Source organism: Triturus cristatus, chromosome 9 (assembly GCF_964204655.1).
Source record: "Triturus cristatus chromosome 9, aTriCri1.1, whole genome shotgun sequence".
NCBI lineage: Eukaryota > Metazoa > Chordata > Amphibia > Caudata > Salamandridae > Triturus > Triturus cristatus.
Genome location: NC_140592.1, coordinates 105,214,489 through 105,358,667, shown reverse-complemented (window position 1 = coordinate 105,358,667; position 144,179 = coordinate 105,214,489). Strand labels below are relative to the sequence as shown.

The window sequence follows — 144,179 nt, the reverse complement described above, 5'->3', positions numbered from 1 at the left end:
AGGATTGTATTTTTCTTCATGCCGAAGACACTACATCAGGCCGGCCGGCTGGGAACGTGTCCTTGGCACGGGGAGGTACAAGAATTTGGTGGGCGGCAGGTTACGGGCTGGAATTTTCCATGAGGAAATGCACGTCTATATTAGTAAAAGTTTGAGGCAGATACTGGCACTTGCTTCTTGTCCATGGGCGGCACCTGGCCGTTAGTAGTAAAGCTGCTATTTATTCCAGGGAAGACAGATGACAAACTTGGAGGTGGAGAAAAACCGAGAGATAGATATTCCAAAGAGAAGAGAGTAGCCGATGAGGAAGAGGTCCCAGTGACTCGGAGAGGGAGACGGGAGTAAACCCGTGATTGCGGAGGTGTGACTTCCAGGCGAAGCCGAGGCGCAGACGAGAAGGGAACCTAGATGACCATTGAGTGCAGGCTACATACGACCAAGGTGATGTCAACCCCTTACTATTAGAGTGTACAACTTAATCTTTCACTTTTCTTTGCAGGTTATGTGATACATATTATGTTCCGTGAGTGTGCATGTAATAACTAAATAAAGTATTCAGTTTGTAGTAAAGCAATATGTGCTACGTGTTCTTGTGTAAGAGGGTAACCTATTCTTCTAGTCAGCTGTGACTTAACATGAACAGATGTTAATCCTGATCAGGTAGGTGGTAACTGAATAAGGGAGAAAGGAGCCCTTTGAACTGGGGAACAAGTTGTGCTCAACTAGCTGTCTTTGTGTGATCTGATATATAGTAACACTGATGTCGTGGTAATTATAGGATGAACTCGTGCTAAGGCTGCCGTCTGGGCAGGAAGTCCTGGGTCCATTTGGGACCGCGAGGCTGTGACTGTCGTCTGGGCAGGAAGTCTGTGGCTGCCGTCTGGGCAGGAAGTCCTGGGTCCGTTTGGGACCGCGAGGCTGTGACTTGTCTAAAGCTGCCGTCTGGGCAGGAAGTCCTGGGTCCGTTTGGGACCGCGAGGCTGTGGCTGCCGTCTGGGCAGGAAGTCCTGGGTCCGTTTGGGACCGCGAGGCTGTGGCTGCCGTCTGGGCAGGAAGTCCTGGGTCCGTTTGGGACCGCGAGGCTGTGGCTGCCGTCTGGGCAGGAAGTCCTGGGTCCATTTGGGACCGCGAGGCTGTGGCTGCCGTCTGGGCAGGAAGTCCTGGGTCCATTTGGGACCGCGAGGCTGTGACTGCCGTCTGGGCAGGAAGTCTGTGGCTGCCGTCTGGGCAGGAAGTCCTGGGTCCATTTGGGACCGCGAGGCTGTGACTTGTAGGTCTTGGTATATATAGTAGGAATTCCCTGTCCTTAGGTGGTACATATATGTGGTTATTTAGGTGTAAATAGGCCCTAGGGAGGGGGTAACGTTCTGGTTTGGGTTAGAGAGGCTCTGCTGAGCGGGTTCCGAAAACCCAAGCAGAACACTTGCTTCTTTCAATTTTAATGTATTTTTTTTTAAACAGACACGGCAGGCTTTAATTTGAACGGTCACGCACCTTCCATTTCTTTTTTTTCCAGCATTGCAGCTGTTACACATCGGGCCTCTTGTCTGCTCAAATGGGCTTCATGGGAACAATAAAGTTGAAACGAGATGGCATGCTCTTTGGGGACGCTCCCTGCTTGAGGACTATGGAGGTGGAGTTTGTATACGCTCCCTCCTTTAAATAGTGGGCGTCGCCGAGAAGCCAGTGCTTGGCTTTCGGTTCCTCGGATCCTGTTCCCTTGCTTCTCAACTCCTTCCCTGTTCCTGATAGCCTTCTCATACGATTGCTGGTTTTTCTGTTGTTGAGAGTCCCTGGTGGTGTTTGTTCGATACGCTTAGCGAGAGGATTGCTCCGCTCTCGAACGCACTGCCTTCTTCATCTCCGCCGCGCGGTAAGCATTCATTATGCGGCTGCAGCGCTGGTAGTTTCCCGCCAGTATCCTCCTCCTTAAATTGTTGTAAGACCTCTATTCCCTCATTTCAGTGCTCTTTAGAATTGGTTGAGGCTGCTACCGTCTCGTTAGTCCCCTCCCGCTTCCAGGGTCTTACCCAGCGGATTCTTTGTTGCCTGATTAGAATTGCTACTTGGAGCACTTGTCGGATTTGTTGTGAATGAGTACTTCGTTACAGTTCGCATTAGAGAACTGTCTTGATACGCGCGGTGCGCGTTATCGGTTCTGAGATTATTTTGCAGCTGTTTGCTTTTTGGAAACTGTCTTGACTCGCGCGATGTGCATTGGTGAGTCAGAGTTTAAGTCATAGCAGTTTGCTTTCTGGAGTTTGTCTTGACACGCGCGGTGCGCGTTGGAGGTTTTAAGACTTCCTATTTCTACTTTTTTGTATAATTTCAGGCGGACCTTTTAGGGGGGTTTCCCCAGTGTATCTGTTCTTTACTGCAGGGTGTTGGCTACGTTTTTGTTTTGGATTCTTGTCCTCCTAGTGGAATGGTTCCCCTATTCCTTTCACTACACAATTACTTAGGCTCCATCCCTGTATCTAGGAGTTAAGTCACCTTCAATCCTCGAGGAGGTTGGGATTGAGCTGTACCAGATTGTGTGCCACCTCTTGTACGGAACCCCTAGCCTGCTGCATCCAAGTCATTCCTTTGGAACTCCCCTGAGATGTCCAGCTGGTAAGACAAGAAGAGTGCTAGAGTAACATTCTACTGTGAGATAGTGCGAGAGTAGTCGAAGGAGAGGGAGGGGAGGTTGATCTTAATGGTGTCTACTTTGTCTACTCTGTAGGTCATTCCTCTCCGCCACCCATTCGAAGTAAGTCAGCTGGGGGATCTGAAACTTATCCTTCTCCGTTTTGGGTCCCCACATCTCCCTTCATCTTTTTGCATAAAGGGTGTTGTTAACTCGCTCTTTTGTGGATAGGTGTGGGTAGTGTGGGGACATTCTCGTCGCTCCTGTGGATCAGAAGCCCACACTCGACATATGTGGGTCTGTTCGGCAACAGCAGCTTGCTCCTCATTGTGTCCCGTGTCAGTCCACTCCAGCGTCCATGCTTGTGGTTCCCTGAACTTTTGTGTGTCTAACTGTTTCTTCGGCCACTTTGTATCACTGTCCCAGCATTAGTGCTCGCTCCCTCCCCCCCCCCCCCCCTCTCTCTGTTGGTGTCTCCCTGTCTCAGTCTTGGTGTTTCCTTGATTCTGTGTGTCTGCGTCTTAGTGTATGTGTCTCCCTGTGTCAATGTCTCTCTGTATCACTGTTGGTGTCTCAGTATTACAGTATTAGTGCCTCCTACTACATGTTGATGTCACCTACTCTGTGTCTCCCTATCGCTGTGTGTCCCTATCTTCGTGTCAGTGTCTCCCTCTCTTATTAAAGTTGGTGTTTCCCTATCTTAGTGTGTCCCTGTCTTTCTGTCTCAGTGTCCATGTGTCTGTGTCTCCCTGCTCCACTGTCCGTATCTCCCTCTGTGTTGTTTTCTCCCTGTCTGCATCTCGGTATCTCATAATCTCAGAGTCTGTATCTTCCTCTCTCTTTGCCAGTGTCTCCTTATCTCAGTGTTTCCCTGTCTCAGTGTTGTTTTCTCCATCTCAATGTTTTCTCCCTATCTCAATGTTGGTGTCTCCCTCTCTGTGCCGTTGTTTTTCCCTGTCTCAGTGTCTGTGTCTCCCGGTCTCAATGTTGGTGTCTCCCTCTCTGTGTCTGTGTCTCTGTCTGAGTCAATGTCACTCTCAGTGTCTGTCTCCTTCGCTCTGTCAGTGTCTCTCTCTCTGTTTTCCCTTTGTGTTATTTTCTCCCTCTCTTTCTCAATGTCTCCCTGTTTCAGTGTTTGTGTCTGTGTCTCCCTGGCTCAATGTTGGTGTCTCCCTCTCTCCGTGTCAGTGTCTCTCTCTCTCTCTCTGTCCGTTTTCCCTCTGTATATGTAATTTGCTCCCTCTCTGTCTCAAATTCTCCCTGTTTCTGTGTTAGTGTCTCCCTGCCTCATTCTGTGTGTCTCTCTGTCTGTGTTGGTGACTCCCACTCAGTGTCTTACTCTCTAGTGTTGTTTCCAATCTTGGTATTTCCCTCTCTGTGTTGCTGTTCACTGTTTCAATGTCTTACTCTCTCGGAGTCTCACTCTCTCGGAGTCTCACTCTCTCGGAGTCTCACTCTCTCGATGTCTCCCAATCTCTGTGCCTCCTTGTCTCTGCCAAGTAGCTTTGGAGCCTTTATTGGGGTTGACTTTTGACTGCTATCCTCAGAAGTTAACTATATTTCCTGATATAATTGGCCAGCCCCGTTGCATTAATAACGCACAGACAGCTGCAGGCTTGAACTGGTGTGGTTGGCAATTTGACCAGTTGTTCATTTTTATAGGCCATATTATATGCACAAAATTGCTCTCACCTTGCCTCTCTTAACAGACCTCAACAACGATTAAAATGAATAAAGAAACACCCAGTGTTGCAGTTTCTCTAGCGGAAAGGGCAAATTTACATATCCTCTATGCGTCACAGACCCGTCATCACGCCTATTCATTCATATACTCATTAATTGGTGGGGCCCATAACACCAACACACATACGTCTCACTCCGAATCTGCACACAGGAGGACAGAAGCACTGGACATGTGGGGATACCTTATTACCTATAGGAGAAAATCTTTACATTATATATACTATTTACATCAGTACCTATAGAATCCTAACCTTAACATCAAGGCACTCCACCACTTGGTCGACGGACCAATTAGTTGGACTGGTTGATGGTGATTTAGAACCAGCTAAATCACATTTAAAACTTCAGAACCTTTAATCAATACCTTATTTAAAGAATCACAAACTCATTTTCTGTTAATCAATGTTTAGTTTATCTAATTACTTCACTTTTGTTGATATAGTCAGCATTTAATCAAATCTGCATAATTTCATTGAATATTTGGCACAAATTGACATACAAATATATTTACCTAAATTGTGGCATCGGTAACCATTTCCCAAAACCTGTCAGCCATGCATAAATCAATTCCCTCTGATGAAATCCTTCAATCAAATGCAGGCTAAAACCCACAAAAGTCCGGGAAAAGTTCCTTCGCTCGACACGCCACAGTCCCAAAGGTATCCAAAGGATTAAGCAGTCGTGCAAGCAAATCGATCAGCAGTCACCAGCGGAATCTAGGAAACACCCTTCTGGTACGCACACACTATACCCTCTTCTAAGTTTCCCTTTTAAAGTAAATTCTAAGATAATCGGCAACATTCTCTAAGAATCGAAATATCCTGATTGGCTAATCCCCTAAAATTTGAAATATTGGACGTTGTTCCCAGGTTTATTTTGGTTCTCAGTGAATCGAATGTCATCTTTTAGTTCATACGGTTCTCATGCGAAAAGTCCTGAAGTAACAACATGTAGACCTCTGAGTACAGGTCACTTATTGTCTTTTCTGTCATTCACACTAGCTGAGTTCTGGCAATCCTCCACGTTCCTATCCTTGACGAGGAACACAGTGCCCAAACTGGAGGTCGCCCGGAGATCTTCAGAGCCATCCGAGTCTGCACAGTAGACATCGCGCTCACACGACGGCGGCCACTTCCAAACTCCATTTTGAATTTCGCGGCCTAGTAGGCCCAAATGCCAACTTAAGCAAAACAAACATAAAAAATAATGAATATACGGAAATTAAGATTCTAATGTTTAATCCCACACTAATCCCAATATGTATTAGTAGTTTCCTAGCTTATAGCAACATTTAAAGCAGTAATACTGACCATTCTGCAATACCAGGAACGCAAACCATTACAAAATCAATATAAATCATGCAATTTCTTTCAAAACACGTCCTACAGTTAACATGCATACCACAGTTAATCATTAGCCATGCAATTAACAATTTAGTCCCACGTGTAATTTGTGTTTATTAAGGTGCAAGGTTGATTAATAGTAACACTCAAAACAATTAATACAGGTTAATATTTAGAATAGTTACGTCACTAGTATTTTGTTATGCAAATAGAGAAGGTATACAAAATGTTGCTTTACCTGCTCCACCAATCCCCCCTTTGGTGATTTTTAATATCACCACAAATCCCACTAAATTTCAGTTAAATTTTATGTTTTATGGAAATGATTTCTCAGTTCTCTTACTGTGGTTACGTCACATCATTGTTTCCCCTATGTCATCCTCTCTTGTTTTCTTATACATATTTTCTTTCCATTCCTCCAGCTCTATATCTCCCATTTCTCTTTCCCTTGTTTCTTTCTCTCTTTTCTTTGCAACTTCTCTTTTTATTTTATTTTGCAACTTTCTTCTTTTTACACATACACATCCTAATCTCAAAATCAATATTATTACCACACAAGTCACTGGCATTAGAATCTTCCTTACAAATGAACTACCTATTTTGATTAAGAAGCTTTTTATAGCAGAAAACCCTTTACCAATCCTTTCCCAAACACTTTCAACTTCCCATGGAACAATTTCCTCATGCAAATCTATTATTCTTAATATATTTCTTTAAATTTTGACTTTCGTATGGAATGTAAGTACAACAATGTTGCACCTTCAGCATTCCACAGACTTCTCCCTCTTTTGCCAAGATAATATCAAGGGCAAGTCGATTTTGCATAACCATGGGTCTCATGGCAACCATTTCGGTATTTACTAGTAAGAACCCTCCAGCAGTGCTTGTCGATAAGCGATCCACTTCTGTAGACAATTTTCTAATTTTATGTGCATTCAGAGATATTCCAACGGCTGGTATCAGTGCTCCAAAAATATCCTCTACAATTTCTGACCACGTGTTAGTTGCCTACCTATCTCGTGCACACCATATTTTCCCCTTCCCACATGAACATTTTTTGGGAAGACCAGGCCTAGGTAACATGTGCCATACCAATGGTCCGGCAACCGATAATACGCTTTGTTCCCGCAGATAAAATATAATGAGGGCTCCCGGTTTTAATGTATTTTTCTTTTTTAACATTTCCGTCTGCATTTATCCATATTTATTTTTTGCTCATTTTTTATGTATTTATCCATTTTTATTTTGTGTTTTATGTATAAATGAAGCGGCAATAGGTATTTTTCCACATTTATTTAAATTGTAAATGTATACTCACATTTGAATGTCTTAATGGTTTCAACGGTATACAGTGCAATAGCGTTGTCTGAAAACATTTGCATTGTAGAATAGCATAAATAACTGTAGAACTGCTCTTAATTAAGCTTAATTAAGAAATCTATTGTCTTTTTTCATCTCCTCTACTTCCCAAACGGTACAACTACTGACCTGGCACTCATGATTGACAGTAGAAAAAACTCATCCAAGAAGGCCTATTTTCCGTATTTATCTGCATTTAAAAATAAATACAGACAGTAATATAAATAGTTTTCTGTCTGTATGTATCTGTAAAAATCAGTAAAAACGGAAAACAGGGAGCCCTAAATATAATCCAGGGCATTGTTTCTTCCTTTAAATCCCCATCCTCCCATGACTCTATATGTATCATAGCATTCACTCGCACCTATAAAATAATTATCATAAACAGTTTCATTTCTTCTGATACACAATTTCCCTCTCTGAGGCCAATCCAAAGCCATTGCTGGACTCCTTTCTCCTTTTAAAAGGTTTTCTCTTTCTACGTCCCAAACTGTTGACTCTCTCTTATCCTCAGGTACCTTTCTTTGCATCTTAATTCTCCTCTCTTCTACCATGTCCAAAAAGGTATTTTCTTCCTTTCTCAGACTACAAGTAAGATTATTCCTAAACACTTCTTCTAAAGTTAATTCTCTAGTTTCTAGGAAATATTCACCTAAAGTTTTACCAGGTTTTATCTTATTCAGTTCAGGAACTACGGGTACTTGTGAGAAAACATTATCTACATCAGAATAATAGTCCGCTAATTTCCCTGTTTTATAAAACAAACTTGCTAATACACTACATGTTATCCTGTATGTCCCAGGAAGGTGATGGTAAGTAACACCCTCTGACACTGATGCAGGTAACCGCATGCAAACATAAAAATCTCTAACATCCATAGTTTTCACATATTCATGCAATAACTTTGAAAAAACGTTATTAGAAAAATCAGTTATAGACCTATCCTTATGTAAGTCAGTCCAATCTAGTTGCATGAGTACCATAAAACCTTTCTATATTAGTCTTATTCTCCGTGTGATTCTCTAGTTTCTCAAAGGTTACTTTAGACGAAATTATTATAGCTAATATACTCCACAGAAGCATTAGTAATACTGTCCAACAACAACACACTTTGCACTATCTTCGAAGGATCTCTGATGTAGGTTTTCTACCTTCTGTGTTTGCCATTTCGGAAATGATCAGTGTCTTTTGACTTAGCCTCTTTTATTCACAACTAACTTTTGTCTAAACCCAAGGCTCGAAGTGCCTACTTGGCTCTTTTCGGTTATATTTCTTCTCCGGTAATTCAATCTCTCTGCATCTTCTTTTGCCACTTCAGTCTGGCATTTGATAGTCTTTGTCCTTGTTTTCACAATCTTGATTCAGAATTTCCTGAACATCCGTTTCTTCTCCGATATCAAACAAGATAACTCTCAGGATTTCCAAATCTTCTTCCTCTTCAACCACTTCCAGTACAGTCACACCTAGACTTTCTTGGCTGTCTGCTTCCTCTTGTACTTCAGGAAGTGACACATACGTCCATTCCGGTGACTTATACTTCTGGTTGGGTTTCTTAGTTCGCTTCTCTTTCTTCAAGTGTATCAGATCAGTGTCTCCCAATTTCTCTTGGCTAGACACTTCATTTACTTGTTCTGCTTTGGGTGTTTTCACTCTAGTCAATCGATATCTCAGTCTTTTTATTTTGTTTGGCCAAATTTCCTCTTTTGCTGGCCTTTTCAACCTAGTTCACTTCTCACCTTGCTCGGTTTTCCAAGCTCTCTTCCTCAAGACTCGTCCTTCTTGTGCTTCTCCTTCACTTTCTTCAGAATCGGTCTCGATTTGACCTTTACCTTCTTTGGGTTTTTCTTTCACGATCTCCTGTTCCTTATCTACCATTGTCCCTCCTCGTGTTTCTTCCACGCAATCTTCCTGCTGACTTACTGTCCCTTTTTCTACCTGGATGTGTGTAGTCCCTACATCTCCTCGGGGGTCTTCCGCAACAATCTTACCCTTACTCTCTGTATCTAATTCGTCACCTTCTAGTTCTATGACTTCCGGTGGAATCTCTCTCATACTTGCATGTGGGGCCTCTTTATCAAGGACCTCTTTGTCAGTTTCCTCAATATTTTCTTTTACCTTCTCCTGTACTCTCACCTGTTCAGTATCTGACTCAGAGCTAGTATCAGAAATTTCCAGTCATGTCCTTAATGGCAAATTCTCCGGTTCCGCAACTTGGCTTGGTTCCAACTCTCCCCCTCTTGAAGTTGGTCTTGTTCTGGTTTCTTCTGATTCTGACTCAGAACTGGTATCCGACTCTCCCAAATATTCTTCTTCAGGTCTATTTGCAGGACTCGGGATTCGGAGAGTATGTCTCGCATTAATCCAATTCTTTACTCTGGCACATTTCACAGCCGTCGTCGTGGTCAAAATCACTTGACGTGGTTTTCCCCAACGTGGTACCAGACAATTTCTTCTTCTATGCACCTTGATCCTCACCCAGTCTCCTGGACTCAAATCATGAGCTAGCTTCTTTTCAAGGGTGGTTGCATCCGATCCAACCTGATGAAACACAGAATGAACGGAATCAGCAAACCCCTTGCAATAATCCAACACAAAGTCATCAGATATGGGCAGTAGTTTGTTGACAGGAATGAAAACATGTCTCATCGCTCTACCCATAACAATTTCATGGGGACTCAATCCAGTATTCCTATCAGGAATTGATCTAATAGTCATGAGCACGAGAGGCAAGACATCAGGCCATTTTTTTTTTTTTTTTTTTTTTTTTTTAAACCGTTTATTACAAAATTAAAAAAATATACAGAGATGGGCCTACAACCTTCAGGCCGGCCGCTAGCAAGCAAGAGGAGCATTGGATACAAACAATAGCGCCCATGCCGCGGCGAAGGGAAATGCACAGGAGTTAGAAGCGGTGGTAGCCACACCATCCGAGCACACATAACGGTTTCATTTTAATATAAATAACAACAAAAGAACAAATCCACAAGGCAACCCACAATCGGAAACAGCAGCATGTGCTCCCCTAGCGGGGGGAACCCTACCAATCAATAGGAGTAGCAAGGGGGGGAAAAAGGGCAAGACTGGGATTAGGTGGACTCAGTGCCCGGGACCAGGGAGATGGACTGGCTAATCGGGCAATAACGGCAGGGTACAGATTCCCCCGCGGTAGGCGTTCCAGGGGCCCCATACGTTCACCCATGTCCCAGGCTTACCTCTCGCAACATACACCACTTTTTCCCGAAACATGCACCAATCCATGTTATCCTTCCATGCCGAGACAGTCGGGGACCTCTGGGAACCCCACAGTTGAGCTATGTCGCGTTTGGCCACCATATATCCCAGAGTCACCCACCGCGTCTGTGGTACCGAGTAGTCGGTTGGCTCCCACACATTCAACAGGCATCTCCTCGCTTCGGGCAGCAGCGACACACACGTAACCACCCGCAGGACCTCATGCACACCACGCCAGAATCGCTCCACCTCCGGGCATTCCCACAAAATATGGAAAAAGGTCCCCAAAGAACCACACCCACGCTTACACAGCCCGTCTACAGCATATCCCATACGCAGTAGCCTTGGCCCCATGACATAGACCCTATGGAGTACCTTGAGCTGGACGAAGCGAAGGCGGGCCGGTATGGCCACCTCTTTCGGGGAGGCCACCGCCGATACCCAGTCCTCTTCATCCAGCTCCAATCCATCGGCCACCCATGCCTCACGAAGGTTAGTCAGCAGTCCCGAGCGGTCATTGATAAGTTTTTTATAGATCAATGAAATCGTGCTGTCCGGTACATGTCCATCTAGCACTCTATCCTCCAGAGGGGAATACTCCGGGATGGAGGCAACGTCCGGGAATACGGAGCATAGCGCATGATGGATCTGCATATACCGAAAGTACTCCCTGTCCTGCAACTGGAATTCTGTCCGTAGCATCTCGAACGTTTTGAATCCCCCCCTCGTCCAGAGATCACCCACCCTGCTGATGCCTATCATGTCCCACTTTTCAAAGCCCTTCGAGGTCCACAGGGAGCCCAACTGCTCAGATGCGTATAGTGGCGACGCCCGGGTCAAACGACCTTTCCACCCCATCGCCACATTAGCCGCGTGCCACACTCGTACCATGACACGAGTGGGGCCCGTCAGACGTGCGTCAAGCGAGCCGGAGTACAGCGCTCGGTTAAAATCACCACCCGGCAGTAAAATCTTATCCATTTCAAAAGCCGGGTTTAGAGCGGGCCCGTACAGGCCGTGATTAATCGCAGCCAGCTGGGAGGCCCAATAATACCGTTTGATATCCGGGAGGGCGATCCCCCCGTCATACCACGGGAGCGTCAGCTTCGCCAAGGCGATACGCGGTCTACCCTCCCAGAGCAGTCGGCGCTGCAAACTCTCCACCTCGCGAAAGTAGCGCGCCGGGACGACGTCCATTGTGTTCTGCAGAGCGTACAGGAAACGCGGCAGCGACATCATCTTAAACAATGCCGCCCGGCCGAGCGGCGAGAGCGGCAAGCGCCTCCAACGCGCAACATCCTCCTTCAGGCGCTGGAGGGGGGGAAGCAAGTTCTGACTATATCGGGCCTCCGCGTCCAGGGTAATGAAGACACCCAGGTACCGAAATCCCCGCTGGGCGATCTGGATAGGACAGCCCCGCGGAAGGATAGGGTCCTCCCCAGAGAGAACATAGACGCACGATTTAGCCCAGTTGATGATAAGGCCGGAGTTAAGACCAAATGAATGCAATACATCAACCAGCACTATCAGTGATTTACGTGGGGAAGCCAGGTACAGGAGGATATCGTCAGCATATAGAGATACGCGGTCCTCATACTCGGGGGTCCAGCGGAGACCACGAATAGAAGGTTCCCACCGCAGCCACTCCGCCAGGGGCTCCAAAGCGAGCGCGAAAAGGAGCGGCGATAACGGGCAGCCCTGCCGCGTGCCCCTGCCCAGCTCGAACGAGGCCGACACTCTACCATTGACCACGACTTGCGCCAGCGGGCCAGAGTACAACAATTTTACCCAACTGATGAATCCTGGGCCAAACCCAAACTTCGCGAGCGTCGCCCAGATATAGGGCCATTCAAGCGTGTCAAACGCCATAGTGGCGTCCAAGGATGCCAAAATGGCCGGCTCTCGTATGAACGGGACACGTGCGAGCACCCCATGCAAACGCCGCAGGTTAAGCGCTGTATTGCGATGAGGGATGAAGCCGGACTGATCCTGGTGAATCAAGTCACACACTACGCCGACCAGCCGATTGGCCAACACCTTGGCGAGGATTTTGGGCTCTGCATTCAATAACGAAATAGGCCGATAGGATGTGACCCGGTCCCGTGGCCTCCCCTCCTTATGGATAACCACGATAGTAGCTAGACGCTGGTCTAGCGGGAGGGAACCCGCCGAGTGGGCCGCGAGGAACATAGCACGGAGATGTGGCGCCAGCGTATCCGGTCGCAACTTATACAACTCGATGGGAAGACCATTAGGGCCCATGGCCTTGCCGGAAGCGACCGATCGTATGGCGAGGGCAATTTCTTCGGAAGTTGGAGCAGCGTCCAACGACACTCTGTCCTCCTCCGAAAGGGAAGGCAGCGCGATATCCCTGAGCAGGGCGTGGGAATCCTCTTCAGAGCGGGAGGACACCGGGGAATACACCCCACGGAAATAGTCTGCAAAGCAGGCGACAATTTCTTCTGGTTCAGTGACACACACACCATTCTGTTTCTCAATCAACGGGACAACTCGACTCGCTCTCTCCTTTTTGTCCAACCATGCAATCAATTTACCAGCCTTGTCACCCACATCATACAATCTCCCCTGTTGCTCTCTACTGAGGCCCCTGGCCGCCTCCGTGACGAGGGCCTTATAAGCCGATTGCTTGAGTCGAAGAACATGTAATTTGTCATCCATCACCCCATATTCTAGATCACCCTCCAACTCGGTTATCTCCGCTTCAATACGAGTCACCTCCTCCCGCTCGCGCCTCCGGGAATGGGAAATAAGGGACAAGGCCTCCCCCCTGAGTACCGTCTTGAACGCCTCCCACAATGAGATCGCTGATGACACAGACCCCACATTCTCGTCAAAGTAGCACTTAAGGGATTTAACCAGCTCTGCGCGAATGGTGGGGTCACGCAGGTACCGGGGATTAATCGGGACCACCCTACCCTCTCCCCTCGGAAGAATATCAAAGTGCAACAAGAATGGAGAGTGGTCCGAAATACCCCGTGCCAAATGGCGCACCTCCCCTATCCTCCCAACGTGCGCCGCCGGAACCAGGACATAATCTAGCCGTGAGAGACTACCGTGAGCCCCTGAATGGAAGGTGTACTGCAGCTGCGTGGGATGTTTCAAACGCCAACTATCCACCAGCCCCAAGGTGTCCAAGAGGCCAGACAACCAGGCCTGGGCACGGGGGAGATCCCTAGGGGGGTGATGATCCACAGTTCCGGAAACCACAGCATTAAAGTCCCCCCCCACCACTAGAATCCCCTCCGGAAGGCCAAGGAGGAGGCGCCCCAGATCCGCAAAGGTGGTCGTCTGCAGCCCCGGCGGGACATAGACAGACACAAAAACGACCACTCTGCCCTCCATTCTACCCACCAAAACCGTGTAACGTCCCCTGTCGTCATGGTGCACCTCATCAATCTCCAACGGGAGCGAGTTCTTAACCATAATGCCCACACCCCTTGAACCAGACGTGAAGCCCGAATGGGCCACAAGGCGGTAGCCCCGTCTATTCATGGCACAAAAGGAGTTGCCAATGAGGTGTGTCTCCTGCAGAAAAACTATATCGGGCGAGATTCGCTTCAAGAACTGCAGGACCACACCTCGTTTTATCCTGTCCCCCAATCCATTAACATTCCAGGACAACAAGCTCAGTCCCCTACCCCCCATCATAAACAGAAGCCATCACTCGTCCCCCAGAGAGCACTTTAGAAATGATACAACGATGTTTTTGCCTTGTGGTAGAAACGAACAACACCCCACCCCAACCCACCCACCCCAACAAAACTCCCCCCTCCCTGCACCCCTGCATGAGCCCAGGCAGCCCCCCCAACTTGCAGTGTGCCTGTCGCCCCTATATAGTGAAACTAGCTAGACCCCCTAGAGGAGGAAAGAGCACCCCTTCTAGACCCCACACAACCTCCAAAAGAGGGGAAAGGACAAAGACAGAAGCTTTGGTCGAAAGTGGCATCATAATCGTCCAGAGTGAGGTCCAATATCCACCCCTCAGTCCCGATCCAGTGGGCCGTCTCCTCCCGCCGCCCCCCCCCCCACTATCCCGAGCACTACCCCCAGACAGAGTGTCCAGCCAGTCCCCGGCCGCTTCGGGACGATCAAAAAGTGCGTGCGACCATCCACCTCTACCCGCAGCTTGGCCGGGAAGAGCATGGCGTATTTTAAGTTCATGTCCCGGAGCCGGCGCTTAACACCCAGGAAACTCAGTCTCTGTTTCTGGACCGCTTGAGTGAAATCGGGATAAAAGTTCACCTCCATATTTTCCAGCTTCATCGGCCCTTGCAGTCTGGAGGCTTGCAAGATCGCGTCCCTGTCCCGAAAGTTAAAAATCCGGGCAATGAGAGGCCGCGGAGGGGCTCCGACCTTCGGCCTTCCCCCGGGAACTCTGTGGGCCCTCTCCACTGCAAAGAATTTACTCAGTCCCCTAGGCTGGAGATGGGTAACGATCAGGTCCTCTACAAAAAGATCCGCCGCCGCTTCCTCCCATCCCTCGGGTACTCCGATGATGCGGATGTTATTCCTCCGGGCCCGACTCTCGGAATCCTCCAGGCGCCGATCCATAAGCACACTCGCCTGACGAAGTCGGCGCACCTCCGTTTGGAGGGCCGCCACCTCAGTCGTGAGGCCCGACGCGGTGTGGGCCAAAGAATCGACCCGGTCGTTGGTCTTGGAGAGATCAGCCCTCACCAGGTTGACATCCACTAGGATCGCGTCGATTTTATGGGCTAAGGTGTCAAACCGCTGGCCCACCGAGGCCTTCATCTCAGCAATGGCGCCCATGACGTCTTGCAGAGTCAACTCTGTGGGCAAATCCGGGGCATCCGGAGGGCACTCAGAGGACTTGTGCGGTCCACCGGGAGATCCTTTCGGGAGGGTGTAGCGGTCCATGATGTTGGCCTGATGTGCGGTGCCACGCCGGGTCGACTTGGCCTTCAACCGATCGCCATGTTGTTTCGTGGCCATCGTCGCGGGTCTCACCCCCTCACCAGCCACGCAGTAAAAGGCAAGCAATCAAGGCCACGGGGTCCGGGGGGTCACCCCAGGACGGCGGAGCGGGCCACAGCAGGCAGGCAGGCTGGGTCACCCAGCGAGGCCACCCCAACACAAAGAGCGCCGCGATCCCACTTGCAAAGACGGCAAGGGGGCGCGAAAGTGAAAGTGCGGGGTACGCGACTCGCCAGGCCCAGCCCGCCGTTGTTGTTCACTTTGCCACCGGGTTGCCCCCAAATGCGAGTCCGGGGTCAGGAGCGAAGGAGGCCGCAAACTTCAATCGGTGCTCACTCCGGCACCCGAGGTCCGATTCGAGAACGGGAAACGGGTACCACCTCGGCTCAGGCTCACCGACACAGTCCCCTCAACCGATGCAGGATGAAGACAGGATAAACGTAGGAGGTTGCGGAGGTCCTCGGGAGCCTCGCACCTACGCGGCCATCTTGGTTGCGCGCTAGGCTCCTCCTCCGACATCAGGCCATTTTAAACCTGTGGCCAAACACATTTTTCCCAATCTGTTCTTAATGGTACCATTCATCTGTTCCACTACCCCAGAAGCCTCTGGACGGTAGGCACAGTGTAGTTTCTGTTGTACATTCAATGCTTCACAAATCAATTTTATGATTTCATTCTCAAAGTGCTTTCCTCTATCTGATTCAATCGTCACTGGGAAACCAAACCTAGGAATGAATTCTCTCAATAGGAGTTTCGCTACTGTAACCCCATCACTCCTTCTGGTTGGGTATGCTTCCACCCATCGTGAAAACAGACAAACAATTACTAGAACATACCTTAGCCGATTACATGGGGGCATTTCAATGAAATCAATCTGCATTCTAGTTAGCGGACCTACCTCTCGTCCTATTGTTCCCAAGCTCACCACTGTTTTTCTTCCTGGATCGTATTGCTGACATATGAGACATCTTTGACAAAGGCTCTCCGCTACAAGCCGGAACTTGGCATTATATCACGTCTGTTTGAAAAGTCTAATCATAGCATCTCTGCCCACATGTGCCTGTCCATGGTACATCTGTGCCATGGTAGATATCATGCTATCAGGTATAACTGGTCTTCCATCCCGATAAACCCAAACTCTGTCTGCCTCTCGTGGTGCACATCCTGATTTTATCCACAGTTTATTTTTTTCTTCTCCTGCCTCTTCCTGCAACTGCCTCACCTCTTCCCAAGTACTCGCGGTGTTAGTAAAAAGCAAGGGACATGAGTTCATTTCCTTTTCCCGATTCCTGTTGACTGAATTTTGGTTGCGCGCACAATATTGCGCAATGTCATTGGCGAATTCATTTCCCGGTGATACGTAGTCAGCACCCCCTGAATGGGCTGCGCATTTGACTACCGCCAATTGCTTAGGCAGCTTTATGGCCTCAAGCAACTTCCCAACCACTTCAGCATTTCTTATAGGAGTTCCACTCGTTGTCAAGAACCCTCTTTGGGACCAAATCTGCCCAAAGTCATGCACAACTCCAAATCCATACTGACTATTAGTAATCAAGTGACTCTCAGATTCTTTCCCAATTTACATGCTCTTGTCAATGCAAACAATTCAGCAACCTGAGCTGATCTCACTCCTTTCAGATAAGATGCTTCTAATACAGCCGCTACAGAACATACGGCGTACGCTGCACTCAAAATTCCTTCTTCCGTTTTCAGGCATGACCCATCCACAAACGTCTTTCTTTCAAAGGCAAATCTTTTATGTCCGGACGTGGTTTGGTGCAAAAGTCAAACACTTCCAGACAATCATAATCCACGTCATCTTTCACTTCCACATTTGCAGCATCAGGCAGCAATGTTGAGGGGTTTACATTGAGACACCTCACAAGACTCACATTCGTAGCACCCAAAATGACTTTTTCATACTTAGTCAGACGACAATGCGTCATAAACTGAGTGCGGCTCCTTGTTAACCCCTTCGATGCTCATGACGGAATGGTTCCGTCATGAGCATCGGTGCCCCTGTGCTCATGACGGAACCATTCCGTCATGAGGCCAGGGGCACGAAATCCCTCTGCTGCAGACAGCAGAGGGATTTCTATTTAATGCCTTTGACCTTGGGAGCTGGGGAACAGCTTCCCCAGCTCCCGAGGCCCCCTCCCTGGTTTCTGTGCAATGAAGATCAGCGCGCACGTCGCGCTGTCTTCATTGCATAGAAACCGAAACTGAAATGAGCCTGTAGGCTCATTTCAGTTTCACTTTGTATGTGCTCAGGGGGCTATCTCAGCCCCCCGGGCACATAGAAAGACGGGAGAGGTATCATTAGAAAGGGGAGAATCTCCCCTTTCCAATGGTACCCCTCCCCAGTGGATCCCTGCTTGGGGATCACCCCAGGAGGGCGATCCCCAAGCAGGGATCCACCCACTAGACACCAGGGAGGGGGGAGCGGCCCCTTAGGCAAGGGCTTTTGCTCCCCCAAAATATTTTTTGTGCCATTTAGTCTTTTTGCCCCCCCTGGGGGGCAGATGGGGGCAGTAGCCCCCAATCTGCCCCCGGGGGGGCAAACAGCCCACTAGACACCAGGGATTTATTTTTTCTTGTAAATTGGGGTGGGGGCTGCCCAATATGGGCATGCCCATGCCCCCACCCACCCTCCGCAAAAACGACAGCCTTTCTGCCCCCCCTGGGGGGTAGATGGGGGCATTAGCCCCAAATCTGCCCCCCCCGGGGGGCAGAAAGCCCACTATACGCCAGGGATTTATTCTTTCTTGTAAATTGGGGTGGGGGCTGCCCAATATGGGCATGCCCATGCCCCCACCCACCCTCCGCAAAGATGACAGCCTTTCTGCCCCCCCTGGGGGGTAGATGGGGGCATTAGCCCCAAATCTGCCCCCCGGGGGGGCAAATAGCCCAGTAGACACCAGAGATTTTTTAGGCAAATTTTAATTAAGGTGGGGGCATTGGCATGCCCGTTTTGGTCAGCCCCCACCCTAATTAAAATTTGCCCAAAAACTCCTTGGCGTCTAGTGGACTTTCGGCCCCCCCTGCGGGCAGATGGGGGCATTAGCCCCCAATCTGCCATGCCAGGGGGGCAAAAAGCCCAATAGACGCCAGGGAGTTTTTTTGGAGCAAATTTGAATTAGGGTGGGGGCTCCCAAAACGGGCATGCCAATGCCCCCACCCCCAACCCCCGCAAAAATAACAGCATTCCTGCTCCCCTGGGGGGCAGATGGGGCAGTAGCCCCCAATCTGCCCCCCAGGGGGGCAAAAAGCCCACTAGATGCCAGGGATTTTTTTGGCAAATTTTAATTAGGGTGGGGACATTGGCATGCCCGTTTTGGGCAGCCCCCAACCTAATAAAAATTTGCCCAAAAACCTCCCTGGCATCTAATGGACTTTCTACCCCCCCTCCCCCCAGGGCAGAAGTGGGCTTTAGCTGCCAATCTGCCCCACCGGGGGGGCAAAAAGCCCACTAGATGCCAGGGATTTTTTGGGGGCAAATTTGTATTAGGGTGGAGGGTCCCAAAAAGGGCATGCCCATGCCCCTACCAAAATTACAGCCTTCCTGCCCCCCTGGGGAGCAGATGGGACAGTAGCCCCCAGTCTACCACCCCGGGGGGCAAAACACCCACTAGACGCCAGGGATTTTTTGGGGCAAATTTTAATTAGGGTGGGGGCATTGGCATACCCGTTTCGGGCAGCCCACACCCTAATTAAAATTTGCCCCAAAAACTCCCTGGTGTCTAGTGGACTTTCTGCCTCCCCTGGGGGGCAGATGGGGGCGTCAGCCCCCAATCTGCCCTGCCAGGGGGGCAAAAAGCCCACTAGATGCCAGGGATTATTTTGGGGCAAATTTGAATTACAGTGGGGGTTGCCTAAAACGGACATGCTCAGGCCCCCACCCACTCCCTGCAAAAATTACAGCCTTTCTGCCCCCCGTGGGGGACAGATGGGGCAGTAGCCCCCAATCTGCCCCCCGGGTGGCAAAAAGCCCATTAGATGCCAGGGATTTTTTTGGGCAAAATTTAATTAGGGTGGGGGCATTGGCATGCCCGTTTTGGGCAGCCCCCACCCTAATTAAAATTTGTCCCAAAAACTCCCTGGCGTCTAGTGGATTTTCTACCTCCCCTGGGGGTTAGATTGGGGCATCAGCCCCCAATCTGCCCTGTTGGGGGGGTTAAAAGCCCACTAGACGCCAGGGATTATTTTGGGACAAATTTTAATTAGGTTGGGGGTTGCCCAAAACTGACATGCCCATGCCCCCAGCCCCTCCCTCAAAAGTTACAGCCTTCCTGCCCCCCGTGGGGGACAGATGGGGCAGTAGCCCCCAATCTGTCCCCCCTGGGGGCCAAAAAGCCCACTAGACGCCAGGGATTTTTCGGGGCAAATTTTAATTAGGGTGGGGGCATTGGCATGCCCGTTTTGGGCAAACCCCACCCTAATTCAAATTTACACAAAAAACTCTCTGGCGCCTAGTGGACTTTCTGCCTCCCCTGGGGGGCAGATGGGGGCATTAGCCCCCAATCTGCCCCACCGGGGGGGGGGGGCAAAAAGCCCACTAGACGCCAGGGAGTGTTTTGGGGAAAATTTGAATTAGGGTGGGGGTTGCCCAAAACTGGCATGCCCATGCCCCCACCCCCTCCCCGAAAAAATTACAGCCTTCCTGCCCCCCCCGGGTGACAGATGGGGCAGTAGTCCCCGATCTGCCCTTCCGGGGGGCAAAAAGCCCACTAGACACCAGGGATTTCTTTAGGCAAATTTTAATTAGGGTGGGGGCATTGGCATGCCCGTTTCGAACAGCCCCCAACCTAATAAAAATTTGCCCAAAAACCTCCCTGGCATCCAATGGACTTTCTCCCTCCCCCCCCCCCCCCCCCCCCGGGGCAGGAGTGGGCTTTAGCCGCCAATCTGCCCCACCGGGGGGGCAAAAAGCCCACTAGATGCCAGAGATTTTTTTGGGGCAAATTTGTATTAGGGTGGAGGGTCCCAAAAAGGGCATTCCCATGCCCCTACCAAAATTACAGCCTTCCTGCCCCCCTGGGGGGCAGATGGGACAGTAGCCCCCAGTCTACCACCCCGGGGGGCAAAAAACCCACTAGACGCCAGGGATTTTTTGGGGCAAATTTTAATTAGGGTGGGGGCATTGGCATACCCGTTTCGGGCAGCCCCCACCCTAATTAAAATTTGACCCAAAAACTCCCTCGCGTCTAGTGGACTTTCTGCCTCCCCTGGGGTGTAGATGGGGTCATCAGCCCCCAATCTGCCCTGTTGGGGGGGTAAAATGCCCACTAGACGCCAGGGATTATTTTGGGACAAATTTTAATTAGGTTGGGGGTTGCCCAAAACTGACATGCCCATGCCCCCTACCCCCTCCCCGAAAAAATTACAGCCTTCCTGCCCCCCCGGGTGACAGATGGGGCAGTAGTCCCCTATCTGCCCCTCCGGGGGGCAAAAAGCCCACTAGACACCAGGGATTTCTTTAGGCAAATTTTAATTAGGGTGGGGGCATTGGCATGCCAATTTGGAACAGCCCCCACTCTAATTAAAATTTGACCCAAAAAATCCCTGGCATCTAGTGGACTTTCTGCGCCCTGGGGGGGGCTGATGGGGCAGTAGTCCTCAATCTGCCCCCCTTGGGGGGCAAAAAGCCCACTAGACGCCAACGATTACGCTATGTTGTAAAAATGTTGCTAAAATTGCGGTTTGCAGGGGATTCTGGGTAAGGAAACGTTGGGGGATCCACGCAAGCCATACCTCCCTGGAAGCCGCCGGGTGTCTAGTTTTCAGAAATGTATGGGTTTGGTAGGTTTCCCTAGATGGCCGCCGAGCACCGTGCCAAAAACCAAAGTGACCCCCCTTGCAAAACCAGGTGGTTTTGCGATAGGCCATTTTGATGTCGCCTCACTACGTTTTGGGCCCTTGCCTGCCGCGGGTCCTTGGGCCTCCCACACAAGTGAGGCACCATTTTTACCGGGAGACCTGGGGGAACGCTGGGTGGTGGTAAATTTGTGTGAGCCCGGTGATGCCACAAGTTTCCCACACCAAAATGTGTGAATAAAGTGATTTTTTCAGCTAAAATTGAGATTTGCAGGGGATTCTGGGTAAGGAAACGTTGGGGGATCCATGCAAGCCATACCTCCCTGGAAGCCGCCGGGTGTCTAGTTTTCAAAAATGTGTGGGTTTGGTAGGTTTCCCTATGTCCTGGCAAAACTAGGGTTAAAAAACTACAGCTAGTCACTTTGCCAAAAAAGGGTCATTTTTCACAGCAAAATTGAGGCGTGACCACGTTGCGTTTTGCGCCGTTTCCTGTCGCGGGCACTAGGCCGACCCGCACAAGTGAGGTACCATTTTTCTCGTAGGACTTTGGGCCCCAATAGCGCTAAGGATGCCTGGCTTCACCCTGGGGGTGCCCAGGAGTGGACACTTCACAGGGAAATCCAGGAGGGGTTCCACAGCGGTATGAGTATCAGCGCCAGGAAACCGCAAAAGGCGACACTGCAAGGTGGCCGTCTGGTGACAGTGCGCTCTATAAGTACCTTGACATTTACATTTGAATTTTGGTTGCGCGCACAATATTGCGCAATGTCATTGGCGAATTCATTTCCCGGTGATATGTAGTCAGCACCCCCTGAATGGGCTGCGCATTTGACTACCGCCAATTGCTTAGGCAGCTTTATGGCCTCAAGCAACTTCCCAACCACTTCAGCATTTCTTATAGGAGTTCCACTCGTTGTCAAGAACCCTCTTTGGGACCAAATCTGCCCAAAGTCATGCACAACTCCAAATCCATACTGACTATTAGTAATCAAGTGACTCTCAGATTCTTTCCCAATTTACATGCTCTTGTCAATGCAAACAATTCAGCAACCTGAGCTGATCTCACTTCTTTCAGATAAGATGCTTCTAATACAGCCGCTACAGAACATACGGCGTACGCTGCACTCAAAATTCCTTCTTCCGTTTTCAGGCATGACCCATCCACAAACGTCTTTCTTTCAAAGGCAAATCTTTTATGTCCGGACGTGGTTTGGTGCAAAAGTCAAACACTTCCAGACAATCATAATCCACGTCATCTTTCACTTCCACATTTGCAGCATCAGGCAGCAATGTTGAGGGGTTTACATTGAGACACCTCACAAGACTCACATTCGTAGCACCCAAAATGACTTTTTCATACTTAGTCAGACGACAATGCGTCATAAACTGAGTGCGGCTCCTTGTTAAAAGGATTGCGACATCATGGGGTACAAACACTCTCACAGGATATCCCATCACAATTCCTTCACTCTGTTCCAAACTCTTACAGGTAGCAGCCACTGCTTTCAGACAACCAGGCAATGCTACAGCTACGGGATCTAATACAGCTGAAAAATATGCAATTGGTCGTCTCAGTTTTCCATGCTTCTGTACCAACACAGAAAGTGCACACCTATCTCTCACAGCAATAGAGCGCAAACTCTTTCTCATAGTCAGGCATTCCAAGAACCGGTGCTTCACACAAGCTGTCTCTCAATTGTTTAAAAGCCTTCAATTCCTCCTTGTTCAATTCAAGGGGGTCTTTCACATCACTCTTGGTCAAGCGTACCAAAGGTTTTGCAATCAAGGAAAAGTTGCTGATCCACTGACGACAGTATCCAACCATTCCAAGAAACATTCTCACTTCTCTGAGTCATTGGTGCTCTCATTTCTTTTATTATTCTAATCCTGTCTGCAGTCACTTTTCTCAGGCCTTTCTCAATTTTATGACCTAAATATTGTACTTCTTTTTTGCAAAATTGCAATTTCGATGGGGATACTTTAAATCCTCCATCCGCCAAATGATTCAGTAATGTGACTGTATCTACCACACAGGCTTCCCGTATTCTCAATGCCACCAGTAGGTCATCGATGTACTGCACTAGTACTGAACTTTCGGGCAATTTCAAATCTTCCAGGGATTTCTTTAGAATCTGATTAAATATCGATGGACTTTCTGCATACCCCTGTGGGATTCGGCACCATGCCAAGGTACGTTTGCCAAACCGGAACGCAAAAATGTATTGGCTGTCAGGGTGCAATGGGATTGAAAAGAAAACGTGACAGGTCAATGACCGTGTACCATTCTGCATCATGGGGAATCTGATATAGAATCACTGAAGGGTTTGGCACAATGGGACAACAAGGTACAACAATTGTATTCCCTTTTCTCAAGTCTTGCACTATCCTGAAAGTTCCATTAGGCTTTTTCAAACCCATGATTGGTGAATTACATGGACTACTCATTATCTCTCTCAAAATTCCCTGTTCAATCATTGCAGGAGTTACTCCTGCAATTATTTCTGGTGTCAATTTATAATGGGGAATATTCGGGTAACTTATTCCTTCTTTTACAGTTATCTTCACAGGGTCTACTGTTTTCATCAATCCCATGTCTTCTCCCGTGAAATCCCATACCTTGGGTTTCACTGTTTTCTTCAATTCCTGAGGCAATTCGTCTGGGTCAAATACAACAAATGCCTCAGTAACTTTGGGTTCCATATTGGCCATGGTCATTCTATACAGTACATCCTCATCAGGAGTTTCAAAAGCTATGCCATCAGGAGTGCAGAAAATCGTGCAGTTCATCTTGCACAACAAATCCCTCCCTAACAAATTTACAGGGCTGGTGTAGCAAACAACAAAGCGATGCATATCGGTAAATTTTCCTATTTTAACTTTAACAGGCTCAGTAAGATACATTTTTATCTGTCGATGGGAGACTCCAACTACTTGGATTGTGTCATCCGAGAGAGGAAGATTTTTGATGTCAGCTGATCTAACAGTCGAACGAGTAGAACCAGTATCTACTAGGAAAGTAATATTTTCATAATTTACCTTTCCATCCACAAAAGGGCCTGTCTGGTCTACCTCTAGAGTTGCGCCAAGTACGCACTCTTCTTCTCTCCTCGGCACCGTCAATAATTCTCTTTTAACTCACTCTCATCGCGCTGCAGCCAATCAAGCGAAACAGCACTAGCGCGCGGTAGCTTAGTTACCTGTTCCTCGGTGTAGAATCCTGTCTCATTACTGTATCTCTGAAGGTTTACGCTCTGTGGAAAAGGTGGCTTTGGCACCTGACACTTTTGGGCAACAACCTGCTGCTGTCGCGGCGATCGACAACTCACCTCATTCTGCACCTGTGGATTCAATGATGCATTATCGCCATTAGCACTCTGGGGCAATTTACACTCGGATTTCCAATGCCCTAATTTTCCGCAATTATGACATGGCCACTTCTTTTTCGCTTCGTCTAAACTAATCTGTCCCTTTCCTTTTCCAATATTCGGTTTTGATCTCACTTGGCCCATGCCATTTGCTTGCTCAATCAGCTGAGCTTCTTGCCTTTCCGCTACCTTAACCTGTGCCCACATGGCCTTCTCTTTCAGCTTGCGTTGTTTTGCTTCAATTTCGTGACTAAAATATTTTGCATGTCTCAGTACTTCATCGATCTTTTTATTTTGCCAATCTACCGTATGCAGTTTAATCATTTTGCTTACTTCAGGTCTCAACCCATATACAAATCGATATACAAAATGACTCAAATCCTCTTCACTCAATTTTTCATCACCACTGTATTGCTTAAAGGCTAACAGCAATCTTTCATAATAGGCATGGACAGATTCTTTAACTTCCTGGGAGTTCTATCAATTTTTACACAATCAGTTTCTTTAGGAGGCACTTTATTTTTCAAAAAGGTAATTACCTGTTCATATTTTCTCATTACTTCTGGATCAGGGGCACCCGTTTTAGGATCCCTAGGATACTCTTGAGTGGGCCAACCTACTGTAATTTTACATTCTGCCCATAGATCTGCCGGTACAATTATATCGAACAGACCATTCAAATCTATCCACAGCACTTTTGATAATTTAACAAACCTTTCTACCTATCGGTACCACTCCACAGGCTTCTCCCGGAGCCTGGGGAAGTCATTTGTAAATGACAAAATATCCTGTCTAGTCCAGGGAACATACACATAACCCCCTCCTGGGATCTCCCTCATGAGACATTCTGTTACCACCGTCTCTATTTCTCTTACCGGGAATGCTGAAAAGGTCTTATCTGTTGCATCTTCCCTCTTTCGAAACCATCTACTTTTCCATCTATCCACATCACCCCATTTCCTTAGCAATGCAATTAGTTCTTTAATTTGAGTTAATCTTCCTGCAGTATTCAAGTTCTCGATATATTTTTCAGAGAAATCTACTCTATATGGTTTCTGTAATGACTTTATTTTCTCAAAATCAATGCCCATTTCACTCGCCATTTCTTCCAGTTTCTCATGCAAACTCCTCGCTCTCCAAGTTATACTTTTACAAAGAAACATTAATTCTTCATCCTGATATGCTTTTAATTTTTCACTTAGAATAGTCCCTACTATTAATTCCTCTAACGTTATTCTTAATTTTGCCACATCTAAAGGTTGAGGTTCTGTATCCTTTCGCTGTAAACTCCTTAACCAATCGCTTAATTCATCAGAAGTGGGACCTATGGGAATTGTCTCATTTCTTACTCGCTCTATACTTCTTTCTGGGGTCTCTAGTGCCGATTCTGTTGTCATCAGCGTCTTACTTGCTGGACTTTGATTAATTGTCAGATTTTTAGGAGTACTTAACCCTGAGGTTCCTACCAATTTTCCCCATGGATTTTCTCCTGAATCTCTTTTTCCTGTCTCAATTTGTTTATTACTATTGTAAGGAATTGTTAAACAATGCTCACTATCTTTCTGTTTATCAAAGACAGGCATCACTGGTCCTATAGTTACAGGTACCGTTACAGCTTCCATATTTTGGTTAATTCCCTAATCTCCTCAGTTAATTCCAGAGTAGTTCTAGCCAATTCAGCAGACTTTTCATTTACCATCCTAACAGTTTGTGCTGTTTCAAAGTCTCTAAATGGATTATTCTTTCCTAAATCAGGTGGCGTTTGCTCAACGGTTTTATATCTTGGTATGTCTTTTACTGGCGCACTCGGCCTGTATTGTTTCTTTTCTCTGTACACTTTCTACCACTAGTCTCTTCGGCGTATCTTAATGGAAACATCCCATCAGTCATGTTTGCACTCCGCCATCGCCTCATTGTGTCCTCATGACTTTCCTGTCCACATGGTCTACCAAACATGTAATTATACCTTCTGCCACTCCGCTGCAGTTCTCTTTCATACATCTCGTCTTCCCATTCCGTTAAAGCTTCAAACTGAGTAGGTCTAGGTCTTGGTTCTAACCTCATCATCCTTTCACTTAAATTCTGTAATACAACTAAACTGAATGAACCACTTTCTGGAAATGCTAGAACGCTATCTTCTTTGGTATACTTTGCCCAATTATCTAGCCAAATACATGTATGGTACCCATATTTTGCTACGATAAAGGATGAGGGCGATTTCGGTGGGGGAAGTAGCTGTCCTTCCCTTGTCACAATTGGCTTATCCTTTTTAAATAGTTTCTTGATTTTCCCAAACCATGACTTTTGCTCTTTCTCTGCTGGATCGAAATACATCATTTTTCTTATCCTGTATCGCTATATTTCTTGAATCACTTCTCTACGACTATTCTGTTTGCTGTCCAATCCCGGCGCGACTCACACTAGCGCACCAATCCGGAGCGTCTACGTCACTCTGTAATCCTCCAATCCCAGCGCGACTCACACTAGCGCACCAATACGGAGCGTCTACGTCACACTGGTAATTCTCCAATCCTAGCGCGGTCTTCCTGACGTCAGCCTTTCTCGCTACTCCTGCTTCTCTTGACCCCTCCTTTACAAATTTTATCTGCAAACTTTTCTTCAATCAAAATCTGTTAGTAACGACATAAAAACACCACCATTGCCTGTTTCGCTAGACCAAAGAGATAGTTTTGTCCATTTACACAAGAATTCTGTATTTCCCGAAGGCAGCGCTTACCTCTACCTTACCACAGAATTATTCAGTTTCGCCGATAAAGTAGCACTTCCCTCTACCTTACCCTTCTAGCAAGCAAAAAGGCTAACCGTTTCTCTGGGGATAAAACACATGTGGAGACTACACTGCTCCTGAGAATTAAGGCCAGAGTTTCACAAGAGAACCTGTTGCTATTGCACTCACGCACATTCACACAGAAATGTCCCTAATGATAACACACGACGATGTTGCCAAATCGAACCCAGACAATGCGTTGTGCGACTTCACTTGCCACACGTTTTCCCCATGTACCTACAAGGCATCCAGACAATACACCGTGCGACTTCACTTGCCACACGTTTTCCCCGTGTACCTACAGGGCATCCAACATCCTACACCCCGGAAGTCTTCAAAAACAATATAGAACGCGACGCGACTCAACATAGAATGTTAGTAGATTAATCAATAATCACCAAACCAATGCAGTAAAACCATCAATCTGCTAACAGAAAAACTGCTCCAGCGGAAAGGGCAAATTTACATATCCTCCCTGCGTCACAGACCTGTCATCACGCTTATTCATATACTCATTCATTGGTGGGGCCCATAACCCCAACACACCTACGTCTCACTCCGAATCTGCACACAGGAGGACAGAAGCGTTGGACATGTGGGGGTACCTTATTACCTATAGGAGAAAATCTTTCCATTATATCTACTAATTACATCAGTACCTATAGAATCCTAACCTTAACATCAAGGCACTCCACCACTTGGTCGACGGACCAATTAGTTGGACTGGTTGATGGTGATTTAGAACCAGCTAAAACACATTTAAAACTTCGGAACCTTTAATCAATACCTTATTTAAAGAATGACAAACTCATTTTCTGTTAATCAATGTTTAGTTTATCTAATTAATTCACTTTTGTTGGCATAGTCATCATTTAATCAAACTTGCATAATTTCATTGAATATTTGGCACAAATTGACATACAAATATATTTACCTAAATTGTGGCATCGGTAACCATTTCCCAAAACCTGTCAGCCCTGCATAAATCAATTCCCTCTGGTGAAATCCTTCAATCAAATGCAGGCTAAAACCCACGTAAGTCCGGGAAAAGTTCCTTCGCTCGACACGCCACAGTCCCAAAGGTATCCAAAGGACTAAGCAATCGTGCAAACAAATCGATCAGCAGCCACCAACGGAATCTCGGAAACACCCTTCTGGAACGCACACACTATACCCTCTTCTAAGTTCCCCTTTTATAGTAAATTCTAAGATAATCGGCAACATTCTCTAAGAATCGAAACATCCTGATTGGCGAAACCCCTAAAATTTGAAATATTGGATGTTGTTCCCAGGTTCATTGTGGGTGTCAGGGAATCAAATATGTCATCTTTGAGTTTATACAGTTCTCATGCGAAAAGTCCTGAAGTAACAACATGTAGACTTCTGAGTACAGGTCACTTATTGTCTTTTCTGTCATTCACACTAGCTGAGTTCTGGCAATCCTCCACGTTCCTATCCTTGACGAGGAACACAATGCCCAAACTGGAGGTCGCCCGGAGTTCTTCAGAGCCATCCGAGTATGCGCAGTAGACATCGCGCTCACACGACGGTGGCCACTTCCGAACTCCATTTTGAATATCGCGGCCTAGTAGGCCAGAATGCCAACTTAAGCAAAACAAACATAAAAAATAATTAATATACGGAAATGAAGATTCTAATGTTTAAACCCACACTAATCCCAATATGTATTAGTAGTTTCCTAGCTTATAGCAACATTTAAAGCAGTTATACTCACCATGCCGTAATACCAGGAACGCAAACCATTACAAAAGTAAAATAAATCATGCAATTTCCATCAAAACACGTCCTACGGTTAATATGTGTACCACAGTTAATCATTAGAATTATTAGCCATGCAATTAACAATTTAGTCCCACGTGTAATTTGTGTTTATTAAGGTACAAGGTTGATTAGTAGTAACACTCAAAACTATTAATACAGGTTAATATTTAGAATAGTTACGTAATTAGTATTTTGTTAAGCAAATAGAGAAGGTACACAAAATTTAGCTTTACCTGCTCCTCCACAGTCTTAATAGGCCACAGTGTATGATATTAACTTTAACAAAGAATTAAAAATGTGCGAACATTCGTGACAAGAATTTTCAATTCTATTAAGGACAACGGAGGCGAGGATTATGCTTCTCAATCTTTACTAGGAAGCTCACAGCAGCCAATAAAAACAAAGATAAAAACCACGTGACAACCATAGAGTCTCATCCATAAAAGGTCCCTGTCAGCACATAGAGTCCTCTTTCTTTGTAACAGTACATAAGTCCATGCACGACCTGTTCCTGAGGATCACCGACAGCTAGGGTCTTCTCCCACCAACGAACTGTGCGCCCAACGGGGCCGAACGTCTCACTGGATCCCGGTCCAGATAACTTGCTTGAGAGCGAAACAACAAACTGCGAAGCGTTCCATCGCCGATAAACCATAATCAGGGTTACTTGTTGTCATTTCCTGAAAGAAAGGAAACATCCCGTAAAAACTGTTTGAGGTTGTAAAATCAACAGCAGTACATCACGAGAGATTTGGGTGGGAAAAAATACACAGCAATGCAATATATAGCATGATCCAATACATACAGTATCATAATCTTGAAAGCGAATATGCAATCTATAGCAGTACGTTAGACAATGTGTATCTCTGGGCGGGATAATCCTCGCCTCCGTTGTCCTTAATAGAATTGAAAATTCTTGTCACGAATGTTCGCAAATTTTTAATTCTATGTCAGGACCGGAGGCTCCGATTATGCTTGTTCAAAGCTGAGCCACCACCATTGAAGCAACATTGACAATCGGCTTATAGTAAAACGTTTTAAAAGTACTTTCATTAGACCAGTCAGCCGCACTCATGATATCCGCTAGGCTGACACCCGTTACAAATGCTTTGGAAGCCATGGCTCCGCGCGCAGAGTGAGCCCCAAACTTGGAAATATCAATCCCTGCCTCGCTCATGAGCCAGCGCATCCACCGCGATAAGGTAGCTGGAGTCACTGGGCGAAAAGGCTTCTGCAAAGCAATAAGTAGTTGCCCCTGCATATCAGCACGAAACTCCTCAGTACTCACCTCGTAATCCTTGATACATTGCACCACGCACAGTTTAGGATTGTTAGGAAAAACCGGGTACGTGATTGAAGTAGTGTTACACTTCGTTCTCCTGGACAAGGTGAAGGACACCCCTTCAGGGGTAAATCTACGCCCCGCTAAATCAAGTGCTCGGACGTCAGAAACCCGTTTGCAAGAAACGAGACACAAAAGCATAGTCAGCTTGGCTGAGAGTTGTTTACGAGACAAGAACCTATTGGATGGCCAGGATTCCAGGAATCGGAGGACAAGAGAAACATCCCACAGTTGAGAGTACTTTGGGCAAGGGGGTTTCACCATCCTGACTCCCCTCAGTAATTTACAAACTAAAGGATGTTCCCCAATGGGCTTACCTTCTACAGGTAAATGTCCCGCCGATATGGCGGACCGAAAGTTGTTGACCGTCCTGTATGCCAACCCGGAGGACGCCATAGAAGCCAAAAAGTTGACCACTAAAGACACATGTGCCTTAGCGGGATCCACGTCCCGTTGAGCGCACCAATCACACCACCTTTTCCAAGATGAGGAGTATCGCTTGTGGGTATTGGCCGACCAAGCTTCTTTGATGAAGTTACTAGCTTCTCGCGAAAGGCCCGGGACACTCCACCTGTCCCTGAAACCCGCCAAGCAACGAGAGGAAGTTGGCCCGAGGCCACCAAAGGATGGGGATTCTGAAGAGGGTCCAGCAATAGGTTCTGCAACTGAGGAAGGAGGATCGGGATCTCGCAACTCATGTCCAGTAACACCGGAAACCAAGCTTGAGCCCTCCATAGAGGAGTGATCAAAATGAGTTCCGCCTGAAAGGCTCTTGCTCGCGCTAGAACCCGTGGGATCATGAGAAACGGGGGAAACGCGTAACAGAGGGACTTCGGCCATTCCTGCAGGAATGCATCTGTGGCTAACGCCTCCGGGTCCGGCCTCCAACTGAAAAACTGGGGAACCTGACTGTTCAGTCGAGACGCAAAAAGGTCTATCTGGCAAGGGCCCCAAAGATGGGTCAGGTGTCGAAACACCGTGGGCAACAGCCTCCAATCGCTGGAGTCCTGTAGATGGCGGGAATTCCAATCGGCCACTTGGTTGTTGGAACCGGGCAGATATTCCGCAACCACCGAAATTCTGTGTTGTAGACAGAAGTGCCAGAAGTCCTTGGCGATCTCCGCCAACATCCGCGACCTGGTACCGCCCAGCTTGTTGACGTAACGTACCGCCGAGATATTGTCCATCCGAAGGAGTATACAACAATCTGCTTTCTGCGGCGACAGACATCTGATCGCAAAGGAACCAGCCAACAGTTCCAAGCAATTGAAGTTCTTCTGGCGACCAGCGACCACCCGTGGACAACGTGCCGCACCGGGCTCCCCAACCCCATCGGCTGGCATCTGATTCGATCACCACATCCGGGGTCGATCCGAATAGCGCTCGGCCGTTCCAGGCCTCCATGTGGTTTAACCACCAATCCATCTCCAGTCTCGTCTCCTCTGAGAGAGGTATCTGTTCTGAATAACTGAGACCTTTCCGAAGATGGCGGATCTTGAGCCTCTGAAGGGCCCGATAATGAAGGGGGCCCGGGAAGATCGCTTGGATGGAAGAAGCCAGTAGCCCCACTATGCGGGCTAAAGATCTCAAGGACGTCGTCTGCCTGAGTAGGGTGGACCGCAATTCTTTCTTGATTGCCCTGACCTTTGTCATCGGCAGCAAGAGTTGACACGTCACTGAATTGATCGTAAACCCCAGAAATTCGATGGACTAAGAGGGGGTTAACACAGATTTCTGCGGGTTGACAATGAACCCCAAGCTCTGCAATAGATTGATCGCCCAATGGAGGTGCGTTTGGACCGTTTGAGGGGAGGACGCCAAAACAATTATGTCGTCCAGGTATATAATGAGGCGGACTCCCCGGGCCCTGAGAGTTTCCACCACTGGTCTCAGAAGCTTCGTGAAGCACCACGGTGCTGACGACAGACCGAACGGGAGGACCTTGTACTCGTAGCATACCTTTCCCCAGACAAACTGCAGGAACCTTGTAGAGATTAGACGGAGTCAGAAGCGTTGAACAGCAAGTCTTTATTTACAAACTCCCACGGGCACGAATGCTTGCCTGTGGCTAACCACAACATACACCGTTATCACCAACCGTCATAACCACTACGTCATCGCAGGCAGCGCGAGACGCTGAATGTACGCCTCGCGCTCAAGCAGCGCGAGGCAGGTCAAGCCACTACATATCTCCTTTTCTTAGAGAACAGAGAAATAGAGAAAGCAGCGAAGAGGAGAGAAAGAGAGAGAGAAAGACAAAGAGAGAGAGAGAGAGAGAGAGAGAGAGAGAGAGAGAGAGAGAGAGAGTAAGAAAGAAAGAAAGAAAAAGAAAGCAAGTGCAGGAGAAACACAACAGTGGCTAGAAGAAACACAGAAAATCATTGGCGGTACCTAACAGGAATATTAACTGTTCTGGTACTCCTCCTGACAGCGGCGTGGCTGGGAGACGAGCTCTGGACATCAAGTTTACCTTGAGAGATCCTATGAGAGACCTCACTTTTCAACATGGGACACTTGACGTCATTGAGCACATTTTTAACTTTCGCCACCTTGTTACTATTCCACCAGTCTTTTCCATTGACTCGAACTGCATTACCACACACTTTATCCACCACCACAATTTCCCCATACTTAGCTTCTCCTTTTCTTACAAAACCTGGTTTCTTAATTCTGATCCTGTCTCCCACCGCAAATTCTCTGATCTTAACACGCTTCCTTTCATCAAAGTACTCTTTTTGTTTGACCTGGACCTCAGCAGACTTGGACCTCACTTTCTCATCCATTTCTTGGGGAGTAGAATTGGATTTATTCCATTTAGACATCCAAGCCGGTCTAAACTCGGTACATGGTTTCCTACCTCTCAGTAGTTCAAAGGGGGACACACCAGTGGAAGAATGAGGAGTGGATCTATAAAACCACAACATTGTCCTGATACTTTGGGGAACAGCTTTGTGGTGGGCAAGAGCCCACTTGACACAATCACCTATGACTCTATTAAGTCTCTCTACCAAGCCGTTAGTTTGAGGATGATAGAGAGAACTTCGGTGATGAGTAATAGCAGATTCTCTAAGAAACTCTTGTACTTCAGATGATACAAATTGTACTCCGTTGTCTGATATTAAAGTTTGGGGAAACCCTTCTCTCATAAATGTTTCCCTTAAGAAGTCGATGATTTCTTGGGAATCAACCTTAGAGACCAACTTGGCCTCGGGCCACTTTGTGTAATAGTCCACCATGACAATAGCAAATCTGCATTGTTGGGGCAAACTGTGAAAGGGTCCTAGGACATCTATGCCAAGTTTTTCCCACGGTCCACCCGGGAGGGGAATAGGTTGGAGAGGGGGACAACTAGTGTGAAGACTTTTGTCACTAGAGGAACAAACAGTGCAGTCTTGCACCATTTCTTCAATATCTCTATCCATTTTAGGCCACCAAAAGTACTCTCTTACTCTACGCTTGGTTAATGTGGCCCCTAGGTGCCCATCATGTGCTTTGGTCAGAAGAGTGGATCTGATGTCCACCGGTGGAACAAGTTTTTCTAACCTGAAAACTAGACCATCCTCAATCGAAAGTTCATCACACACCTTGACATAGGGTTGCAAGTTAACATCTACATTCCTTTCCCTGGGCCACCCTTGGGAAATATATTTCATAAGTTTTTTTGAAACTTCATCACCAGCCAACGCCTCTCTCCATTTTTGCTGATCAATAGTACAAACATTATTAAGTTCAACACTTGCTATGATATAATCCTCCTTATCATCAGAACAACATTCATCAATCCCTTGTATGTCCTGACTGGTGTTAGCAGGTAAACGTGACAGTGCATCCGCTCTTACATTTTTCCCCCCAGCAATATGTACAATGTCAAAGTTGAATTGTAAGAGTTTGGAAGCTAGGCGTGCGATGCGGGGAGTGGCCCCGCGGCTGTTGGTACACCCTAAAATCGCAACTAAAGGTTTGTGGTCCGTTTGAAGAATAAATTTTTGTCCCCACAAATAATTTTTAAATTTTTCAATGCCCCACCAACACGCTAGAAGCTCCTTCTCAATGACTGAATAGTGAGTCTCTGCTTCTCTTAATACTCTGGATGCAAACCCTACAGTGTGTTCCTTTTGGTCAACAATCTGTGTCAAAACAGCGCCCAGTCCATAACTGCTAGCATCAACAGTCAAGGTACACTGGACCCCTTGTACAAATGGCTTCAAGGCCTTGACAGTGCTAAGTTGCTCCTTGATCCAATCGAAGGCGGTCTTGCATTCATCATCCCACACAAATTCACTTCTGTCTTGGAGCAGCTTGGAAATGGGACGAATCTTTGTAGCATAGTCTTGGATAAAGCGGGCATAAAATTCTGTGAGACCTAACAGTGATTTGACTCCTGCTTTGTCTTTGGGAGCGGAGGCATCAACAATGGCTTGAACCAAACTCGGTTTGGGCGTGACTCCTTCACTTGATATCGTGTGACCCAGATAATCCATCTTGTCTTTAGAGAATTCACACTTGTCCCTTTTTAGGACCACCCCATGTTCCTGGAATATAGACAAGATCTTGTTCAGCACTATGTCGTGTTCCTGTTGGTCTTTTGCGAACAGCAGAATGTCATCTTGGAATATGGCCACGTTTTTTATCCCCTTCAGTAAATTGACCATAACTCTCTGAAAGACAGAGGCAGCTGAGGCCAACCCAAAAGGCATTCGACAAAATTGGAACAAACCTGCAGGAGAGTTGAACGCAGTGAAATGGCGTGAATCCTTGTCCAGTTCAATTTGGTGATATGCCGAGGCCAGATCTAATTTGGTGAAGACCTTGGCACCTTCGACTACACCCAGCATTTCTGATATATTCGGTAGAGGATGCGAATCCACCCAGATGACCTTGTTTAGATTGCGCAAATCAATGCAGATTCTGAGATCATTATTTTTCTTCCTTGCCACGACCAATGCTGAAGACCAATCAGACGATTCTATGGGTTCAATAACCCCTCTTTTTTGCATGGACAAAAGTTCTTTTTCCAAGTCTTCTCTGATGCTGAAAGGGATACTCCTTATTTTGTGTTTTACCGGTTCCGCATCACTCTTTATCTTGATCTTGTGTTTGAATCCTTTGATTTTCCCCAATTCGCCTGAAAACACTCTAGGATATTTATTGAGTAGTTCCTCCACATGTGTTTGGTCCCGAACAACCAGAATCTGTTCCTTTGCTCCAGGGCACAGCATCATACTGAATAAACCTTGGTGAAACCATCCCAATATGTCTAATCCATTGACAGCGACGTAAACTTTTCCATAAATGTGTCTGTTCTTGAAAATCAAGATGTCCTCAAAGTACCCCATCAGTTCTATACTTCTCCCTTCATAGGATACAGGTTCACGGTCAGGCGGTTGCAGAGGTCTGTTACCCCATTTTTTCCTGAACAAAGATTCACTGATCATTGTGATCCTTGCACCAGAGTCTACAAGCAGTCTCAAACTTTCTTCACCTACTCCAATGATGGCATAGGGATCTATACAGTCATCAGGGTTACCACTCCTTATGTTCCCTTCGCTGACGACTACCACCATGTCCTTGAGTTCACAAAGAGTGTCGTCGCTGTCACTACCACTTGCATCCATGGCACATGCTACCTGTTCTTTCTTAGATTTTTGGCTTTGGCATACTTTGTCAAAATGTCCCAATTTCCCACATTTGCGACAGGTTGCATTTCTCGCAGGACACGGTCTACCACTTTTCACATGGGAGGGATATCCACATCTGTAACAGATATCAGTTCTTTTGAAAAAATTATTTGGCTGATAATCTTTTTTCCTCTCATACTTTTTAAAACGGACAGGGGTAACAACTTCCACACTTTTACTTTCCAGTTCCTTTATTGAAGATTGTGACGTTTCAATACTTTTCGCTATGCGAATAGATTCATCCAGGGAGGGATTTTCCAAAGATAAGAGCTTTTGTCTTATGGTTTTGTCCAGACATTTTCCTATGAACTGGTCACGAATCAATTGTTCACTGAAATTTTCAAAGTCACATTCTGCCACCAACTTCCTCAAAGCAGTAATGTATGTGTCTACATCTTCCTCGGTTTTCTGCACTCTTTTAAAGAATTTATGCCTAGACACCACCACACTGGGTTGCTTATCAAATCTGACTTTTAATTTCTTCACTGTGTCTTTGTATTCATCAGTATCTTCATCTTCTTCACCCACTACATCAGGTAAATGTTTAAGGGTTTCTCTCCCTTCAAACCCCAGAGAATGAAGTAGTAAAAACTTTTTCCTTTCTGGCCTGAACCTATGTGCTCCTATTGCACCCAGGTAATTTTCGAACGCATCGAACCACTTTCTCCAAGGCACAGGAGGTTCGCCAGGTGTGTCCAGGAAAGGAGGTGGAGGAAGAATAGACTGCATCATGTAAAGTTTTCCTCAAAAGTACGAATGAGGAAATATAAGTATATTTATTGTTCCTACTTATAAGTGGTTAACGGTGGCAATCCCAAGAGTGTACGAAATTACATCAAAGCCAGTATTCTTTTTGAGCCACAACGTTTGAAACAGCCTCTATTACTCCAACCAGAGAGACTGCGAGAAGAATTATGTGTTTTATATTTTTTTTCTCAAGATCGTGCCCACGTCATGTCCTATTTGCCAAGTGCAGAGTTAGTAACCCTTGTTGTCTAAATGCGTTTTTCTTCACACATGTAGATTCTGCCTAGAACACTCCAGTCCGATTTTCTAAGCCCCAGCAATATTCGACGATAAACCTTGCGCAGCAGACTATATGCACTGAAGGTGACAAAAACGAAGCTGCCTCTTTAAGAGCTGGGCGGGGAAGATCGTGTGTCAGCAGGCAGAGAGGGAGGGACAAACAGCGAAGACTACGCGCCTAACGCCTGTCGTCACAAGTTTCCTCACCTCAGACTATCCGGATCGTTCACCAGGAGACATCAGGAAACAGACGCTCGCGTAAGGCTGTGGCAGTGGATCGACACCAACCATCACGTGAGGAATGCGGAGGGCGTCCTGTTCCTCAGGTACCTTTGACCGTAGTCTTTTGTGGGTTCTGTGGGAGTCGTACTCGTCGCCACTTCCTCATGTAGAGATTAGACGGAGTCAGAAGCGTTGAACAGCAAGTCTTTATTTACAAACTCCCACGGGCACGAATGCTTGCCTGTGGCTAACCACAACATACACCGTTATCACCAACCGTCATAACCACTACGTCATCGCAGGCAGCGCGAGACGCTGAATGTACGCCTCGCGCTCAAGCAGCGCGAGGCAGGTCAAGCCACTACAAACCTCCTGTGAGGGGGAAAAATGGGAATGGAGAGATACGCGTCTTTCAGATCCAAACGGACCATCCAGTCTCCTTCATGGAGAAGGTCGCGCAGTAGATGGATCCCTTCCATCTTGAAGTGCCTGTAAACAATCCACGAGTTGAATTCTTTGAGGTTTAACACCAAACGGGAACCGCCCCCTTTCTTGTCTACGAGAAAGACAGTACTCACGAAACAGTGAGGATGAACCTCGGAGGGCGCAATCGCGCCCTTCTGCAGCAAGGAATTGATTTCTGCCGTGATAAAGCTCTGATCTTGTCGGGAAAAATACAGAGGGGGCGGGCGGGAGTGTTGCACAGGGGAGGCGTACATCTCCAGCCTGTACCCCTGTACCGTCTGCAACACCCATGCATCTTGCGAAATTTCGCGCCATTTGTCTAGAAAACATGCCACTCTGCCCCCCAATGTCACCTCCGAGAAGGGAATGAGGCTCACCTGAATTTCCGGCATCATGCTGGTTGTTGGAGTTCCCTCCAAATCTGCCACCTTTGCGGAACCTGTTCCTGGAACGTCGCGAGGGGTAAAAGTTGGAGGTGTTGGCTGAGTTGTCCTGATAACCTCCTCTCTGCTGACCACGTTGGGTGCCTTGGTTATATCCCCGGCCGAACGAGCGCCCCCGGAAGCGTCCGGCCCTGCCAAAAACCGGGCGGAAAGCCCGCTTTAACGAACCCTGGGCCTTGTCAAGCCCACTAAATGTGGCAACAAACTTGGTGAGCTCCTTGAGAAAAGGCTGGCCAAACAGGAGGCCTTGGGCTAGCGGGCCCGATTCCGACGTAGATAATTCGGCCAGCCTGGGATCTAACTTTAGGAGAATGGACCTGCGCCGTTCCGTTGACAATGCACAATTAGCATTGCCCAACTGGCACACTGCCCGCTGTGCCCAGCCGATCAACTCATCAGGGCTAATTGCAATGGAGGATTCTTTGGCCCTAAAGCCGATCTCGAGAATCTTGGTCAGGGGGCCTATGACGTCCAGTAGTTTATCCTGGCAGGATCGCCAGGACCTGTCCAAACCTTTCTTAGGATCTTTCGAATACTTTTTTAAGTACGTCAACATGGACGGGTCCACCTCCGGGGTAGCCGCCACCTTATCTGCCAGTTCCGGCCGCGGGCATTCCGACCGCAGTCGTGCCCGTACGTCCGTGTCAAATGCTTGACGTAGATGGGTCTTAACATAATCCGCCACCTCTTGCGGTGGTAGCCAGGAAGATGAGTTAGGGTGGATAATGTCCGCTGGTTCGAACGTGAGCACTTTAGGTGATGCGGACGGACCAGAGTGCTTTTCCTTCCGTGCTTTCTTGGAAGGGCGAGGAGATTCATCCTCGTCCGTTGTAGGGTCAGGTGTGGTGTCTTGGCCATCATCCTCTTGGGAGATCTCAGTAATTGTCGCCTCCCTAGGAGAAGAACGCTCTTGCTCCGCCATCGAGCGTGCGAGCTTAGCGAAATCTGCAGCATGGGGATTCGTTCTTACCTTACCCCCAGGTGTAGGACGGGAAGCTGAGGATGGAACCCAGCCTTGTTTCTTTGCGTAAGAGCAAAGATGGCGCTTCAATGGCGCAATCGCCCTCACCAATGCGGAATTGACAGACTGCTGCACACCTGCGTCCAATGCCTCAACGAGGTCATATTCCATAGACCCTGAAGGGTCTTCGTCATCATAATAATAATAATCCTCCTCATAATATTCAGACATAGTTGCCACACAGTGAGCAATTAACGACCCTGAGGATTACTTGTGAAGTCCGTCAAATTAACAATCAATATTCCCACACAGGAGATCAGGGGGAGTGGTAACCCCAGGCAAGCCCCCAATACAGGCACCAATGAAGACACCAAAGATAAAGTTTAGATGTGGAGGGAGGGAGGGCTTGCACAACACAAATCCCACTCTAGGCAAAGCCTATGCTGAATTATACAGCCCCACTGACTGTAGAAACAGAAGGGCGTCTGGGGAGCCAAAACGAGCCTTTGCCGCCGAAAAACGGCACAAATACGGGTCTTAAGCAGTCAAAACACACTGCTCTGTGTTCAATTCAAGCCCGATTAATTTTCGCGGGCAAAATGGCCGCCGCGCATGCGCGCTGGCTCAGGCTCTTATAGACAGTATAAGAGGACTGCGCGTCAGACAGACGCGCGTCCTCGCTCCCCTAAACCTCCCGCTCCACAAACCCGAATGACGTGAGGAGACAAACTCACCGACGGGTCACCCGGAAAGCGCTCGCAGCGCCTCACACTTCCCTAGCGGCAAGGCAACCGGCAAACAACCTCGACGAGGTGAAGACCTCCGTCCTCACAAATCGCGCCAACCGCGATCGCCTCATACAATAACAACGGCCACAGCGTATAAGTGGGCACAATTCAACAATTAACAATTAACACCAATGAAAATTCGCGCATCAAAAGCAGCGCCTCATATTCAACAATTAACAATTAACAATAGCCACAGCATATAAACGTTAACCATTAATACCAATGAAGCAATACCACACTGTAATAGAGTAATAGGCATAAGGTACTTAACTGGCTGCGGAGCAGCAAAGAAAGAGGACTCTATGTGCTGACAGGGACCTTTTATGGATGAGACTCTATGGTTGTCACGTGGTTTTTATCTTTGTTTTTATTGGCTGCTGTGAGCTTCCTAGTAAAGATTGAGAAGCATAATCGGAGCCTCCGGTCCTGACATAGAATCAAGGAAAGGGAAAAGAAAAGAGATGTTCTCTTCTGGAACACAGGTTGTAATAGTATTCTCTGCCGTCTTCGACCCTCAGCCCAAGTTGAGAATAGTCCATGAGATTGAGCAGGACATGGCATAGAATGGTGGGTAGTGTGCAACTGTGTGCACAAACAAATTATTCCTTGCCTCGACCTAGGCATAAGGAAATGTACCTTCCGTAAAACAGTTAAAGTTGAACAGGATTGGGATTGGTGAATTAGTTACATTCTTATACCTCAATGTGTTCTACACTGTTGTTTCTTGCTGACATCATTTACTTATTTACTCTTTCTGTCTGTAAACTTTGTAATATGTCTGGATTCTAAGATGCACAAATTAAATTTAAATGCTGCAGCAAGTTACAAAAAACCCCATCTGTTTGTCAACTTAACAAACGGATGCTTTTTTTTTTGTAAAAGTGCCCCATGCCGTGGTTTCACTTTAATGTCGGCCACGGCCCTTTCTTTAGATGCGGCTTGTCTAAAGAAAGGGGCGCGGCCTCCAAGAATGTGAAAGCGCCACATGGGCGCTTGTAATTTGCAATGCAATAGGTCTCGCATTTGCAAGAGTTTGAGCTATTACATTGCCAATAGCTCAAACTCTTGTAAACGTGACTCGAGAAGGCCCTAAATTGCAATAGGTCTAGCATTTGCGAGAGTTTGAGCTATTATTATTATTGTAAATGACAATGCCTTTTATTTGTTTTAAAACCCAAAGTATAAATGAAAAGAATTATCATTTACAATGCCAATAGCTCAAACTCGCGTGAATGCGAGACCTATTGCATTGCAAAGGCTTGTTCTTCAAACGAAGTACTGACTACTTAGCACGTTTGAATTGGCTGAAACACTCTTTTCGATAATATTGTGCCACGACGATTAACACAGCTGTCAAACCAGGTCGAGTGACGACAGAAATTAAAGTTCCAGGGCCAATCACAATAGGGAACGTCGACACACTTCTGACCAATTGCCTGAAGACTGGTAGTACAGTCTATTTACGGAGAGTGAGAGACGCCTCAAGGTAAAGGAAGATCGAAAATTATGCAATTAATTCAAAGGGAGGCTTGAAACGCACTGTTTCTCGAAACCAAATCGACAGTGGCTGGTGTACTTTGTGCAATTACTAAATACGCGGCGGCCATCTTTGAATTATTACATTAGTAGTTCTCCATGTTTGAGTCGGTTTGGTACCGCTGGTACTGTGCTTGTATAATCATCTTTTCTATGACAGGACATCAATATTAAGAGATGGCTGGGATCTTTCTGGTTACCTTTCATAATCTCACGTTGACTGCAAACTTCCCTGTCACAAAGAACGGGGAGGTTCACAGTTTCAAGTTATTGTCCTATGTTTATGTCCATGCCGATGCCTCGCCTACCGCGGAAGTGTTGTAATTGTTAAAAGTGCAGAGCCCCTGTGTTGACGTTTAGTGTCTTACTTGAAGCGTAGACAGCTGTTGCCTCTGAGTTTTAGTCTGCGCTTTGCCGCTTATCTTCTCCCTCTGCGGTGACAGGCGCTATGCGAAGCTGGGGCCCTAGATTTGCACCATGCCATGGCGCTCTGTAGTACTGGCGCTGCTGCTTCTGCGGCTCGGGCTGCACTGGTTGCTATGCCTGGGCATTGGGCAGTGGTGGGGTGCCTGGGCTGGACTGCCCATCTCCCCCGCCGTTCCACGGCTCCCTGCTTGTTCTCCGCCCTCATACGGACGCTACCTTTTACCCCTCGGGGACGAGTATGGGCGGCGGTACAGCACCTTCCCGCCGGGACTGCGGCATCGGATGCGAGAACAAGCCCGTGGCATGTTCAGCTTCGGCTATGACAATTATATGCAGCATGGCTTCCCACAGGACGAGCTCAACCCGGTGCTGTGCGGGGGACGTGGCCCTGACACCGAGAACCCGTAAGTGTTCGAGGGGGGCTGATGCTGGGTGACGACATGCATACTAGGTGTATGCTCATATCGTCCAGGTTACTGTAAAGTCTGTGTCACACCGTTTTGCGTTTTGGACACCATTCTTGTGACCAAATCGCCAATTAGATTGTAGCAGTTTTCGTTTAAATCTATATTTTTGATGTGGCTAAGTTAATCCTTGCATGTGTATTGCGGTTTTCGACTGTCCTCAGCATTTTTTTTTCTCTGGCTTCCCAAAAGACATTGTTGATTTTAGAAATTGACGTTTGGAAGTGCTCACATTAACTATTGTTCTACCTTACTTGACGTTCTCTGAAGCTGGAATACAGATGACCGTGTTTTCCTTTTCTGCAGAAAAAAACATAAGAATGACAAAAAACAAATTGCAGAATGTTTATTCATCGTACATTTTACTGTAGTGGACATCCCCCCCCGAAATTCTCATGTTCTAACATTTTAGGGTGTAGGTGTTGTGAACCACCTAACCTTAAGTAAAATTCATAAGCGGGATTGCCCTTTGAGGGGGATTTATTCCGCTGAATGACATGGAAGCTCCAACAGAATGTCTATGCACAAGTAGTTATTCCCTCATCCAGCAATAAAAATGTACTCAAAGATTCATTCTCAGTTGTGGCAAACAGGTTTGCATTAATTATATATGTACAATGTTTTCCTGGTACATAGATAATATTTTGTTAAACCGTACACTCTTTCCAAGTGCTTAATTTGAGCCAGTGGTTTCTGGCGCTCGTCACCGGCACTTGGGGGTATTCATTACGATGGCGGAAGGACCGCCACCCGTGCGGTGGCGGGCCTTCTGCCATCGGACTGCGATTTTTCCCCTCCGCGCCACATTACGATGGCGAAGGGATCCAGACTGCGACTGTGGTGGATGTAAAGACCGTCCGCCACCATACTGCTACAGGCAATCGTTACGATTGCCTGGCGGAGCGGTCTGCATCCATAAAATGGTGGCGGTGCCTAGCAAGCACTGTCTTCAGCCAGTCTTTACGTGGCGGGTAAACCGCTATTGAAAGGCTGGCGGGGATTGGTTTTGGGGGTCCGTTGCAGGCCCCCCTTGTGTCTTGGGCTGGTGTTTGTGCACTTGGGTGGTAACCATGGTACCCCCTTACATTTCACTGCACCACATGGCAGGCACCGTGTGGTGCCTGCCACGTGGTGCAGTGAAATGCACAACATGCATTTTGAACATCGCGGTTGTAAAGTGCAAAATGCAACTGCCATGGTGGCGGTTGCATCCTAATTGGGTGTGCGGGACCGCTGCATGTATTGCAGACGGTCCCGGTCACCACCACGATGACGGACGGACTCCAGTCCGTCTGCCATCGTAATCGGCACCTTAGTTGTGAATATCAGCACTTATGACAGTTTGCCACATTACCACATGGTGGCACTGTTTGTGTAATTTAGATATGAGCAGAACAACGGCTGTTTATTCATTCAATATACATTAAAAACTAATATTTCCTGCCTCCTAAGACATTCTTTTAGCTTTGAGGGCCTGGAATAGTCTGAATTATCACACTTGTAAGAGTGCTATGGCTAAAAGCTTGTGTAGGCATGGTCGTTGGCACAGCTGGCGGGGGCAATGGGTGGTTAAAGCTGCAGTGGCCCCCTGACAAGGCCCCTGGGGCATATTTAATACAAATTAAGCTCTGCAGCTGCAACCTTGAGAGAGTTACTTGGAAATGCCAGAAGGGGAGCATCATGTCTCGCACTCTAGTCTTCCCATCCCATGATTGTTGAGATTGCCACAGTTGCCTTGACGCAGCAGTGTGAGGAAATGTCTGAACAGGTAATCTTGGTGGGTGGGTTTCCCTAAAATCCATCAAGATTCCATTAGTATATTGATGGTTTGTAGGGTAAATCAGTGAGAAGGGGTACTCGTAGGTTTGACTGACTCATAGATTAGTTTATGTTCAGAAGAAATAGCGAGAAGGCAAGTGAGGAAGATGTTTAAATGGTTGAGATTTTGAAAGCTGTATGAGGAACATGTAAAGTTACAGTTTTTTTAACCTTGATAAAGAAAATGTTGTGAAGTTATGTGCAGTGAGGAAGGAGTCAGAGCATGTGTTCTTTACTGGAGGGATCTTCTTGGCTGTCAAACTCCGTTTGGGGGGGCCACTGGGCAAGCTAGGGCTTTTGGGCCTCAGCCCAGTGAGGACGCTGGTTGTTTGCCTCTTTTCAGGGTGTGTCCTGCTATGGCTCTGGTAACTGGGCCAACTACAACCCATTCCGCTCTTGACTCTCAGAGTACTGATGACGAGTCAGTCTTCTCAAGGAAGTTGTGTGGGTGCTGGAGTGCAGAGCTCAGCAGTCGAATAACAGTTCAGTAAAGTGGATGTCCTGGCCAGTGCTTCTCCTTCAAGAAAAGACCATACTCTATTACACACTAGTGCTTAATAGTGCACACTAGTTGCAGTAAAACATAAGACCAGCTTCCCCCCTCCACGTACCTGGGACTGGTCCTCTGACCAGTCTCGGTCCTTTCAGACTCTGCCTTTGTGCCTTGGGGCCCCACCTTGCTCCTTCTGCAACCTCCTTTCTCCTCTCCCTTTCACTGTTCTCTTTCTTACGCTCTCAGCTCTCACTATAGTTTCCATACTTGTGCTCTACTTTTCTTGTTTCTCCACACTGCTGTCGCATTGCTTTTCCACACTTGTGCTCGTTTTTTTTGTGCTCCATCTGCTAGTTTTTTAACACTTGTGCTCTACGTTCCTTGTTTTTCCACACTTGTCTGTCCCGTTGGGCCTATGTGCACCTTTCTCTTGTCGCCTCAGTCTCCTTTTGTGCCGCTTCTCTCCTCCTCTCTTGCCATGCTGACTCCTTCAGGCCCCTCAGCCGCCTACACCCCTGCCTCATCCATTACCCGCTCTCCTTAATCATCTGTCTTTCTTCTTCCTGCTCACTGCTGCCCCTGCTCTCCTCCAACCTCTCCAGACCTACTTAATAGTGGCTGTGGCACGTCCACGCCAATGGCAAGCCCATCTGTGCCTGTCCATGCCTGAACTGCGCCCAGCGCCACGACCCCATGTCCGTTCAGTTCCTCATGCTACACAGCAGTTGCCATCTGTTGTCTCAACTCAGAACACTCTACAGCCCATTTCTGCTGCACCGCTCCACACCGCATGGTACAACCTTTCCTGCTTACACTGCTGATTCACTTGCAGTGGCCCTCCTACACACCCCTGTACTCGTATGCCCACCTAGACCAGCACCCTACAACACGCCTCACTTGGCTCTTAGCTGACACTTGTGTGCATGCTGCTCAACGCCTCCTCTCTCAGCAAACACTCCATCAAAATTTGGGACAGCGCTCCAGACCTTTCTCTTCATGACAGAATTCTGGCTGCACCCATTGTCCTCCCCCATCATTGCTGTGCCTACCCCAGCAGGATACAAAATTGCATGCCAAAACAGTCTTCACAAACTGGTAGGTGAACTTGCAAGTATCTCAGACACTATCAAATGCTCCACAACCATAGACGCGGACACCCCCTTCATGGAACACCTGCAATTCAGCCTCCAAACAAATGGCAACTACACCCCAAAAAAGATACCCTAACATACAGACCACCAGGACCACAACCAAAATTCAGCAACCTCATCTCAGACTTCATCGCTGCCCTCACCATCAACTACCAGGACTTCATACTACTAGTCAACTTTTAATTTCCACTTAGACGACTCCACCAATTTCCTACTCCACTGACTTTTTTGAAAGCCTGAACAACATCAGAGTTTTGGAATTAGTCACCGACCATACACATTCGCAGGATACACCCTAGATCCTGTCTAACCTCTGGCAACAACATTAAATACAATGCGCCTCACTTGGCCTGACCACTCTATCGTACACTTACAAATTTCCACACCGCAAGCCAAAGTGCCCACCAGCTTCATCCTGCCCAGCCAAAACTGTAACAAAATAACAAGCTGACTGGCACAATACCCTTGAAACTGACCAACCCAATACTACCGATAACCTTGGCAAGGATATCAGTAACTTCAACCAGTGGATCAAGACCTGGGCAGACTCGCTCTCACACATCAACATTGATAAACATTACAGAACCAACAGACAGGCCACCTAGTACACAGATAAGCTCTGGGACTCCAAAAGATACTGCAAGCAGCTGGAAAGAAAATAGAGATCCAACCATGAAGCCGACGCCAGATCTACCTACAAGGCTGCACTTGGGCGCTACCACCTTCTCCTGAGAGCTAGCAAGAGAAGATCCCTTACTGAATGGTTTGAGGGCAGCTCCAACAACTACACAGAGATCTTCTCTATCAACCAGGAGTTCACCACCCCAGAGCCCACAGCCAGCTCCATCACTCCTTTTTAGGAACTCTTCAACAACCTTTCCAACTTCTTTCATAGCAAATTCGAAAAGATCTGCAGTAACTTTGAACAGAAACTCAACACCAAGGACATCGCCAACCTGCCCACCACAAGCCAAGGCACTCTCCTAACCAACTGGAAACGCTGAGGAAGATACCACTGCAGTCATGAAAACTGTCCACTCTGGGTCCCCAAAAAACCCTTGCTCTCATCGCATTTACAACATGAAAGGACCACTGATCAGCTGACCACTCACCCACATCAACTCCTTCATCACATCTGGTACCTTTCCTGTAGACTGGAAACCCGCAGCAGTCACGGCCCTCCTCCAAAATACCTTCAGCCGACCCCCAGCTAAATGAACAACTTCGATCTGATCTCCCTGCTGTGGTACCCAGCCGAAGTGATAGAGAAGACAATCAACCAACAACTCACCAGCCACTTTGAACTGCACTACCTACTCCACCATAGCCAGTCCTGGTTTTTGAAGGGAACATAGCAAGGAGACAGCCTCATTGTTGCCACAGATGAGATCCGCACCATAATGGACTGTGGAGAAACAGCAGTCTTTATATCGCTTGACCTCAGCTGATTTCTATACTTTATCACACTCCAGCCTCATCAGAAGAGTGCACAACAAAGGCATCCAAGGTCTGGCCCTCAACTGGATATGCTCCTTCCTCACCCGAATAACAGTCAGACTTCCACCCTAGACATCAGAACCCAAAAACTTGTTCCCATCGGGTTCATCACTCAGGCCAACTCCGTTCAACACTTACATGACACCAATCACCAATGTCATCTGAGCACTCGGCATCTCCAACATTTCTCAGGCCAATGGCACCCAACTCATCTTATGAATGTCTGACAAGTCCGTAGTGTAGAAAACAGGAGAGCAAGGAATAGGTAAGGGGGTGCGTCCTCTTTCTCCCCCCCCCCCCCCCCTCCCCCCAATATAACATATAGAAACAACGTGTACCCCGTGTACGTCGGCGGGATCCTGTCAAGAACTGAACAGGTTGGAATGGTGGGAGGACATCCTTGAAGAATGTGTGACTATAGGAGGCTCCCCCTTGCAGGATCAGTCTGATCCTTTTTTAACTTGGCTGATATTTCAACCATTAAGTGGGTCCGTAAGTACGGTTCTTCCACTGCATACACAGCACACCTTAGCGTGTGTGCTGATATTTCACTCACTTGGCTACCTCCATTTTAGAAATGGGATTTCTGGTTGGCTAGGGTTTGCACCTAAGCTAGGCAGAAACCACCACTCTAGTCAGGGCAAGGGAGTTGCACGCTGACAATGACCCCTGCTCACCCCCTTGGTAGCTTGGCACGAGCAGTCGGGTTTATCCCAGAGGCAATGTGTAAAGCGTTTGCACAACACACACACACACAGCAGCAACACACTAGACACACCACGCAAGGTTATATAAAAATAGCCTTTGTATTATCCAAAACACATTAGATCATAACCACACATGTACACTGTGCCAACCGGCACCAGGTAGTAATTTACAGGGGATTATATACATGACCGGGCCAATTAGGCCACTGTCAGTACCATCACAAAGCACACATAGCAAATGTAAAACACCACCAGTAACTACTGGCAAAATACTGTACTCTGCATTAGCAACATAAACGCATTATGTCTGCATCGCATTAGACATAAAACACCTTATGCATAAATCACATTTAGGAGTGCACCGTAGTAACACTCCCCAGGTGCACCCTTCGCATAAACACATTATGCAATCCTTTAGGGCCTTGCGCCTTCCTAGTACATTCCAGGTACCAACCATGACCCCTGGCCAACTGGCCTTCCTGGGGCTCAAAATGCCATCAGTCCAAAATGTCAGGGCCCTAAACGTAGGGCCTTTCACTGGCCCTCTGGCTGCCTTGCAACAAAAGCCATGCATGTCATGCACTGGGGGCAGAGAGGTGCATTTCACCCCTTCCTTCTCAAGAACAGAAAATTCCCCCGTGTTGTAGCTGCCCCCTCTCTCGTGGTGCAGCTGGAGACACCACAGCACTGGCACTAAGTGTGCCGTAAGAGCCCCCGTTACCGGGCTCCTCCTGGTGCCCTCGACCGGCACAGAAAATGCCCCCAAAGGGAAATTAGCACTGACACTACCCGTGCCTCCAGAGCACCAACACTGCTCTGCTTAGCCCCCACGCAGGTGGGCTCTCCTTTGCTTCCTCCTTCGTTTGAAAGGGTAGTCGGTGGTCAGCAGCGAGGAGCCCATGAGGCTCTGGTCCCCCTGTTGGGTGCTCTGTGAGCCTGCGAGGCTCCAACGGCAATCTGGTGGCTGCGCTCACTCTCCTTCCACGCGGGGCTATCCTTGGCTTCGGGACACTTTCCCTTCTGCCGGCAGCTCTGCCCACAATCGGGCGCTCACCGCATGGCTTCCTCTATGGTTGTGGAAGAGCCCGCAAAACCCCATCTCAGTTTCAGGAGTTCTGCCCACAGTCTGGCACGGTGCCTGACTTCCGATTTCACGCTCCTTTCTCTGGGCAAATGCGGGGTGGGCTCCCGCTCCTCTTCACAGCATGGGGGATCCCCACGCCAGAGTTCCCTCGGAGCGCAACACTGCTGGGCACACAACAGCGGGGTGAGCTCCCGCTTCCCTACTGCAGACACTGCAATGCGTGGGTAGGCTCCTGCTTCCTGGAAGCACGGGGGAATCCCCACGCCGAGATTCCCTCCACATGTCACAGCCTCGTGCTGCAGGCCACCCACGCTTCCTGGAATAAAGATATAGCACTCACGAGGCGCTAAGCCCCCAAAAGTTTCAGGGCAAAGGCTGGGCCCTGGCAGACCAGTTCACAGGGCCCTCCAGCAGGAGGCAGTCCCTCATGGTGGTTCTTCCTGGGGCCCAGCAGCAGCAAGTCCCCAAATCACATGGAAGCACAGCCTACATGGGGTCACAGCCCCAATATTTATACAGCATTTCTTCTTTGTTCTGCCTTGGCACAGGGCTTGGGGGGGGGGGGGAAACCAGTCTCAACTGGTTCTGGGGGGTATTGGAGCCTTCTGTTTACTGTGCTCCTCTTCCCACCTTTGTTAGGTGGAGGCTCGGTCATCAGACACCACAGGGGGCAAAGCCAGCATTCACCCAGGCAGGCACAGACCTATTCAGTGTCAGGGACTACTCCTTCCACAACTCCAAATGCAGATCTGCCCATTCAGCCTAGCGCAGACTCACCCTGCCCTCCCTGGAGCTACACACCTCACCAGCCCCTGTCACTCCAGAGCCAGACATGCAATACACATCAGGCAGGCAGACACATAGCACAAAGAAATGCCAACTTCTAGAAGTGAAATTTCTAAAATAGTGATAATAAATCTGCGCACACCATTACGCAGCATTTATTATTACTATTCCAAACAAACCAAACTTGACCACGCTGCTCCTCTCATATCAGAAATTACCACTGAAACGCTTATCAGGGAATCCCCAATGCATTCCTATGAGAGGGCGGCCTCGCAGCAGTGAGAAACCAAAATGGCTGTTTGTCACTACCAGGACATGTCACGCACTTAAGTTACATGTCCTACCTTTTACCTACAATGCACCCTGCCCATAGGGCTAGCTAGGGCCTATCTTAGGAGTGACTGACATGCAGTAAAATGGGGGTCCCAGACGTGGCACACACTTTAGGTTGCACGTTACAGCGGCAGTAACACTGCGCGCACAGGCCCTGCACCAACACCATGCCAGAAAAAAGACTTTGAGGAGGGCAAAAAGTTCAGGGATGACCCTGCAAAAAGGGCCAAGTCCAACACTCCACTTTTGTAGCCACCTCACCATTTTTCGCACCAGCTTTGGTCCTGAAGAAAGCCTTACGATTATCCGAAAAGGCTGAAACTTTTTGACCTACACCTAAGGGATATTGAAGACTCATTTTTAATCTTCGCCATATCTCTGCCTTAGATTTTAATCATGTCCTAAGACCCTACAAATATTTTTTTTTTTCGGTTGGGCACTTCTTAGAGACAATTTCAACCTCGCCACCCGCTGAGTACACACCTCCACGAACAACAAAATCCGCTCCGCTGTAGTCAGGCATTGAAGCACAGCTGGGTTGCATTCGGCAGCCCAGCTGGGAACCCAATGATGAAGCATGCCACCAACTATGTTGGTGGGTGAGGGTTCTTTTTATAAATCCATTGGATGTGTGTACTTTGTTACATCATACTGAGTCAATACAAGTTAAAATACTTGTGGGTTCTTCCACCTTGTTTCTATTTATCTGACAAGTCCACCACCGCCAGAATACTCTTCACTGAATGTATGATCAATGTAGTAGAGTGGATGAAAACAAACTGCCTGAAACTTAACTCCAACAAGGCGAAAGTATTGATCTTAAGACAGGAACTCCCCCTTTGACTCCAGCTGGTGGCATTCAGAGCTTTGTGCCACACCAACCAGCCATGGAAGAAACCTGGAAATCATCTTTGATGAACAACTCATCATGGCAGCACAGGTACATGCAGTGAGCTCTTCTAGCTTCCATATACTCTGCAAGCTTTAAAAAACCTTCATCACAAGCAGACTAGACTAAGGCAGTGCACTTTACGCCAGAATTTCTAACCTCTACGACTTCAGACCATCCATAACGCTGCAGCAATACTCATCCTAAACCTCCCATGTTGCACCCACATCACCCCACACCTCAGTGAGCTCCATTAGCTGTCTATCCACAAATGTGTTAATTCAAACTCCTCACCCACATATAAGTACAGCACAACATAGGACCAGCATACCTTAATAGCTACCTTCACTTCCAGAAACCTGTGCTCTGACGCACTCGTGCACGCACCCCTGTATCCTGAGATTGGGAGGTCTTGCATTCTCTCACATCACACCCAAAACCTGTAATGACCTCCCTATACACATTCGGCCCTCCCCCTCGCTTCTTGAATTTCGCAAGAAGCTGAAGCCCTGGCTCATCAACTAACTGCCCGTGCTCAACTCACTCACCACTGTCTCAGACCCACACCTATACACCTGCTTCAGCGCTTGGATACCCTCCGGGTGATACACCGTGCTTTATAGATCCAGCTAACATAGCATAAGATTTATGATACAAGAGATTTTCAGGCAAGTGTAGATTACATCGCCTCCAGAAACTACTTTTGCACTAGGTTTCTCAGTTATTACCTGCTCCAGGGCGATTCTCTGTATCTTCAGGGGTGCCCCCCCTGCCCATTACCTCGGCATACCCATGCACTTGGTTGAGTGGCAGTGCACCTCCAGGTATTCCTCAGTCTCTTCCACTTCGGTTGTGGACTGTGCTCAAGGGCACACATACCCTTGCTTCTCAGGGGCAGGGAGGAGCCATTCCGATTTGGTGTGTACCTGACTCGGTAATTGGGGAATGCCTTTGACCTCTGGGTCTTGGTAACATGCCCACAAGAGGGCCTGCTGGTCCTGGGACATAGACCCTGACAGGGCCTTGCAACACTGGGGCATTACTACCCCACATGGGCTGATCATGAATTCACAGTATCCGACTGAATATGACTTTGGCAGTTGTAGCTCCACACAGGTGGAGTACTGAGCAGATACAGTGTTAAACAGATCTGATACAAATTCAGCTGCTGCAGACCTACACGGAGCAATTTATGGATATATGCAGTACCACCTAGCCTGGTGCATCTTCAGCAGCTTTGCAGGAGTATAATTGGGCAATGGTAGGGGTGTGAGTGTCTGGCATCGCTGGAAGAATTATATGGGCCCTTGAAGCCCGGGTCTTCCCAGATCTCCCCAGATCTCTCTCCAGTAACATGCTCTTATGGGGTCCCACAACCATCAGGGATGCACTGTTTCTCCTCCTTCCGGTACAGTCACACTTCCTGCGGGGTAGGCAGTCTCCTACCCTATTTTAGTAAGCACGTTTCTAGGCTCTACTGGACAGGCACATAGCTTCTCCAGCAAAAGATCCAAGCTTAATGTGTAATGTGGGAGACTAGCTGTCAGACATATACTAGCCCTGATTGCACTGTAGCTCTTCGAGTACTTGGCAGAGAACTTCATTTCCAGGCCCTAGAGGACTAAGATTTGGAAAAACTAGTGGATTCTCACTTCTCCGCACAACTTGCGGATTGGTTTCGCTGTCTGAAACTGTAGATTATTTTTGAGTAGTTCTTTTCAAGTATCCTTCTCCAGACACTTCTTTAGACACATCCTTTGTGTAGAGTATTGCCTCTGATCACAGGGTAGTCACCGGCCTGGAGCTCCCACAACAGAGACAAAAAGAGCTGTGAAGTTTCTCCACCTGATTGTCATCAGCCAAACTGAAAGAGTAATCGAAAAAGACAAAACGCCAGGACTTACATTAAGAGTTCCTCCTCTTTCACAACAGAATCGGGAATTTCACACCTCACCCCTACCATCCACCAAACGGCAGCATATAGGAAGACTAATTAGCAGTTCTTTGCTAACCAAAAGGCCTCAAAGATTAACTAAAGAAACCCTGTCTAGTTTCCCCACACTTCAGTGTCTAGGCCTTCTCTCTCCCGCTTCAGAAATGTGAGCATTCGCTTACACTATCTATGAGCACAACGTTCACCTCTATCTTGTGCAAAGACTAGGCTAGGGGTATCTAAAATGGATCCTACTGGCCGCCATTACTCAGGCCCACTCACACGCTGTGCAGGCTACACACATAAGCCTGCTTAAGACGCACTGTCGAAGTTAGTTCAAAGAACTGGATAAGTGCATAAAAGCAGAACTTACATTAGTCTGCCTGCAAGTCTCCATTCGAGTGACTCAGATTAAAAACGTTTGGCCACACTAATAATTTGTAAACCAAGATATGTTGCCACCAACATTCTATGTACTAAACCCATTGATGGGGACAAAAGTCAACTGTCATGGGCTGAATGCACTCTTGATGCACCCCTCCCGGTCACAGGACATGCCCAGGATCTACTCATCTAGGCCTCTGCACATATGCTAGATTAGTGCGATGCCAGGGTCAAAAAGTCAGGATATCAGATGCATGCAGTCGGCACTCAGCGCGACAACCATGAAGGGACATTTGTTTTCCAACAAAGGGGTCATCCACTGTAGAGAAAAATACCAGCCTTTTACCCAGTCTAGAATCTCTAGCAGTTGCCAACAATGGGTATCTTAGAATGTTTCCTTTTATTGATCATGACTGGGGTTGAAATATATTAGGACATCAATCACTGTACGGTCTTTTTAAGATATTATGTTTTTTTGCAGTGTGGCATGGAATAAATCGGTCTGGTAGTACAAAAATGAGCCTTGTCAAGAGTTGAACACAGAGGGTAAAAATCAAACGTTTTGTTGGCGTTGATGATCTTACCACCTGTAGATTTGGTTACACATTTAAGGACATCGATGACATATCTGTCATCCTGGAGCTGAAGTCTAATGAAGGTGATGGACAAAATGCTTGAATTAATCTGAGCCACTGGTGATTGCTTGGGCTCCATTCCAGTCCATCATTTTAACCTCCGTCTTAAGGGAGACCAGGATATGCTTGTTCATAGTCAATTCAGAACAGTTCAGCCCAAACAGCCAGGTCAGTTCCATTCCAGACTGACATACATACAGCATCATCCTTGTTTCAATCTACTTGGCCTCTTCAGCCAGGAATCGTCTTCCCTTTAGCACAGTGGGGACGGGCCATAGCTGCATATTTCCTGCACTGGTGAAAGGGGGGGGGGGGTTTCTACTGCAACAAACATGAAGGTGATGGAAAATATGCTTAAATTAATCTCTGGCACAGGACATCGCTCAGGGCAGCATTCCAGTCCATTTTTGTTTACCCGCTGCATTACACTATGGACCGAAACAAAACTTGCCATAGGCAAATAAGTCTGACTTCTCCTGTACAACAGTTCTCCAGCAGTTACTAGTAGAGCGAACATTAATTCAAGCATTCCCCCATCACCGTTTTGCTTTCCTCGCTAAAGCATAGAATAGTCTTGATCTGGTTCTGCTGCTGTGCCACCACCCTCACTCAAGATTTACCGGGCGTTTACGAGTGTGAGTGGACTCAGCTACTGCTCGAGTCCAATATAATGAAACTATGGACAAATCGTAATTTGAATCTGTACAGTACAGCCTGGGATCTGAAACTTCAAGGTTTACCAAAGTATCAGGGAAAGCATTCCTTTGCAGAGATCCTTGGACTGCAATGTGCTATCCACTTGCTGGATTTGCATTATGCCTTAAACTATAGCACTCTTACAACATTACTTTGTCCTTCTCTTCTCACTAATCTATGTTTGCTCAGAATTGCTACAGTTTTAACACAATTGTATTTGGACCTATTTGCTGCATTAAACCTGGCTGTTGATTTTACTTTTGCCATTCGAGATATCATGCTGCCTCCTATGGAAGAATTGTTAAATGCTGAGTGCTTATTTAAGAAATATTGAGATCTTAAGGAGTTTCCTGAATTTTTTTTTTCCCTCCCTCCTGTGTTGAAAGGTAAACAAGCTATTGGCTTTGGCGATGTTTTGCAGCCATGTTTTACATCAGTGCATATGCTTTGTGGTGTAGCTAAAACTAATTTAAAAAGCACCTTGATGCAGCCAGGGCTAAAGCACTTTTTCTTTTTAGTGAATTAGTACTGGATGCATGATGGTTCTTTTTAGATCTTGCCTAGGTAGCACATGCTATGTCTTCAAGACATGTAGCATTCTGTCTGTGGGCCTTAAACTCGCCCAGCACTTTCCATTTGTTCTTTCGTCTGTCTTCAGAAATTCCTTTGCTTTCGTTGGTCACTAGCATACATTTGTCCCGCCTTTGGGCTGTTTTGTTCCACCCTGGAGACGGCCCCTGCTATATGAATTCTTTCATGATTGCCCATATGGTCTGCTTCAGTGCACTACTTTGTCTTTCAGCTCCCTCCTCGCTGCTGTTCCCAGTTCACTTAATCGCCGTTCCTACTACCCCACCTCCTGCCCCTCGCAGCTGCTCTTCACTCCCTCTTCTGGGCTGCAGCTGCCTCCTACTCCCTACGCCCCCCGTCCCCATTGACACTTTTATGTCGTAGTGACGAGGAAGCAGGAAATTTTGTTTTTACCAACTCCATTCCCTTTACAGGTGTGCCTTTCTTAAATTTAATGTAAAAAAATGTTTTTAATATGCACACCTCTGCTTGTTACTTTTTGCTTAAGAACAGTGTGGTGCCTGCCGCACTTCATCTTGAATCATGGCAGCTGTGTGACTGACTTTCAGCAGCCATTTCTGATTGAGACTGCGGTAAATAAATTTAGAACTGAAAGCAAACATTAATGAGCTTGTATATAAATCAACATTACAAAGTGATTCATTTATCATTAGATTCGCAATACTTATATAATCATTAGAACGTTCTGTTTTACTTGTGTGGCATATAAAAAGAGTCTCTATTGAGCGCATGCTCATTTGCTTCCGATTTTCAACCTGGTCAAGGGATTTTCTGTTGTATGTGCATGTTTGTGCGGGATAATGGTGGTGAGCCGAGTTACTTTGTTTACCTAGTGTTAGTGAAGGGGCCGATCCAAGTTTAATGCGGCGTGACCGTAATGGCATCTTTTTTTTTTTTTTCTTTTCAGCCCCCTTCTCCCTGCGCCCCCCCGCCTGCCACTGCGTTTGCACAAGTTGGGGCCATCCAGGGTCCCACTGCTATTTCACTGGGTGAAAGTGAACTTTGGTGCAGGTTAGCTGCAAAACGACATCTTCATCTCTCCCTGCAGCCTGCATGTTCAGTCAGCCTGTGGCCACCCATCTCCTTAATTTACTTTTTTGCCCCCGATTACTTAATTAAATACTAATAATTTAGTGTGTTTCCACCATTACATCACATTATAATAAACATCTGGCTACAATGTGAATGCAGCCCATTATGAAAAGAGAGGACCGGGTGGTTGACTTTGTGACATGGATTTTATCATTATTATATCATAAACTACTCTGGGTGCGGTGAGACGGCTGACTCACTCCATTGCAGTCTCTGAAGACAAGCGACCAGACGCCCTGTGCATAGGAACAGCTCTACCTATGTTTTTCTTTCACTACACCCTGTCGCCTGCTAACTCTCTCTCTGTCTCACCCTTCACCCTCCCTCTCTACCCATTTCGCCGTTATCACATCCCTTCAATTCTGCTCTTAGAGCCTATGCATTCCAAAAGGACAGTGGAGCGCTTACATAGACATAAAAGGCATATACTATTTATCGTTTAATGTTTACAAAGTTGCTATCAATACAGTATGCTATCAATATTTAGTTAAGTGCCCGCCCGTGTTTACTCTTCCTATTGTCCCATGCAGTGGTGTATTTTCACTGCTGGAGGGGCAGTTAACATATGCACACATTGTCTTTCCTCTTTCTTTTAAAGCTCTCTTCGTAACACCCTTGCTTTCCACAGTTTCCCCTTCATCCCCTTTCCTTCCTATCTCTTTAAATAGGTCAAATGATCACTCCACTACAAACAAACAAAATAACCAAAAAACTGTGTAGTTTGCAACGCCAATAGCTCTAACTTTCACTAATGCGAGACCGATTGCCTTGCAAATGCTTTTTATTACTATTAGCCATGCTGCACAGCACCCACACTGCTTTACAGCTTGCCTATAGATAATTGCCAAAGTTGACAATGTTAATGTTGTACAACAGGAACAAAAGACAATTGCAGAGCCAGTAGTCTTAAAGGCAGAACCTATTGGCTTTGCCATTGCTTGTTGGGTCTCAGCACGCCCCCCTGTGGTTCACAGCAAACCAGTAAATCCACCCCAAGTGATAAAAAGGAAAAAAAACATTACATTTGGCCATAAAAGCCTATCGAATAAAGACAATTGTGCCCATGTCTTAGAGATAATACATTTGGAAGCAGATAACTTCTGTTGTCACAATAAACATCCATTTCAAAGGAAAAAAGGGGTTCTTTCGTGTGTGTGTGTGTTGCGTGTGTGGCATAGTAAAAAACATAGCTTCAAATGGCAAGAGGTTCAACAAGGACCACAGAGAAGAAGAACGGATAAATGTAGTACTTCAAACACCGCATTATCAGTGGAAGGACAGCAATCAAACTGAATCAGTTGGTACTTGGTCCATGCGTCACCCGAAAGAAGCATGCACTGAGCAATTAGAAGGCAGTACATTAGAGTGACAAAGCAACAAATGTTAAGCAATGGGTGAAATGCAAGACCCTTTTTGTATACAATATATCTATCTCATGAAAGAGTGCGTGCGCTGTCACAGGTGAGACATAAAAACGGACAGTACATTCTAATGGTGGAACACTATTGTATGGAAGGATCTGCCACCAGAACACTTCTTATGGATTTGAGGGACTTTAAGAGTAAAAACATCTAATAATATCTGGGGTCTTGTAAAAAGGTAGTAGGAAGACGTATCATCATCTTAGGAAATGGAAACAAGCATTGGCATAGCCAATAGGTCTCACTTTTGGGACCCTATAAGTGTTTAGCCATGCAACAGTTGCATAACTAAATACTTATAAGGTCCCAATAGTGAGACCTATCGGCTATGCCAATGCTTGTTTCTGTTTATTACTGCTCTGTAGTAATGGCGGCGCACGGGTGCCACCATTACTACATAGAAGTAATAAACAGGAGGGAAAGAAAATGGCTCACGGAGAACATCAAAGCGGCCGTGAAAGTGAGGCGCACATGCACTGTAGCTCTATGCTACAGTGGTAGCACTTTTTTGAGCCCTCACAATAAGTCTCGCCAGACAAGCGCATGCGCTGGGTCAGGCAAAACCTAAAAAGACCAAGGAATTTATAGGAGACTCCAGTATGGGGACTCTAGGTATACACTTATATAAATTGGTGGGAAAGAGCCCTGAAAAGCTTGTGAACCATGTACAGCCTTTTTCTCCATCCCTGCAGAGCCGAAGGCAATCTCTTGTTTTCTGGTAGGGAAAGTAAATGGCTAGGTTACAGAAGTTTATCTTTATTAAACGTTTGGTAAAGTGTTGGTGTAATTAATTTGTAGGCCTTGGTAGTTGGTAGTCTTTTATGTGTCCTTGTGGGGATGGAAATGTAGTAGAGAGAAATTAATGATTGTCTTATGTCTCGCATGTCTGTTGAACAAGGCAAAGAATATACAGTAGATTCTATAATGGCAAGATGTGCTTTACTTTTGGAGAAGAAATAATGGGCTGCTCTGTTTTAGAGACATTAAATGTTGGCCTACTTAAAATAATTTTGACTCATTCATGCTAAGAGATAAATCTGTGGCATGCTACGATGGTAGCCATGTCAAGGGAGTATCTGTGTAGAAGAAGGTGAACTTTGGTCAAGGAAGGCCTTTTTGTCATTCAGATAGTCATGAAATCCATCTGGTCCCCCTATCCCCCCCCCTCCCTCTGAATGTAGGTGAACAAGAGTGCATAGTGGGGCGCTTATTAAAAACGTCTGCTATTCAAGCATTGCCTTTTGGATGGTCCTACCAGTAAAACATTGGTTTAAGAATTCCATCGGAGCATACATATAGGAGATTCAGACCTGGAAAATGTGGCCACTGCTGAGAAGTTTAAATGAGTCAGTTGGCTTTTTTGACCTTTGAACTTTAAGGCTGCTCGCATCATAATGTGCTCACCGGAGGAGCGCTGGGGAACTGAAGTAAGTGACTCATCTTTATTTATTTTTTTTTTTTTAATGGATCTGTCGCCAATAGTTATGTTTCAACTAATCATATCAGGCATAATACTGTATTTTGGACATGAATAGTTTTCGCCATCCGTTGTCGGGAGAATGGATATCTGTAATGCAAGCAGCATGCAATGTGCACCTAGGAATCTTAAGGTGTATGCCTATTTCTACCTTCACCTTGGTGGCTATATATCATTCTTTATGAAGGTACGTAGGCCATGAAGACATAGCTCTGTAGCGAAAGGGTCTAAACGCAGCTGCTCTGTTCTGAATGAAAGTTCTCTGAATTTTCTCACTATTTCCTGTCTGTCATTAGTAGCCCTGGGGTGCCGAGACATTGTAATGGGATGGATGTGAAGAGGAGTCCGATGGTGAGCAGGTGGGACAGTGGAAAGAATCTCTGATTCAAGAATAATGTTTAATGGCGGAGCTATGTGAAACCGCAAGATCCATGTAAAGCGGAGTAGAATCGGTTTTGAAGACCAAAGCAGAATGTTTAGTGACAGATGATGAGCTAAAGCATGATGGTGTAATTAAGGTTGGTCAGAAGCATGCACTAGACAAACCCTTGCTACCATCTACTATTTATTGCACTACTGTGCGCATGCTGTTTGATCCTGCGACCATCAACCGTAGTAAGATTTGTGGTATTATTGTGGCCACTAAGTGTTTTCAAAATGAACTAAGTTGAACATACATTATCTGTAATCTAAATGTCTTCTTAGATTAAAGTTTTAACAGTGCAGGGTTTTGGATGAAGACTTATAGAAAAGTGTTTTTTGTTGGTTTATTTTGTGTTTTTTTTAAATTTTTATAACGGAGCAGAAATGTTGACTTGACTAGAAATCTTATCTTTCACGGGTAGCCATCAACTGCATCCCCAAGTCTTCGATCCAGTCTTGCTCGGTTTCTTGATATTATTTTAGAGAAGTTGAATGGACATTAGCAGGATACTGTGACGGGTTTGTTTTTTACTAGTTGATCCTCTGAAACCATAAATCAGTATAGTGAAGGAAATGGACTATTTACTAAGCCAGTCACGGCATGATCTTGAAATAATGCAATTTCGGCAGTGCAGGTGGTAACATTTGACTACCCCGTTGGTTATGAAACCGTTGTTTGCGCTTGCTGGCTCTACGATTAATCTACTGATTAGAACCGCAGCACACATTTTACCTTCCTTTAAAGGTAAGCCGAAAGATGTTCGTGGTTACCGCTGTCTGTGCAAGCATTAACTCTGCTATGTTTCTTCTTCCGTGGTTTGTAGCGAAACAGATACTTTGTCATATTATTTACCTTTAATGTTTAGAAATGGCCCACATGGGGAAAGAATGGTTCAGACTACAGACGGCGCACAGTGCCAAGGTTTTACAAGTTAATGTATTCAAGTTTATCACGTGGATACCCTGAAAATGTCAAGTGACTTATCTCCTTTCCACCCCTGATGGGACCGAGAGACGAGCCTGATGTAAACTTATGGGTTGCACCTACAAGAGGGTGCATCATGGCGCGTGGAGAGGCAACTTGTAACCTCCTTGCTCGTTTACACCGTAACCTATTGTTGTATACGACAAGGAATGAGGGCAAACAAACTGACTCCAAACCTTCAAAAACAACTATATTTTTGACTTTTACATGATCGAGACTGCATAAAAGAGGGCTACATTGTGGCCAGTGCCGTGGCACCTCCAGTGGGAGCCCAAGCGTTTGCTAAGAGACGTGATATGTTTTGCTCTGCAAGTTATATTTATGGCAATTGTCGAACGGTGGCCTAGTTTTGCATTGAGTTGCGCTCCAACTCTATGTACATAACTCAGTACATAGAGTTGGAACGCAAGTGATGCTTTTAAATGTAAACCAAGGTGCTATTTAAAGGTATTTTGTAAAAAGTAGCCACCTGGGATTATTGTGGATACTGGTGTGCTTACTTTAGGCATCTGGCTGGATGCCTTGGCGATGTGGGTAATGACTCTTCAACTCTGTCCTAACAAAGTTTTGCCTCTGTCTTCCAGTTTCGATCAGAGAGAGGTTCTCTGTACATGAGAGAGCACTCTGGAGGGGGCACTACTTTTAAGGGAATCGGCTACAGTATGATTCGAACTAGGTGATGTGATTTCTTTTTTTCACCTTTTATAAGTTGCACTGCTAAAGGCACTCTTGAGTGGTATGAGAGGTCACACAGGTAAGCTTGTCAATATAACATTGCCACTTTCCACCTAGGAGAGAATGAGGGCTGGTACAGCTGACTAGCAACTGGTTGCAGGGCTGTAGTTTAAGATGAGCAAGGAAAGTTGCCACTCGGCAGTCTGTCAGGGATTTGTGGCGTTATGGACTTTGAATGAGAGACAAGTGCAATCCTAATGATTTGGCACTGGGATGAAACTTTTTTGTTTAAGGCGCAGGTTTGGACTTTTTGGTGTTTGACGTTCTTGGTGAGGGTAACACATTTTGTTTCACTATGGCTTGGTTTGAGTTTCAGGTAGCAGTTTGACATCTTGAACTGGATGTAGACGAGACAAGATCTCATGCAATGATTATCACCTGCTCATTGTATTTTAGGGCAGAGCTGTGTCTCAGCAAATTGGTGGACGTTGATTCTTTGATTCCCACAAAATCCACTTAGGAGATGGAAAAGAGATCTCTAGGTAAGCATCTGTATTAATTAATGGCCGAGAGCCCTAAAAAGCATGTGGATCATGTACAGGCTTTTCCCTCCATCCCTGCAGCGCTGAGGGCCACCTCTTGTTTCCTGGTATAGAAAGTAAATGGTAAGGTTACAAACGTTTCTCTTTATTAAAAGGTTGGCAAACATATTGGTGTAATCTAATTTGGAGGCCTTGGTAGTTGGTTCTCTTTTTTTGACCCTATGGGATATAAAGGCAGTAGAGAGAAAACAATTAATGCGTTAAGTCTCATATGGCTGTTGTACCACACAAAGGATATACAGTAGATTCCATAATGGCAAGATATGTTTTATATTTGGAGAGGAAATAATTGGCTATTCTGTTTTAGAGACATTTATTGTCGGCCTAATTAAAATAATGCTAAGAAAAGAATCTGCAGCACACAACAATGGTAGCTATGTCTAGGTGTGAAAGGCAGCGTGTCTTCTAAGACCCTCAATGCTGCCTGGTGCAGGGTTCCACCTCTAATTCACGTTGGGTTCGCTATCAAAATAATGAGGCAAGCGCTGGAAACTGGAAGACAAGAAAAAGGTTTATTTCTCATGAGATCACGTCCACTGCAGACACCGGGATGTCTGAGGGAGGTGTTCTGCTGATAACTGCTTTGGCTCTTCCTTTTATACAGGTTTGACACAATGCATTTGTTTCTTCAACATGGTTACACAAGATTGGGAGTCCCCGCCCCGGGCAGGTTGTCACACAAGCCCAACAGTAATTCTCTTCCCACCCAGGTCAAACCGACAATCTTATCTTGCAGCTGGACCTTGCTTCAGGGTCTAAAACATGTGAGTCTGTTCTGTTGATAAAAACAGGTCCCATTGTTGGTAAAAACAATTCTTGCTGTTTGCACTGCAATAAATCATTTTGCAAGAGTCTTTTTGGTGTTTGGAACCTGTTTGTGTAACTAGATGCAGTGAGGGGTAGCGTGTCCAAAGGTGTGCCTGTAAACAGAGATGAGAGGAAAAACGAGTTTGTGGCAGCAAGTGGCGCTGAGGTTTGTTGTGGCAATCGAGTTTATAGCCCCCAGCACACATACCAGTTCGGTCAGAGGGATGCTAGTGAGGGCAGGGTGAAACAAAGGTGACCAACAGAGTACAAAATGGCTGTGATAGATTAAAATGACTGCAGTGATAGATTACTGCAGTCATTTTAATAGTGATAGATTAAAATGACTGCAGCTTATGTGCACATACAAATTTCCACCAGACAAGATGGCGCAGGCAATGTTTTTGCCCCCCCCCCCCCCCCCCCCCCAGAAAGTCCACTAGACGCCAAGCAGTTTTTGGGCAAATTTTAATTAGGGTGGGGGCTGCCCAAAACAGGGCATGCCAATGCCCCCACCCTAATTAACATTAGCAAAAAAATCCCTGCATCTAGGGGGCTTTTTGCCCCCCGGAGGGGCAGATTGGGGGTTACTGCCCCTTCTGCCCTCCCGGGGAGGCAGGAAGGCTGTTATTTTTGTGGGCAGGGGTGGGGGCATGGGCATGCTCATTTCGGGAGCCCCCACCCTAATTCAAATTTGCCCCAAAATAATTCCTGGTGTCTTGTGGGCTTTTTGCCACCCCCCGGCGGGGCAGATTGGGAGCTAATGCCCCCATCTGCCCACCAGGGGGGGGCAGAAAGTCCAAAAGACGTCAGTGTTTTTTGGGCAAATATTAATTAGGCTAGGGGCTGCCCAAAACGGGCATGCCAATGCCCCCACCCTAATTAAAATTTGCCTAAAAAATCCCTGGCGTCTACTGGGCTTTGTGCCCCCCGAGGGGGGCAGATTTGGGGCTAATGCCCCCATCGTCCCCCCCAGGGGGGGGGGGCAGAAAGGCTGTCATTTTTGTGGGGGGTGGGTGGGCAAAAAGACTAAATAACACGCAAAATATTCGGGGGGGGGGGGGCAAAAGCCCTTGCCCAAGGGGCCGCTCCCCCTCCCTGGTGTCTAGTGGTGGATCCCTGCTTGGGATCGCCCTCCTGGGGCGATCCCCAAGCAGGGATCCACTGGGGAGGGGTACCATTGGAAAGGGGAGATCCTCCCCTTTCCAATAATGGCCCCCCTGGCACGTAGAAAGACGGGAGAGGTGATAGAGCCCCCTGAGTACATAGAAAGTGAAACGGAAATGAGCCTAAAGGCTCATTTCAGTTTCGGTTTCTGTGCAATGACGACAGCGCGACGTGCGCACTGATCATGATTGCACAGAAACCAGGGAGGGGGCCTTGGGAGCTGGGGAAGCTCTTCCCCCAGCTCCCAAGGTCACAGGGGAATAAAAGAAATCCCTCTGCTGTCTGCAGCAGAGGGATTTCATGCGCCTGGCCTCGTGACGGAATGGTTCTGTCATGAGCACATGGGCACCGATGCTCATGACGGAACCATTCCATCATGAGCATCGAAGGGGCTCTCAGCCAGCGCTCTTCAGCTATTGGTCTGTTGATGTGCTACTCACATTTTTTCCTACCTTCCATTAGAGCATAGAGCTTCGGTTCTTAACTTGTGATCTAGGGACCCCCTGGGGCCCACAGTGCCTCCTCAGGGTGTCTGCGGCTACTTAGAAATTTAAATAGTGCCAGAATAATAAGGTGTACATAAATAAAGAAGAAACATGTAAAACTGATATTTTTAGTACGTTCTGTAAGTGTGTATATACAAATCATTTAGGTATGCTCAGATTGATTAATGGGAGCAGTGTCAAACAGAATGTAGTATGGACGACGATCAAGGGCCTACATTGAATTTGGAAAAGCTCCAACTTTCCAATTAAAATTGTGATTTTTTTTTTGATTTTTTTTTTTTTTCATTTGATATTTGTTTGTGTTTTACATACATTATTTAAGTATTTGTATGATGAATCCCTGTTTCTTATTTTTGCATATTATTTGGCAATTCAAGTCACCAAATTGCGTAGGCTAGGGCTTCCAGATCCTAATATACTACAGCACGGTTAATGACTCCTTGGGGTCCTCGGATTCCAATAATGATTTAATGGGAGACCCCGCCCGGACTCCAGTAATGATTAATAGGGGGTCTATCAGAGTCAAAATGTTAAGAACCACTGGCATAGGGGCAGTGGGTCAACTACCTTCCTATTTCCCAATCTCTGACTTTATAATAGACGTCATTTCTAAGTGCCCCCGAGTATTCGCTTGGTTGTAGCACGCCTCGATCCGCATCGGATCGGGATGAACCCCAATGATAAGCATGCCACCAAGGAGCAACCCTGGTGGGTGAGGGTTTCTAAGAAAAACTATGCTTTTCTAAACTTTTCCATTGCAGTGGAGTATTTTGCTTTTTCTAAAACTCTTCCCCCCCTGATGGGGATTTTCTATTTGTTGGGTATTGAAACCGAGACATATTAAAGAGAGCTTGCGTAGCAGTATTAAGATTTTTATTGTTTGATTATTTAAAACCATTACAATTTAAAACACTTTCAGTTTATTCGTATAAAAAAAAAACTAATTAAAAACTGCAAAACAGATTTTTTCTTTACTCTCTTCTGCCCTGAAAACTGTTAATGTTCGGCTGAAATGCCAGGCTCAAATCAGCAGTTGTTAGCAGGCAAGGATTCTTTGGTTGAGCCAATAAACAGTTTTCGGCACTGCTGGGGTTGGAGATTTGTGGGTCTAGTGTCGCCCAACATTTTCAATGCTATATTGACAAATTTGGTGAGCTCAATATTCAGCTTTGTGTTGTCTGGGTTTAAGGCGGCTATTATGGCTTGGCGGCATGATCGTACTCCTAGCCTGTTCCATTCTTCCCGCAGTAAAGACCGTCTAGCTGTGAGCATTGAGGGGCATACACAAACTGTGCTCCATTGCTTTGGAATGGTAGCCGTACATCCTGCATTTAATAGCTTGCGTAGCATTTCTGGTTCTTGGTGCTCGGCGCATCTAACATGCCCACCAGTGCGGTTGTATGATATTACCAACCATGGTTTTACAACGCAAGTCTTTACATCGTATATTTAACCACAGACACCATTGCCACGCTTGTGCCTCCATTGCCACGCTTGTGCCTCCATTGCCACGCTTGTGCCTCCATTGCCACGCTTGTGCCTCCATTGCCACGCTTGTGCCTCCATTGCCACGCTTGTGCCTCCATTGCCACGCTTGTGCCTCCATTGCCACGCTTGTGCCTCCATTGCCACGCTTGTGCCTCCATTGCCACGCTTGTGCCTCCATTACAATGCCTGTGCCTCCATTACCATTACAAGTACACTTAACACGCAAACAACTAGCATGCACAGTTGTACCATGCATACTATGCATATCATTTATCTCTCTTTGCTGTAAATGTACTAAGTTTGTTATAGAATGCAAATTAAACTTACCTATATGCAGCTCTTGCTTTTCCGATTGTCCGTCCTGCTCCAAAGTGCTCTGTGTTCTATAAAAAGAAGTGTCAGCCACTTACATCCTAGAATTTTAATTGATAGGAAAAAGGGACTATTCTTTTGCAGTCTCTAGTCAGACCCTCCAGGATTTCGCGATTTCTCGATGTGCAAAAAAATGGCAATCTGAAGTTTTGTAAAAATGCAGCGATTATTACAAAACTACCCGCGAAATTTGGAAAATGTGATCGTTTTTTTGGGGGACGAGGCTGACGAAGTGAAACCAGATATTTTCACCTCCCAATTCCCAACTTTTGGGAAACGAGGACCTCTTGTGGCCATCCTATGATGTCCACACTATTATTACATGATTAACCAGTATTTGCAGTGCAGTAGGTCTCTCATTTGCGAGACTTTGAGCTAGTGGCATTGTTAAATGACAATGCCTTTATTCATGTGTTGGTTTTTAAAACCTGAATAAAAGGCATGGTCATTTACAATGCAAATGGCTTAAACTCTCGCAAATGCGAGACCTATTGCATTGCAAATTCTTGTTTTTAAATACCTCGTTTAACTGCTTATTTATAGCTTTCTTCTTTTAGCAGATGAGGGAGTTGTAAGTAAGGTGATGCAGTCCACAGTCACACAACGTAGGTTGGGGGGGGGAATGGCAATCTGGGATTTGAATTCGAGCTCCCGGCGTACAGAGTATTTAGACTAGCCGCAGCAGTGTGGGAAATGGATGTGCTATTGGTCCTAGAGCTGCAGTCTCATTGCCGCCATACGTTATGCTTAAATTAAGACGTGCAGTATTCCAACCGAGGAGTAGTGAGCTTTGCGCGTGAGTGGTGCGCCTCATAATTGGCCGGCACACTTTTAATGCTTCGTTACCAGCGCTTCTCAGCAGGCACTGCCAGTGCTGCTGCTCTGTTAGTGAGGCAGTACTAGTAGCTCGAACACAGGCTGCCAATCAGTCAGTGGGACAGTATCAGCATCTCCCTGCAGGACGGTCTTATCTCTGATTGGACAGTACCTGCCCCACAAGGCACCGCCGCAGGTCTACTGGTGGGATGGAAATCAGCTCTTTTCAGCAGGGTTTATGTATTACAGTACTGACACTAGACAGTAGAGCTGATGTAGTACAGTACTGGTACTTCTCAGCAGGGCTGATGTAGTACGGTACTGGTACTTCCCAGCAGGGCTGATGTAGTACAGTACTGGTACTTCTCAGCAGGGCTGATGTAGTACAGTACTGGTACTTTCCTGCAGGGCTGATGTTGTACAGTACTGGTACTTCCCAGCAGGGCTGATGTAGTACAGTACTGGTACTTCCCAGCAGGGCTGATGTAGTACAGTACTGGTACTTTCCTGCAGGGCTGATGTAGTACAGTACTGGTACTTTCCTGCAGGGCTGATGTAGTACAGTACTGGTACTTCCCAGCAGGGCTGATGTAGTACAGTACTAGTACTTCCCAGCAGGGCTGATGTAGTACAGTACTGGTACTTTCCAGCAGGGCTGATGTAGTACAGTACTGGTACTTTCCAGCAGGGCTGATGTAGTACAGTACTGGTACTTCTCAGCAGGGCTGATGTAGTACAGTACTGGTAGTTCTCAGCAGGGCTGATGTAGTACAGTCCTGGTACTTCCCAGCAGGGCTGATGTAGTACAGTCCTGGTACTTCCCAGCAGGGCTGATGTAGTACAGTACTGGTACTTCCCAGCAGGGCTGATGTAGTACAGTACTGGTACTTTCCAGCAGGGCTGATGTAGTACAGTACTGGTACTTTCCAGCAGGGCTGATGTAGTACAGTACTGGTACTTCTCAGCAGGGCTGATGTAGTACAGTACTGGTAGTTCTCAGCAGGGCTGATGTAGTACAGTCCTGGTACTTCCCAGCAGGGCTGATGTAGTACAGTACTGGTAGTTCTCAGCAGGGCTGATGTAGTACAGTCCTGGTACTTCCCAGCAGGGCTGATGTAGTACAGTCCTGGTACTTCCCAGCAGGGCTGATGTATCACAGTACTGGTTCTTCTCAGCGTTGTGAAAGCAAATACTAAAATGTTTTACTATACTTGTAAAGCGGGTGCCGTGGTGAAACCTAAAGAGCGACACCCTGGGGTGGGTGGGTGGGAGGTGGGGGTGCTGCGCGTGACAGGCGCCATTGTTGAGCATGCACCGTGTTAATTTAAATGAAACAAAACCATGATTAGCTGCATAACAAGTGAAAGGCACAAGTGCGACATATTGAAGTTAAAGCTGGCGAAAGTAAAATACTAAAATGTTTTACTGTACTTGTAAAGTGGGCGCCATGCTGAAACCTAAAGTGTGGTGCCCGGGGGGAGGAGCTGCATGGCGTGCTGAATGTAGGCAAAGCACGTGGTGCCTGCAGTAAGAGAAACTCATTAAAGAAAATAGTGCTTACACACTTAACACACAACCTGTAACAACCAAAGTGAAAGGGCCAGTCGCCATGGGAGGTTACAAATGAAGACCAGGTGGTACTAAGGAAGGACTAACAATCCTATTTACGAATCAGAAGCCAGCATTTACCAAGGACAATGACACACGCCAATGACCAATATGGGTGGAGTGGGCGGGGCTTCTATTCCATACTCCAGTAAAGCAAGTCTTGCAGAGCAGCATGTGCGTGCTGACTCTAGGCTCGACCTCAAAAGGCAGTTGATTCTGCAATGGCAGAACCTAGAGCAACGAGCTCTACAGATCAAGATGAGGATTTTGGAAAAGATCGAAAGGGAAAATATATGTAAGGCTCTCAAATGTGAGAATTATTGTTTCACATCGGAGAGAACCAGGGTTTTAAAGGCAAAGAGCGACGGGAAGAGGGGTTTTATTCACAATATAGGAGTCATGATGTGGGTGACCTGATTCTCCACGATGTTAAAGAAAATTTATATAAACAGTGCAAAGATCCGCATAAACCTACCATTCTGTGATTCTTGTACAATAGATATTGGGTCAGAGATTTTGAAGAAGATTTTCCTCAAACCCCCAAGGCTATCACTATTTTGGGTTCAATGACATCGACATCTAAGCTTTTATCGGAGAATCCCAGCCTGCCCGATGTCGTGGAGGCTTTGCTTAATAGGTCTGATGTTGCTTCTAATTTTTCGAGAGAGAGCATCTACATATGAAGCATATGCCACTCCCAAGTGTGACCATCCTAGGGAGAAATACAGCTCCCTACAAGGTTAGGCCTGGGGCTGTGGTTTTGTAGAGCTGCAGACACTTTAAACATGCCTATTTCAAATTGGAATACTCTGCAAGAACAGTTTCCATTGATTTCAGGCTGAAAATGAATGATTATTAATTAAATAAAAGTGCTGCAAGAATGCTGCTACATTTCCATATTTATGCCACAAAATTTCCATATTTGGGCCACAAAATGTGCTAATCCGTGCCACAATATCCTGGGGGGGTCTGTCTACTAGTCTGGGGGTTTCCGGTCTACCCATTCTCCATGTCTCCCTGAGTAAGTGAACTCAAACTTACCTGCTTTGCAAAACCCGACTGCAAAGCAGTTGTGCAGCTAACTTGATTTTAAATGCTTGCCCGTCAGCAATCAAGTAAGTTCCCCTTCATGGCTGGGAGACCCACGGGCAGTCGAGCTGTCAGCGCAGTCTCAGGACTGATCACTGGAGAGCGATACAAGGCTTTGGTGTTCGCCTGCACCGAGTCCCAGCTAAGTTTACGTTGCTCAGTCTTAAATATGTGAAAAGCAAGCTGTTGTCATTCCATAACCTCCACTTTGGCTATGTTTTCTAAACGCAGCTTTGCAGGTCTTTTCCACCACTGCGCAAGCAAATCTTGCAGGTTCTACCAGACTGAATAATTTTAGCATCGGGCACCCCTTCACTCTCACCCTGCTATTCTCTTGTTCATCATGTAAATAAATTCGTACACACTGCTAACCATTTCCTAAACTCATGTTTAACACTAATGATTCCGGGAATCGAACTAACCTTTCTACCTCTAAGTCCTACTTCAAGTGCTACAGTCTAGCCTACCACAAGGATAAAACTTGGTAATCCACTTTGTTTAAGCACTGTAGGTAACAGGGGATTATCACTCGCTCTTAAATCAGCCTACCTGGTAAATTAAACTCTCAAAATCAATTTCAAGAAGCTCGGAGGTAAGAATCCTCAAACCAAATTCTACATATTTATAAAACGCCCAGAATATGGTGCAACACTGCCACCTACTGTTAAAATGGGTGGTGACGTTTTGCGCTGTAAAGACTTGCGTGCCGACAGTCTACGATGTACAAAATGCTTGGTAAATGGTATGCGAAGTAAAAACTTCGTAGCTCAGGCTGTTAACCCACCGGGGTTAATATAGCCCTACCTGCTGTGCTTCTATTGTCACACCTGTCGCAAATGTGAGGTGAAAGGCTCCGTTCCCTTAATCTGTGTGTGCTTCGAATACTGTGTGTTTACATGCACTGCAGATCCGTGACACTGAGGAGGCGTAGGGAATGTGACTTTTCCACTCCGGGATGCGGCAATGTATCTCAGCGCACCTTCAGAGCTGAGATACATTGCCGTTGCACTGCGCAGGCGCGGGATACACGAGTGCCGTCTGTGCCAGTAAGCTGATCAAAGACCTCCAACGCAACTCCGATGTGCATTTTGACTACTCCAGGACGCTCATCGTGTAGGTCTTGTGCCTGGCCTGGGAAGTTTGCGATGGCCGCGTGCTCATTTTGTAAAGGGCACACGCGGCAGCAGGGAGTTAGTCACAGATCTGTGGTGGGTCTCAGCAGTGAGTAGCAGTGCTGCATAACTTGGAGTATCCTGCAGTTCTCCAGTATAATCCGCAAGAAAGGCCCGTGGACTTCTGAAGGGTGCTGACACAATATATACACTTGCAACATATCAATGGAACCAGAGCATATAAGACTACATGGGCGGTTTCTCCATTAGGTCTGTGGGTCTGCGCCGGTCTGAAAATTCCTACACATTTACATAAAAAAATATAAAATCCATTTTATTTAGAGATGCAATTGTATCTCTAAATAAATTGATGTTTTTAAGTCTGGGTTGTCTGTTTCAGGCTGCCTGCCCCACCTCCCTCTGAAGCAGGAGACGGAAGATCGACAGTAAATCAACTTTCTTAACGTGATACACCATGCAAGGCTTTCTGTTTTAAAGCCCTTCATTGCCATTGGAGTCTCTGATTGTATGCACACTGTAGGCCAGTGACTCAATCAGCGTCTCGGTTTCGGGCGTAGGAGACTTCATCCCATCGTGATTTCAGACGTCCGTCATTCAAAGACGTAGATCCCACCCTTTCGTCATATGTGAGGGTGGATGCAAGCATATCTGATCGGGTGCCTTGCTCTCAGTAATGTTAAGTGATTGCAAGCTAATGCAGTGTTCTGTATATTTTGCAGGGACCCCTCATCAAGCTAACCTCCCCCACTGTGACACCCCCAGCCCTCGATGCACATTGCTCGCTCCTTCAGAAGTGGAGCTGCGGCATTTGTTCCCTTGTGAAATGGATCCAAATAACGAGCAGGATTCGATCTGGTTACCTTGTGAAATGGATCCAAATATCCGAGTCCGGCCCAAAGCCAGAGATATGTGCTTACTGTGTAACATCTGCTTACAGTGACCAGTTCTGGAGTATGACATTAAAACAGGCCCTGTGCACATGCCCATAAGTTAGCATTGATGCCAAAAACATGGATTGACTTGCAAACAATGAACGTTAAAAATGTCGAGGGAATGCATTTCAGCGATTTAGTGCCGCTCTTATTTTACATACTTTACTTCATCTTGCATTTCCCACGAGTTAGCTATTTTATAATGTTGTCGATTTTTTTTTTTTTTTTTTTTTTTTTTTTCTGTGCCTACTTTGAAGCTTGAGCCATGCCAGGTGTTTGAGGAGCTTTGGTTGCGCGCTCAGGCACTAAGGCTTAAAGCCAAACAAAGTGCCTGTCGGGGGTTTGACGCCTCTGCAGAGCACACAGACCAATGTTTGTGTGTTCCATTTGCAACTGAAATTCTGTGGATGTGTGTGTGAAGGGGGTGCACTGATAAAATATTCGTAAGGCAAAAGAAAGAGAAATGAAAGTGCTTAAATTTGAAGGAGTGCAGTGCATGTTGGGGCAGTGAAGTGACAGATGCAAGGAAGGGCATCCTGGAAAGAGTGAAAAGAGGATAATCAAGAGGAAAGAGGGGGTTGAAGATGTGCAGATGGACAAGATATGCAGAGAAAAAAAAAATACATATCTAACAAAGCTCACATAATTGAAGGCTAAAACTCCTTCCACAGGCCTCAGTGCTATTTAATTCAAACTCACTATTTCAGAATTTAAACATCGTCCGTGTTAATTATTTAGAAGAAATCATTGTTGTTACTCATTTATCTTAAACTGCTAACACCCAGTGACAAAACCAATCATACTGACAGGCTTGATGCGTATGTCAGTTGCTGCGCCATTTATCTGGATAAAATTACATCTCGGAGAGAAACCAAAATACCGGTCTGATAGCACACTATAAGAATCGCAGAAATGTATTTGGGCATGTTCCTTTATAGAGAGCACCCACATTTTTCATCTCACTTAAAGACCCGTCTACACATGTTTCTATATGACTGGTTACAGCTAGCATCTGTGGGTGCTTCTCTAAATCTGGTTGGTGCATATTTTTCCAAAGTTAATGCTGCATGCAGTGCAAGACACTGGGCAAGCATACACTTAAAAGGGCTAAAATTGTCATGCAGAACAATTTACTAATTACAGTAACTGGAACAAATGAATGCAAGAAGATATGGGGCAGTTTAATATTTCAAGACTATACTTTCCCACTGCTTAATAAGCCTTTCTTTATCACTACATTCATTTGCTTTAAAATGCACCATTTGCTAATCTTTTTTTCATCCCTTTCTCAGGGGAGGGACTCCCCCGGGACCGCAGGTTTGTCCATAGAACTTGTTCACATCGCTTGCCATATAAAAATCATTCTCAACGTTTACGCCTCCCCACTTTCAAATGTCACCAGCCGCCACTGTAAGACTGACTTAATAGAAACATGCTTCTACTTTCGGACTAGCAGAGCGATTTAGGAGACCTGTATTGTGCGTTAGACAGAAGGATGTGCAATTAATTTTCATGGTTTCCAATCTATATACAGAATGCATCGCCATTAATGCAAACAGAACGGCAGCTGCACAGAATTTAGTTTTAAGTCTGGCTACGCAGTTGGAAGGTCTGATTACTCTAGTAATCAGAGGCCCAACTTCAACACCTCTGCTCGTATCTTAATCTCGCATTCAATAGGTTAAAAATCACAAAATCTAAAACTAATCATAATAACACAAGAAAGGACTTGTATAAAAAAAATAAGTGACGACATTTCCAAAAGTCGGTGTCCATTTGTATCATTTGTACTTCATGTCGAGTTTGTGGTTGACACACTTGTTTACTCCAGAATAGCTGAACCCCTTGTATAAACAAGCATTGGCACAGCCAATGGGTCTCGCCTTTGGGACCTTATAAGTGTTTAGCCATGCAACAGTCGCATAACTAAATACTTATAAGGTACCAAAAGCGAGACCTATTGGCTATGCCGTGTGGCCGCGAAAGTGAAAGTAATCGCGGTACATGCACTGTAGCTCTAGGCTGGCCTGGTAGCACTTTTTGGAGCCCTCTCAATAAGTCTCGCCAGACCAGCGCATGCGCTGGGTCAGGCGAGACCTAAAAAGTACATATTGTCATTAACATTTTTTTTAATACTGTTTCGAGTGCTGTTGCCAGTAATACCACTTTGCAATCTCCTTCCAAGCGTCCAGGACCCAGGCGCGCAACACCCTTTGGACTGAATGCCCCTCCCCCCCTCGTGTGTGGCGGCAGCCAGGGCTGAGACAGCTTCCCGGGCACACACATAGCCGCACCCGAGTACTTCACCATTTACTGGCTAACGAGGCTTTGTTGTTTCTTTCGCCCCTTCTTAGAGCCCCTGCATCTCCACTCTGACTATCCCTGGAAGAATTAGCCTTCCCCCTGAAGTTTTTAGTAGCTTCCCCCCCCCCCCCCGAAATGTGGCACTAGTTGCACCTCTGCCTGGAGCTACGGCAGAAGTACTGGGACGGAATATCACGTGGTGCAGCTGATGGGCCATGGCTTCGTAACGCACTTTCTGAGCACACTTTTGTATGGTCTCGTAAGTCAAACAGGCATAAGAAATTTGAACCTAAGATAGCAGCCGGTTTACAGACAAGTGCACTGCCTAGTTGTGTCACGTTGTGTAAAATGTTGCCCACCTCAAATGGTCAGCTGCCACTTGACCATTAATTAGAAACTGCCAAAACGGAAGATGAGGCAACCCAAGCAAACATCAGGTAAGTACAATGTACAAAATAAAGCAATAATGGTCAGACGAATGCGTTGTGTTCTTTATCGTTCGTTTATTTCACACGTGGTCCAATGGGCAGCCAACGCGTTTCGCCCAGAAAATGGGCTTCTTCAGGGCTGCAATAATATACAAGTGCGTTTTGGACAATAGAAAAGAGGAGGGTCTGTTAGATAGACTCATAGAAGAAACGAGGTTCCAAGGAAGGAAGGTGGTCCATGAGATGGAGAGTCAGTGGAAAAAATAATAAACAAAAGAGGGAAGAAAGGAAAATGGGAACATGGAATTAGTGAGAAAAGGGACAAATGGGAGAGTAAGATGAGGCGAACAAAAAACCTGATCCCATGAAAGAAGTGGGAACCGCAGTAAATACTTCGGTGAAGCAAAGGTGAACATTGCCGAAAGTGATTCTTTAAAGAAGAAAGGAAGAAAGGCTAGGTGGCAAGGAGTACAGAGCAAGGCCTCTAGTGGGCAAGGCAAAGAAAAGTGAAGGGAGTTTGGAAGATCCAAAACCAAGTCTGGAATGCGACGTAAAAGGTTTTTTTTTTTTTCTTTTCTAAGTACACATACCTGAGAGAGCACCAGAATTGTTGTTTAAAAAACTATATGCAATGACTATGATGTTACATTTACAATGTTTATTACAACCACATGGCTTCCAAGTTTAGGCTGTGGCATGTTTTCGTTTTTTCATTTTTTGGGCGTGTGCTTGCAGCATAAATTTAAATTCAAACCGCCACCACTCCGGCCAGCCAAGGCCAGACCTATTGACTTTAGCAATTTAGCAATGCTTGTTTCAATTTGAACCAATCTACTTGGGCCCCCTGGCTGTGTCGTTTTCTTAGTGCATATTCTCCCACGGCCACAGTCCCGAACTGATTGAAGGGTTCAGTGCTACGTTCCCACTTTAAAAGAGCCCTGCCGGCGATTTCTAGTTTAATAACTGTGTTGGACCTAGAGGCAAAAACTTGTAAGCATGTTCTTTTGAGTTAAAAAAAAAAAAAAAAAAAAGAAGAATGAGCCATACATCTGTAAGATATTGCTGCTTCCCCTATACTTGCCAGCCATTTTCCCGGGAAATGGGACTGTAGTTACTCTTCTTGCCTTTTCGTTTTTGAAGACGCTGCTTCCTGAAAGAGTGTCTGTGTGCACGCTTTATAGATTTCACGGCTGCTTTTGAGGGAGTGGACAGTGCGTTATTATAGACGACACTTAATGGCTTTTGCCATACCTATTAAGCCGTTGATCGCCTTATGGTCACTGACTATACATGGACACTTGGATGAGGTTTATTTTTGGCACAGGCACCACAATATCGGCTATGCAAGGACCATTGATTTGGCCTGGGTGCATAGTTACACCCCCCCATTATTCGATTAATATTCTGTGGTCCTGGGAGATGTTCTACTGAAGGGGATCCTTCATGAGGATCAGAGTTTATATAGGTTGTACAATAAACTGATGGCACTGATTATGGACTGGAGTAGGGTGGGCCTCCTTTGGGTTCTGAATGAACATTATACAATTGGGCTGTATGCTAATGTTTATAAATATCAACTCCAATATAAAAAGAATTACAAAGCCTCCCTTAATCACGATTTAAACCGACGTTTTGAGTTTAAGGTCAGCTGGTGTAGTGGAATGGTCTGGAAAGTTGTAAAACAATACAATATTTATCCGAATGAATGTGTGTATAAAATATGCTGGCTACTAACAGCTTTTGTTTTTACATTTTCTATTTGAGGAGCTGGCTGCTTTGGAGTACTGGTTTTACGAGTTGACATTTTGGATACGTTGTTAATATGTTAACAGTTGGAAATCACTGTAATACTTTGGATTCATTTTACAATTACATAAACTTGATTAAAATGAGAAATTCACACACTTCTCGATTTAAATGCAGATTCTTATCTTCTGGTGCTCTGTTTAAGGTTTTGCGACCTCGTACTGCCCACTACTCCACTTTCTGTATGAATATGTGGTGTAACGAAAGTTGAGGGGGGCCCCCCTGCAAAGTACACGGAGGGGGCCCCCTCCCCGGGCCACCACCTACCACTTTTGCAGAGGAGGTCTCCTGGAGCTTGAGGGCCCACCCTGCACCGGGGGGGCTGCGGGGGCTTATCTTAGGCCTCTGTGAAGATGCCAGACATGCCTCTTATTTCAGTTATGGACCTATCTCATTAGAAAAACCACAGACCTACAACTTCGGGCCATAAGACATCCACTTTAACACCAGGTAAAAAACAGAACAAATTCATTTTGCACTGACCTAGCAACAATAATTAGCCCATAGTAAGATTATTCTATTTTGGCCACAGCCCAAAAATAGAAAAACGTGGGACTAGCAGGTTTCTGTGCCCGGAGAGGTCTGTGGGACTGGCAGGTTTCTCTGCCTGGGGAGGTCTGTGGGGCTGGCAGGTTTCTCTGCCTGGGGAGGTCTGTGGGGCTGGCAGGTTTCTCTGCCTGGGGAGGTCTGTGGGACTGGCAGGTTTCTGTGCTTGGGGAGGTATGTGGGGCTGGCAGGTTTCTGTGCCCGGAGAGGTCTGTGGGGCTGGCAGGTTTCCATGCCCGGGGAGGTCAATGGAACCGGCAGGTTTCTGAGCTTAGGGAGGTCTGTGGGACTGGCAGGATTCTGTGCCTGGGGAGGTCTGTGGGACTGGCAGGATTCTGTGCCTGGGGAGGTCTGTGGGACTGGCAGGTTTCTCTGCCTGGGGAGGTCTGTGGGTCTGGCAGGTTTCTGTGCCCGAAGAGGTCTTTGGGGCTTGCAGGTTTCTGTGCCCGAAGAGGTCTGTGGGGCTGGCAGGTTTCTGTGGCCGGAGAGGTCTGTGGGGCTGGCAGGTTTCTCTGCCTGGAGAGGTCTGTGGGGCTGGCAGGTGTTTGGGGCAGGATGCTGGGTGATCTTGTCACACCCACAGAGTCTGGGATTTAGAGCCATTTATGGACCAGAAACATTGATCCTTTTACTGCTACTGAGTGGAGTACGACGGCTTCAGGGCGGGTAAGTGCATGGAGCGCCCCACAGTTCAAAGGTCGCAAGTGATGTAGGTTGTGCTGGTGTTTAAAAAAAAAAAAAAAAAGTCCAGAAAGAGAAGAGAGTTGCACACGCTGGTGCCTGTTTCCACGAAAGTCACGTGCAACCTCTGGTAGAACATGCTTCGTAACGTAGAAAGGCTGTAAATGTTATTTTTTCCTTTCATATCAGTGGGGTAGGATTGGTGGCTCTTTGCGACAGCAGTAAACAGAGGGGAAGTACATGGTATGCAGTGCCATGAGAATTATGCTGCAGGTACTCAATTATGCAGCAGGAAAAGGCAAATTATGCGGTCTAATGCCGCACATTTTGTGATACTTATACTTAATTTTTTGTAATTTTTGCACCTTTTAAGATTGTTGTTTGGTTGTTAAACTGAGATGAAACATTTGCCAGAACAAAGAGTATCTGAAAGATGGCCTGTCAATTTTAGAGAAGGGCATTCGACTGTGCAGCAATGCATGTTGCTGTATTTTAGTAACTTTTAACTGTTTCAGCTAGAAACCATTTTATCTGCAAGCTGCAATTTATGTAGCACCACTGCCACCACAGCCCCAATCCTCCCCCTCTCTGCCCCACTCACACCCTGATGTCCAGTTCAGCTGGACCTGCCCCTTCAGAACCGACCTCACTTGACAACTAGAAATCAGCGACAAGATATCGGGTCAGTTTTGGGGGGAAGTGGGTATCACTTTGCCTTGACAAAGTCGGGCGACACCGGGAAACTTCTCCCAAAGTCACAGACTAAGGTGTAAATTCATAGGTGAAGGGTATATTTTCTTGCGCCCACAAACTTCAATGACGATTTTTGTGTTTTCTGTAAAATCCGCAAATCAATATAAATCGCAGGTGAAACTGATGACACGCACTTTTAATCTTTAATGTGTAACATAACCCCCCCCCCCCCATATTTTCCAAACAACCTTCATGTACCAAAGGCGCCTTTCTTTTACTAAATGCCTTCACACTAAACTGGAGACCTTACGCACACAAGTGGTCGTCGCAATTAATTTTGGGTGGGGTGCACTTGTCTGCGGGGGCGGGGGTGGCATAGACTGGGCGAACAGACAGACTCACCTGCGCGAGCCGCAGAAGACAGGGCAAACAAGGCAAACAAGGCTAGCCAGAGAAATAATTAAATTATGGCAGGTAGTCGCCGCCGCACGTTACCTCTCAATTGTCTCCACTCTGGCTTCTGGGATGCCTCCTCGCTTCACCAGTCAGCAATGCGCATGCCAATTGGTCACCAGCCCCACCGTAAGGGTGAAGAGTAAGACTGCGCAGACGCGGCGACGGAGACATCTGCACGCTGCGTAGTGTGCACCATTACCATTTTTTTTAAATGGTTATCATTTAATTTATAAAGAAAAGTCTAGAGCAAACGTAAGTTACATAACCTATATTAATTAATTACCTATCCCAGACAGTCACGGATTTGTGGTGCTTGCTGGCACCGCTGAGGGGGCCTCTGGAGCGCTGGGGCCCCCCCGCAACACGGGAGCTGTGGGGGCCTGTGTTACGCCCCTGGGGCCTGTGTTACGCCCCTGCTTATAAATCCACACTGCACAATTTAACTATAAATAATTTAACCCTACAACATTCCATACCACATAATTACAATCCAAAAAATACACATATTTCCACTTCACTCCATACCACATAATTCCACATCACAGAATCACATTCCACACAACTTAATACCACTCCCAACCACATAATTACACTCCACACAACACATTTACACTCAACTCTAAAACACATAATTACCCTCCACAAAATACAACTCTGCAACATGTTGCACAAGTCCACTGAGCATAATTATACACCACACCATGCCACATAATTCCACACGTCACACAATTCCACAATTCATCCCCACACAATTTATCACACAGCATAATAACACTCCACATAATACCACTCAGCACCACATAATTAACCTCCACATAATTATGCTCTACTCCATACTGCATACATACACTCCACATAAATCCAGTCTATGCCACGTAGCAACACTCCACATAGCTACACTTCACACCATGCCTCATAATACCACTCAACATAATTTCACTGAACACCGCAACTTCCACGTCACACAATTCAACTCTACATATTTCCATTCCACACCACATCATTCACAACAAACTACATAATTCAGACTAACACCACAAATGCACAACACACCACATTCATCCAATCTACACCACAAATTCCACATCATGCTATAATATTCAACAGCACACCACATAAGGAAACTCCACTACATACCACTCCATAACATGCCATTCCAGATAATCCCACTCCAAGACACACAATCCCACTCCACTCAATACGACATAATTGCACTGCACACCATGCCACATTATTTCACTACACAGATCCAATCCACGCAACACAATTCCACAACCAACAATTCCAATCCAAACCATATATGTCCAATTGACACCACACACATTCCCTCCACTCCAAACAGAAAATGCATAGGTAAAATACATTGTCCATTACAACATCAATGGCTCTAACTCTCACCTTCTAATGCGTCCCAGCAGATCCTGTTTCTGGAGCTGCAAACTTTCTGGCCGAAGTCAGCTCTGTGCTGCCTCGGAGGAGCAGTGCTCTGTGGTGAATGCTGTCTCTGGGGCTCCCACCCCCATCCATTCCCCTGTCAGCTCTCCTCTGTGCTGCCTCCTGCCTGCTGTCTCTGGGGCCCCCACCCCCATCCTTGTCCTCTCCCTTCTCAGAGGCAGTGCCCTGTGGGGAATGCTGTGCTGCCTCCTGCTCTCTCTGGGGCCCCCCCCACCCCCATCCTTGTTCCGGGACTGGCTCCTGGCTCTGACTGAAGAGAAACAATGTAACTTGTTACATTGTTTCTCTTCAGTCCTGGGTCAGCGCAGGAGCTCCGTGCAGGCTGCTTTAGTTAGAGAGAGAGAGGCTTGATTTAGAGCAAGCCTCTCTCTCACAGCTCTCTACCGAAGAGCTGAGGGGGCCCCCTTCATTTACTGAAGAGTGGGGGCACCGCGGGGGCTGTGGGGGTGTTTGTTACGCCCCTGATTCTCCAGTGCAAGAGCACAGCTGTCACATGACTGTCCATGCACAGCATAGCATTTGACAGTCAAGGAGCCGTCACACATTCACACATTCACAATGTTCTCTCAGTCAACTTCTTCTCCAAAGAAGAGGATGGACAGGTACAGGACCATTCAACTGATCACACGAAAGGGAAAGGAGAATGGGATGGTAAATGGGAGATGGAATGATATAGGGACTTCGTGTTACCTCTACATGGAACACACAAAACCACCTCATTCGTATTAATTAGCTCTTTTCAGCTCCAGTAAGAACAGATGTTATATTTAATATCGCTAACCTAATATAGGTCCAAGGAACAATGTACAGTTTCCCTACATCAGCTCCTGTTGTTTCATATGAACGAGCCTTATAAGGACATAACTCCAAATAAGGACAGAATGCCTTATAAGTACATCACGCCTTATAAGGACTGCAGCCTTTTGTGGACTAAACCTTTCACCTATAGGCTAACGTATGCAGCGGGGGTGTACGGAGTCAGTCTGCCACCAGACCCACGGTATATGTTATGCGTAAACAGTCTAGGTCCTGCATGACGGGGTACTATTGGAACTAAACAAAGTGGTTCTGCCCTATCAAAAAAATACTAGTTTTTTAAATTTTTTAATTTATTTTAATTTTATAATTAAAGGTGATGATCAGTTAGGTGAATTGAAGTGATCCATGAGCTGTCATGGAAAGCACTGTGTGTTTTAAATACCCCTCACACACTATGAATCCCATAGTGTCATGCTTCATCATGGGGTCTTCCCGTCCCTCTATGGGGCGGGGCGTGCTACTACCTACGAGTACGTGGGAGCACTGTTATGATGAATAGGCTATGTGTGGTGAAGGAATGTGAGTGCTGGGATTATGTGTAAGATGTGAAAAAATAATTAAAAGAACCGTGGCTAGTAGAAAAAACAATTTTATTCTGTTCTCTAGCTGGGAGCGTTAAAAATGGGGAAGAAAGTAGGAACTGTCACAAATTTGCGGCTACCTACTAGGTCGACATGTTTTGTAAGCAGTCCCCACTGCTTTACTCATCAGGACCAATAGATAATCCCTTTAACACTAAATGGATTTTAATAATGTGATTTGTATGCCTATTATTCTGATGCACCAGACCTATAACAAATATTAAGATCTGTGAACAAGGGTACAATGACCCCAGTAAAACTCAAACCAATTCGGTATCTGAAAAAAATGAGAAACATCAATGATGCAAAGAAGTTTTGACGCTATTGGATACAACACATCACCATATTTCTAGTTCATCTGATTCATTTGTTCGTGATATATTTTTCATTTTCGTGATATATTTTTCTAAATACATATTTTTCATTCTATATCAACCTGGGTTAGGTAAATTTTACTCATAACCCATTAATATAGAAAAAAGGAAGAAGAAAAGAAGACAAAGGTAGTTAGACGTAGTAGACAAATTATGCGACAGCTCAAAACAATTACGGTGCTTTGCTGTATGAGTTCACTGGCTATGTAAGTAAAAAAAGGGCGTGAAAGCCCAGTCATACTTGATTTATGGGGTACATACTTTCTTTTGGCGTAATATTCAGGCTTCACGAGCACACACTGGAGGGGGGGGGGGGGCGCCTGGTTTACATCACTGAAAAAACATCGTATTTTGGTTAATGAAAGTGGGTCGCCGAAAAAACGGCGATTTCACAGGCACCCTGACCTAGTTTAAAGACTTGGCCAAGTCTCAACTTACAATCGGCAGGATCGTCCCTCGCTTCCATGTACCTCCGTGTTGCTCCGTCGATGTAAATACGGAAGTGAACAGCATTGCTTTTTATTGGTAGAGAGGATGCGGGAGCGAATTTCACATCTTACACATAATCCCAGCACTCACATTCCTTCACCACATATAGCCTATTCATCATAACAACAGTGCTCCCACGTACTCGTAGGTAGTAGCACGCCCCGCCCCGTAGAGGGACGGGAAGACCCCCATGATGAAGCATGACACTATGGGATTCATAGTGTGTGAGGGGTATTTAAAACACACATAGTGCTTTCCATGACAGCTCATGGATCACTTCAATTCACCTAACTGATCATCACCTTTAATTATAAAATTAAAATAAATTAAAAAACTAGTATTTTTTTGATAGGGCAGAACCACTTTGTTTATTACATAGCATACAGGAGGTAGGTTCTATCCCATTACCTCTTCACTCCCTTCCTTTGATTAATTCTTTGTTTTTACTATTGGAACTACACTACTCAGGCTAGGTGATTATATATATTTATATATAATCAGGGACAAAGCAGGCAACCCCACGAAGAAGTCCAGCAGCACACCAGAGGACAGTACACAGATTTTATTTGTGTACACAAACAACGCGTTTCGGCAATGCCTTTATCAAGTTGAGGAATTGCGCTCTATCTCCTATAGAAATACACCTCTTGATTCATGAACAAGATACTATCGTTTTGGAACAAATACAAAACAATAGACTGCAATTGCAAAAACGATTGTCTAATGTCCTCAATACTTGTAAATAAAGCAATTGAAAATTTGTCAAGATGCAGAAAATGAGTGCAATAAAATCACATTTGAATCGCCAATGCAATCGTTCTGTAAGCCTGTAATTAACATGGAAGAAATACTACTAAGCCAATCGACGCGCTGGATCCATTCCAAATTTAGAGCTCAATTGTGAATACAAATGAATTGAAATTAATAACTTGTAATTAAAGCAATCATAATCGGAACAGAAATCCAAAAATGAGTCATGCTGTGTAAAATGGAACAGCTTTGGCAACATTAATGTACGTAAACAGATTTCTGCATATAACAGCTGGAAGGAAATATTATTTCACAATATGAGCATGGAATGAATTCTAATACTTGAATAGTTTTATGAAGCTAATAAATTGTATATCATAGACGCAATCAACACGTCACATTCTACACAGAACAAGTCCAGTGCCACGACGGGGTAATGTACCCCATTGTAATTCTGCATCTAAACTAAGAGCTATAAAAGATAATGTTCCTTACTTTAAGGGCGACAATCTCAAATGTTGTAATTATGAATATGTCGGTGGTATGACATACAACGGAGTAGGCAGTTCCTGTGTATGTGCGCCCCCCATCCCAAACAAGTGATACAAATATATATACAAAGTGGTATTCACTGGGTTAGAGTAGACAATGGGAAGATTAATAACCACCGTAGGTCCAAAAGGGAAATTTCGATTATATCGACAACCCAGGATCAATATCGGAATACGATAAGCACCTTACTGTAGAAGAAATTTCAACAAGCCAATTATATTTCAATTGTGGCCATAACAATACATATATGCAGGTGCGATCCCGATTATGGGCCAACTACATGTCCCCTATATATATATATATATATATATATATATATATATATATATATATATATATATATATTTTATTTTAATTTAATTCATGATTTGCTTTTATAATACAGAGGCTATGACTAGGGCTCACAGAAAATAGACGATTATTCATTTATCTCATCTAGGAGAACTTATGCAGCAGAGCAAAGAAGACAAGATGGAGTATAGAGGGCATTTGGAGAGACCATATGCTTAGGAGGATGGCTGTGGACACATTTGATAGTAAAAACAAGACATCTATTGCAGAAAGAGGAAAGCGAGCTACCCTGAAAGATTGGCAAGGAGAAATTTAGGGAGAAAAACTAATTAGAAAAAAACTAAAAGTATGGAAAAGAAATGGAGTGCAAGGATAGATATTACATATACGAAGGGAAAGGAAAAGTGAGGATCAGCCATCAAGAACGGAAAGTAGGAAAAAGTAAACTTGAGTAATAGCAAATGTAGGTTCTAAGATGTTCCAATATTGTCGTACGGCTTTATACTTCCTAGTAAGAACTGTGTGTATATTGGACAACATAAACTACAGGATTTGTGCCAGATTAATTCTATGCACACCCCCAGGATATGCTGCCTGTAATCCTGCCAGCCCACAGAGCTCTATTGGTACCCCAAACCTAACCAGGTAGCAGATAGATTGTGCAACTTCAGGACATGCCCAACCTGATTTCCCAAGGAATCATTGTAAGAAATCTAGAGCTATTTGTTTGGACTCTCATGCATACCTAAAGGAATACGCAACCTGCAATTTCTCAATACATTACAGCATTGCGATTCTTGAGTATAATATGTGTGCTGTAATGATCAATAAAAGGAAACGGAATAATGTAATTACCATTACGAGAATAGCTAAAAAGACTAACCTAGTCTTGCCTAGGGTGGGTGGTTTGCAAAATCCCTGCTGGGTGGTCTAACTTTCCCATTGCCTCTGGGTAAGTGCCATCAGGCTGTCCATCGTGTGGAAGTGTCTGAAAACAGAAAACAGCTGAGCAGGAATTCTGGTATGCAGTGACCTCGCAGTGTTAGTGCTCCTCTGACCAAATCAAGGAAGTGGTTCTGCATAGATAATAAACAGCACCCATATGACCATGTCGAAACCTCAGTCAGGTCGCAACAGTTTTTTTAGGTTGATAGCTTTATCGTTTACCGGACAATAACAATAATTAGATTTGTGTAGTGAACTTTATCCCTCGTTTAAGGTTTCATGATAGTCTACAAAGTTGAAATGTAATATACATATATCTTGGTGTATCTCAACATCATATTTATCAGTATTAAAATAGTGCCATGTGGTAGTGTTCTAAACGTAATTCCACCACAAAGGATTGGTGTCCCGTCGGATAATATGGGCTGGCATTGGGACATTACCTCTATGTCCAGCTCCATGATGACACAGCAGATTTCTTTCAAGTGTGTGCTTTTTAATCCTTGGCACACTGGTGGTGTTGAGGTCTAACCAGCGTCTATTTAGGTGACACTTCAGAAAGTGCCCACCTAATTTAACCAGTGTTCCCATGTCTTGGCTGACTTTTCTGAAGACTTGATGCGCACACATAAGCCTGACCTCATGCTGGGAAGTTTGTGTTGCTCCCAGAGGTCAGAGACAATGGACCTGTGTGAGCAGGAGGTGACACCTCCGCCCACACATGATGATTAGTGAATTGAACTGGCAATGCAGTGAGCCTCATAGGCTTCATTCATGACACTGGTCAATCTAACAGTCCACCGCTCGAGGACAAACCCTTCCCCTGCCCCAGGCTCTGTATTTCATGGACCGACTGGAAATTCGCTATGCAGGAGGCATTCACCTCCACAAGGCTGACCCCCACTTCCATGGGCTGGCAGCTGAGGTGAACCACTGAGGATGGTTCTGGCAATCTTGAATTTAGGCTGAAACAGGTTCTGACTAACTTTAGTGACATACAACAGGCCCGATTCACGGAACAAACTTAATACAAAATCCTAAACTTACTACTTTTGGTATTCTCAAAAGTTAGGATTTTGACTTAAGGCAGACTTAAGGCAGACTTAAGGCAGGATTTTGTCTTAAGTCTGTCCTAAGTCTGTCTTAAGCCTGTCTTATACAAACTTAAGACAAAATCCTAAACTTACTGCTTTTGGTATTCACAGAAGTTAGGATTTTGTCTTAAGTTGGTTCTGTGAATCATCCCTAACATTAGCATGTTGTTACTACTGACGCGGATTAGCCACAGGACATGATTCCAATTGGCTATTAGGCCTCACACCCACTAACATTCCCTAAATCTAGGATTTAAGGGCCACCCCAGACACCAGAACCTCAGGTTCGACATGATACCAAGATACCTGTTACACAACATAGCAGGACTCCACGAAGAGAGGTGCACCTGTGGCAGCCACCCTGTACCCGCTGGATTTCAACTCGGTCAAGGCAAGAGTCCAGTTAGCAAAGGAATGTGAACACCTCTACAAACCCCAGTCATCACAAGAACTCCCTTGAATTAGAGGAACAAGTCCCCTGCAGTTGGCAGGCACAAACTGCAAAGTCCACAACCTTAAAGTCTTGCACCCCAAGCCACCTGAAATGGCTGCTCCAAGTCCTTGTGTAGGTGGCTTCTGGGAACTGTTGTCCCAACCCTCAGTGAGGCCCAGCTTTCTACACCATTCCCCTGGTCCTCCGGATAAAGATTTCTCTAACCAGAGTGCTTGAAGATACCAAGGCTTGTTGTTTTGTAGTTCAATGACAACCTGCTTGATTGAATGCTTAGAGAGCAGAGATATATCCGCTCGAAGAACCAACCACTCCTGTGGCTCCATCTTAAAGACGTTGCATTTGTTTTTTACCCTTTTTTACCACACCTACCAGTTCTTCTGGCCACAGATCCTGTTCAGCAGCTTGGGTAGCCAAGAGCACCTCTACACCCGAGCCCCTGAGTGAGTTAGATTGGTCCAGGACCAGCTCCTTGCTTTAATTCTAAAGGGTTTTGCTCAACTCACCCATGCAAGTACCATTTTGCTGAAGTAACTATTTCAACCCCGCAATTCTGATTTACAGCTCCGTTTGACAGCTGAAAGTGCACCTCTGCACCTCATTCACTTTAAAGAGGTAAAACTGTGCTAGCTGTTATGAACTGATCTTAGACCTTCAGAGACCTTATCTCTGAGTGGTTCCATTGAACTCACCCTTTAAAGTATCAACTGCGTATATGTGTTTTTCCTACTGAACGTAACATTGTTTTTCTCATTGCAAAGTATTGATGTATTTATTGCTTGAAAACTGATAGCTCCGGTCATACTGTATGTATTGATTTCATTTTTGTATCTAAAAATACATAAAAATCAGGGCAACTTTTCTAAAGTGTTGAAATCCTCCCAATGTGTGTCAATTACTTATGTCCATGTTGCTGATTTGAAAAGCTTCACAATTGTTCCTCTAAATAGTCTGTATGCTCTTTGTCACTCCACCAGGACTGATAGAGGGTATACTTAGAGAGTATAATGAGAGAAGGTCTACTGAGAGAGTACCCGGGTTCCATCTTTGCATATTTTATCAGTATTGCACTGTAAGGCACCCCTGCAAGACCACATAATACTTCCACCATACGGAAACCACACTTTATCACACAGGAATCTCAATCCGAGATGTCACTCATGACTAATCACATCCACCAAACCAGAGAAGCAGAACAAGGACAAGTTATCTCTCACCGCCCTAGAATGAAAGCTACCATATTGCGATTGAATTTTACTTAGCAGGTTTGCATAAGACAGTATTGAAACTCTGTTTCTGGTCCTGATCTTAAGATAAGTTTTGTCATACAATTGTCTTTTTATTTCTGCATTCAAGTGCGATTTGTAAGTCAGGATTCCAGTTGTTGAGCGATAAAACAGATGCCACAATGATTTCCTCAGTTCCCCTCCAAATATCAAAATCATTATGAATATACTGAAGCAACATTTTCAACTTATGGCTATGTGGCTTTCTAGGATTGAAAATATAGGCTTCGTACAATTGGTCCATGTAAAGTTCTCTCAAAAGGTGATGGGAGGAGTGCTTGCAAGTAATCTAACCACTGGCACTCACGCGGGTTGCATCCCCATTAATGGTTCTTTTGCTCACCATGCCACCTAGGTTTAGACCTTGCCTTTGGCAAATCAGTCTTGACCCTGCTCCTCATGGGAACCACCCAGTTGAACTGCCAGACCATGTCATCTCTGAAGGCAAACACAAACCACCCAGGTTTGAAACGTGGTGGAAGACAATACAGAAGAAAGGTGGTGAGAGTAAGAAAAAAAACCACTCCCTACTATAAAACAAAAATAAGAAAACAAAGTAAGAACTGGCAAAATCAAAAGACTGCCAGCCAGTGTCAGACCAATTGGCTTTACCAGTGCTTTTTTCCTTTTTACTGTATCGGGGCTTAATCTTGACTTGCTTTACAGATGTTCCAACACCTTATTTTGTACACATCACATAACACACAAAATCAAAGCAGGCTATACAATAAAAAACGTGTAAGTGGCCACCTTCACTGCAGACTCGGAATACCTCAAAGGTTTTACTGTCCAGTCCTCTTTATACCTCACAGTTCTTGCAGTGCCGAGACGCTCCTCTCAGATATTGTCCCCTCTAAGGACAGATGCAGGGCTTTCAAAAATGTATTTTTGGTCTTTGCACCTTTCAGTGTCTTTCTACTTCTGTTGAACACAAGGTCTTAAGTAGTGCTTTTGTCCGGTTTCCTCTTCTTGATTCATGTAACTCAAACAGCTACTCTGGTAAGATGCAGAACAGATATAATATACAGCTCAATGGTGCCAGGACAGGGTTCACTGCTTACAAGGTAGTGGCAACATCTAAAATTGCTATCACATCTTCCTGGTGCCCCATTCTATTGTTTCAAAAGTCATCCCCTAACAAATTAAGATATCTTTGTCCCATTTGTAAAAAGAAACCCCTAAAATAAATAAAACAAATTGGGAACTGCACTGAAAATAATCAACCAAGAAATAAAAAGAATGTCGGAGTGAGATGAGAAACAAAACAGCAGGGAATAAAGTGAGAACGTTGAGAAAAAATGAAGACATGAAGTATTGATGCCAGAAAGTAGTGAAGTAAAAGAGTGGTGAAAGGAACAATATGAAAACAAGTAAAATGTTAGAAAGTATAAAATAAGTACAACATAAAGAAGAACGAGTAAATAAAGAATGTATGGAAGTTGGAATAAGAGAAAGGATACAGTAAGAATGAGAAAAGAAAATATTCTGGACAAGAGAAAGTCCAAGATACAAAACAGAAAAAAAAGCAATGAGGTAAGTTGGAAGCCAATACAGGATGAAAGAATAAAATATAAGACAAAACAAATGAGAAGACAAAACCCATAGATGAATTGAACAATGAAGGAATAAAAGAATGTGTGAAGAGAGAGAGAGAGAAAGGCAACATGAGATAAAGGACAAGAAAGCAGTTGGGAGAAAAACACAGAACAGAAAGACAAAGAAATCAAAGGCAATGCACGATCCACTTTCATCCAAAATAGGTCAAATTAGCACAAGTTCATGGGTAAACTTGTGAGCAGTAGCACCACGCCAAGGTTTTGACCTTTGCTACTGGGCATTCACACCATTCACACCATCATTCAGGGGGCTACCTTTCTTCCCAACAGATATATATAGACATCCGGTGTCCAGCTCCAGATAGGGGCGGTGCTAGGGTTCGTCGAGCTCAGGGCAAAATTCAATTTGCCTACTGGAGAACCCCGGAAAACAACTTCTTATTTGGCCATACCACACCGACTGGTCCGGGCACCCCCACGTCACAGTGCAAACGACTGCCTTCTCATTGGCTGCTGCAGTCTGCAAGGTGTTGATTGGTTTCTCCTCTCTGAAGGAACCAAGCAATCACAGGGCAGGCACAAGGTGTTTCCTGATCTCTCCCCCTGAAGGAACCAGGCAAGCACCCATCAGAGGCCTCGAAGTAGAGCTGTTGTGGCCATCCAGTCTGTCTGATGTCAGTCTAGGTGCCCCAAAGTCCCTCATTCACACCGCTTTCACACCATTCATACGCTAGCCTACACACTGCACTCACACTGCAGGCATCCCTGACTATGGCTCTATATATATCTAAGTGGTGAATGATGTCATAATATCTGCCAGGGGTGTGATGTGGTACATGATGTCACAAGCCTGCCAGGACCAGGGATGTGATGTAGTACCTGATGTCACAAGGGATTGATGGAAACGCGTATAACACTCAAGGCTGCATGGAGAGACCAGTGTTACATTATGTTGATAGGTGTAAGCCCGTCTGTAACATGACATCACAGAACCAAAAGATTGAGGGAAGGAAGTCAGTTACAATTAACTAATTATTAAGGTTTCCTGTGTTCTCTTATTTGCGTACAGACTTTTATTTTGAACCTGCCTAGACAGACAGAAGCTGTCAGAGGATTTGTTTCAGAATTTCTCTTTGTCTTGATTATTCTACAGATATTGTAGCCACAGTGGTCCATAATTAACAATAGTCATCTTTCAATGTCGCTGCCAAAAAGAATGTCCTTCAAACCCATCGTAACAGAATCTGTAAAGGCGCTGGTGAGACGGGCCTAGTGCACTGCACAGGAATGCACAGCTTTTCATTCTGTTTCCTCCTATCTGCTCTGCCCATTTCACAGGTGTGATTCAGGTATTCAAATGGCAGGGTGGAATCTAAGAATTAGAAGACACCCTGTATCTTTCTTCTGCACTGACCAGCAGAGCCTGACAGTGGCCTTATGGCTGGGCTCTGAGTCTTCATCTGTGTGAATGCCTCTGTGCTGGCCTGGCTTGCCATAGACTCCTTGTGTGACTCTACACAGCTTCAAGAGCACTGCACCCATTCACTCAATAGAAGGTAGTTCTGGGTACCCAGGGGAGACCAGGTGCCCAACAAAGCTGTAGCCTTAGAATCTGCTCATTACTACTCCCAAAATGAACCTTAGACATCATACACAGCTGCTGCTTGAACCTGAAAAAACATTTTGTTTTGCGCAAGAGGCATTCCAAGGGTAGAATTTGCATTCCATAGTTCTGACTATCCAAATTAGAAGGTTGGTTCCAATCTGCAGTCTAATGGAATTCTTTTATTTCCTAATTAGAACTCTCATTCCAAACATAGAATGTAATTTACAAAGTAGAACTCATTCTAAATTAGAGCTCAAATTTCATATTAGCAAGGCCTGAACATCACATAGTGGCTTCATTGTGACACCACAGACACCTTCATTGCAAGTCTTGTATATTTGATTTTGCACAAAAACTAAATTTCTCATCTAACGGGTATTGCAAACAAAGTAACACTAGTGCACTCTCAGGGTTTGTCATGGATACATTTGGTCAGGTTAAAGCTTGTGGAACGTGTCCATGGAAAACTGCAGGGAACTTGGGATAAGTCTGTCAAAATCAGGGCATAAAGGTGGACGTCAGCTATAATTCTTCAGTGCAAGAGCACGGCTGGCACATGACTGTCCATGCACAGCATAGCATTTGACAGTCAAGGAGCCGTCACACATTCACAATGTTCTCTCAGTCAACTTCTTCACCAAAGAAGAGGATGGACAGGTACAGGACCATTCAACTGATCACACGAAAGGGAAAGGAGAATGGGATGGTAAATGGGAGATGGAATGATATAGGGACTTCGTGTTACCTCTACATGGAACACACAAAACCACCTCATTCGTATTCATTAGCTCTTTTCAGCTCCAGTAAGAACAGATGTTCTATTTCATATCGGTAACCTAATATAGGTCCAAGGAACATCGTACACTCTCCCTACATCCGCTCCCGTTGTTTCATATGAACGAGCCTTATAAGGACATGACTCCAAATAAGGACAGAATGCCTTATAAGTACATCACGCCTTATAAGAACTGCAGCCTTTTGTGGACTAAACCTTTCACCTATAGGCTAACATATGCAGCGGGGGTGTACGGAGTCAGTCTGCCACCGGACCCACGGTATATGTTATCCGTAAACAGTCTAGGTCCTGCATGACAGGGTACTATTGGAACTACACTACTCAGGCTAGGTGATTTTTATATATATCTATATATATATATATATATAATATATATATCCAGTCCGTAAATCTTCGTGACCGGAAGCCCCAGACCCTGGCAGGGCGGGTCGGCGTAAGGGGCACGAAGAACCCACTTTAAATCCAGCACAATCTTCTCACACAAGAAGACGCCGACAACCAAATTGGAGGAAAAGCGTGCTTTAATTCTTGCATGGAGTATGCAGCAGTTGCAATATTTATCCCTTACGCGTTTCAACTCACTCTGGAGTCTTGATCACAGGTGTGCTTTTCCTTTCCAAGCTGACCACGTGATAATGCGTCATCAAACCACCTTTTTGTTCAGTAGGTATGCGTCGTATTGCTTGTATGGAATGTGCACTGCAAAGTTTAAAAAGTCATTATTTCATCCAGCCGCTTATTTCATAGCATTACAGTTCGTTTCTTTCAGCTGCCAATATTGTTAATAGTTTTGCAATGCAGTGCACATAAAAAAGCTTCATAATAAATGCTCCTGCTTGGCTTCTACTTCTCCTTTTCTGCACACAAAAACCTTCAAATTTGCAAACAGGGAACAAGTGCTTCTGTTTGCTCCCTTGTCCTTCTCCAGTCCGATTTTTTTTTTTCGTAGGAAAATCCTCTTCTTTCATTTGTGGAGGAGGGCGGGTCAGGCTTCCCTTGCAAACCATCCAGTCCGTAAATCTTCGTGACAGGAAGCCCCAGACCCTGGCAGGGTGGGTCGGCATACATAAGGGGCATGAAGAACCAACAATATTGGCAGCTGAAAGAAACTAGCTGCAATGCTATGAAATAAGCGGCTGGATGAAATAATGACTTTTTAAACTTTGCAGTGCACATCTGGGGCTCCCACCCCCATCCATTCCCCTGTCACCTCTCCTCTGTGCTGCCTCCTGCCTGCTGTCTCTGGGGCCCCCACACCCATCCTTGTCCTCTCCCTTCTCAGAGGCAGTGCCCTGTGGGGAATGCTGTGCTGCCTCCTGCTCTCTCTGGGGCCCCCACCCCCATCCTTGTTCTGGGACTGGCTCGTGGCTCTGACTGAAGAGAAACAATGTAACTTGTTACATTGTTTCTCTTCAGTCCTGGGTCAGCGCAGGAGCTCCGTGCAGGCTGCTTTAGTTAGAGAGAGAGAGGCTTGATTTAGAGCAAGCCTCTCTCTCACAGCTCTCTACCGAAGAGCTGAGGGGGCCCCCTTCATTTACTGAAGAGTGGGGGGACTGCGGGGGTGTTTGTTACGCCCCTGATGTGTTGCTCATTTAAAGCCATGTTTAGCTTAAGCCACGCTTGCTTCTCACCTCGGAATGGATGCTCGTAGTATTCAGCATTGCTGCTTGAAGCCTGGCAGTGAATGCTGCGCAGTCATAAGGCTGTCAGTTGACTGTCTTGTAGACAGAGCTAACTTGCTCTTAACATTTTCATTATCTTTGTTTCAGCTCTAACCTTAACATAAACGATGTCCTGGGGAACTATTCCTTAACCCTGATTGATGCCTTGGACACCCTGGCGGTGAGTTGAGCACAGCAAATGTTAACAATGACTGCTTTTTCTTTCTGGAGTCCGATGATAAGTGAGAGGTGCAAACAAAGTTTTGGCTATGCTTATCTTTATTTTCCCCAGTCTCAAATATCTTGGTTCCTCTCCTGTTCTGTAATAGTCTTTTTACCTACAGCGGTACACAGCTTTCAATGCTATCTTTTCTTTATGTACATCGCTGACTTTGAAACCTTTTACCCTGGTGTACACGTGGCAGGTGTGTGCAATTCCGTGTTAATGGAATCATGCCACTCTTCACATGGGTCTGCAGGTATATTTAGGACCATGATAGTCTTACATCTAAATTAGGTATTTCACTTGTGTCTCCTGTTGGCCGCATGGACTTCCTCAATAGTTCAATAAAGTTTACGTACCGCATCTACTGCAAAGGAAGTAGGAGAGTGAGGGGTGGGACGTTGAATGAATGTTCTTTTGGGGCTGAGCAATGCAGCTTTTTCTGATTGGTTTAATATTGGGAAAAGAACTGTGTGAGAAATGGGGTAGAAAATGGGTGAAACATGTATTATTTAGAAGGAAAAGGGGTTATTTTCCAATTCTTTTATGCTCTTCTACAACAGTGGGACCATTCCAATCCCCACCAGTTTGCTGCCGTCTGGGTGCCTTGTTGAGGACAAGTGCTGTATGCATTTTATTTGAAAGCATACACTAAGCAGGAGAAGGCCATGCAGCTAGTCTTTTCCTTGTTGGAGTTTCTAGTCCCAAGCCTGTAAACGCTGTAGGATTTACTGGATCCGCTGGAAATCTTAATCTGTTTGTCAGAGATTGTGTTGTGCTTGAGTGGATTGCTTTGCATATGGAGCAGTAGGAAGTGTGACGTGGGCACACCATAGGGAGACCGTGCAGTTCTGAATGTAATTCTGGTGAACCTGCACTAGGAAGACCTCCGTGTGGAGAACACTCCTTAAGGCAGATAAGTGAATCTTGGGGATGCTAGACAGCAGGAGACTGCCACTGTCTTCAAGCGAGACCTGTTCAATGCCTTCATGGCAGTTCGGAAATCGGGTAGTAGTATGGCGGCCTATATTATGTGGAACTGATATAAATAGTGGTAGGAGGTGTATTTAGTTGTGTGCAGTGTGGCCTCAAAGCAAGGTTCAAATCTGTGTCAAAACCCAAGGGTTCAGCATGTTCTGCAGGTTGTGGAGTGAAACATTCCAGTCTAGCTTTTCAGAGTCCGTCTAGTTTATTGCAGCCTTGGTGGATGAGCACAAATTATGACTTTTAGAGCAGAATTTTGAAGCTTCAGGCTTTTTCACAGTATTGTATGCCTACTTGTCAGTGTTGACGTGCTTCATCACCAATACAACTCCAAGGGGCTCCAGGTAGTAGTTGAAGCTCACTAGCTAAAAGATGGAGCATTGAGGTTTTCGGATGTGTTCAGATCTGGAAACGATCATATGAACGAGTTTGACTCTATTATTATGGTTCAATAGGAACATTTGTAGGATGGAGTTACCAAATTCTTTCTGAAGGGTATGGCGGTAGACTGTGAAGAAAACTACAGCAAGGATCACTTAAACGATAGTGGATTCAGTGTTGGGTTTGGGCCCAAACTGAAAGTCCTGTATTGGCCATTGTTTTTGATTTTTCTTAAGCAGCTGGTGAATTACCTTCTTTAATATTTCCAATAAAACATACATGGCTGATCAGGCAATTGGCAAGACTGTCCTGGTTCAAGATTGGACTATTCATTAGGGGCCAAGTCCGACTGACCCTCAAAGACGCTAGAAGGCCAATGGGTACCTCACCTGCAGTGACTACACCCTCTATTATGCCACCCTCCTGTGGGAGGGGTCATAGTCCTAGCCCTAATTGGAGCCCCCCCCCCCTCTTTAAGATGGTGAGGGACGGAAAGTTGTTTCACCTCGCTTCCCTCACCTTAGAGGTGGGGTTGGCAGAGGTGGGCACACCTATCTTTATGAATTTTTGCACAGGTTTTCCCGCCCAAAGTGGGGATTTAAACCAGCGGCTGGTGGTCGCATTACAAAGGCGGCAGGCCTTTGAAGCTTCCCTCTTCGAGCACTGGCCTATAGTGGAGGAGGAGGCATGACACCTCTGCCCAGGGTGTGCATGGTTTCTGGTCCCAGAGAGCAGGGGCTCTAACAAGGGGTCCAGAACCAAGTCTGCTGGAGGTTGGCTGCCTACAGCCGGTCAGGGACAACACCAGGTTTGGTAGGGATTATGGGGTCACCTTTGAGGTGCCCTCTGGGTACATGGTACAATAAATCCCCCCCACTGGCATTAGTGTGGATTTATTGTAAGGAGTGACTTGGTACCAAACATTCCTTTATTCAGTGGCGTCCTCGTAGTGCTGTGGAACTTGAGTTGTTGAGTTCCCAGCCCATGTACTTTCTGTGGCTTCACTGGCACTTACAACATTAGGAATTGGTGCCCACTATTGTAGGGGCATATCTGCTCATGCAGATATGCCCTCCCCTGTAGTATATTGCACCTTGCCTTAGGGCTGTGGGGCCTGCTAGAGGGGTTACTTAGCTATGCTTTCAGGCAGTGCTAGGGTACCATGTCGACTTTTATTCCTTCACAGGGGCATTAAGGCTGCAAGGGGAGTGGCTTGGTCCTAAGGGACCCTCTTCAGCTCCCAGGCCCTGGTTACCTAGGGTACCATTTACGAGGGACTTGCAGGGGGCAGAAGTACCAATTGGAGATTTGTTCTAGGGAAGGAGCACTGGCACAGGGGGCCCGGTCGGTAGGGACCCTGTGCACTACATTCAAAACCACATGAAAATCGGGCATTAAGTGGGGGCTACCATGCAAAAAGAGGCACTTTCTCGCAGTAACTAACAGTGCGTATTAAGCTAGGTATGTTGCCCACTCTCAGCAATGCTGACCATGATCTCCAAGGCACATAGTTTTAACAATTGGTGGGGAGAGGGAACAGGGAAGAAGGACAGGTAGGTTAGTTGTATTGTTTTTCATTTTGTCTTGTTTCCCGTCGGCCTCTGGTTGTAGGCACCTGCATGTATTCTCGGATCACTTGCAATAAAAAGAAATGATCCATACAATACTTAGAAGTCAAACTGTAATTGGTTGAGCCTTTTTGTGATTTGCATTTTATAAGCTGTGGTAAAGCATACATCTAACATAAACTTGACCATGCGAGGCTTGTACTGCTCATGCGTAGCTAAAGGTAGGTAACATATTGTGGAAGAATAGTGTGAGCTTCAGGGACTGACCGAATGTCTGGTATGCTTTGGCAAACCTGACCTAAAAGATAAGGTTGTTCCACAGTAGCTACCTGTGCCCCGATAGGCATTTGCTACCATTTCTGCAGTTGAGTGTACTATTTGGCTGGAGCATAGCACTTAATGTGTAAAAGAGGAAGGTTTGCTATGTCTTGTAGTGATGCACTTCAGCTGCTTATTTTGAATATTTCAAGAGAGCTGAACTGGCACTTAGTTGAGTGATCTCCTTCCATGTTGAACAGTTTTTATGCACATGCGATGTGTGTGACCACGTAGTATCTTTGTGACCCAAGATTTTTTTTTTTTCTTGGTGTGGAAAAACAGACTTTTGCTCTGGATATATTTTTGAGGCATCCACATTGGGTTTCCCCAAATAACCCCTGCTTATGGCAAATCATGGATCAGGGAAAAAGCAAGATGTCCCAAATGTATGTGTGAGTAACAATTTCAGCATTTCTACGCATTGAAATCTTCTACGGCGCTGTGATTGCTTGTTCTCTTCTAATGTGGGCTGGTAGTTAAATCTTAGGTTCTTGTGTTGCAAATACAGAACTATCACTTTCATTCTTTGAGCTGTTTTCATACTCTATTCTGCCACAAATGTTTATTGTAGTAGTGTAGTTCGTAAAGCTCATGACCTTTGACAGTCTAGTGTTTTTGCTATGGCAAAAAAGAAACCAGACGAATGTCTGTTGAAATGGACAGTTCTATGCCCTCCTTGAAATGCTCAAGGTTTTTTTCTTCTGATTAGTTGGCTTCTCTTTCTCACCACTTTTAAGTTCTGGTGCGCAGATGGTGTGACCTCCTCGTCCTCCGCACAAACGTTAGTGTGGATAAAATATAGGTCACATCCTCCCACAAGCAGGCTGAGAAAGCCCTAGGGTATATTCTGAATGGGTTCCATTTTCAAGCAGTCTCTCCAACAAGGAGTGGAGTCTTTTCCGCTTGTCCTGATGTCATCTAATATATTTCTAAAAGCTGCTGTCGTCCTTCCTCATCTGGTGAGAGCAACATTGCTTGGGCATAACTCAAACTCTCAGATAGGTAACATTGGAAAGGATACACACTCCTCTTTCTATTGTCATCTTTCACTAGTGGATCTCCATTCGGTAATTGTGAATGGAGGGTGCTCTCCAAGCAAGGACCCATGCAATTAGACCACAAGTAATTTGAAGATGATGTGCACCCCCACAGCATGACCCATCGCTTCCACCTCAGCGAGAGCCCCCCCCCCACTGCCCCCTCACCCCCTGTATTTCCCACCCCTTACGTGGACAAATCTGTCTCCCCCCTCCCCCCCCCCAAACACTCCCCTTCCTTGGGGTGGGTAGCTGAGTATACCCCAAATCTTCACACTCCATGAGATCCGAAAACCCTCTAGTAACCAGGGGTTATTTTGTTTGTGATGTTGGAGTAATGGGACCAGCCCTTGCTGACCGTGTGCTGCACCTCTCAGCCCACCCCAAGGGCTTCTACAGCCTTTCAGTCCCACTAAAGGATGTTAGACTGGATGGGGCTTAACCCCAGTCTGACAACCCAAGAGGTCCGTTAGCCCACTAGTAACCAGTGGAACTTTTCTATTGTTTCTTTTTTTAAATATAAATTGGATAGACAGGCCTGCCGTCCTTGAAACAGGTTGCTCCTCCACTTCACATCTACGAGAGTCATACCTGTCCCGAAGGTGTGGCAGATTGGAGCCTTTACTTGCAATCTGCTCACCGTGGAGGTTGTGAGGAAATCGTTCTTAGAAAACCTACTAATAGTTTAGAGAATATTATTGTTAGACCTGGTATCCATGGCGTGGGTTCCTCCTAACATTTAGCCATCAGACCTCCTGTTTTTTGCTGACTTTTGTTTTGCCGGCCTTAGCACCCTGGGCACTTTACCACTGCTAACCAGTGCTCAAGTACATGTGCTCTCTGCTTAAAACATGGCAACATTTGCCTGTACCCAACTGGCATATTTAATTTACTTAGACTCCCTAGTGAAGTGCAATACATGCGCCTGGGGCCTGTAAATTAAATGCTACTAGTGGGCCTGCAACACTGATTGTGCCTCCCACTTAAGCAGCCCTTTTAAGCATGTCTACAGCCTGCCAGTGCAGAGCCTCGGTGTGCAGGTTAAACTTCCATTTCGGCCTGGCAAAATAAACCTGTTGCCAGGTCCAAACCTTCCCTTTTTAATGCGTCTCACCCCAGAGTAGGCCTTGCACAGCACAGAGGGCAGGGTGCATCGTATTTTAAATGAAAGGACATGTACGTTTTAAGTTTTGCATATCCTGGTAGTGAACTCTCAAATTAATTTTTCACTACTGCAAGGCCGATCCCTCCCTTGGGATAACATTGGAGTTGCCTCATTACATTTTATAAGTGTAATTTCCAAATGGAAAGAGATGATTGGTTCATGTTTGATGTGTCTGTAATCTTAATTTAAATTCCCAATTGATGGTGAAGTTGGATTTTAAATTAACAATTCTGAAAATGCCACTTTTAGAAAGTTGGTATCTTCTTAACTTAGACGTTTGGTGCCTACAGCCCGTCTCTGGTCGCATGACTGGGCGTAGTTGGCAGTTGGGCTTTTTGTATGTTATGTATTTATAAAGCGCACGGCTACTCCCAAGAGTGTCCCGGCGCTGAAGCAAAGAACCACATAACAGTCATAGTGTGAGGAACGAGGAGACAGAAAACAGAGCAAGAAAGAAAAATGGATTAGAGTTGGAAAAGCCATGTTTTGAGCCTTTTTCTGAAGGTAAGGAGATCCTGAGCCTGTTTGAGGTCCAAGGGAAGGCCGTTCCACAGACGGGAGACAATTACCTGGAAGGAATGACCACCGATCCTGGCAAATGAGACCTTAGGAACAGGGATCAGAAGTTGAGTGGAAGATCTCAGAGTACGTTGGAGAATGTAGCGGGGAAATCTTAGGCTAAGGTAAGGCGCTCCAATCTGATTAAAATCCTTAAAAACCAGAGTCAAAGCTTTAAATTGAATTCTCCTCTGAACAGGAAGACAGCAGAGGGGATACATGAGTCCTGGGGGCTGCCAGAAAGATCGCCCTGGCCGCCGTATTTTGAATCACCTGCAGGCGAGCAATTAAGTAGCTGGTAAGTCCCAGGTACAAAGAATTGGCATAGTCCAGACGCGAGGTAACCAAGGCTTGGACAATGGTTTCTCTGTGAGGGACAGATAGCAGGGGCAAAAAGTTACGTACCATTCTTAAAATCCCAAAACAAGTCCCAGCTACAGATTGAATCTGGGATTTCATAGAAAGTGTAGCATCTCGTCTGACTCCGAGGTTCTTTACCGTAGTCACGGAAGAGCTAGGGGGGACAGATTCTGCGGCCATCAGCTGTTCCATGTCTCACAGGGGCAGTGGCCGAAAAAGATTATCTCAGACTTATCAGGATTGCATTTCATTTGATTGTTATTTTGCCACTAGAAGACCTCTGAGAGACAAGCCTTAATTGCGTGACCATCAAACTCGGCACCCTTCTCACAGGTGAACAACTGGGTATTGTCTGCATACGATATAATCTTAGCCCCATGTTGTTCAGCCAAAAGTGCAATAGGGGCCAGATATAAATTAAATAGAGTGGGACTTAAAAGAGAGCCCTGCGGGACCCCAACATTCATAGGGGGAATATCGGCGGAAAATGGGGGGGGGGGGCATATAGTCTGGAGACGATTACTGAGAAATGACCTAATCCATCACAGGACCGTGCCACCAACACCGCCCTCCGCTAGACTTTGCACCAGTCTATTGTGGGGGACGGTGTCAAAGGCCGCGGAGAGGTCCAACAGAACCAAGACCGCATTGCCACTCTTGTCTAGTGTGGCTTTTATAGTTTCAGCCACTTCTAATAGGGCTGCTTCAGTGCTGAAGTTCGCCCTGAAACCTGACTGACTTGGGTGCAAAAGGTGATTGGTCTTGATGTATTCAGTGATAATGGAATTGACCTATTTCTCCAAAACCTTGTAGAAGAAAGGCAGCAAAGATATAGGTCGATAATTACCAGCTACCTCAGGGTCAGCGGAAGGTTTTTTAAGCAAAGGAAGAATTTTTGCATGTTTCCAACAAAGAGGCATATGTCCTTCCTGTAAGGAGTTGTTAAGGATCCGATTTCACAGTAGGATTGATCACCTCAGCAATTGCCGACAATACCTTGGAAGGACAGGGGTCCGCTGGAGAGCCCGACTTCAGGGACTTCATAAGCCTTAATGATTGGTCCATTGGGATTGCAGGGAACTGCATAAGGGAGGAAACTAAGTTTACATCACCACTAAGGGGAGCTTGCTCCGTTACTAAAGCCAATGGCTGTAATTCAAGAGTCTTGTATTTTCTTAATTTTATCATGAAAGAAAGAGGCCATCATATAAGTCCACTCACTAGTGGGTACGAAAGGGCATCTAATAGCTGCCGGTGAGGTTTTTTTTTTGTTGACAATATTAAAAAGTTCTTTACTTTTATTGCCCGCCTGGTCGATTTTAGTGGAGAAGAAGCGTTTCTTCCCTTCGCGAACTTTCTGGTAGTGGTCCCTAAGGTCCACTCTAAAAATAATTTTATCCTGGGTCATATAATTTGTTTGCCATTTACTTTCTAATTGTTTACAAGCACTTTTGCTTTTCCTTAGAGCTTCAGTATACCAGGGGGCAGAGGCACAACTCACCTTGGCCACTCTCAGAGTGTTGGGGGGGGGGGGGGGAGAGTTTAGAGGTTCTAATAAGCAGCCATTGCTCCAAGGAGTGCACTTCGCTTTCGAGGGTCCCGCAACTGGGGATAGGATGTGACTGCAAAGCACTTCGCATCGCCCCAGGAGTAATCAGATTATACGGTCTAAAACTACTATATTTTCCAGTGATTGGGACTTATTGAATTCCCTGGGGACTCTAAAAATTTATCAAGCAGTGGTCGGACCAGGTAAGGGGGGAGAGGGGTCGCAACTTCTATTGGTTTAGAAGAGAAAATATGGTCTAATGTATAGCCCCTATCATGCGTGGGTAGATGGACAAAAGGGGTCAAATTAAGTATATCAAGGGTTTCACGCAGTTTAAGAGCCTCAGAATCTGAAAGGTTATCCATATGGAAGTTAAAATCGCCAAGGACCAAACAATGACTGTATTTGACAGCTAAGGGAGATATAATGTGGCTGATTGCCTCCATGAATTTCCCAGCAGGCCCTGGTGGACGATAGATAACCATTCCAGCTATGGACTGGTGGGCCGAGATTGTTAAAGGAAGCCCAGGGATTCAGCACCCTCCACTTCAGGAAGGTCTAGAAGGACACAGTTGAGGGTGCTTTTATTTATTAAAGCCACCCCCTGCCCCTCCCTTTGCAGCGATCTTTCCTCAAAATATGATAACCAGAGAGGATCGCGCCGGCGATGGTGGGGTTTGACGCCTACGTCAACCAAGTTTCTATTACAAAATCATATCGGGGCTAGAGTCCATTACTAATTCGTGAAGTTGAAACTCATGTTTCTTAACTGAACGTGTGTTAAGTAAAGACGCTAGTAGGTACAGGCCACCCTTTCTCCTTTGGATTTTATTAGTAACTGGAGTCGGTGACCCACTACAATCCACTAGGGCATGGGAAACCAGCCACTTAGTCTTTGCAGGAAACAGCCTCCTCACTCAACGGCATAGAAAAATGGAGTCTACAACACATTCTTCTACCAACACTGAGTAAGACTTCCCTGTCATATTTAAACTATATAGGCCGTACTGGAGCTAAAGCGATAGAGATTCCAGTGCCAGCCGCCTCCTGGACGCTGACTGGCGCAGACGGGCTTGCCTTAGGCGTGCCAGCGGTGCGTCCGCTGCGCACCAGCGCGGTGTCCCGTTTTGTAGCCAGTGTAGAGAAACAACTAGACCGCTACTGTCCAAAAAATGGCGTCGTCGGTAGGAGTGCTCTGATAGACCAGGGTTCAATTCCCCCGCCCACACCAGCAACAAAATGCAATATTTGAAAACACCCCCACATTCAATTAAAATAGACTGAACACAGATCACAATTACAGTATTTTACAATTGCAGAGTTTTAAAAGCGAATGGCGGTAGAGCAGAGAAAATAGCAGCAAAAAGAACAGAGGGACAGCGTGTCAGCTCTGCTCCACCTAGACAGCCACACACAATGGGAGCTTAGGTGTGACTGGATGGGCCATCACTGGCAGGATGGGAGGAAGGATCTGGTCCCAGCCTAACTTATACCTGACTTCTTAACTTATACTTGTCTTCACTCAAAGGGCTTTCACAAACTTGTATTGTCACTTCAGACAGCTTGGAACCAGGCCAGGGGAGGCAGTGAATTCCATGCACTTCAAAGCACTGTCTGGAAGCTTCTCCCACCTTTTTATATCCATGCGTCTAGTGTATAAAAGAAGGACCTCTAACACCACAACTTCAGTACACTCTGGACCTGTGAATGCTCTTACAGGAAGGAGAACTCGGGCCTCAAATTCTATTCGCCCACCTGCGATTGCAAGTAAAATTTTATCAAGCTATTTTTAGCACCTACTAGTCCCATCTGGCAGAATAAACTTAGGGTGGAAAAAAGAGGTGTTCTGTTCTTTTACAAAGTGAATTAGCCATAAAGATGCCATTAAGTCTTGTTTTTATCTTCACACATAAGCTGTCTGTTCAAGATAAGAGGTCAAATGTCAGTTTGTCTTTTAACTAATTGCTGCTTGGAAAATGAGATTAGAGGTTTTTGTCAAGTGAGCTGTCTGAATATGTCAGTTATTTTTCTCTAACACATAGCACTGAAATAAAGAGCCTGTATCTTAATATAACCTATTTCCAAATATATTAGGAATTACAAAAGCACACTTTTTTTGTAATTAAGAAGTGCGATGCAAAGAAAGCGTTAAATAGGAGCAAAACAAACCAGTACACTTTACTTAGAGTTTCCGCAAATATTTGTCATTTGCACATCACCATCTCCAAACATTGTTTGTACACTATATAGTTTTATCAGTAAAGCTACATGTCTGTCGGAAAGTTTTGTGGCCATTTCAATGTAACATCTGCTGACTCTAAATGACAGTGTGCTACCACTTCATGCTTTTGCTATGTATTTATTAAAAGTGATAGTTTTTAAACATGATTTGAGAAACTTCCTGCCCCCTTCCTGATGAAAATGCTGGTAATGAACTATGAGGCAAGTCAGGGGTCATATGTATCCTATATGTGACTAGATTTGTATAATGTATGGAAAGAAAGTTTAGTCTATTAAATAAAAAAACAAAATAGTTTTTTGTTCAGCAGAAATGCTGAACGCGCACATTTGAAGGTGCTCCTATATGTGATAATGAGGAAAATGGCGGCTCAATGAATTAAATTATTTGCCCACGATCATATCGTTTGAAACCAGTTTATGGGTCAAGAGCATAACAAATATGTTGAGTAGATTATTGAAGTCACTAGACCTGCAGGTCTAGTAAAAGGTTTGTGATTTTTCGAGGCCTGAGAACTGCTGTGCTGCTGAAAGGACTGCACTCTAATGGACTGTTACTCTGAAGCCTTGCTGTGCTGACCTCTTGCCTGGGGTGGAAGAACTGGACCTGCAACCCATCTTGACCCCAGGACCCTAGAGTAATTCAAAGGGCAAGTGTGCCTTCTGATCTGAGCCTCCGGGACATAAAGTAACCTGTCTTCAGCGAGTTCCTGACCCCCAATTGGTGCCCACTCAGGTTTGGAACCCTTGGCGTCGCTCAGCTGCATTCAAGCTTTTGGACTCTTCGCGACTGTGAATGGGCCTGTTCGCACCAGAACCTCGCAGATTGCACAGAAATTCAGCACGCAAGTGTCCTCTCTGCAAGCATAGTTTGCCTGCGGAGGACTGCCAACAGGAAGTACCAGCCTGCCAGTCTGCGACGCTGGCCTGCTCCTCGCACCACGCTGACCACCACCAGCGATGCTGCCCTTGCTCCTGGTGACTCTTAATCAGGAAATTGACTGCTTGCACAAAATTTGAGAAGGCAAACTTTTCAGTGGGACTGTATCCGACCTGCATTCCATTGCGGTCGGCCTAATCTTTTGACTTTGACCCGGTCCAGCGCGACCGGATCTCTCTGGTAGGCGCTTTATGCTTTTAGGTGCTATTTTATAGTTTATTCTTTAAACATTAATAACTCCGGTTCTGGATTTTTGTCGTTTTGGCTTTTATGGTTATTGAATTATGGTCTAAGTTTGTAACTTGGTGTGGGATCTTTGTGTATGGTGTTTTCACAGTTTTGCAGTCTGAAGTGTTGCACAAATACATTGCACATTGCCTCCAAGTTGAGCCTGACTGCTATGTGCCATGACGCCAGGGGATGAGCACAGGTTAATTAGGGTTTTCTTGTGCCTCACCCTGACTAGGATGGTGGGTGCTGCTTGACCGGGGCTCGCAACCCAGCCAACCAGTAACCCAATTTCTATCAATTATGTTTTAGTTTTGTATTACTTTCAGTGGAGTGGAGCATTGGCCCATCAAGTCATTGGGCCGCACCCAAGACACTCCACGGACCCATACAGTTCTCCGTACTCTGACAAGGAATGGGACGGGAGAGGGGATACTCCAACCTACCCTTTTAGCTGGATTTCCTAATGTTCTTTGTGCAATTGAATGCACACGTGCAATTGGTGCCCCCTGTTGCAACATTCCACCTGTACAGAAACCACACACCCACCTACTCCATCAATCTCCAGACCATAGTGGACCATCTGAGAATGTTCATTAGTGTGCTGGGAAAATATCCTAGAAGTGCACGTGACGCATACATCTTCTGCCACAGATGATCAATGAGCAGTTACAGAATGGCAGCTATGACTAAGCTAAGTAGCAAAAATTCCACAGGGACCAGTTTTATCATCTTACACTGTACGAGTAGACAGAACCACATTTTCTGCAATGTTGAATAAATCAACATGCAAACCTTGTGGTTTGCAATTAAAATGTAGACTTATTTCTCATATTTTGGGGTGAAAAAGGTGGGTTCTGGCCCTTTTTGATATTTCACCACACCTACCCGAGGGGGAACACTTTTTCTGCCCATCATCTGCATGAGTGGCTGTGGGGGAAGGTAAGTGCCCGCAAACTTCCATCTCCAAGGCATCCGAAAGCTCACATGAGCACCAGGGAGTATTTGTGTTTAATTATCTTTAAATACTGTGAAAGAAGGCCTGTTTGTTTGTTATTGGGCCACATTCACCCACCCCCGTGGCTCATAAAGTTGCCTTGTTAATGCAAAAAGCATGCTTATTCCCTGAGAGTGGCTAAAGTATTCAAGCTCAGTTGGCACCTAGTGAGCCTTACCAGAGGCGCAACTAGAGCCAAATTTCGGGGGGGGGGGGGGCGGTATTGGAACGGGGCTAAGAAAATTTCGGGGGGGGGGCTGAATCTTTAAGCAATGGGCAGAGTGGAGCTGATTGCGGGGGGGGGGGGAGAGGTTGAATCTTTAAGCAATAGGCAGAGTGGAGCTGCAGGGGCTCTTAGAAGGAATGAAACAGCAAGGCCTCATTAACATGCAAATGGTCTTTTTAAAGATCTGTGAAGTGCTCGGGTGCGGCTGTGTGTGTGCCCAAGAAGCTGTCTCATCCCGTGCTGCCACACACTATGGGGGGGGGGGGGGGGTACTGAAGCCCTTTGAGTCCAATGGGTGTTGCGCGCCTGAGCCTTACCATCACTGGTTATTTCTGAAAAACAGGGATTCCGTGAAATACGGGGTGGTGCAGCTTGTGTGTATTACAGCACGTTGAGAGGGCTAGTGTGTGCCTGCAAAACGTTAGCCGAATACTGCCTAAAAAAATACTTTTGAATTGGCAATAATTTTATGGATTCCTGACTAACTTTTCATCTGTGGAGCGGTGTATTGAGTGAAAATATCAAAAACAGTCTCCAAAGTGCTCTTTTTAGGTCTCGCCTAGGCAGCGCGCATGTGCTGCGCTAGGAGGGCCTTTAGCCATCGGTCTGCTCCTTTTCAAGCACACTCGTGCTGGCATCCACCTTGCGGGAGCGAGCAGCGGCGCGCACAGTAATTGAAAACATATGGCTCTCTAGCGCCGCCGCTGCTCGCTCCCGCAAGGCGGATGCCAGCACAAGCACCAGTGCATTTGCATGCTCTTTCGGGGCCGCGCCACGCTCCTTCACGCTTGTTCATTATTTTCATGTGCCTCCAAGAACTTATTTCGAGAGTCTACTTTTCATTATTTTTTTGGATGTGCGTTAGCTTGGAATCACTCTGGACTCCGCCCACAGCTTGCGGTCACGCGCGCACAACTCGCGGGATGCTGCAGCTGCGTTCCTGTTACCGCGTGTGCACCACTCGCGGGACGACCCGTGGCTGCCTTTTCTCCAGCTGCCCAAACCAGTAGCCCCCTGACCCTCCCGCACACCTCTCGCTGGATAAGTCTGCCTTCATGAGCCCCCCTGTGTTATACAGTGAGAAAGGCCCCCCCCCCCTCCTCAGTCCGTGCTATTCCGACGAGTCCAAATAATTTGCCCAGGATCACCGGACATCACTCCACACTGCATCCGAACACCACTCCCAGTGCCCCAAGTCTCCCTCTCTACCCCAAAGGCCCGTCGCCTCCACCCCAAAGGCCCGTCGCCTCCCACCGGACCCCGCCACTGCCTGCTATTGCCTGCCTCAACAACACTGCACTCCTGATCCCCTCCGCAATCCGCAGCCCAAGAAACATTCTCCCCTTACAAGCGCCACCCCTGCACCGAACCCTCCCACACCCCCCCGCCGTACAAACTTCCACACCATCCACCCATGCAAACCCGCACCCAAAGCCCCCCCCCCCGCTGTCCTTGTGCATTAAATTACCCTGTCGTACGTCCCCTCCCTCCCCAGCTGGGCACATGTCCGTGGGCCGAGTCCAGCAAAAGCATCCATCCTCTTGTGAATAGTGCAGAAACTGCTGCTCTTTTCCAGCACCGCACATACCTGACCCGCATTGATAACGCCCTCCCCACCACACTCCAAAAACCACCCGATCGTGCCTACTCATGCAACCATCTCCCCCTCACATAACATCCTGTCGGGGTCCCATGCAAACCATACTATCTGCAATGTAGATCGCAGGAACCAAGGGCCTCAGAAGGATGAAAAGCTTAGGCATGAAGACCGGGCTTTGAACCGCCATCCAATGACACAAGCTACTCCCTGAACCCTCTCATCATACAGGTTGGAGCCAAAACGGCAATCACTTCATGGGCAGAGGACCGACACCCTTCCCCCCCCTCACCCCACCATAGACATACTCCCACAACATCAAACAGTCTCCCAGCGACATACTCGGAAACATCATGGTGCAAATTGGGACACCTAGCCCCACACAAAAGGGGTCATTCGGGCTCGCTCACCAAGCCTGCCTCTTTGCACAACCTGTGCCCGCCCTCCATACAGCCTCCGTTTCGAAGCCCGTCCATTAAGACTCCACAATATCAGGCCATGTTTTTTATTTATTCTGGCACAGCCTTCTCCCCACCAAACACCCCCACCCCCATTTTATGTGTCTGCACAAATAGGTCGAGCCAAGCGGAGGCAACAAACCTACTTCTCGGTGCTCTTCTGAGGTATTTAAGGCTCGCAGTGTGTGGGCATGCCAGTGGGAAATAATGTACTGCATTGCTAAACACTTATAGGGTCCCAAAGGCGATACCTATTGGCTATGCCAATGCTTGTTTTTTGTTTTGTAGGTGATGGGAAATTCTTCTGAATTCCAGAAAGCTGTGAAACTGGTGATTGAAACAGTCTCCTTTGACAAAGATTCAACTGTGCAAGTATTTGAGGCAACCATACGGTATGTGGAGAAAATTTGAGTGATTAGTTGCAACTCATGCATTCCTTTGTTTAAATCCGATTATACATAGGGATGAAATCCAATTCTATTAAGATAGTGTGAAGCTGAGTAATTATTTAAGAATTTGGAAGTCTCCGTACGCTAAGATTGGAATCCAGTCTTCAATGCACACTAATTTGGCATCGTTCTATTTCTTCTGGACCACAGTTGACTCGATCGTTAATTGACTTCTGCTTTTAAACTGACTTGTAGGATGAATTGTTTTTCAAGTATGCCTTAAATGCTTAGATGGCATGGAGAGCCTTCTTGAACTTCTTGTAAATTTGAATTTTTAAGCTACTGAAACTTGCAAGTGAGAGCAAGTGGCCGTAAGGCTAGGCTTTGTTGTTGTGAGCAAGTATATGGATCATTGGTGAAGGTATGCTGATGCTGTTATTGTGTGTTCACAGGATTTTGGGCAGCCTGCTTTCTGCCCATATAATCATCACAGACTCTAAGCAACCATTTGGGGACATGACCATCAAGGACTATGATAATGAATTATTGCACATGGCTCATGACCTTGCAGTCCGACTCCTTCCAGCCTTTGAAAATACCAAGACTGGAATGCCGTACCCACGGGTGAGTATGGTGCTAGTGCTAGCTATATTAAAAAAAAGTTATTGCAAGATGCCAAATGCTTGGCCAAGATTATATCCTTGATTAGAGTGGAACCTACAGTTACTCCAATTACATGTTAATTACATTAGAAGCATTCTTTTATGGAAAAAGTAGAGAATGGCATAGAGCTACTTGCCAACTGCATCTAGCGTGGACCATCCTTTGTAGAATTCGTTTGTCACTCTGAAATTTCCCTGGGTGTTTGCCTGTGGTGTGTACCTAAGACCTGATATTCCATTGATGAATGTGGCCATCTAAAAGAAAGGCCTGAGAGATCAACATGCGCTGGTTTAGTTGGATCTAATTCCCTTCTTAAGTCTCATAGAAAGTTAGATACATTTATTTTTTCACTCAATCCATCTAAATCTTGGCAGATGTTTAAATTTATTAAATGACAGTGGAATTTTTGTCGTGTATTTGTTACATGAAGTTGGATTTCTCTCCTGTTAGGTCTTGGTGAGGACGATGTAAAGTTAGATCTGTATTCTGATATATAAGTGCTTGAGTGGTTTTGAAATAAATGGCATGCTCACTTTTATCATGCAAAAAGCGAAACCGTGATGGATAGAATGCTCAAATTAATCTCCGCCATTGATCATTCTCACCGGCGACATCCCACCATTTTTGTTACCCCGATGTCACATCATGTAAAACATTCCATAGTTCTTTATGGGAATTGAAATGATTAATATGTAGAGATGTCCGATTTAAGAGGGGGCAACAAAAGGAGGAAGAGGGTTGCAATTTTGATCTCTGCTTGCCTTTTGAGTGTAACTGTTATATTTTATGGTGCAGGTTTGATGTTTGAATGCTTGTTACTCAAATGAATTTGCAAGAAAGGCTTGGTAATAAATCCTCTGCTCTTGAACTTTGCCTGGGTCTTTTTCTCAACCGGCTTCCATGGCTTTGCATTTGTGACCCTCTTGCAGGTGAATCTGAAAACGGGCGTCCCGGCTGATAGCAACAATGAGACCTGCACTGCTGGGGCTGGGTCCCTGCTGGTGGAATTTGGTATCCTCAGTCGCTTATTGGGGGACTCCACCTTCGAATGGGTAGCCCGGCGGGCAGTACGAGCCCTCTGGAGCCTCCGATGCAATGATACTGGTTTATTAGGTAAGAAGTTAAGACTGACTTGCACCTTAATATGTGTGGATGTGGGAATGAAACCTGTATCTTGGTGTGCGGCTTTTGTTTACTTGTAAGATGATGAGTGAAGGTGCATGGCGAGACTAATGTTCAAATTGACCTGGTTTGTGCATAAAGTATCCTGAGCTTCTGGTATTTTGCAGGGAATGTTGTGAACATCCAGACTGGGCACTGGGTGGGGAAGCAGAGTGGTCTCGGAGCTGGGCTAGACTCTTTCTACGAGTACTTGTTGAAGTCCTACATACTCTTTGGAGAAAAGGAAGATCTGGAGATGTTCAATGATGCCTACAGGAGTATCCAGAGTCATATGAGGAGAGGGTAAGCTGCAGCTGAGGTCACTTAAAGAAGTGTGCATTAAAGGATGTTCTAAGTTTGGTGTAGAAATGTTGTCCTTGTTGTGGAATAATCAGGGCAACTGGAATTGTGTGGCTGGGGAGGGCCAAATTATGCGGCAGGGTTGAGTACATTTTGCACAAGAAAGTTTACCATGTGGCGTAATGCGGCACATTTTGTGATGGTATTAATTTGATATTTTGTCATTTTTACACTTGTTAACACTGTCTGGGCATTGATTGCAACATCATTAGTACCAGTTTAACACACAAATGGAGCAATGAGCAGCAGAAAGATGACCAGTCAACATTTGCAAAGGATCTTCCATTGCACTCGAACACGTGCTGCTGCGTTTTTAGTATCTTTTGAACCATTTGAGCTGGAATCAAATTGATTTTGTTAAAATCCGCAAAGTATGCAGCAGATGGTGAATTATGCGGCAAATCCATAATTATGCGAAAAACACCACAGCTGTATAATTCCAGTGGCCATGGCAATAATCTTCTTGAACGTGTAGCTGGCCAATTAATCATTTTTACGTTTAAGTAGAAGTGGAAAGGACATTTACGTGTTCTGTACATTTATACTGAAGGATTATGGTTGAGTGGTGCATGGCACCTTTTTTTGTTCATTTTGTGTATTCATTTGTGAGCATTAGTCTCTGCAACTAAAGCAGAAATTATCATCTAGATCTTTAGGTAATATTGGCCATGTTATGTAATATTAATCACTATTAAAAGATGGAGTATAAATGCCCTATTCAGCATATATGTATCCTTCTTAACCGTTGCACACCTTTCTGGCCTCCGTGCATGTTAGACTTCTCAACCTACGCTCAAAGTATCTATGTTCATGATCTATTCATACTCACAGAATAGGAGTACTTTACACAGTGGTGGTAGCATGTATTCTCACTTTGCAACTTGGATTTTCATTACATGTTTTTACATTGGTAGGAGAGAATCCTGCAATGAAGGGGAAGGGGATCCCCCACTCTATGTGAATGTGAACATGTTCAGTGGGCAGCTGATGAACACTTGGATTGATTCTCTACAGGCCTTCTTCCCTGGTCTCCAGGTTTGCAAATCCTCATCATTGCCATCTGCTTCTGCTATGAAACCTTTTAGCAGATATGCACCTTTTGTTCCCTCATTCTCCATGTTATGTTTGCTAAGAGTAGCTCCCGGTAGTTGTACACGCCATATAAATCCGTGTCCTGAAGGAATATCCTAAACCCCAACCAATGCATACTCTTGAATGCTCATGCATGCTACACCATCTCTGGACTTATTCTTACCGGTGTCTCTCCCTTTTCCATTGTAAATCATGTTACATTCTCACTCTCAATGTCACTACTTTTTTTTTTGTAATAAAAGTTGTTTTTTTAATTTTCTTTTTCCAGTGCTGATGTTCTATGAGGTGTAATGTCCTGTGCCAGTATCACAGAACGGGAAGTATTCAAAAAGGTGATGGGTTGAATAATTGAATTCATCTCCTTCAGCCCATCATTTGTGTTTTTTCACTGTGCCACTTCAGGGAGTGAACCTTAAGCACTTCATCATTGGTTCTACTCCAATAGCAACCGTGCATGCCAAACCACCAGGCCACTTGTAGTGTGCACCCTTGGTGTGGTAGTTTGGTCTGTGCCTGTCTGTATGGGACGGTGCAATGTCTAGTTTGCACATGGTTTGTTTAAATCTAAGCGCTGTTTCCAGGTATTGCTATTAATTTCTGCGTTTCGTGCAATCGGTGTAAACCGAGCAGACAAGAAATCACCCCTTTGTGTACTAGAGTTCCTGCTCTATTTCTGTGTTGTGACCCTTCCAGACAATTGAGTTCTGTTGTAGAAATCTTTGACCATGGTGAGTGGAGGCACAGAATTCATATACATTTGTGGAGGCCTTCAGGCCCCCTTAGGGACCACGATGAATGGTGCGTTTGTGCATATATCGAAACATCAGTCTATATTTCACTGTCCATGTCTCTGTAGGGTACTCCCAGCCATCCTTTGTCCTCCTCCCACAAGACCCCTAATGTTGTTGCAGCCTGGTGGGATCAGGGTGGGCTCTGTGCTCACTTTCCGAGGGCTCCAGTTTGGTGAGGGGAAGTTGAGGGGCACAGTTTGTATTTCCTTCAAGGGCCTTTTTACCCTGTGCTCACTTTTATTGATAGCTACCACATGCACACGCCTGGGCGTTATTTGATTTGCCTGGAACCACGTTGCGTGCACATGTGGTTAATGACAGTTTTTTCATGGCATGCCTGCTAACTGTGTCTGCTGCAGTGGTTATTACAGAGTGGTTGCTGTACAGATCTGCAACCCCTTCTGTAATACCAGTGCCCCAAGAGTTCTAACATCGGTGTGTATGTATGGAAATGGAATCCCCTTTAATAATATACTGAGGTTTCTGATCATGTATGTGATCTCTGTAGCCATATATTTCAAATAGACCAGCAACTGATTATGTACCCTCACTACGTGATCTTATTTTTGCTCATATGTGGCCAGATTGCTTTTCAGTCGATATACACCACAGACATTAAGACTTCGATCTGTTGGCTTTTCTTCTAGGTTTTGAAAGGCGACATAGAAGATGCCATTTGCCTGCATGCTTTCTACTATGCTATTTGGAAGCGATATGGAGCGTTGCCGGAGAGGTATAACTGGCAGCTGCAGGCACCAGATGTCGCCTTTTACCCTCTGCGGCCTGAGCTAGTAGAATCCACTTATCTTCTGTATCAGGTACTAAAGCAGCTCCCGCCATTGACATGCTACCCATTTGTTGCATGATGTGTAGTCCTTATCTTCACCTGTTCCAAGAATTGGTGGTGAACGCACGTATCAAGCATGTGGTTGACTGAGTGGCCAAGGGCCTTGGATCTTTTGGTGGCATGTTCATGCTATTGAACTAATTGGTATTTAAGGCGTTGTTCCTTTAAATCCGTTTCCTGAATGATTGACTCAATAGCTTTTTCATTCCAAGCTGTTCTTCTGTCTTCCTCCATTTTAGGGTAAATATAAAAGGTTTGTGGCCTCTCGGGGAAAATTAAGTGTGTTCCAAAAATGCAGTTTTGTTTCCCTGCCAGATCTTCCATATGTGTGGTGCTTAACATCCTGTGTTTTTATATAGTCCTCCCTACAACTTTCCCATGGCTTTTTTTTTTTTAGCAATTCGTAGAACCAAGAAAGAGGGCATTGTCAAGAAGAGAAGCTTAAATTGAGTTAAGCTATTTGTTCTGTATTTAAAGTATTAAATATAGCGCAGGCCTAGCCATAGGGCAAACCAGCACTTTTCAAGTAATAATTAGCAAAGGCAGTTATAAAGAGAATTTAGCATAGAGGAATGAGCATAGGGTAGGGGCATTGAGAATGGAGTATAGAGCAACATGCTTTACAGTAAGTGAATTATGGTGTTCCAAAACACCACTGGTAATCATTATTCTTGCTTCAGTCCTGGAGGTAATATCTGAATGGATCGTTTTTGTGTCTTTCCTGAAAGCCAACAGGTTTGAATTCAGCCTTGCATAGTCTGGTATAGAGTTCCAAAGTCTATGCGCTCATAGTTTGGGTTTTCTTGACTTTTTGAATTTCAAGACTAGGACGATCTCTAGCCCTAGTACTTTGATGCCCATGTGTCTTTTTACTGCACAGATAGGCAGGAAGAGCGATGTGGATTGCTTTATGTATGATGGAGGCAATATTGAAATCAAATCTTACTTCAGTGGTGATGGGAGGAGGTCTGATCAGATAAATGAATGTTTTCAATAGCCGAGCCGCTGCTTGTAGAATGGCTCGACAGCAGCGGTTGTACCTTTTTTAGATGGTTGAGAACAAGGGCCTGCCCCATCGGATCGGACGTCTGTATGGAGAATGATCAGTTATAATTTGTTGTAGACTTGGAGTGTTGATAGGTTGATGATTCGGTTAGTTTTATGATGTGGTAATTTATGGAGAGAGTTTTGACCAAGATATAGCCAAATGCCTTGGAACCAAAGTTGGGAATATAGCTTAAGGGCGAAGAGCGATCAGTCTTCTTTGGAGAAGAAATTCAATCTTTGTAGAGTTCTTTTTCGAGGAGAGGGATTACATCCGTTTTCCTAAATCACAGAGAAAGGACTTCACAGTTTGTTAGCTCAGACACTTGGACGTAAAGCGGAGTGTTTGCATTTTGATGAATGGAAATGGATGTGTCTTCAAGGATTGTTGCTAGAGGCTCCCTCTTGAAGTGAATAGGTGAGTTGAGGAAATGGATCATTGCCCTGATCATCACTGAAGTCAAGGAGATTCCTGAGAGTCCAGCCTTCATACGGTGAGATCTTGACGAAAGTAAATATTTAAAGCAGCTCCGTAGAGTGCCCTCTTTTCCCATTCTGGAACTAAAGATCTGAAGTAGGAAATTGTGGTCTGTGGCTGAAGCTGCAACTGTATCTTGGTGTTACTGGCTCTACGATTCACAACGTAGCCGCTAGACTGCATTGCCTTTTACTACTGCAGCTTTGAAGGGAGTTTTGAATTGTGCAGTTTATTGTATCTGTTTGTCAATTACAGATTAACAGACTGATTTATTTTTTAATTAAAGAAAGTATGAAAAAGTGGATCAATTACTTGGGTGCAATTGCTCCAGGATGACTCCTGCTTATTGCTCGGCCTAAAAGTGAAACAAACGTTCCACATAAAATTGTTTATCTCCGTGATGCACTGTTTAGAGTAATAATTTTTTGCTTAGTTTTTCACTGCTACAGGCTTGTTTTTAAATATTTTATTCAGGGCCCCATTGCCAGCCAGACCTACCAGCCTTGCCTCTAATGAATTTGGGTATCTGAAAGAGACCGTAGTTATAGATTCCTTACCTTAATCTAGAATTACCCCCTTGCGTCAGACTGGATCTGTTGAATGTTTTCTTAGCGGTACCCCCACGTATCGGTAGGTGGCATCGGTTGACTCTGCGTTCGTCATCGTGGTCGCAGGGACAACGTTGCAGTGTTTACTTAGACGCCACCCCTGTGCGCAGACCTCAGTTCTTTCTTTTTCCACGCCAGCCAGCGCAGATCCGGAGAGAGAGGCACTTTTTGACAAAAGTTTTCAACTTTTGTCAACATCTTCTTTGAGTCCGTCGACTCCTGGTGCGTGTAGGGATGTCCCATCGACAGACCAGCTTCAAGCCTTGTGACTCCTGTCACAAGCTGATGTCTGTCATGGATCCGCACCTCGTGTGCCTCTGGTGCCTGGATGCGACCACGGCCCGAAGTCGTACTCCGACTGTCGGGCCATGAACCCGAAGTCTTTGCAGGAGCGGTCCCTAATGCTTTTGGAGGCCCGGCAGTTGGCTCCGCGCCGCTCGAGGTCCCGGTCGAGAGGAAGGTCTCTGGACCTGTCGGGCAGCCATCACCACTCGTCACTGAAGGCGTCGCACTCCTCTGGTAAGTCGAAGCACAAGAGGAAGGCGAAGAAACCTCTTCGCTCTTCGCCTTCCCCGTCTGTCGGCTGACGCGGTGCGGGAAGCAGAGTCCTCTGTCTGCGGCTCCTCCTTCGGAGCCCACTTATGCGACGACTCTGCGCTTCCCTCCCTTCCCGGGAGCTGGAGCGTCCCTTGCACAGCTTCGAGCTTTCTACGAAGCTCTGCATCTTTGGGTAGCCCGACTACGCCGGCACGCCTTTGGGCCCTGCGAACTCGGCTCGGGACCCTGGGCCTTCGAGGCTGGCGGCTATGGCTCCAGCACTGGAGGGCCCCAGAGGTTCCAGGCTTGGATCCGGATCCTGCTGGTCGACCTCATGGCGCAGATTCCAGTGGCGGCGCCCCCAACGCAATTGTGCCCCAGCCGGCGTCGATCCCAGCCTCACCCACGACTTGGGCACGGAGCTGGACCGGCATCGACCCATGCCGATACCGGCACTGACAGACGCCGGTACCGGCACTGACAGACGCCGGTACCGGCACTGACAGACGCCGGTACCGGCACTGACAGACGCCGGTACCGGCACTGACAGACGCCGGTACCGGCACTGACAGACGCCGGTACCGGCACTGACAGACGCCGGTACCGGCACTGACAGACGCCGGTACCGGCACTGACAGACGCCGGTACCGGCACTGACAGACGCCGGTACCGGCACTGACAGACGCCGGTACCGGCACTGACAGACGCCGGTACCGGCACTGACAGACGCCGGTACCGGCACTGACAGACGCCGGTACCGGCACTGACAGACGCCGGTACCGGCACTGACAGACGCCGGTACCGGCACTGACAGACGCCGGTACCGGCACTGACAGACGCCGGTACCGGCACTGACAGACGCCGGTACCGGCACTGACAGACGCCGGTACCGGCACTGACAGACGCCGGTACCGGCACTGACAGACGCCGGTACCGGCACTGACCGACTCCCCCTACCACCCTGACTGGCAGCCAGAGGAGGGTGAGGAGGACTGGGAGGGGTCTAGTGACCCTCTAGCAGACCAACTTGAGGAGCCAGACTGACAAGACGAGTTGGGTGAGGCCAGTGGTCAGGACACATCACCAGACCTTGGTATGCTTTCTCCCCCTACTGTGGCTACGGAGGAGGGAGCCTCCTTCGCTGTGGGGTTGCGTTGGGCGGCTGAGGCCTTGGGCCTTGAACTTCCTACGGTGGCAGTCAGAACTAACCTGACTGATATGCTTTGGAGCCCCTACTGCCTTTCAATGAGGCCCTCCCTGACATCCTTCTGGGCACTTGGTCCAAGCCCAGCACAGGGGCTTCTGTGGATAGGATGATTGCCCGACTCCACCGCCTGGCCCCGGGCGACCCACCTTTACTCTCCCAACACCCTACCCCCGAGAGCTTGATGGTCCGAGCCTCGACATCAAAAGGCACGTTCCCTACTGCTCCCCAGACTGGGAATCCAAGAAGCTGGACCATCTTGGGAAGATTGTTTTCTTCTGCCAGCTTAGGACTGCGGTCGGTGAACATTGCATGTCTCTTGGGCCGTTACACACACTTGGTGTGGGACACGGTTGCGCAAGTACTGCCACAGTGCCCGGGCCATGCTTACCCATGCTGTTGCAGAGGGTCGAGGTGTTCAAGTTTGCCATCCGTGTGGACTGGATACTGCCTATTGGCTGGGGAGAACGATTTCTACATCAGTAGCCCTGAGGCGCTACACCTGGCTAAGGTCCACTGGCTTCTCTGGGGATGATCAATCAACCCTTTTGGGCATGCTCTTTGACCGTTGCCTGTTTGGCGACAAGGCGGACAACACGCTCTAGCGTTTCAAGGACTCCAGGGCTTCAGCCAGATCCTTGGGCCTCGCTGCCACCTCTGGCCTCATGCAGGAAGTTATGGCTCTCTTGGCCAAGGGAGCTATAGAACGCGTCCCTGTGCCAGAAGTAGGTCGTGGTTGCTACTCCCACTACTTCATGGTGCCCAGGAAGGACAAAGGGCTGCGTCCTATCTTAAACCTCATGGACATCAACCACTTCCTCCGGAAGCAGAAGTTCAAGATGTTAACATTGGCTCAGGTCTAGCCTGCCCTCGACCCTGGAGACTGGATGGTAGCGTTGCAAGACACTTACTTTCACATACCCGTCTTGCCTGCCCATCGGCGTTGTTCACGGTAGGCCACAAGCATTTTCAGATCACTGTGCTCCCTTTTGGACTTACCAGCGCCCCTTGGGTGGTCACGAAAGTGATGGCGGTGGTCGCAGCTCATCTTTGCAGATCAGGGCTTCCAGTCTTCCCCTATCTTGGACTGGCTGTTGAAGGCAGGCTCTCCCGAGGCTGTCGTTTCCCATCTCCAAACTTCGGCGGACCTCCTGCATTTGCTGGGGTTCACTATCAACGTGCCGAAGTCGCACCTGATTACCTCTCAGGAGCTCCTTTTCATCGGAGCGGTTCTGGACACAGCTCAGTTTAAGGTCTATCCTCCTGAGCAGCGAGTCTGGGATATCCGGGCTATGATACCGATGTTTCAGCCTCTATCCCGGATTTCGGTGAGAATGACCCTGAGGCTGCTGGGCCTTGTGGCCGCCTGCATCCTGCTGGTAGATCGTGCCAAATTGCATATGCGGGCTGTGCAGTGGGGTCTGAAGTTCCAGTGGGCGCAGCATCAGTGGAATCTTTCCGATGTCTTCCAGATCTCGGAGGGGACTGCAAGTTAGTTGCAGTGGTGGCTCATGAACCAGGATTGTGGTCAGCGGCTGATCCCTCTCCATTCCCCAACCAGAGATCACAGTAGTGATGGCTGCGCCACTTCTGGGATGGGGCTGCCACATGGGGAGGCGGCGATCAGAGGCCTCTGGTCTCAACCTCAACCTTCTGGAGCTCCGCCTGATTCATCTTGCACTGAAGGCATTCCTTCCCTCTGTCAAAGGAAGAGTAGTGCAGGTGTTCATGGACAACACTACCCTCATGTGATACTGCAACAAACAGGGCAGAGTGTGGTCGTGGACCCTTTGTCAAGAGGCTCTTTGCCTTTGGACATGGCTGGAACATCAGGGTGTATCCCTGGTGGTTGAACACCTGGCAGGTACACTGACGGCTAGATCGGAGGAACTCAGCTGCCGGTGCATGATGGATCACGAATGGGGTCTTCACTCTGAGGTGGTGCAAGGTCTTTTTCAGCAGTGGGGAGAGCCATGGTTAGATTTATTCGCCACCAAACAGAACGCGCAATGTCAGCAGTTCTGCGCATTGGAGTTTCCAAGGCGGCACTCGCTCAGCGACCCCTTTCGTCGCAAATGGACTTGCGGCCTCCTGTACGCCTTTCTGCCTGTACCACTTCTACCCAGAGTGCTGAAGATCATCAAGCGTGACCAGGTCCAAGTAATTCTTGTGGCTCCGGACTGGGCACGAAGAGTCTGGTACCCCGAGCTCTTGAGCATGGCCATCGATCCTCCAATCAGACTGCCTCTTCGGGAGGATCTTCTGTCGCAGCAGCAGGGGATGGTCCTCCACCTGAACCTGTCCAGTCTCCACCTCCTTGCGTGGAGATTAAGCGGCGACAGTTGACCGCTTTTGACCTTCCTCCCGAAGTCTAACGTCATATTGGCATTCGGGCGTCTATCCATTAAAACGTTATATGCCTGTAGATGGAACAAATTTGTGGCATGGTGCACAGCAAAGGCTGTGGATCCCCTTTCTGCCCCTCTTTCAGAGATTCTCCTCTTCATTCTTTCTTTGGCCCAGCAGGGCTCTGCTCTGGACACTCTGAAAGACTATCTTTCGGCCTTTCTTCGCCTTCCTGATCAGCCTTTTTCTTTTTTTCCTCAAGTCCCCTATTGTTAACAGGTATCTGAAGGGCATTACTTATCTCTTTCCTCATCCTCCTTTCATAATGCCCCTGTGGGACTTGAACCTTGTGCTTACTTATCTTATGTGTGGTCCCTTTCAGCCATTACATTATTGTCCTCTTCGTCTCCTCACTTTAAAGACCGCTTTCTTGCTTGCAATCACCTCTGTTCATAGGGTGAGTGAGCTTCAAGCCTCATCTTCCAGGCCTCCCTTACTTGCTGTCTATCCGTACAAAGTAGTTCTCCGTACTAGGCCCTCTTTTCTGCCCTAAGTGGTTACCTCTTTCCAGATAGGTCAGACCATCACATTGGCCACCTTCTTTCCACCTCCGCACCCTTCCAAAGAGGAGGAGAAACTCCACCGTCTGGATCCAAAACGTGAGCTGTCTTTCTACCTTGACCACACTAAAGACGTCCGGGTGGATAATCAACTCTTCATTGGTTATGTGGGCGCCAAGAAGGTTGAGCAGTGCACAAACGTACCATCTCTTCATGGGTTGTCCTATGCATTAAGCTCTGTTAATCTTTGGCTAAAAAGGAACCTCCAGTAGGACTGCACGCCCACTTTACCAGGGCGATGGCAGCTACTCCTGCTTTGGAACGTGGAGTTCTGCTGGTTGACATCTGCTAGGCAGCCACGGGGGCATCCCTGCACACGTTCACAAAACATTACTGTGTGGACAGTCAAGTCCGGAGAGACGGCTTTTTCGGCCGTACTGTTCTCCAAGATTTCCTGTTGTGAACTTGGTGCGCAGACCTACCTCTGGGGTTGGTATTGCTGGGGTATCTATTCTAAGGTAAGGAATCTATAACTACTGTCTCTTTCAGATGAACAAGTTACCTTCAGTAACGATGTCTGTAAGAGACATTAGTAGTTATAGATTCCTTACCGCCCCACCCAGCCTCCCCGTTATGCGAACTGATTTCTAGGGACGTATTCCCTTAGTTATGCGCACCAGTGGTCAGTCTTGCATGGCTCAGCACTTCTGGCATGGAAAGTCGTGTCATTACTGACATCAGCACGCAGGGGCGGCATCTAAGTAGACATCGCAACATCATGCCGACGATGAACGCTGAGTCTACCGACGCCAGCTACCGACTCGCAGGGATACTCCTAAGAAGAAATTTATCCGGATCCTGATGCCTGGGGGGTAATTCCAAGGTAAGGAATCTACTAATGTCTCTTACAGAAACATCATTACCGAAGGTAAGTAACTTGTTCTTTTAGTGTTCCAAAAATCCTGATTCTAAGTGGGACTTGTCTCAACTATAGAGCTGGGCGAGATGTGTTCTCTTTGCTGCAGCTTGGAATAAATCATTCCTTCCACTGAAATGTGTTGTCTTCTCCCCAGGCTACAAAGAATCCCTTCTACCTTCATGTGGGCATGGACATTCTGCAAAGCCTGGAGAATCACACAAAAGTGAAGTTAGTATTTGGGTTGAATTTTCTCTATTAATTGTCTAACATTTTAACTTGTCTTCCATGGCTAAGCTATATTTTGGCTTATCCAAGGTTATCTTTGATTTCTAGGAACTTGCCTTTTATCATTCCTAATTCTAAATGTATTGATTGACGCGCAAATAGATATTTCATTTTTTAAAGGCCGACTGAGGACAAACCTACTTCAGGGTTTCGGGTAGGGGCACATAACGAGCTGCATTAAATTATCCCCATTGATACCCATGTACATTCTAGCTCCTTTTTTCATCTATATTTTATAAGTGAACTGTGCGAGTTAGACTTGTGTAAAAATAGTTATGCTGTGTATCCCATCTACTTTGATTACAGTGAGCTGTCCTGCAGTCTTTTCACAAACCATTACTGTTTCCCAGATCAGCTTAGTGCGCTTTAATAATTGACGCAATGAAGCCTTGCTGGTTCAGCTCAGTATGTTTCCCTCTTCCCTTGTAGGTGTGGATATGCAACTCTGCACCACGTTATTGACAAATCCATAGAGGATCGTATGGAGAGCTTTTTCCTGAGCGAAACCTGCAAGTATTTATATTTAGTAAGTATCCTTGGGTTTTAAATCTGAGGCGTGTTGCATCGGCAAATATGTTCTTTGCTAAACTGTGATGACCAGACCAAGAGTCATAGCAGAAACCATATTAACTTATGTTCTTGTCCAACTCTGATTGAATAAGCATTAATAAAGCCAATGGGTTTCACTTTTGTATGATTACATATAGACAAGATATATGGCCATACAGACCAACAAATCTATAGCAATCTGTTTTTGCACAGTGTAAATAACGCATAGGCGTAAATGCATATCCTTCAACTATTATTCATAACCATTCGCAGCAGCAGCACACTGGTGGATTTCCAGTAGTGTGACCCGAAGGGCGTGTTGGATGTACAATAGAGGGCTCAAGTCAGTGTGCAGTAGGTCGGCACAGAGAAGTTGTAAGTTGGCCCATATCCGCGGGAACAGCCCATGGAGGCCTATATTTATTCTTTGCATTCTGGAACGTTTATTTTTTTCCACTGTAAATGACCAACAAAAGGTATGAGAATGCAAACAAACTTATTTGGACTATCCTCTTTTATTTGCACATAAAATCTATATTCAAGCATTCCATCTTTCAAAGGCATTATATACACCAGAGACCAAAGTGGCACACTTGCAGACGTGTATAACTGAAATATGCAACCCTGCATAGCTGCTAGACTGTTTCCTCTGTAATTCCTAACGTTTTTGATCCTCTGTAAATTGTGTTCTGAGGTTTAGTTATACATTCATAGTGGCAAAAGTACAAGTTGCAGATTTCAAAAATCTGTGCATGAATACATCAGAATTTGCTGATAATGCCACAAATTACGTGGACCACCTGGCGAAGCTATGCCCATGAGGCATAGTGAAAAAATTGAATTGTTCGTTGTTTGCTGCTTTAAAATGTTTATTTTTGGCCCTCGTTCTGAACATAAAGGAGTGTCTAGATTTAGCAGATATGTTTTGTTTAAATGAGTGACAGTCCCTTAATTTCACTGAGTTGGCACCTTTCAAACATTTTCAAAGCCAGTGTTTACACTTCAGTGCAGTCGTAAGCTGTCGCGTGCAATACATCGCTGAAATGAGATGTGGGAAAAGATCTGGGCCTTGCTGAACATTGAGATGAGATTCAGACATGGGGACTGCCCCGTGAGAGGACAGGTTGTTTTGGAATGTGAAGAGCAGGAGCAGAAACTGGCACTGGCGATCAGTCTGCTGTGCTGCACACGTTATACCAACATCCATGGTATTCTTACCGTAACTGCTTTGGTAAGCTTGCCAGGTGTAAGATGGGTCATACAATTGTACTGTCATTTGCAATAACCTCAAATAAAGTTTCTAGCAAATTCCAGAGTGATTTACAAATATTTTGGTATATGAAGCGATTTCATAGCACCCAAATGCTCCTTGAAAGCACACGTGTGGCCTTTCAACCTGTTTGTCGCCACCGGGAAGGCTACTTGGTGGTGTAGTTCACACAATCAAACTGTTACATCGCCATCGACCTTCGTAACTCCGACTCCTGTAGAATTGAAGTCCCTTGTGTTTCCTAGCAAAACCCTTCTTTCCTACATTTCCCTGCTGTCAACCTTTTCTCCCTGCAGCCACTTAGGCTGGCGACTTAACTAATGTCTTAGCTGCCATCATTTGCACCCTTTTTCCAACCTTGTAAGCTCCTCCACTCTGTTCCTAGAATTGCAAATAATGGTCTCGAAGTGTGGCCCCCTCTCACACCAAATCGATCTGCCATTTTCCAGCATTAGTGGCTAACTCCAAGTGTTTCTGCCCCTTGAACTAGTGTAGTTGGTGAGCTCTACTATGACTGCCTTTCTCCAGTTGTTCCAGTTTCTTCATGCAATCTCCATGCTCACAATGTGCCTGTTTACCGTGCCCCCTCTGTTCATAATCTACAACCACATTTTGCACGTTTAAAGATGCACATTGATCAGCTTATTTCAGTTTTTGTTTGGCCCCTTTTGCTTCAAGCTTCAGGAGCCCTATAACAGCTGTAAAGAGAAAGCATTACAGGAGCCCTTCCCTAGTCTTCTCTCTTTAAGGATCAGTGAGACCTTTTTATCCAAGATATCCTTTGTTTGCCTCTTTGAGCTAACATACTTTTTTTTCTCAGGTGTAAGGCTGTGTTCAGTTTGAGAAAACACTGATGTAAATGAAATGCATAAATATCTTATGCTTGAACATAGATATATTTGCAGAAAGACATTGGTCTTTCAAGAAGAATGTGCAGGAATGTGCCCATTTTGACATGGTCACCCCCCCCTTTTTGCCTGCAATTTGATGTGATTTCGACTGGAAGTGTTCTGGATTCCTGCCAACCAGGCTCCCAGAGCCAGATCTTTCCCTAAACTGTGCAATTGTTTTTCCCCAATTGGCGATACCTTTAGTACCCTATAAGTCCCTAGTACATATTACCTAGGGCCTGAAGCGCTAAAGAGCGTCCCCAAAGGGCTGCAGCATGAATTGTGGTACCCTAAAGGACCCCTCATCAAGTTCATGCAAACTGCAACTGCAGGCTGCGTGTCTTGGTGCAGACAATGGAGAAAACACAACATGACACACATCCCTGTGTGCCATGTCCCATAACACAGTATGTAATATTTGTAAGTCACCCCTACACCAGGCCTTACAGCCCTAAGGAACATGTGAGAGCATATCTGCATGAGCAGATATGCCCTTGTGCTCGTCCATTCCATTACTGCCAGTATAAGTGAACTGGGAAGCCATTTCAAAACATGTGCTGGACACTGGTGAAAACGAGTTCCCCCAGTTACACAGTGGCTTCACTGAAAAGAGGGATGTTTGGTATCAAACATCTCGTATTAATAAACCCACACTGATTCCAGTGTCTGATTTAGTAATACATGCACCCAGAGGGCACCTTAAAGGTGCCCCCTGGAAAGCTACTAGCCCCTGGTGCAGACTGATTGGCTTTCGTCAGCCTGCCACCAGAGACGAGTGTCTAACACCCCCCTCCCGCCCCACCAGTGTGTGGGGCTTTGCTCTCGGGAGGCCAGAAACCAGGCCTGCTTGGGCAGAGGGTGTTTTCACCTCCTCCCAAGGGTTGAGCTCCAGGTTAACATTCCAAGAAAGGGGAGATTCACAGCGCCTACTGCCTTTGTGCGAATCTGGTTTCTCTCACAGGAGAAGAGGGTGACCGCCTTTGTCCAGACCGCCTTTGTCCAGAGCCATTGGCACCTGGACAGGCAGGAGCATGATCTAGTCAGATAAGCGTGCCCACACTCAGGCTAGTGCCACGCATAAGGTGGGCTACTGGAAGTGGAGGCGACTTTTCAAAGTTAGCCATATTGGTGGTGGCAAAATCTGGAATTCTGGGAAATTATTATGACCACCTCCCCCAGGAAGTGGTCATATAGTGGGGGTAGTGACCCCAAGTGTGGTTAGCCCATTGGCTACTACCTTACACTTCCCTAATTTCTGTAACTTCGTATTTTGGGGAACCCTGGCACCAGAGAATCTGATCCTGCTGACCAAAAGAAGTACAGAAGAGCTGCGAAAAGCAAGTACTGTGGAAGAAGCAACTGACTTGGCGCCAACCCTTATGTCCTGTTGCTGTTCCCAAAGATTACGCCAAAGTAGACTCATCCTGAAAACTGCTGTGCCTCCCAAAGCTTGGGAGGACTGCTCGCACTTCTGCCGAGACTCGGGAACTGCCGTGAAGCAGCGGCACTGCTTCCCTGCATCCTGTTGGCACCCAAGGAGACCTCAAAGGCCTCCGGACTGCCAAAACCCAACACCGGAAAGCACCACTGCACCCGTGCCACCTAGCCCGAGTTAAAGTGGGCCAACAGTCTGAGCGTGGTCTCCCGGCCTCCATAGACTAAGCCTGCTCTGGACTTGCCTACTGTGGACTTCCCGACACCGCTTGATGCCTCTGTTTGCAGACCTCTTCTACCGTGGGTGCCCCCGGTGATGAAAATTTGACACCTGAAGACACCTCTGTACCTGTCGCCCATAGAGAAGACCAAAGGTGTCCCCAAGCTTCGTGAGACCTGAGTCCCCTTGTGGTTCAGAACCACTGGCTACTCGGTCCAAGCCTGCAGCTTCTTTTCAACCGGACTGAGCTCTATAGGATAACATTTGGCACCCGATGCTGAAAAGCACCTCTGCACCCAGCCTCCCCAATGCCACCCGAGGGGTACCTGTTGGTGGTGCCTTGGATCTTGCCCCATACTCCCCTTAAGTCTAGGAGATCGATCTCGTACGTCTCCGAATTGTGCCTGAATGCCTTACTTGGTTTTCCTCTCATAGGATAACATTGCCACTTCTTAAGTATGCACCAAGTATCCAGTTTTTAAATGCAGAAGCATTCCTTTTAAACGTTCTTACATGACTGTATTGATTCTGGTGCCTAAACATATATAAAGATGCATGTTATTTTTATAAATTGGTGTGGATCTCCTTATTGAGTCATTTGCATCATTATTGATTATTGTGTGTATTTACAGATGTCTAACATCTCTGATAAGGCTGCTCAACCACACTATATCCTAAAAGAGCATCTTGGGATTACTAGAGCTAGCCCCTGTTCACATGGTGAGGAAAATACCTGGACTGTTTGCCTGGTGTACCTCTTTTTGGTATACCATATAAGGAGCCAGCTTCCTACAGAATGCGTTTCAGAAATAGTGCAAGAAACCGATATATAAGATAAATTGTTACTTGCTTCCCACCTATATGTGTAGCAAGTTTTTGAGTATTAAATAAAGACTCTGCTAGCAGGGAAGAGCCTTGTGGGCAGAACTGAAATCATCTGACTGTTAAGCAGGGACATTACAAAAACAAGGTAAAAAGAAAAGACAACTGGAGGCTGAAGGGCAAAGGTTCATGGTGTCTGGGGTTGCAAAAGGCACATAAATATTCGAGTTCTCATGGCTTCTACATTTTTTTTTTTTTAAATTGAAAGAAACCCCAAGTAGTCTGTAGTGAAGAAATTGACATTCTTTGCTTTGCCATTCTTAGGACAGTGGAGGAATTGACACACAGTTTTTCATAATTTGTTGTTTTGAGTAGGACACCTGTCAATTTATTTATTTGTACTATTAACTGTTGTAATGTAGATTGCAAGCACGTTCCTCTAGCTCACTCTTTTAGACGTGAGTGTTTATCTGTTCATGTTTTCAAATATTACTTGTAAATGTGTGCTGACTCAAAGGATTTTCATCTCTACTGGCTGGAACAGAATTTACAGTCTGACTCTAGGTCAGTCCTCTGCATGTTGAAGTGGTTATATCCAAGATTTTGATCAGTCAGTTCTTTGGTGAAAGCTGTATGTGCCGCAGTCCAAAAACCGTGCTGGGCAATTTCTCTTGTATGCCAAACCTTTTTGTTTCCCTAGTCAAGGTGACTCCCTGTGATCGCTAAATACCAGGATGAGCACCCCCTGTCCAAAGGGATACCAATATACTTGATGGGCTATCACCCAGAGCCTAGATGACACTGTGTGCTGTGATTAATTTCACTCTTTGATTTCAATGCCCACCTCTCTCTGGAGACTTCTCAGCAAGAGGCGGGATGGGTATGGAGGGCCAGCCACAGAGGAGTCTTAACGTTTGTGATGTTCCCAATTTGTAGTCTATTCAACATAGCAGAGATGCCCCTGCTGCCCGCTCTCTCGTGGAGTACTTGGACTGTTTCTGCAGATGCTGCAGCCCTTCGTTGATGGCCCATTTGTTTAGAGACTTCTCTGGAGGATTCAACCCCCCGATTGTGATCCTTCATTTTTTCATAGACACCTTTGTAACCTCCTTCCACATCTATGCATTCATCCTACAGCATTGTAACACCTTGTGGGAGGATTAAAGGGCATGTTTCTAGTGCATTCTCTCCTCAGCACTGTAAGCACCTGACTAGAATAAAGCACATTAATGGGGGAGGAAGAATGGATACCTCCAGCCCCTTGGGGAACAGGGGCATTCAGTGACTTGTAGTGATTACTGTTGGTTACTGCTTCTGCCCCAGCAATACAGTTGCACTAAAATTGGATAATAATGTTACTCCCTGTGGACATTTGACTTTTCAAGGGTAGGGAAGTTGGGCAATTAAGGCTTACTCCTGGAGTTGGTCTCAGGAAAAGTCACATGCATTAAAACCAAGCGACTAACATGAAAACTGAATATCCTCTCAATGCTACACATTTCGAGAAGAATAGGACCTGCTAATAGGTTAAGTAATATGGATAGTCAAGAAAATAGCGCACGGATACACTGAATGATCCAGCAGCACCCAGGAATGAAATGCAAACCTATTCATAGCGAAGAGCTGCAAAAACGAATAACATGGGGGTCTGCTTCTGTTCATTGCTGGCCCATGTCCAAACTCTTGAGTAAGTTTGCCTATGGCTCAAATTCTGGGTGTCTGGTTTGAGGAATTGTAATCAAATTCCCTACCCCCCAAATCCTTGGTGTCTGGTTTTATGGTATTTTAATGCCCCTCCACCCAGGGAAACCGCCTTTACAACGCGGTCATTACCACCCAAAATACCATTCCCACGCATCCTTATCAATGCATAAGTCTTTACAATGCATATCTTTCCCATGCACATTTTATCACGCATATTCAGTAACCTAAATGTAAGTATCTTGCAGGTCAGTATAAATATATGTGTGTATATATATATATATATATATATATATATATATATATATATATATATATACGCGCTCAAAGTTACCCTTCAGGAATGAGTTGCACTCTGAGCCAGCATCGACACCAGGCCTTTAATAGGTAGAAACATCATTGTCTCCCTCACGATACAGGTAACAGCCTTTCATCCTTCATTGCCTGACGCGTTTCGAAGGGATAAGTCCTTCTTCTTCAAAGGCTGGATGTTCAGGTGAGTGCTTCCCACCACCTCCCATTAAATGCCAGAATACGCCCTCAAATGGGCCGGTCCCTTGACACGAAGCATTGTGGGAGATGTGGTTTTGAATAATGGCACCTCTTACTGTCCTTAAGCAATGCAAGCCCCCAGATGGGCCTCGTGAGGCAGTGTCTGTTATTGATCCTTGCCGGCTCTCCGCAATTAGTTCCGTGTATCTTGAACCTGCGGCCCCCTCAGCATCTCGGGGTGGTGCAAACTCTACGGCTGGGCTGCCGCAAAAAATACACGCTCAAAGTTACCCTTCAGGAATGAGTTGCACTCTGAGCCAGCATCGACACCAGGCCTTTAATAGGTAGAAACATCGTCTCCCTCACGATAAAGGTAACAGCCTTTCATCCTTCATTGCCTGACGCGTTTCGTCTTTTCGTATTTTCACATTCAAAGTTTGTCCTCAAACAAAAACGCACTCCCAGCAGGCCCTAATGTGATTTATTTCAGATACCATCAAACTCTGCAAATCACCTTGGGCCGGACGCGTTTCGGGCTCCCCAGGCCTTGTTCACAGGTCAGTGTGACAGTTCAGCAAACACAGAGCTTAATTACCAATTTACATAAAGTACAGCCCTCAAGGGCCTCCAATGAGTTCTAGTGCATACTGGTAATTGAAGACCTGCACAATGACATTTACCCCTTCAATGGGTTTTGCTCCGTCACACACAAATGTTAATCTCTCCAATACCACCTTACCGAGCTTGCTGATGCAATTCACACGCACTGTTGCTCAGTGCGTGAGTGAGAATCGTAGTCACATGGACCTGTGTTATAATAGCGCAGTGGAGCGTCTTCACGGGTGGACCAGCCATCTTGTTTGCATTCAAAGTTGGTCCTCAAACAAAAATGCACTCTCAGCACTTTCTAATGTGATTTATTTCAGATAACCGCAAACTCTGCAAAACACCTCGGGCTCGACGCGTTTCGGGTTCCCCAGCACTGTTCACAGGTCAGCGTGACAGTTGAGTAAACATAGAGCATAATTGCCAATTTAAATATAGTACCGCCCTCCAGTGGGCCTCCAGTGAGTTCAAGTGCATACTGGTAATTGAAGACCTGCACAGTGACATTTTTAAGTCTTTACAATGCATGTCTTTGCCACACAAATGTTATAGCGCATATTCCTTTACCACACATGCGATTTAAATGTAAGTAAATATATTTAAGCTTATATTAAGGGTGGATAGGGGTATTTGGGTGGCAAGGGTACTTTTAGGGTGGGTTGGGTTTAGGATATTTATTACACCTTATTGATCGCCAACCCACCATAAAAATACCCTTGACACCAAAATACCCTTGCCCACCCCTAAAACCTACAATAACCTTGCCACCCAAATACCCTTACACACCCCTAAACCCACCCTTGACCCCGAATACCCCTATCCACCCTAAAACCAAGAAATACCCTTGCTACCTAAATAACCCAACCCACATGAAAAACGCCCTTGCCCTAATATATATATATTTGTTTATACATACCTGCGACATACTTACGCATGCATTGTAAAGGGGCATGCATTGTAAAATTATGCATGGTAAAGACACGTTGTAAAGACTTATGCTCTTGTTAGGCCCTCGTTTAAAGGCATGTGTGGTTCTATAATACAACCCATCCACACTATTTTTTAAAGTGGATTCGATTCTGTATTAGTGTATGAGGATTTCACACACTGACCCTGAAGTAAATTCTTTGGACTTTTACAGCCTTTCTCAATTCCATATATAAACAAATACGTACAATTGAGAGAACCATACTTCAAATCCCTAAAGAAAAAAAAAACATTCCATACTGAAGCAAACTGCATCTCGCACATTCTCTCTCTCTCGGGTGGATTTTGGTAACGATATATTGACTAGCACCACCAACTCATTTGTTGATCTGTTAAAAGCCATATTTCCTTTTACAACTAGACTTTTCTCAAACCAGTAGAAACCTGACCACATATTGCCAATCTTGAAAAGATTACATTGCTGACTCTTGGAAGCGAAGGTCCAATTTAAACTCTCATGTTTGGCATATACAGCCATCTGTTCGAAAAGCCCTTCTTACATGGCAAATCTTGAGATGGGACGCGCAAGGATTAAGTCCTTCAAGAGACACAGAGACTAAAAACTGAACATTTGTGTGGTAGTCCTTCTATGAGTTGTTACCAGCATCTTGAACTCTCATTCGCTGCTCACCTGACAATTCAGCGGTATTCTATTTATTAGAAAAGCACTCTAGAAGCTTACATGCATGCATAAAGCTTTATTGCCAATGATATCTGTCCAAACATTAACTTTCATTAAAATATTACAATACACACACATACAAATGTGTCATAACGAACAATTTGTCCCTGTTATATTAAAGTGTCTGGTTCAGCAGTAATAGAAGTTCTATTTCCTTTGTGGCTGTCACTCCCTGCATTTACGCTCCCAACCTGGATTTTGTATCTTCATGCGCACTCGGAGAACAATAGATTGTGGGTTTTCTGCATGCTCATGGTGCCCAAAAGGATAGCAGGCTCTAATGCAGAGGGACACATGTTTATTGAGCAGCTTGCAAAAGGTTTCCTCACATGTAGCATGAAAGGGTTATTTTTCTGATTGGCAGGACAGTGCTGCTACCCTTCTAATCTGTGATTTGGTCCTGTCTTGCCTCCTTTGTGCAAATTCCATATTATGGTCTGTATCAGGCTTCTCCAACCAGTAGCTGTTCATCTACCTGGAAGTAGTTTGCCAGGGTGCAGCCCGGCCTACTAAACTAGAAGCTAATGCTTGTTTGAATTAATATGTACATCCCTAAATTGAAAAGTGTGCATTTGAGACAAAAGTGTGTATTTTCAGAACTCATGTGCTTAGCTGATGTTTGAAGACAAATGGCTGGAGTTCTAAAATTATATTTAAAACAGCTATTGGAGTTTTAAATCATGAGGCATTGGAGAGACGTAACTAAAATGATTACCTTGGTGCAAGAGGCATTGAATCTGCGGCTGTCATGTATTAACTCTGTATTTACATTCCAAATTCATAACACCATGTTGACATTACGGATGACAACCTTGCCTTATGGGGTGATCACTAATGTAATCTCGTCTTGTGTGCTCACTGTTAGCACATTAGTAGCTTGGTATGATTTTCAATGGACACAAACAGCTCTTATAACAGAAAAGCTTGGAGACCCCCCGGTCTGTATACTTCTTGCTTTGTTCTTACACTTTCCATTAATTTTCAGCTTTTTGATGAGGAGAACCCTGTTCACAAATCTGGCAACAAGTACCTTTTCACCACTGAGGGGCATATTGTGCCACTGGATAAACGTCTTCGCGACTCTCTCTGGCAGGATATATTTCCAGAGGATGAAGAGGAAGAAGAAAATATTGCCAACATACGACCGAACCCTCGAGTAGCCAATTCCAGCTCAAATGTAAGTTATGCCACAAGTATCCCCTACTCGTCTGCATGGCAAGGGTGTGGGAAAACCTAGAGTTCCTTGGCGAGAATGGGGAAGTCATTCTGCTGAGGTGAGTTTGTAGTGTACAGCATTCTGGATTTCACATGTATGTTCTTTGAAAGGAATTACAACATGAGAAGTACTTTACTGGTCTAGAAAAAAACGTCCTGGCTAGCAGAACTACCAAATATAGTTTCAAAGTGACGGCTATTTTCCAATCGAGGAATCCTCTGCAGGCCCTCCACTAGGCATCTCTTTTAGGATGTAAAGTGTGCTTGTGCAAGATATTACACTGTAAGCATTACTCCAGACGGGGCTGCTTCATTAGTTTCTGCTATTGGACATGCGATTCTCAAAGTTTTTAAAATTGATTTGATACACTGAATATTTCTTTGTGAATACTGCGTTCTCTAGACATGAACTGCACCGATACCCTGGTCCAATAATTTTCACGACCTTCAACATAACCACTCTTATAAGTAATGACTTATCCCATTTTTGGAATGGGATACAAGTTTGGAATTGTATGAATACAGCAATGCTTATGTTACATGTATGTGTGTAGCATAGCATTTGCTATGGCCTCTTGCCCCTTTTACTTTCCGAAACACCCAAAAAGGAAAAGGGGCAAGAGCTTGTTGTTGGTTTCACTATCGTGAGGTCTCTGGTGGACGGAAGGGATAGAGGTCTTGCGATCTTTCTTCATACCTTCCGCTTTAATTATAGTGTGTCTGCCAGTGTCTGTCACCGTCTGCCTATCACAGTCTGTATGCTCCAGACCAAGTGTCTGTGTGTTTGTACTTAGCTGATTCATATAATAAATTGAGACATTTCACTGGCTTTTCCCCCCTGTGATTTTGTTTACGTGCAGATAGTGTCAAAACCAGCCTGATCATCCTTCTAAAGACCAACCTGGAACCCTAGTTACAAAATCCTACCTTATGTCATGCGCGTGGTGTCCCATTATATTCCCATTATATTCCCTTTCTTTTTAATAGTATTGTAAAGTAAACATAAAAGCAAAACTAGAAAGCCTAAGCAAAATCTTGAAATATAGTATATGAAAGAAATCAACGTCATTTCACTACAGTGGAGACATTCGGCCTCTGTCCGGTTCTGACACCACCTCCAATATCGTCACCTAGGACTTTAACTAATGCTCCCAGACCTTCATGTTCTACTTCAGTCACTCTATCAGTTACCTCTTGCAATGAGTCAACAATTCGACCTGGGAAACTACACACATTCATGATTCTCATTTTTCAGCTCTGGAAACCCTTCGTATACAATCCCACCATGGCGATATCGAATTTAATTTATCGTCTGCAGCCATGCCATTTACTTCACAGGTTCACTGGATCTTTGTCAATGGTGATTTTTATCGTTTACACTCTTAAGCCATCCTATCACCCTATGTTTATATCCTAGCTGACACTGATCCTTTGCCCTAATTCTACCACCTGTGGTTTTCCTACGTTGCAAAAGTGTTCAGTGTTAAGTAATCTTACTCATTGGCAAACTGCTTCACCCAACCAAAAAAGGGGATTCCCCTTTAAAGGGTACTTCTCTCCCTGATGTCGGAGCCCCACTATCCTGGCACCTGTGATGTTTCCGGTATTAGTTGTGATCCCTTCCCTGCATGGTCCCAGTCTATTTATTTCTAGTACTTCTGTGAGCATTTATGTGGAGCGTTCCTCGAACACAGGAGTGTCATTTCAGTTGTCTCTTTAATCAGGAAGTTAGCTGGCTCTACTTTGGGGCAATAGCTGGACACCATGCATGTTTTTAAAACCTTGTTTTTGAGAAAATGTGGAAAACTGCTGTCTATCTCCACTGTACTTCATTGTGCGTAACAAAACCAATCAAAATAAATAACTTTTCTGTGGTAAGCTCACTCATAACTGTGATTTCTCTATCCTCTTTGACTCATAAGTTACAACAATCAATGCAAATCTCTTTCTGGTAGGAAGGTGATAGAACATACAGATTCCAGATGTGATTGATTTCAATATAAATTCAGTAGTGAAATGAAACTGTAGTCACTGATAGTGCTTTGCATATACTCTTATTGCATCGCAGGGAGTTTCTTTAATCAGATTTAAATATGCAGTCTTCTCTTCAGACCATATTCTTCTTGACATCCTAGGTGGAGCATTCAGGGTCTTGCTGTTGGTTCTTCCATTGACCCAATGAAGGAAGTGACCAAACTAGGGCCACCCTGGTCACTCACGACCACCTATCAGCCTTCCATACAATTGAAGAGTCGGTCAGACAGTAGAGAATACAAAACAAGTATTTTTTATTCAGCTACACTCGCTGAGAACAGTCTGACCAGCCTCCTGGGATTGCTGCAGAGGGGACTGACTTCAGCAAGCATGATGATACATTATGTACAATTCAGAACCAATAAAGACACGCCCAGACTGGTAATTTCCAGTTGGAGACCGCTAGACAAAGAAGGTACAGAGGGATGAGTTTCGATCCTGAGACCGAGCACATATTCTCTCTACGCCAAGGTCGTTCTGCCTGTGCCCACTGCTGGTCTGGTGGGAGCAGGCCTCTATCTAGTGGGAAAGGTATGCGCTAATGAGAACAGTGTATTCATTAGTACAGCAAGGCCCAACCTTGGAGAAACAAACTATCACAGCTGCTTTCAGCAGAGACAAAAAATTTTTTTAGTTTCAATCATAGCTCAAAATGGCGGCTAAACATAAAATGGTGCAGCGAATGCCAACTTAACATAAATGGATGCATGAGCAACACAGCAAGAACATTTTATTCTAACATCTATAACATGAGTAATAACATTTCAGTTTTTACTTCTGCTTTCCTTCACAGCTCCTTCCCTTGTACTTTCCATCACAGCTCTTTCCCTTCTCTTATTCCTGATACCGCTCCTCTTGTATCAGGATCACCACTTGCGTCTAAGAAGAGGGCTATAGATTTGGTCTCTCCTTGTCCTTTGTCCCCGCTCTCCCCCACTGTGGTGATGTGTGTGGGATTATATTTGTAAGTATTATGTGATTCCACTCCTTCAGACTCCGACCTGACTTCAACATAGAGTAGAGGAGAGCAGAACCCTCCCTCTTTATTCTGGGAGTATTTCCTATAAGACCTCCCTCTTTATTCTAGGAGTATTTCCTATAAGTATTGGAGGAAGTTGAACCCCTCTCATGTCTCAGCGGTCTAAAATCACACTGGACCCTTTAAAAAGATGCTCTTTCTAATTCTTTGGCTCAGTCAGCCAAAACAGCTTCCAGTTGGATGGATTCGGAGGAATTTGTGACTTTTCCTTTTGGTTCTGGTTCCCTACTCTACCCAGACTCATTGCTGTACTTGCTGTGTGAACCGGGTTGGACTGTGGATTCAGACAACACAGTAGTGAGAAGCTCAACACCTGTTGGGGTGCTTTCACTGCACAGACCCAAGTGAGTGCTTCTTTGATGCAGTCAGCCCTTCTGTGGATAAATGGATGAGTTGGAGTTGGAGCTTAATGGATTCGGTTTGAAAAATCTTGTGTTAGGGATTCAAGAAACTACGATTCTCTGGGTCCTGGCAATGGTGTTTGTCTCATCTGTAAAATTAGAGCCCTACTCCGGAATGTGTGCTACACTACCAACAGGGAGGAAAAAATGCTGGGCTTTTTTTTATACAGGCCTCACCCACAAGGGTTACCCTTTGGATGCATGTTTTTTCATAGGGTTCTTCCTTTTCTGCTGCGGAAGGTGGTGTGCTGCTACCTGTGACGTATGTGGGAGCACTCATTTGTATACACTAGATGGTTGAATAGGAGTTGGGAGTTTTTTTTATGTGAATTTATAATACCTGCCTGGTAGGAATGCTATGCTTTATTCAGTCCTTTGGACAAGACAGTGTGGTTTAAAAGGGAAGAAATGTAAAAAAGAATGTGTGATTTTAATGACACTTCCTTCTACACGGTCTAAATGTTTCAAGCCATCCTTCCCTGTGGCTATTTCCAGGACCAAGGAATTCACCTCTCTGTATCATTATCGCAAAGTATAGCAACTTCACACACACTGCATGCTCAAATGCGCATTTCACCTATGTGGTGCTATAGTTTGTTATACATATAAAAAGCTAAAGTCTTGCTCCATGGGTCCTCTGGTGGCAAGGTGAGCCTGTAGTCACACTTGCACCAAGGTCTCTCCTCGGCTAATTAACCTGAAGCCGAGGGGAGACCTTGATGATTTGTGACAACTCCTCTTATCTCCCCTCCTTACTTTGATATCATCTGTCAAACTGACACACCTCCTTTCTAGCAATTTATACATTGACCAAAAGGAGTCTGATTTGTCCTATGAAACCTCACTAGGTAGTATAGTGCATGTGAGACTTACAGCATACCTCTCCAAAACTCCTATGGACACTCTGATTCCAAAGCATAACTATGGGCTCAGCTGCCTCGTAAAACGTACACCAAGATCATTAATTCACTTGAGTGGTGTAACAAAACTTGAGGTACCGCCTCTCCCTCCCCCCCCCCCCCCCACTCCAATGTACATGGAGGGGGGCCCCCTACGCTCCAGACTCAGTCAGGAGCTCTTAGGCCAGGGGCCTCGTAGCCCATGCACCGTCCCGAAGGAGGGCCCCATGGAGGTCCGGTCCCCCCAGCACTGCGGGGCTATTGTTAAGCCACTGATTCACTGAGGGGGATAAAGAGTGGGAATGGTGGGACCACAGTGCCTTTGACTGATCACAGTGCCTTCGACATCCCCTCCCCCCCGTGCCTCGAAACCCTTACAGGCGAGTAGTCTCGATTTGTAAGACCCTTGATTTTCATTAGTGCGTCATTCAGGCCAAATGTTTATGGTGCCACCAGGAATGTAGAACTCTTGTTGTGCGGTACAAGGTCACTTTGTTTGCGGTCAAGGACAAAAACGTGGATTATTTGTATTTTGTCCACTGGGCGGTCAAGGACCAAAACGTTATATTTTTTATTTTGCCCGCTGGGCAAGTAAGCCCAACCCTTTGCTGCACAAAACTCCTGGGAAAGAATATTTTGCTGAACTGTTAAACTACTTTAGATACAATTTTTTTGTGAACTCCTTTTGTAAACTTGTTCGATGCATGCCAATATTTAACAGAAGGTCAACAAAGGAGAATCCGTGTCAAACCATGAGAAAATCTCCTGAGTGATTGCAAATCCTATTTTATTACACATTCTTTCTCTCCTCAGTGGAAAGGTTTTACTCTGTCCTTTATGAGGAGTACATTTATAATCTTTACCACTGTATGAAGATTGTATGTATGAAGATTGTAGAGGAGTTGGTGTATACCGCAAAACACATGTTTCTGGGTGTGCTCAGACTCAAAGGGCATTTCAACACTGGCACCACTGCTTCTTGCCTTCTTTCAGTACCTATATGTAGAGTAGCCGGAAGGTAGCAAAACGAAAGCCTTCCTAGAATTCAAACCTTGCTATAATCAAGAGCACTGAAAGTATGCAGCACGGGAGGGCCAAATTGTGCGGTAGAGTTGAGTAAATTATTCAGCAAGAAAAGTCAAATTATGCGGTGTAATGCGGCACATTTAGTGATGGTATTCGTTAATTTGTCATTATTACCCTTGTAAACACTGTCTGGGCGTTGGTTGCACCTCATTAGTACCAGTCTAACACCTAAATGTAGCCATAAGAAATGGAAAGGTGATCAGTCAACGTTTGCAAAGGGGCCTTCCACTGCACTGCAACACGTTTTTCTGCATTTTTAGTTACTTTTGAACCGTTTCAGTTAGAAACAAAGGTGCTGATTCTTAGGAGGTGGTGTACTTGTTCTCCAGTTGAAAAGGACTGATTATGTAGCCGTGTATACTATTTTAAATTAGTTAATAGTGTTGCTTTTTCTTTTCAGTGTAACCGTGTGCCTGATGAGCGCCGATACTCTTTACCACTGAAGAGTATCTACATGCGACAGCTAGATCAGATGGTGGGTGTAATTTAGACTATGTTCTCCCTCCCGAAATCATCAAGAAGGATTGATGCAATTCCAGAGGAATTCTTGTTGAGCTCTACGGAGAATGCAAAGCTACCTCTCAAACTGCTTCCTGGGAAAATATGAGCTGGTCCTGTGATTCACGGCTTCCAGTGAAGGCTTGAAAATCTTCGACTCCAAAGATTTTGCGGAGAAATCTGCAACTGTATGTTTGACATTCACGTGGACAATTCAAGCATTCTCACACTTTAGGTCTTCCAGGTAATAATGGTGTCTTTCTGACCGCAGAGCTCTAAGAAATGTGGCAAATTTTCTCATGACCGGATGCGGACCCACAGTCTGGCTATGGGGAAAAGAGGGAGAATGAATTCATGGCAGGGCCAGCACCCATATTCGAGTGACATTAGTCTATTCTTTGCTTAACATTTGACGAGTGTATGTTTTCAAGCCTGTTTTCTTGGATACAGTATGATGCATTTTTTTTTAACCCTTTCTCAGGTAGATGCTAACTTTGTGGTTCTGAGATTTTGATTTTATTCACAGGCGGTAGAAAACCGCAAGTGGACATTTCTCTTACCCCTAAGTAGTAGTGTCTAATCCTTTGAGCCATTTCTGGTAACTCCCATTCGGGTTTCTTTCATACAATAACTTCTTTCAGATTGTCTGCTACTCGTCCTCATGCCAATTTTCCAGGACACAGATATCTTACAATGTTGCTCAGGTTTCCTGTTAGGTAAACCATATTGCATCCCGAAGTTGGACAAAAGGAAAGTCAGTTTTGTTTACTTTTTTAATAGTGTCATGGAGGTGTTGGAAACTCTGGTTCATTTTAATCATGTATTGAAGGTTACATTCCTCCATGGCAGATCTAATTATGGCTTAAACCTGGAGTTTCACTTATTCAGGTTTTTCCAATGTTTTTATATTGTATTCTACTGGGCACAGGAAACCGAATCTGGTCTTCAGACCAGGTGTGGACATAGACACAGCCTGGTGCCAGGACCATTGGCAACTGACCTTTGTACAGTTACAGTTGCACATCACATGTGGTTGCCAGTCCACTACTTTTTCTGCTTTACGTGCACCCCACCCTGTATTCAGACACTGCTGTCCACCTACTGCTGTAGAAATCCTATTTGTATTGGCACAAAGCTGGATTTATTTTGTCAACAGTGTTGGCTTTACCCAACATTTTACAGTATTCCTACTTTAGTTCAATTTTCAGGGGTGAAAAACCTGAAGAAAATGCTCAAGTATTGTTTGAGATGTTCCTGGTTGTATTTCCCCCTTGTCCTTCCTCAACCCACCCACTCCTGCCACAATTTGGTGCTTTGCATCTCCTAACTGTACATTGATGTTCATTTGTACAGTTTGTGCCATACTTTAGTGTTACTACCTTGGTATTTGTAATTCAGTGTGCTCCTTGATTCCTGCTACCACACATCGGATGACCCTCTTCGTTTTCCTCAGCAGTCTTGCTCAGAAACCGTTGTTGCTTGCCTTGCTAGGTTTATAGGCTTACTCTGTGTGTTTGACTTTCCGAACAATCTTGAGAGTTCTTTTGTGACTTGTGCTTTGGGGGACTGTGGGCTGGTGGATTTTCTGGTTGAAAGAGCTGTGGTTTGGTGAGAAAATGAGTGAAGCGTGCATTGTCATCCGCTACTGTGCTGTAACGTGCTGATGCATGTCAGATGTTTATCCTCTGCTCCTTTCCTGCATATTTTGTGCACAGGGACACTTGTAAGTGGATTCAAGCTGAGGGAATATTCACCATTACAGGCAGCGTGCAACGGAAGTTTATCACCAAGTGCCTTTTTTAAAAAATGTTTTATAGATGTGTGCAGTATTTCCCATTTGAGGATTTTCAAAAGTCTACCTGAAGTATTTGTTTTGTATAAGTTGTTCTATATGGACTTATAGGTGGAAGAGAGGTTATCCTGTGCTCTGCACGTTGGATAAATCTTTGAGGGAAACTAGGTTTGGTGCACTCTGTGTAGCCTCAATCCTAGTTTTGAGGACTTGCAATAACCAAATGGTGTATGCAGTGGAAGCTGAGTATGCACCGGCATGAAGGCATCGTTTAAGAAAAACTTGACTGATATTTGTTTTTAATTACCTCGTCTACAGTAATGCTCAGAAAAGATTGCCAAAAAACCCATATAAATGAAGCAGTATGATCGGATGTATTCCTAAAAATGTGCCTGTGCTTAAACTTAAACTGCGGTCCGTGCCTTATGTACATCCTGCTAGTCTGTTTCAGGTTATGCATGTATTCTAGTTAAAGTTTTATGCAGGGAATTTTCTTCTATAACATTTACATCTCCCACTGCTCCATTACAAAATCACATGATTGTGAAAACTCATTTGAAAAAGACCTGCAAGCTCCCAATGATTGCCTTTACCAGTAATCTTTACCAGTGTTGGGGAAGAACAAATCTTGTATAATTTGTTTTATTAGTTGAAATTATTTTCTTCATCATGGAGATATCTATTGCAAGTGTTGAGTAAGGTATGCAACTTTTAATAATGCGTGTACTGAACTATTATTTTTGATTTATGCTGTGCACATCATGTGTACATTTCTGGGCGATTGAGCAAGGCAGTCTGCTGTCCACCTAAATCGGATTGGCTTATTTATAATATCCTTTATTGTCCATTACTGCTCTGACCTCTGCCTTCAAATCCTCCAACATTACAGGTCAAAAATAAGTAGCGTGGGGTCAGAAAATGTACTAATACAGCATTAATAATGAAATCCATGTAGAACTTTTTTTATATATATATATATGGAACATTGAGGAAAGACTTGTATAGTGAGCAATGCTGGGGCTCATTCCCTCACACCCCACCTCTTAAGCAGAGACACCTGTGTGGTGTACTCTTTTGCATTGTACTCCCTTACACTTAATGTGAAAGTAGCCGAGCTGTAGAAGCAAGCTATTACCGAATACCGAACAGTTGCAATCCTTACTAGTTTACTTGCTGCTAATTGTTTTAAAAGGGTGCTTTGCAGTAGTATTGCCTTCAACAGCATCAACCCTCCTATGAAAACATCCTAGGCTGGTTCATAAATCTTAAAATGGTAATTAACAGCCGTAGAGTTGAGATGTCTGCTCTGTGGATGATTTAATCCTGTTTGCTGGCAGAGCTCACAGATCTGTTAAAGTTCACAACTATCTGTTTAGTCTTCAGCTACATAGAAACGTAAGCAAATGTTTACTATTTAAACAAACGCACAGGTGCACCACACGTTAATTACAAAATACACAAATAGAATGTGTATACAGTCTAGTTCTTGTACAAAAATTTCTTTTTATGCCAAATTTCTTTTTATGCCAAATTTCTTTTTATGCCAAATTTCTTTTTATGCCAAATTTCTTTTTATGCCAAATTTCTTTTTATGCCAAATTTCTTTTTATGCCAAATTTCTTTTTATGCCAAATTTCTTTTTATGCCAAATTTCTTTTTATTAAAACGTGGTCATATACATGAAAGTTTCCATATTGATACAGCCGACGCGTTTCGTCCTACTGGAGGACTTCTTCAGGGTAGATAGACTTCAATCTGTGAGGTCAAGTGAAATAAAAGTAAGACTAGAATCTCAATAGAACAGCGTGCATGTCGTTTGGGAACTTGCAAGCCTGATTACACTAACCCGGGTCATTTACATCTGTATTAAAAATCCAGTCCCCAATGGACCCAAAAAACTCCAAGTTCCTGATTTGTCAGTTCCACTGCAATATATATATATATATATATATATATATATATATATATATATATATATGCCGGAACAGTAACCGATAATCAGTATCCAAAAATCAGCAGACCTCCGATGCGCCCAATGTCACGGCAGGAAAAGACACTGCCATGACGTTGGGCGCATCGGAGGTCTGCTGATTTTCGGATACTGATTATCGGTTACTGTTCCGGCATATATATATTGCAGTGGAACTGACAAATCACGAACTTGGAGTTTTTTGGGTCCATTGGGGACTGGATTTTTGATACAGATGTAAATGACCCGGGTTAGTGTCATCAGGCTTGCAAGTTCCCAAACGACATGCACACTGTTCTATTGAGAATCTAGTTTTACTTTTATTTCACCTGACCTCACAGATTGAAGTCTATCTACCCTGAACAAGACCTCCAGTAGGACAAAACGCGTCGGCTGTATCAATGTGGAAACTTTCATGTGTATATGACCACGTTTTAAGAAAAAGAAATTTGGAATAAACATTTTTTTGTACAAGAACAAGACTGTATACAAATTCTATTTTTGTAATTAACGTGGGTGCACCTGTGTGTTTGTTTTACATGATTATGGTCGTATTAGGACTTGCATTGTGACAGAGGGTGCGTTCTCAGTGTGCACATGTACCCCAATAGGAATAGAGGGGTGAGAATATTAGAGGGATAGCAGTTCAGGTGCTGTAGTGTTTGAGGGTTCCTCTGTCAAAGTTGCGATATTAGTTTACTATTTAAACGTTTACCATGTAACATTTCTAAGAGGAAGGAGAGGTAGTTTACTATGTGGGCTGCATAATTAGGAGACCACATGTTAATCTTAGTTTTAGGTTTTTACTAAATTGTCTGATCCTATTTTCTATTTCGCTCACAAAGCGCAGCCATCAAAAACACTATCTCCAGTACTATGTGCCATTTGAAAATGTGAACAATGAACAATGAACAATGATTGGCCATTCTCAGGCCCTTGGCTTTGCCCCGTCAAGAGCATAAGAAGTGGTGCTGGGCAAGCTTGACAATAAGCAGGAATGAGATTGTTCGCCTACCAGGGCATCCAATGGTGACTGTCCCAAAAACATGCAGAAGATCAAATGTCATATATTAAATGTTAGTTTTTCTTTTGAGTTACAATGTTTATTGGCTTGATTGAAACAACTGTTGTAGCTCTTGTTTTTGGTCTCGTTAACTGGTGAACTGATTGATTTTATCCCAATGTCATATGAAAGGTTTCTTTTGTGGAAGTTCTGTGGAGATGTTTCAAACTGCACATATTCGGAAGCATCCTGCCACACACATCTTATAAGAAACAAATTACCACAAATGTCTATGCGTTCAGAATACAGTCTCCTTTCAAAGTCTATAAAAATGTGGGATTTGAAGATTATTTTCTTTGTTCCAGATTTAATTTAGCTCATCTCTTGCAGTTGGTTGGGTTGCCCGATGAAGTAGTGCATTTGAATTAGATTATTCCTGATAGACGGTCTGGAAAGTAACCTCAGTCTCTTTCATGAGCACTTTCTCTGCTGGTTGTGAGCATGTCCTTCCATGTCCTCATATTATTTTTGCTATTTCATATTTGCGAAATGGCAAGAGAAGTGTGAGATGATCGGAATTCCATTCAGTCTCTTCCTTCACTTCAAATGTCCCCTACCCATCTCTGATAACATGTCTGCCTCACTTTGTTTATAGCTAGATGTTTTGTGTTATTCCTATTTATGACCTGTATCACCGTCAACTTGTCTATTTTTTTCAGTGCTTAATGTACTTGGGGCATGTTTTAAGGTTTTGTGGGGCTGGTGCCCTATTGTAAACTGTTGGGGCTTCTGCTCTGCCAAACATGCGGTTTTTCTGGCTGTTGGGAAAGCACAAATCTTACAATGATGGCGCCTCAGCAGACTTGACTTTTGTAAACTTCTGACCTGAAAGCCTGTCTACCGCTGGAGTG

The 144,179-nt window shown here is 45.6% G+C and overlaps 1 protein-coding gene across 1 annotated transcript; it reads left to right on the top strand.

Annotated features, from left to right (window-relative positions):
* The first annotated feature begins 41,776 nt into the window (after positions 1-41,776).
* On the top strand, positions 41,777-140,825 carry EDEM1 (ER degradation enhancing alpha-mannosidase like protein 1). The gene is made up of 12 exons (XM_085624504.1): positions 41,777-42,301; positions 93,677-93,749; positions 108,684-108,787; positions 109,237-109,408; positions 110,377-110,560; positions 110,737-110,911; positions 111,883-112,003; positions 113,499-113,669; positions 121,549-121,622; positions 122,109-122,205; positions 132,318-132,509; positions 138,407-140,825. The coding sequence occupies exons 1-12, from the start codon at positions 41,949-41,951 to the stop codon at positions 138,494-138,496; spliced, it is 1,806 nt and encodes a 601-aa protein (XP_085480630.1). The 5' UTR covers positions 41,777-41,948; the 3' UTR covers positions 138,497-140,825.
* The last annotated feature ends 3,354 nt before the right edge of the window (positions 140,826-144,179 follow it).

Bases quoted from the DNA above. Each gene is read 5' to 3' on its own strand.
- EDEM1 (XM_085624504.1), top strand. From the start codon at position 41,949: ATGCCATGGCGCTCTGTAGTACTGGCGCTGCTGCTTCTGCGGCTCGGG. The intron at 42,302-93,676 runs GTAAGTGTTCGA...TCTTTGTTTCAG, and splicing joins GGCCCTGACACCGAGAACCC to CTCTAACCTTAACATAAACG. The intron at 108,788-109,236 runs GTATGTGGAGAA...GTGTGTTCACAG, and splicing joins GTATTTGAGGCAACCATACG to GATTTTGGGCAGCCTGCTTT.